This window comes from Rhamphochromis sp. 'chilingali' (genome assembly GCF_963969265.1).
Source record: "Rhamphochromis sp. 'chilingali' genome assembly, chromosome: 11".
In the NCBI taxonomy this organism is placed as follows: Eukaryota; Metazoa; Chordata; class Actinopteri; order Cichliformes; family Cichlidae; genus Rhamphochromis; species Rhamphochromis sp. 'chilingali'.
In genome coordinates, this window is record NC_137938.1 from 27897722 (window position 1) to 28021617 (window position 123896).

General features: G+C 40.1%; 5 protein-coding genes across 10 annotated transcripts; 1 reads left to right on the forward strand and 4 right to left on the reverse strand.

Annotated features, from left to right (window-relative positions):
- Positions 1 to 30447: 30447 nt before the first annotated feature.
- Positions 30448 to 71753, reverse strand: map7d1a (MAP7 domain containing 1a). 6 transcript variants are annotated; one of them, XM_080897458.1, is made up of 19 exons: positions 71340 to 71753; positions 56631 to 56831; positions 53839 to 53907; positions 53188 to 53208; positions 50555 to 50718; positions 50160 to 50271; positions 47472 to 47576; positions 46293 to 46415; positions 46027 to 46148; positions 45792 to 45922; positions 44175 to 44413; positions 43383 to 43659; positions 42556 to 42736; positions 41617 to 41721; positions 37994 to 38044; positions 37838 to 37898; positions 36125 to 36206; positions 35510 to 35745; positions 30448 to 33959 (listed from the first exon to the last, which is right to left on the reverse strand). In XM_080897458.1, exons 1-19 carry the CDS (start codon positions 71407 to 71409, stop codon positions 33949 to 33951), a joined length of 2361 nt encoding a protein of 786 aa, XP_080753584.1. In that variant the 5' UTR covers positions 71410 to 71753; the 3' UTR covers positions 30448 to 33948. The 6 variants fall into 6 exon arrangements, with proteins under 6 accessions (XP_080753584.1, XP_080753582.1, XP_080753583.1 ...); XM_080897456.1 differs by having other exon boundaries at positions 46027 to 46172; XM_080897457.1 differs by lacking the exon at positions 53188 to 53208 and having other exon boundaries at positions 46027 to 46172.
- An 8238-nt stretch (positions 71754 to 79991) lies between these two features.
- LOC308404997 (mitogen-activated protein kinase kinase kinase 5) lies at positions 79992 to 99100 on the reverse strand. Its single transcript, XM_080895359.1, has 28 exons — positions 98419 to 99100; positions 98180 to 98319; positions 97483 to 97670; positions 97143 to 97311; positions 96631 to 96737; positions 96277 to 96447; positions 96069 to 96181; positions 94835 to 94994; positions 94543 to 94693; positions 94233 to 94337; positions 93859 to 93908; positions 93334 to 93429; positions 90917 to 91001; positions 89398 to 89531; positions 88870 to 88997; positions 87444 to 87580; positions 87239 to 87344; positions 86972 to 87129; positions 86186 to 86372; positions 85922 to 86090; positions 84800 to 84965; positions 83223 to 83408; positions 82983 to 83088; positions 82501 to 82744; positions 82136 to 82248; positions 80911 to 81008; positions 80721 to 80797; positions 79992 to 80598 (listed from the first exon to the last, which is right to left on the reverse strand). Exons 1-28 carry the CDS (start codon positions 98756 to 98758, stop codon positions 80502 to 80504), a joined length of 3981 nt encoding a protein of 1326 aa, XP_080751485.1. The 5' UTR covers positions 98759 to 99100; the 3' UTR covers positions 79992 to 80501.
- Positions 99101 to 100537: 1437 nt separating this feature from the next.
- snip1 (Smad nuclear interacting protein) lies at positions 100538 to 103205 on the reverse strand. Its single transcript, XM_080896448.1, has 4 exons — positions 102891 to 103205; positions 102563 to 102689; positions 101667 to 102208; positions 100538 to 101476 (listed from the first exon to the last, which is right to left on the reverse strand). Exons 1-4 carry the CDS (start codon positions 103097 to 103099, stop codon positions 101224 to 101226), a joined length of 1131 nt encoding a protein of 376 aa, XP_080752574.1. The 5' UTR covers positions 103100 to 103205; the 3' UTR covers positions 100538 to 101223.
- Positions 103206 to 103338: 133 nt separating this feature from the next.
- On the forward strand, positions 103339 to 105379 carry dnali1 (dynein, axonemal, light intermediate chain 1). Its single transcript, XM_080896449.1, has 6 exons — positions 103339 to 103796; positions 104075 to 104211; positions 104280 to 104449; positions 104551 to 104729; positions 104984 to 105148; positions 105235 to 105379. Exons 1-6 carry the CDS (start codon positions 103716 to 103718, stop codon positions 105268 to 105270), a joined length of 768 nt encoding a protein of 255 aa, XP_080752575.1. The 5' UTR covers positions 103339 to 103715; the 3' UTR covers positions 105271 to 105379.
- Positions 105375 to 116300, reverse strand: gnl2 (G protein nucleolar 2). The gene is made up of 16 exons (XM_080896447.1): positions 116092 to 116300; positions 115380 to 115464; positions 115186 to 115280; positions 114842 to 114981; positions 111961 to 112145; positions 111784 to 111850; positions 111545 to 111703; positions 111334 to 111447; positions 109600 to 109728; positions 108848 to 108952; positions 108233 to 108391; positions 107314 to 107421; positions 106739 to 107220; positions 106283 to 106365; positions 105969 to 106048; positions 105375 to 105812 (listed from the first exon to the last, which is right to left on the reverse strand). Exons 1-16 carry the CDS (start codon positions 116153 to 116155, stop codon positions 105675 to 105677), a joined length of 2193 nt encoding a protein of 730 aa, XP_080752573.1. The 5' UTR covers positions 116156 to 116300; the 3' UTR covers positions 105375 to 105674.
- Between the last annotated feature and the right edge of the window lie 7596 nt (positions 116301 to 123896).

The window sequence follows — 123896 nt, forward strand, 5'->3', positions numbered from 1 at the left end:
CTTTGTGCAGTTTATTATAACTCCACTGTGCAGGTCTTATATTTGACCGGGGGGGCTTCATTTAGGGACTTATCACTCGTTTTGAACGCTAACCAGCTAGTTAACAGCATGAGTACTGAAATCTGTTTTCTACTGCTTGTATTTTCAAGCGAGCCTGAACAGGTAATACTATGAAGTGATGTGTGCTGCCTGTGTCTTTATCATTCCGGTACCGTATAATTCTCCGCTAATATCAGTCTGGTTTTAAAAAACTCCTTTAAAAAAAGTTGCCCTTTTCGCAGCAATAACTGATGATTTAAAAGATGGATGTGGTGGATCATAAAGTCGACCACTTGGATACATATTCCAACTTTAGCTGTCTTTTGTAGAGCGCCTCAAGTGGACACTGTAGGAATAGCAGGCTTTGGCCTTATCTTTCAGCTCTCGTGGTTGGCGCATAGTTTAAGCACTGAATGTTAGGTGCATGGCCAGTTTGACTGACAAGTGGATGCGGAAGCAGGCACCTGTAGCTAATTTTGGTCATGAAACTAGCCCTTGATTGTGGTTGTGGTGCTCTTCAGAGCATTTTGAATGCAATTCCAGGGCAAATAAAATGGGATTCTTCGCGGTTAATCGCACTAACTACACACACAAGGGTCAGTGCTCGAGCTTTTGTAAGAAAAACTTTGAATTATATTTTTATGCTACTTAGCACTAAACCGCAAACATTTGCACCTGTGTTGCACTCTTAGAATCTATTGATGCACTTTGCTATACACGTTTGCTACCATCAGCTGATATGATGCTCAATTAAGTGTCCACTTATGTTTAAAAATAAAGTCTCCTGTCCTTTCCAGATAATTCAAAAGCAATTGAGCGACTGAAGATTAAAATTTTGTATGTGAAACACACATAAGGTCCATTTCACTCCATATTTGATGAACTTGTTCAGTAAATTGAACCAGTAATTCCTGCAAATGCATTTGTAGTTGGCATAAAGCAACCACTGAAGAAACTAAGGGTGAGCCAACAATAAAAATAAAAGTGTGACGTATTATTTTCAGGGGACAAATTCAGTATTACTAAATAACCTGGCTTGTAATCGATTATTGTGAAATCAGCCCGGCTGTGAGAAATGCTGTTTTGAGTCAGCCCAACATAGTGAGTTTCATAACAACGGAGGAAAAAAAGGAGGACTGGCATTGGAAACAAAGTCTAATGGATTGCAGTTGTATGTATGACTAAGTCACTGGGAACAGAGGATCCATTCAGCTCCCTGAATGTTAATGAGATTCAGGTCATCTGTGCAATATTAAATAGAAGAAGTGTTTCTGACTTTATTGATATTAATTTAAAATAAAGACAATCTATGGTTTAAATATAAAATTAATGGTATGACTGATATGATATGTAGGACTGGATCTCTCAGGTTTTCCTTTTTAACCACTGATGATTTCCGACATCCACAAGCATTTATGTTTCATTTTTCCCATTAGCATTATAAAATATATACTAATATTAACACTTTTAAAATCTTACATTAACCTCTTTATCTATAACATTTTGCTTTTGATGTTATTTCTTGAATCTTTAGCACATAATGTAATATGCTGTATAGTACTAACTGTCAGCTGTTTTAAAGGAGTATCTTGGATGCATTTATTTATTTTTTATTACAGACTAATTATTCACACAACCCATCAATTCTGAGCTGAGGAGCATCCAAAAAGTCAAATAAAATAAAAGTCTAATTTCAACAGGTCATCGATAGCACACACTGCCTGTTTGAAGACCTGCTTCCGTACCAGTAATTGTGTGAATGCCTCATAGCATTCACACAATTGAGATCCTGTTTCTCTTTATTCTTTATCTTTTATTATTCTATTTGCTCCGTTTCTTTGCCGCTTAACTACTCCCTCAGTTTTCAGTCGATTTTCCAGCACAATTTAGCTTCTACTGCACAGTGCACGTTTTTTTTCTCTCATCATATCTTTGTTTGAGATTCTAATTGGTTTGGCGCAGTGGCGTGAGATCTGGTAGCAAGGGTTTGAGTACTACATGTGACAGATGCTGCACATCTTCCCTGCTTAGATGTAATCTGCTTTCTTGACACTCTTCAGTGTAGTCTTTCAAATAAAGCAGAGTTCAGCTTCTACACAGTGTTTTCAACAGATAGCTCTCCTTCTGCTGTTTTCAGATTCCGCTACACAGCATTCACACTGCATTTTCGCAGGAAATGCAGCATTTTCTAGTTTTATTTTATTTTATTTTATATTATTATTAGTCCTTTATTTATCCAGGTAAAAAATCTCATTGAGTTTAAAAATCTAATTTCCAAGAGAGGCTTGGCATCATGGCAACAAAATCAAAATACATGTACTACATAAGCATACAACACTTAAAACAAATACAATATCCTGTGCAGATGTCGAAGAAGTATATCTTTCATACTCATCTGATCTATCCAGGTTAGCTATTTAATAGGAATTCATGAGAAGGTGTATTTGCAATGGAAATTCTTTCAACCATTAATGCGCCACTGTGTGCACATATTGCCTTGCACATCCTGCTCATTTGACTGATTCAAAATACGACTACCAGGAAAATAACACAGCAGAATAGTTGTGGTAGGTCGAGTAAAGTTGGGATCATTAAACATCAGATAAGACTATCTGTATTTATCTAAAAATTTATCTAAAGGAGGGGGGAACAACTAAGCTGTAGTGCCTCTTCACCTCACTGTGCAATACCTTTTGTGCAATACTTTTGTAAATAGTCAACGGTGCAATAGACTCAATACTTGAAATGTGCAATTCACTTGTATTTTTATTTTTATTCCTATTTATTCTATTTATCCCCTTCGTATATTTTATTTATATTGTCTCTGTATTTATATATATATATGTGTGTGTGTGTGTGTGTGTGTGTGTGTATTATATATATATATATATATATATATATATATATATATATATATATATATATATATATATATATATATATATATATATATATATATATATATATATATATATATAATATTCTGTAACTCTGTAACTTCTGTCGGTGCTGTGCTTTTTTGGAAATCGAATTTCCCAGAGGAACCCACCCGAGGGATTAATAAAGTTCTATCTAATCTAATCTAATCTAAAAAAGCTAAGCAAATGACTCAGAGGAGCTAACATTTGTTCAGCAGTGTGTACTCAAAAAAGATGTGCACGTATTTGTTAGAAAGTATTTTCCTGTTTTCCAAACATAATATCGGGACTTATTTACACCCAAACTTAGGACAGTTATCCTGCCGTTTAGAATAGAATATAATTCAACTTTATTGTCATTGCACATGTCACAAGTACAAGGCAACGAAATGCAGTTTGCATCCATCCAGAAGGGCTTTAGCCATGATATAGATATATTACAGAAATGGGTCTGTTATACGTATGAGGGTGCAAAAATGGGTTTACTATGGGTATGTTATAATGTACATGGTATGAAGGTATGTTATGAATATGCTATAAGTATGTACAGGCTGTAGTGGGTATACAAGCTATGTACAGGCTATGAACAGAACAGGATATAAATATGAAACTATACAGGAATATGGAAGTTATAAACAGTTGTAAACAGTTGTAGAATTATAATTATTGTATTGTACAGGATGATTGTTTATACAGAAGTGCAGTTAAGATAAGTGAAATATGTGGCTACTTTCTACAGAGGCTATATAAAGTGCTAGTGGTTGTGGGTGTGTGTATGTTCAGTCCATTATTTTAACGTGGGTCAGATGTCGGCAGAGTTCAGGAGTCTGACAGCTGTGGGGAAGAAGCTGTTCCGGTACCTGGTGGTCTTAGTCCGGAGGCTCCTGTAGCGCCTCCCAGAGGGCAGGAGGGTGAAGAGTCCATGTGATGGGTGACTAGGGTCTTTGATGATTTTCCCAGCACTTTTCAGACAACGCTTCCTGTAGATGTCAATTATGGCTGGAAGTGGTGCTCCAGCGATGCGCTAGGTAGTTTTCACGACCCTCTGCAACGCCTTCCAGTCCGAGACAGAGCAGTTCCCGTACCAGACTGTTATACAGTTGGTCAGGATGCTCTCGATGGTGCAGCAATACAAGTTCACCAGGATGTCTGAGGACAGGTGGTTCTTCTTCAGAGTCCTCTGGAAGAAGAGGTGCTGGTGAGCCTTCTTGACCAGCTTGGAGCAGTTGGTCGTCCAGATGAGATCCTCGGAGATGTGGACTCCCAGGAACTTGAAGCTGCTCACACGCTCCACAGCCGTCCCTTTAATGTAGATGGGTGGATGTGGGTCAGCATTCCTCCTGTAGTCCACGATGAGCTCCTTGGTCTTCTCTGTGTTGAGCAGCAAGTTGTTTACGTCGCACCACTCAGCCAGACGATCCACCTCCTCCCTGTAGGCGGCCTCATCGTTGTCATTGATGAGGCCAATCACCGTGGTGTCATCTGCAAACTTAATGATGGTGTTGGAACCATCGGTAGGTCTGCAGTCGTGGGTGAAGAGGGAGGAGAAGAAAGGGCTCATCACACAGCCTTGTGGTACACCGGTGTTCATTGTGATTGTAGATGAGCAGTGGTTATCGACATGTTGGGGCCGGTTGGTTATCAGTCTCTGGGGAAAACTACACATTTTCCTAATTGCAACAGCGAGATCGAAATTAACATATCACTTAACAGCAAATTACACTTTTTATTATACAATAATTTTTGGAAGTTAACTGCTGCACAATTAAAATATTCAGTATGAAATGGTGTCATGGGTATTTCTGCAGTTGGAAAAAGCAACGCACCAACATTCATGATTTAGTATGAACAAGAGATTTGTTTGACTTTGTAGCCAGCAGTATTCATCAGAAACTTTACACAGATGTTTCCCCAAGGATGAAATCATATTTACTTTGGTGGTCTTCTTACTTTTCCTCTAGCACCATAATCAAGATTGCATTTGTGGCTTTAAGTGACAGGATTTCGAGGAACCATTTCGACAACCACTGGAAGGCCTGCCATGAACTATGGACCAAATATTTCCACTTCCACATGCATTTCCGTGAATATAACCAACTGAAAAAACCTCCCAGCTAACCTAAAGCAGGAAACAATATGTTAAAATATGTAAATAAGTACATAGATAATAACCATGAAAATGTATTCCCTGACAGCGTATAACATCGACAACCCGCTGAGATGGCCTTCCTTTAGCACCTACTCAGTGTGCCCTGTGCCCCCTTCTCATCCATCTCTCTCAGCAGCTCTGCATCATATCACCACTGTCCAGACACCAGGCAGGTTATTTTGGGCAATCCCTCTGACACCACCTTCTCGCTCTGCGCCTGGATAAAAGCATTCATACTCCTCCCACTTTAAATCCTTCCCACCTGTTGGAGCTGTCCGTCTCCTTGCTGACATGCCTGAACACATAGAGCTTTAACATTACTCCTAATAACTGCACTTAAAATCCCCCGGAGGTGTACTGTGAACGCTTGCGAAGTCATATGTTACACACAGATGGCACATGTAAAATGACCTGATCTCTCTGTCTATTTGAGCTGCGCTGGAGTGTGTTTGTTTTTTAAAAATACACCAGCTGTTCCACAGTTCAAATATTAATGGGATATAGCATAGATATTTCTTTTTCAAGGTAAATCATGGCGATCGTGGCTCAAGAGTTGGGAGTTTGCCTTGTAATCGGAAGGTTGCTGGTTCGAGCCCCAGCTTGGACAGTCTCGGTCGTTGTGTCCTTGGGCAAGACACTTCCCCCGTTGCCTACTGGTGGTGGTCAGAGGGCCCGGTGGCGCCAGTGTCCGGCAGCCTCGCCTCTGTCAGTGCGCCCCAGGGTGGCTGTGGCTACAATGTAGCTTGCCATCACCAGTGTGTGAATGTGTGTGTGTGAATGGGTGGATGACTGGATATGTAAAGCGCTTTGGGGTCCTTAGGGACTAGTAAAGCGCTATATAAATACAGGCCATTTACCATTTTACCATTTAAGGTCTTTAAATCTAACAAAGTAGTTCCAGGTAAACAAATATATTGCCAAGGGACAAAAAAACTGTTAGATGATTCCTTGCTGGCCTTTTTGCATAACGGTATTTTGATATGACCCATCTGGTTGTGGTTACTTCTTGTAAAGAGCCAAACTCCTCTAATAATTCTCTTTCTGGCTGAATCACCACCTAATTCATCTTTAGGGCACCGTGGTAGCAATTTCGTTAAAATAAAGCCTCAATTGTTCGAAAGAGAAAAAAAAACTATTTTGGTCTTTCGCAATACCCATATTCAAATAACCAAATCGTTTACTCCCTGTGCTGATTAAAAAAAATTGCAGCTTGTGAAAAGTCAGAAAAAGTGTCAGTATGACACAGTCTGTGCCAGTTCACATATTACTTCCAGGCTCTGAGTCAGCTCAGTTTCTCACAATCCACAACCTGAGCAATTCTGAGATGCAACTGTCAGCTTTTAAAAACAGGGAGAAATGCTTGCTAAGCTTGATGATTTGAGGAAGATTTTTTTTAGCATATAAAAGGAAATTGCATAACATTTAGTCTGTTTTTATGGTTATGAAAGTGTTCAGTTGTAAGAAAAAATACTTAAAATGTTCTACATTTAAGATCCAACATAACTAAAATACAAGTACTCATTTATACCATTAGACTGTTAGTGTAGCTGTATCATTGTTTAAGGCAATAGCTGGTTAAGGTAGGCTGAATTATAACAAGTGAATGTGCTGTTGTTTGGTAGCATGATCTACATATGCTCATCATATGAAATCTAAACCTGAAATGTATCTGCAGCTAAAAAATTAATACGCTTGAGTAAAGATATTATAATTGCATCTGTTATACAGTAAAATCACAACACGCTGAAAATTGTGTTGTACATACTGTAAAGCTACTAATATAGTAATTACATTACAATACTTTTTCATAAAAAATATCTTGTGTTAAAAGATTTTATGGACTATAAGGCTGGTTTTCAATAGCTGCAAATCCTTCAACACAAATATGTGTGTTTACAATCTTGTTATTTTTGTGTTTAATGCCCGCTTCGGTCCATCGTTTCACGTCCAGCTTTCCCACCTTATAAATGATTACATTTGTTTTTTAGTTGAATGTATGTTGTTTTATATATTTTTCTTAATATATGGCTGTTTTAATATTTATTTTATTTTTGATTTTATTTTTGCCATTTTGTTTTATCTATTGTTCTTAACTTATTTATTGTACAGCACTTTTGGTCTCGTGTTGGCTGTTGGACTTACTAAAATTGGAGAACAGAATAATTTTTAAAAAATGGTCTGGTTTGCTCAGTCTCAATTTCTGCTGTGATATCGTGATGGCATGAACAGAATTTAATGTAAACAATATATAAATAGCAAAGATATGTTGATTATTTGGAAACATCACATACTAATCAAATCCTGGAAAATGCACTTTAACTGTAGTAGAATCTAAATATTAGGAGTCAGGGGTTAGCTACTAGCTTGAAATGAAAACCAGAACAAAAAAAAGTATGAGTCAGAACAAACTGTGTTTTATAACTTGACATGTCAGGCACAGTATGCAATTTCAAGCTACAAGCACAAGGATTTATTCTTAATATTTTTTAGGTACTGAATATCAATTAAGTATCGTCATTAGCGCCAAATGATGCAATTACAATATCAGCTACAGATGAGATTTATAGGTTTTTCCCAGCTAAGCATCAAATAATATTGAAATCCTCTTTGCAAGATGATCATCGTTTGCATGTTGAAATTCTAATTCTTTTAAGTGAAAACAGCTTACTAACTATTATTGTCTTTGTTCCAAGAGATAGTTCATTTGGTTTCTGGAACCAAAAACCCTTCTGGTCTCAGATCAGAAGAAGAAACCAAAACATTCTTTCCTTCCTTCTCTGTCTCTGCCCTGCATTCCCAATGTGCAAGAATAATAAAAAGAAGAAGAAGAAAAATAACAGTATAAACATGAGTCTAATGTATATATTTTTAGTGTTCAGTTTCCCCAGCGGGGTGGCTTCTTCTACTAAGTTTGGTTCTTAAGCCCCTCTTTACAGGGGCCCTGCCAGTAGCCCAGACCTAAATAGACTACCCATATGATGCAGCAGGGCCTTCTCATAAAAGATGAACTCTCTCCATGCATGTTGCCCGCACCCACAACCCAGCAGCTGGGTCATTTGGAGTTACAACTATGAATGGTCTGCGTCAAGTGGGGGGTTGTTGGTGGGCTCTGGGTTTCCATGTATGAAGTTTTGATGACTCAGCACCTGGGAGATTTGGAAAATCCAGTTCTAAAAATGTAGGCCATCGTGTGAAGTGCCAAAAGTGTTACAGCAAGCGACCAGGCTGGCAAAGCAATTTTACTCCCTAATACAATTCAATCTATCATGGACAACAAGTGGTAAGACCACGAAACAGCCAGTGATGACTAATAAATGATAAGAAAGTGAACTGCATTGGGATCTAATGCCACATGACATCAAATACTTCAGACTTAGTTTCCTCTTTGATGATTCATCTCTTTTTGTTTTGCATCCTAAGAAGTAATATCCTATTCGAGCACAAAAGGTACAGCACAGAGCACAGCTGTCTGAGACTGAGGCGCTTACTATGCTCTTGTGAACTATGGTAACACGTTGGCAAGTCTGAGAACATTTTGCCCCAGCGATACTATAAAGCAGATGTTGTGCTGTGATTCAGCCCTTTCAGAAACTGACACGTGAAATTTCCATCCCTTCTACTGTGAGAAAAAATGTTTCAGCACAGCATCAAAGACTTTTTTTCCACTTTCATATCATCTAATTAAAGACACATACAAATGATCAGACTGAAAGAGGAAGTGTCTTCATCATTTTCATTCGTTTACTTCTGGTAAAGATACGGGGCTTAAAGCTATGACTGTCGTACTGTTCATCTGGGGAGGAAACTATTCCCTCCTGCATTTGTTTATCTGAAATGCACCTGGAGCTTTATGGTGGATAAGAGAAAAACACTCCAACTTCCATCACACCTGCACCTTCTCAAACCCAAAGGAAACATCCCTCAGGGCAGCTAGATGCCCAAAGGATGATCTTTATTTAGGAGAGCAGCTGAGGCCGCTGCTCTCCATCCACAGCTTGGCACAGTCCCTGAGAGCCAGAGTTTGTGATGTTGTTAACTCAATAAAAAATATTACAAGCTCTCAAATCCCCAGCTGCAATCAACAGGACTGTTTGTGTTGAGGTAGGAGGACAAAGACTTGACCTGCTTGCTCCTCCCCTTTGTGAGTGTGGACGCTTCATCTCTTTGCTCTTGAATGCTTTGCTTCTTATATTGATTTTTATTGATTTTTATGCTGATTTTTTCCCTTTTTTCCGTGTGAGCTTACCTGCGATAACTTCTGGACACTTGTAGATCATTAGGACTAGAGTGTTCTTAACAGAAACAGCAACATTTTATGGTTACCTTGTCCTCAGCGCTCCATGTGTCTGTGGCCTAGACACAGCTGAAGCCTGATTACAGCGTCTGGGCACCGAGCAGCCTCAATAGCCTGGAAAGGTGCTAACCGCTAGGCTAACTAGCAACAAGATGCCTTCCCTCTCCACAGATGACTACCACAGCCTCCTGCAGAAGATTGCAGTACTGGAGACAAAAATTCATCGCTTAGAAGTAAACGTGGAGGTAAATGGACTGTGTGGAAATGAAACAACCTTGCCTTTGATTCAAAACAATGGCGATGAGCAAGCTAGTACACAGCTAAGGAGCACAGATAACATGACCAAGAAAGTAGACTCTGTGCATTATTATAAATCCTCAAGTGATAATCCCCCCTTAGACTGTCTTGGTGCAAAACCAAGACATAAATCATGTCTCCTGGAAGGGGGAGGACGTATCACAGGCAGGGCACAGCGAGCTGAAATCTCTGAAACCGACTGGCCTTCACTTCCTACGAGACAGAGAAGCTCTTCTACCCCTGTATACGGGAGGAAACAGGACTGGACAACCGTGAATAGGAAGGTTAACAACAAACCTCCAAAACAACTGAATGTGAAACTGCAGAACAGATTTGCTCCACTATCAAAGGACCCTGGATCTATATCGGACAACCATCCATCTAAAAGCAGCGAAATAAGGTCTGAAAATCTGTTAAAAAGTGAAAGGCCACAGGGAAAGCTAAAGGCTAGGCCTGAAACTCTGATTGTGGGTGACTCTGCCGTAAAGGATGTACAAAGGATGTGCGGTAAGAACACTAAAGTCCTCTGCTTTCCTAACGATATGGTCAACAACCTGAAGGAGAGAATTCTTCAAATTGCAGATGAATATCCAACTGTGACAAACATTGTTCTGCATACAGGGTCAAACGATGTGTCCAAACAACAGTCGGAGGTTCTGAAACGGGACTTTACTGGATTATTAAATACTGTAAACTCTCTGAATGCAGCTGTATTCATCAGTGGACCTGTACCGTCGGTCAGAGGAGGAGACGAGAGATTCAGCAGGTTGTTTACACTGAATAAATGGCTTATATCAGCATGTGCTGACCACTCAGTGCACTTTATCGACAACTTTAATATTTTTTGGGAACGCAGGCATCTGTTCAAAGCAAATGGATTTAATTTTAACAAGTCAGGGGTGAAACTGTTCACCTCCAACTTGTTTTATTTCATACGTCATCCATCCGTGCTTGGTGCCAAGGCTGAGATAAACGAGGAGTTATCTCATAAAGAGGAACAAACAGAACTCCAAGAACAGACAAAGCCCAGCAGAAACCTTGAAGAGGAGCTCCATTTGCCCCCACCCGGGAAGAGCCTCAGAAAGGAGAGACATCCATGGCATCTGAGGAAGAGCCTCAGAAAGGAGAGACATCTAAGGCAAGAAGAGGGGTCCCTATTTGCCTCCAACTCTCTCAACAACACCAACGACCAGGACCAGGGACCACGACCTTCCCCAGTCCCCCAAACCCCTGACAGGCCATCACCCTCCTCCCCCTCCCTTTCTCCCTCCTCCCCACACCTGAAATTCACTGAGGTGATGATGGAGCGGGTCAATGCTGGGCTCAGATCTACCCCCCGTCCCAATCCCTTTTTGTCCCCCATAAACCCCCCACCAGAGCGGCCAAAGGTTCGCCATCGAGCCCCACCCTCAACAGAGCAATCGAAGTCACATTGCCCAGCCTCGCCCCCCTTAGTTCCTCTTCATGCCCTGTCTCCGCAGTCTGATGTGTGATGTGTGAAGGGTCCGGGCTGTGAGGATTATGGCAGTGATGACTTTTCCCAGGAGAAGCTGGGACCCTGTTTACTAGAAGGTTTTAAAATTTCTGTACTTTTAGGTGACAGGAGACATGTGGCCTGGTCAAAACACAGAGAGCTGCACTCTAAAAGATCTTTAAACATAGTAAACATACCTTGTGTGCCACAGACTGCTCCCAAACACGAGGGGACAAGTAATACCTCTAAAACACTTAAGTTGGCTTTATTAAACATTAGATCTCTAGCTGGGAAAACATTTTTAATTAATGATTTAATCACTGAGCACAGCCTTGATTTTATGTTTTTAACTGAAACTTGGTTGGACCAAAGTAACAGTGGAGCTGTTCTCATCGAGACGACCCCTCCTAACTACAGTTTTATCAGTGAGGCCAGGGTGAGCAGGAGAGGAGGAGGGGTTGCTGTCTTATTTAATGAATCATTTCAATGTAAGCAGCTATCTCCTGGAAGTTTTCAGTCTTTTGAATATGTGGCTTTACAGCTGAAGGCCCCATCCAAAGTTGTGTTTCTTAATGTTTACAGGCCTCCCAAATACTGCACAGACTTTTTTAATGACCTCAGTGAACTGCTGTCTGTGATCTGTGTTGATTTTGACTGTGTAATTATTGTTGGGGATTTTAACATTCATGTGGACAACCCTCAGGACAAAGGGACTAAAGACCTGAGTAACACTCTGGGCAACTTTGGGCTGACTCAGCATGTAACAGAGGCCACACATAATAGAGGACACACTCTTGACCTACTGATCTCCAAAGGCCTGAGCATTTCAAAGGTTACTGTGTCTGATGTGGGCCTGTCTGATCATTACTGTGTTTTCTTTGAAAGTAAAATCTCAGCCCACACAAATATATCAACAACAGTGATCACAAAACGGTGTATAACTGAACACAGTAGTGCAATTTTTAACCAGGTCTTCCCATTAACACCTGACCTGCCCAGAGGGTCAGTCAATGAGCTCGTCAATAGCTTCAATGCTAACATGTTAAATGTAATGGACACTATTGCTCCCATTAAGGTGAAGGTTATCTCTGGAAGGAAAAAGTCTCCATGGAGAAACTCCACACTGGTGAAAAATGAAAAAAGAGAGTGTAGGAAAGCTGAGCGCAGATGGAGAAAAACAAACCTCCAGGTTCATTATGACATTTATAAAGAGAAACTTCACAATTATAATTTACAACTGAGGAATGCAAGGAGGTCCTACTTCTCTGACATCATCACTAAAAACAGCCATAATGCTCGGGTCTTATTTTCTACAGTTGACAGGCTGACAAACCCTCCTGTGTCAGTGGCAGCTGAACTTCATTCGACCATGGCCTGCAATGACTTTGCCAAATTCTTCACTGAAAAAATCCAAAAAATTAGACAAGCAATTGGTACATCAACAGCAGATCCAGGATATGTACTGTGTCCACCAAAAAACTGTTTAAACACCATGAAACAGTTTCAACCTATTAACAGCAAAGACCTGGAGGACATCTTAGGTCAACTGAACTCCTCCTCCTGCTGTTTAGATGTCCTGCCAACAAGTTTTTTCAAAAAGGTCTCAAAGACTTTAGAGTCAGACCTGTTACAGATCGTCAACTTTTCTTTATTATCAGGTGTGTTTCACTAAAAACTGCTGTAATCAAACCTATACTGAAAAAGGACAATCTTGACAAGACACAAATGAACAACTACAGGCCGATCTCAAATCTCCCGTTTTTAAGTAAGATCATTGAAAAAGCAGTTTCTCAACAGCTCAGTTACTTCTTAAAACAGAATAATTGCTACGATGCCTTCCAGTCAGGTTTTAGACAGAACCACAGCACTGAAACTGCTCTGACCAAAGTGTTTAATGACATATGTCTGAATACAGACAGTGGAAAAATGTCAGTCCTAGTTTTACTGGATCTCAGTGCAGCATTTGATACAGTTGACCACAACATATTACTCAAACGACTGGAGAACTGGACAGGTCTTTCAGGAACTGTACTAAACTGGTTCAAAACATACTTAGAAAACAGGAAATACTTTGTATCAATAGGTAACTTCACATCTGAGCAGACAAGTATCACATGTGGAGTTCCCCAAGGTTCCATCTTGGGACCCCTTCTGTTTAACATCTACATGCTCCCACTGGCACAGATTATAAACAACAACAAAATAAACTATCACAGCTATGCAGATGACACACAAATATATATCACAATGTCACCAGGAGACCGAGGCCCTGTACAGGCTCTTGGTAAATGCATTGAGGAAATCAATGACTGGTTGTGCCACAATTTTCTCCAGCTAAACAAAAACAAAACTGAGGTAATAGTCTTTGGCGCCAAAGAAAAACGATTACAGGTCACCAGAGAACTTCAATCTATACATCTAAAAACCACAAACCAGGCGAGAAATTTGGGTGTAGTGATGGATGCAGACCTAAACTTAGAAAAACACATTAAGACAATAACAAAGTCAGCTTACTATCACCTCAAGAATATATCAAGGATAAAAGATCTGATGTCTCAACAGGACCTGGAAAAACTAGTCCATGCATTCATCTTTAGTAGGCTTGATTACTGTAACAGCATCTTTACAGGTCTACCTAAAAAATCAGTCAGACAACTACAGCTCATTCAGAACTCTGCTGCTCGAGTCCTCACTAAGACCAAAAAAGTGGACCACATCAGTCCAGCTCTGAGGTCCTTACACTGGCTGCCTGTCCGTCAGAGGATAGACTTTAAAGTTCTGATGCTGGCCTATAAAGCTCTGAATGGTTTAGGACCAAAATACATCAATGACCTCCTGACCCAGTATGAACCTTCCAGATCCCTCAGGTCATCTGGATCCGGTCTTTTATCAGTTCCCAGAGTCAGAACCAGACACGGAGAAGCTGCATTCAGCTTTTATGCTCCTTATATCTGGAACAAACTCCCAGAAAGCCTCAGATCAGCTGAAACACTCAGTTTATTTAAATCCAGGTTGAAGACTCACCTGTTCTCAGCTGCATTTGAATAAAGCACCAAATCCACACTTTAAGCTTAAATTTCAAAACTTACATTTAACTACTGATTTTATCTACTGTTCTGATTTTATCTGTTTTGATTTTATATACTGTTTTGTTTGTTTGTTTGTTTGTTTGTTAATTAGTTAGTTAGTTTATTTGCTTGTTTTAATCAATTTTAAATCATGCTTTTTATTTGTTCTTGTTTCTAATGTCTGTGTAAAGCACTTTGAATCACCTTGTTGTTGAATTGTGCTATACAAATAAACTTGCCTTGCCTTGCCTTGCCTTGCTTTGACACTCATGCACGCACCGGGTAAAATTAGTACTTGTGCAAAGCCACCCAACCTTTACTGGCTCATCCTCCTGAACTGTCACTCAGTGTTACAGGCTGTCAACGGTTTCAATTACAGTTAGCGTTCCAGTGGATCACTGGTAACCTGAGAACATAACCGGGAGACAGGCAGCGTAGAGAGCGGCTACATATTCCATCATAAAACGTGCATATATCACATAAATACACCTGAGAAGTTGTTCCGCTTTTTTCCCTCATTGCTTTTCACCCTCCGGTGGTTTAAGAGATATACACAAAACCCATTGGAGATTAGAAACTGCAATATTAAGCAAGAGCTAATGCAACCATGCGTATAACTGAAGTTCAGTGTATCAGTTTTAGTATAGTGCTTTATTTAAAGGCCATTTCTAGAGAAACAAATGCTATCTATGGGTGTATAAGGGCAATTGGCATGATCTGAATTATTTTTATTTGTTGATCTTTTCCTGATGGCATTTAAGGTCATCTTAGTAGCTGTAACTTAATCATAGCAATGAATGTGTGGCGTATTTTATCTTCTGGAGGTAGAACCCTAGGGCTCATGGCCAGACCCTTAAGGTCACTGTGGCAAATGAGTAACATAGAGAGCTGAGGCATCAGAGTTCAAGTGAATGTTTTAGCTATAACAGCTGTCATTTCCTTTAATAATTCTTCAGTATACATCTACTAATGCTTGTTAGTTTCTCTAAACATGAGAAAGACTTAAGATCATATAATTCAAGGCAGGAGTACCTAAAACCTTCTGCTTTTAATATTGCACAATGTTTTGTTTGAAAGCAACAGCCCCACTTGGAGTAAATAAAATTGAATCTGATTCATTAAGTAAAGGCAGATGCCTGCTGCAGGGTTCCCATCAACTTGCACTACTATGAAGAAGCAATAGCAGTAGTGCAAGTTGATATGAAACTGTTTGTTCCTGGTTTCCTAAAGGAACAAACTGTGTGAAAATAAAACAAAAACAACGTTTCCCATAATGAAATAATTTAGGCCAAAAAATAGGATTCAGCTGCTTTTAACTGCTCCAAAACTCTTCGAAAAAAGGAATTCAGGAAATGGAGGGCAACAGAGGAATGCTTTTGGAAGACCACAATGACTCACTTTTGGTGAAAAAAAAAGAAAGAGAGAAAGAAAGAAAAGAAAAAAAAACAGAAAAAAAAACTTTGCCATGTCTGCTCTCTTTGAGACAGGGAGAGTCAGTGTGACCGTGTGGCATACATTTCTTTTGGAAGAATTTTATTTTACACTATAAAAATATTTTCAACTTCTGCATCTTTGCTGTGTGTTTTTTATAGTGTTCTGCATGAACAAACCAGGCTCATGCACACTTTATGTTGTTCTAATTTGCTGTTTTCCAGCCTTTTTGATGTATTTTATCTTTTAAAATTTTTCCAGGATGAATATATGTGTTTATTCTACACTGCCCAGCTTCTCACTGCCTGCTCAGTTATAGAAGTGGTAACCTGGGAAAAGTAAAATGGGACTTTTCACACTCAGTAGAAAATGGACCGATGTAGTAAGGTCAAAGTAAAACCCACAGCATGAACTCTAACAACTGTGTCAACCTCTGTTTTGCCAGTAGACACTGTGTTTATGGACAACACTGCTTACTCTTAAGTAATACATATGTTCTGTTTGTTGTCATTTTTAAAATTTTGTCTTGGGTTTTTGGGCAAATTCATTATGCGGAAATATTAACGGGAGGATTTAACCTTAAACAAAAGTATATTTTCTCACTCATGTTGCATGTCGGCAGCACGGTGGCACGGTGCAACGGTGCAGTACAAAGACATGCAATTAGTGGGGATAGGTTAATTGGAAACTCTAAATTGGCCATAGGTGTGAATGCGGGAGTGACTGTGAGCGCGAATGGTTGTCTATGTCTATGCGTTAGCCCTGTGATGGACTGGCGACCTGTCCAGGGTGTACCCCATCTCTCGCACTAAGACAGCTGGGATAGGCTCCAGCGCCCCCCGCGACCCTGAAAAGGATAAGTGGAAGCGAATGGATGGATGCATGTCACATGTCAACAAGCCATGAAGACAAGGTTTCATGTTCTAAGATTTTAGAACTTTGTTTGGGGCATGGAGTGGAAATGTCCAGTTAAAATTATAAAACTCTTTCACAGTTAAAAGGTGAAAATCTTTCAGCATGGCATTTAAAAACATACCATTACATAAAGCAGGGGAAGTACAATGCTCTTTGGTACAGTCCATAAAACAGCACTCATATGTTGGCTGTGAGATGGGACCATGTGTTATTGTACACAGTTGTCAGGCTTCATGGATGACACTGAATGTAAACATAATTGTTCGTTCAGAAAAGAAAAAGCAGTTTCTTTTTCTTTTTCACAAAAAATGTGATCGACACAAAAAGTGTTAAAGAAACCATTTCAGTGAAAACTGTTTACAGTGTGTTCTTTGACTCAGTAGGAAAAACCTCACATGCAACACATTGGGCAGATTTTTTTTCTGCCGTGAGCAACACAGCAAACATTTCTATTCCCTCTTCCTTAACGGTAGAGCTGCAGAAATTCTCACAACTTGTGCAGAAAAGTCCAAAACCACCTGCACAGTTCAGTGCCATGTTTTTTCAATTTACATCCAGCAACCGTTCCAACTCTTCTGCTGTCTTCAGACATCCAACTTAAACCTTCTGCACAGTGTGTGCCGAACATTTAAACTCAAGCTCATTTAGATACTTTCCACTCTCATTAGTAGTCTCTGCTGTTGTTGTTCCATTTACTTTGGCTACATTAATGTGTCATGTAGCTGCTGCAGATTATTAGCTGGAGAAATAACTGAGGTTTCTTTCAACGGTGAAAACTCTGACAGCAACTAAAATAAAATAAACATGAAATTCTGCATCAACTGAAGCTTTACGCAGTATACTCTAATGCAAATATCTGTGCCACAAATTTGAATCATGTGTACCCCCCTTCCGCTTCACATGTTTTACATACATCTGCTACATCCTTTTATGTCCTGTCCTCTTAAAACATCCAGAGCACATTGTCAGTTGACGAGTGTTTAACAGCTACAGACTGTGTGGTTTCTCCTGTCCAGATTAACCAGAGGAGCAAACCTCTCTTCTTAAAGGCATGTCAAGACATTGCACCAGTTGCTGGTGAAGAAACGGAAAATTGCGTTTATTCACTTTGCTTCCAGGACATTTGCAGACTGTTTAAAGATTGAATGCAGCCACCAGCTGGTCACAAGCCCTCGTTTCTGCTTCTGAGGGACGCTGAGTGATTTGCAGGGTAACTTGCAAATTCAGCAACAGAGTTAAGCTACCTTTACACAACGCTGCTGAAAGATCACCATTACTCACCATATAAAGTAATTCTCTGGAGTCACTGAAAGAAACATGCATAATTCAATAAGTCCTTCTAACAGCTAATTTTAAATCTCTGCAGTTGAAATGAATTGAGCAATGTAGTAGAAATTGCTGACTGTACAAGTCAAATGCTTCTGTTGCTGAAAGCATAGCAACCAAATGTAGATGAAGACTGACACAAGGTAAATAGAGACGAAGAGTGATCCACAAAGAATCCTTTTAGTCAGCAAAGAAAAGAAAATCTGGCCTAAATAATCACCTTGGAGGATGTACACATACAGCAGCGCCTGCTTAAACCTCTATGTTGATATTTGTCAATCAGCTGATATTCAAGTTGATAATTTTCCGTGTTATGCTGGGATTTATTTGTTTCCGCTCCCCTCCAACTCCTGTCCTCATATGACTTTGTATTGGCTGTTGATGAGAGACATTACTAACAAGGGACTGACTGTGGTTTGTTAGGACAGAAGGACACCAGTGACTTTAATTAATGTCACATGTCTCAGTATGATAAACTGAATGAAAAAGAACTGGCAGTGTTGAACTACTGGATGTCTTTCATATGGAGCAAAAAGACTCCCAGATAATGCTAAAAAGCCCAGAGACGCGCTCTTCAGGTGGGCTGGGAGAGTTTAAATGCTGAAAACAGTTTGGTCAGTTAATTTCTGTTATTGGTGTCAAAATCATTTTCAGAGTAGCAACATTTATTAACCACAGCTGTTCCCAGACATCAGATAAGGGGAGTTTCTGAGTGTCAGGGGTGTCGCTGTAATAAGATCAGTCATGTAATTGTTTTTCAGTGTTTTAAAGCCCCTGAGAGGAGACTCACAATGCTCTGGATAAACAGCTAATGAGTAAGCTCTGTGGGGAAATCATTATACTGTATCTTCCATGTGTCTTACACTATCACATGGAGATGCACCAACTTAATGCAAGAGGGCTGAAAGGAGTCCCTTTTAATGATTTTTATCACCATGGTGACCTGTGCAAACCTGAGTTGATGTTATTTTATGTTTAAATATATTTTAGTAGATAACTTGGACCAGTCTTTTAGTTATGTTAATAAACTGTAATTATTATCTCTGTGGTAAATAATTAGGAGAGATATGATTTGTGTTTTACCGACAGTACTGTGCTTTATCAAATTTATTATGCGCAAAGAAATTACATTAAATGAACGATGTAGTTCCCTGGTAAAGCTTACCGAACAAATCATTATCCAAGCATATATCAGTATCAGTAAGATGTGTTTTCCAAAGCGTGCTTTTAAAACATGCCCAGATTCCTTTAACATTACTAAACTTAACCAAAAAGCCAAGAAATGTTCAAATATGGACTTGGAACTTGAAGAGAAGAAAGGGAATATTTAAAAGTAGAGGAGAGGGAGCGCTTTGTAGCGTAACAGGACCTCATGGCCTCAAGTCTGCATTCTACATGTTCAGACGAGTCATTTAACCTGTTCAACAGCACTGATTGGAACTAGTTTTTAATGGGCGCAGGGAAAAAGGCGTCTGGGTGGTGCACAGAAAGAAATCTTCAGTTTGGTCAGGAGTACTTTTCCTGGTTTGTTCCCAAATAGTGTAACGTGCCAAAATCCCATCTGGGTTTGATTCTCTCTCACCCACTGTTACTTAACAGAAGATAATTGTCTCCAGGAGACCTATACCCTTCATGCAAAGTGCATAGGGATGGCAAAAAAGTAGTAATTTGCTTCAGATGTATGATAATTACAAAGCTTTTTGTAATAAATGTCATTTATGGGATGTAATTAAATGTTTTAAGTATTATTAACACCAAATTTGGCATTTGGAGTTACAGTTTTGGAAAATTTCTTGGTTGTTAGGACCAAATAAATAGTTAACATCCATGAAGAATTGTTATATAAATGCTGCTGGTGGTTCTTGTTGTTGTGTGAATATAGGTGTTTTGGCATTTTAAGATGGACGGTGGTGTTTTTAAAAGGGACCTTGGTATATTTGTATACTGCTTTAAAGTGTTTCCTGAGCTTCTCTCCAACTACTCATTCAGTTGTTATATTTAAATAGTTGAATGATTTCTAAAGGAACGACAAACAGTACAATTTGTGTGTTTCGGGTGAGTGCAATCTGGGAACTGAGCAGTTAGTCTCTGGAGGAAATGAAAATTTTTTTCAGGTCTTCTCGTTCTAACTGACTCATGTTCAAGCCAAGGCTTTCTAAGTCACTGTCAGAAAATAGATAAGCTTATCTCATGCAATTTGGTGAATGCACTTCCTTTTTTGCACGGACTTGTAGGCTGCTGATTGGTCTGTCACACTTGAAGGACAGATAGAAACCAGAACACTCAAGTAGTGAAGATATATGTGCCTCAAAACTATTTAAATTTACACTCAACTGAATGAGTGCTCTAACTTAGAGTTTTACTTTTTTCTCCTAGTGGTCATTGATAGTATTGCATCCATTATATTCATGCACTTGCAAAACTAGTTCACCATGGACAGGTAAGTCTCTCCACTGTATAAATCTGCTGTTTGCCACTGAAGAGAGGAGCAGCCAACCTAGAGGCAAAACAAGGATTGCAGTGTAAAAAAGAAAGCGACTGAGAGTGAGGATAAAGAATAATCACCTCTGCAGGTGAAAGAAATCCATCTAGGATTGGCCATGACTCGATGACTATAGTTTTTTATTGAGAAAGGTCACTTCAAAAAAGGGGGGAAAATGTTCTTTCAAGAACTCTAACCAAATTGTTTTTGCTTAAACTCAATTATACTCCGCAGACGTCCCACCCATAGTTTTCCCTCAAACACGTCATTATCTTCACTCATCTCCTTTTTTTTAAGAAGTCATGCAAAAGTAATTATTTTGCAAGAGCAAATTTATATTAAGTTAGATTTTTATGTGTGATCTTGTGCCTTGTAATGTGTTTTTAGCTGCCTAGAGACTTTGAAAATGGCCCATAATGAAAATGTATTCCATCAATAGAGGATTGCAGTGGAGCTGGACCCTATCCCAACAGTAGGGTATACCCTGAACAGGCTGCAAGTCTGCTGCAGGGCTAACAAATAGAAACAGACAGCCATTCACACTCACATTCACACCTACAATCAGTTTATAACTTCCACTTAACCTAACCACATGCATAGACTGCTGCAACACACCCAGACACCTGAATTTGCAAACTCCAAGCAGATTAGAATGTACCAGTAATCGTAAAAAAAACCAAACTTGCAGCAGAAAAATAAATACTAATTAAGGGAAGACACTTAAATTGAGCAGTGCTCATTTTATGAAGAATATAAGCAATAGTGTCTTTCATTTGTCAATAAGTTTATATAGGTTGGAGCCATGCACTTAACATTATAACATGCTTTGATAGACCTCAGATATCTACTGTACAGCACGACGGAATGTGCAGTATGCGCTGTAGATGTGTTTATAGCTCTAATTATATATTTGTATGTGTTCTATGCCATCCCGTCCTCCATGCACTTATCTACGTTTGTTGTTTATTGCAGGCATTTCCAAGCCATATTTATTTTTTCATGAAGAAAATGAAATCATTCGTATTTCAAACAAACTCTGATAAGTCTAAACATCTGAAACTTTTAACTTATGACTGAAATAATTGAAAATATAAGGATGTGATGAGTCAGAACCCCTGCTTTGTTTTGGTGCTTATTTTTCTTCATGGGGTCAGTTTAATCAGGAAAATGTGCTTTTTTTGGCTCCCTCTGTGGTTGTTTTTTTTTTTTTTTGGGGGGGGGGGGGTCTGATGGGATATATGACTTCAAGATAATATTCTCAGGTAGTCAGTAGTTTTAACTGACAGTCCTCTGTTTGTAGAAGAATGTAAGAGAAGGAGTGACAGAAGACAGGCAGAGTAAAAAGGGTGAATTGATTCTTCCAGTTGAGGGAAATATTTCCAGTCCTCTTGACTTCCGAAAAGAAAACAATCCCACCAGGAAAAAGTGAGGCTCTATCATCTTTAACCCAAACACTTTTTTGTAGCTGTAGAGTAAAATGAAATCTTGTTGCATTCGACTCTAAGACACATATGGTCCGAGGCTACTGTTATAGAAGGAAGAAAAATGCTTTCCTCTCTGTTTTCACATTAATATTTTTTTCTCTGCAAAATCTATGATTGTAAAAAAGAAAAAAAAAAGTGGTCTCATTTTATACCCATTCAAACTTGTGCCAGGGAAAAAAATGGTTTGGTTTGAATAGAACCACTGTTCTGTTCAGCTCTGTGCTGTCCTGCTAGACATCTCTACACGGCTCAGAGATGCTGGATTCAGAGCTACTTTTGTGGCTTTTGGTTGCGCTCCAAGGTTCGGTTAAGCGGTATTTCCCCCTTCTCTGTCTGACTTGTGCTGCAGACACATGCACAGCCTGTCGCTACACACTCTCTTACACACAATGCAAAGAGCAGCCACGTTGTCACACATGTTCCATCACTCTGCGTCTCTCATGTTGACACACACAGCATCTTCCAGCTCACAAACATTTTTTTTTTAACACGACAGTGACGTTCAGAGCTTACTTCCTATTTCTGCGTAGAGAGGAATGACTGTTGAGGGGCAGAGGGAGAGAGCAAGCTGTCTGTCAGCATTACATCCAAGGCTGTAGAGCTTAGAAAGCTTGTGGCGTTCAAGAATAGCAATGGTGACATACTGCACTTTTGTAAACTCGCAAGGCACTCTGAAATTGTTCCTCTCATAAACAGCTTAAAACTCTGAGTGATGAAATCAACAGGTTCATTTGGAAGGACACAAACTTTACCTCCTCTTAAATTGTCTAACCTCTGCACCTATTAAATATTTCTTGCATACGCTGTGCTGCTTTGACTGTTGCTCAGAGTGTTATTGGCACTGCAATAAAACACTTTTGCGCCACTGTATCAAATACATGAAGTCTTGAGCTGTTATATTATAACTGTTAGATTATAGATAGTGTCTGATAAATAACTTGTAAACAAGAGCAGCCAAATTATGCAATAGCTGTGTGCTGTCCGCAACCTGACCATCAATCCATCACTCAGAGGCTTTGTGGAGCGATCTGGCTTTGCTTAACATTCAGATCAACATGATTCTTATTTTCATCCCGTTGTTAAACTTGTGTATTTTCCCCTGGTCCTTTTGAAATCTAAGATGCTGCATAAGTTTTACATCTTCCGTGTCCACATAAGCAGAAATAGAACTCAGTCTTTGGGAAATATTTGTTTATGATCATTGTGTGCAGAGATAGTTGGCTTTACAGGGCTTGGACACTGGACAAGTCCTGGATGCTGGACCTCGAGATTTCCCTTTTTCTCCAGCTTTTTTGCATCCCCTGCAGCTTACTGAGATCATCTTTTTCTTTTTTTTCAGTTTTTACTGAAGGTTGATTTAGGGCCTTTTTCACACCAGATGACGAACACATGTAGAGTACTTTCAGTTCTGGTGTTCCCCTTTCCATTGCTTTTTCTTTTTTTCTTTTTTGTGGAAAAGGAAAGACAGGACAGTTCTCTTTTGTGCAAAAGGGTGGATTTGTCATGCAGGTTTTTACAGGATACAAATAAACATCAGTTTACTGAGTAACACAGCAGGGGGCGAATAGTATTGACTTGACAAAGAAGTGAATTTGAGTCATGATGACATGCAATTATGTCACTTAGTAGTGGTTGGCCTAGTTCAGAATAAGCAATGTTACTAACGCTACACTCTTATAATTTCACTAAATCCAATCTAGAAAAATTCAATGCTTGAAGTCATTTAATGTGTTTAATGTGTGTTTAATAAATGTGTGTGTGTGTGCGTGCGTGCGTGCGTGCGTGCGTGCGTGCGTGCGTGCGTGCGTGTGTGTGTGTGTGTGTGTGTGTGTGTGTGTGTGTGTGTGTGTGTGTGTGTGTGTGTGTGTGAGAGAGAGAGAGAGAGAGAGAGAGAGTGAGTGTAGACTACAAAGGCTTGCTCTCTGGCTCACTCCACTCTATCAGGGTTATATTAATTGTTTTTTGGAACATGCATATGTAAGTTTGTGAACTAAACTGAGTCCAGTGCCCTTTTCTTCCAAAGTAACCCACAGCTTTGTTTATGCCAATCATCAGTATTTATTTCCTTGTTTGGAAATATCACAGCAAGGACAAAAATTTTGAAAGACTCTTTAAACCCAAGCAGTATCAAACTACTTGAAATAATTACGCAGCGTGCAACCTGACATTATTTTACAACAAACACTGATGTCTTGGGGTCTTTCTTTTAGGCCCCATAGTCTCAGAAACAAATCCTGTGTCCTTGTTTGAATACTGTATGCAGCTCTTTTAATTATTCCTGATTTGCATAGAGTGAGGAGAAAAAAAAATCAAGAAGTTTTTCCTTAATTTGAGATGAATTCGTCTTTTATTATTTTAAGCACGATAACAGCCAAGGTCAGCCAAGGCACTGTCAGTCTGTCAGTTGGTCTACCTGCTCAATCAGCGGCCATGAAATTCATGGTTCCCAGCTGAATACTGCTAAATTTGGCGATCCATACACCATTTTTTAAGTAAGTCCTAGCATAAGGTTCACATTTGTGCTCTTAAAGTAAAATGTCAATTGAAGGATTTCCAGGAAGCATTAATGCTAAGAATGTAATACCGCTGTTGATTCCTTGACCTTTTATGTACTGCCAGTATCACAGTTAAATGTCAGTTTGTTTAATTTTGTCATACATTTTTATACCAGTGGTCTAAGTGGACAGCAAATGTAGGCAAGATACTGGAAAAATACATCAAGAGAAAATGTTTCTGGTTTGTCAGCACCATGTGGTTATAGTAACTTTATAGATTATATCCATCTGCACTGTATGTTCACAGTGTGTTTAAGACATCAACAGTTTAATATTCAGCCAACAACCAGTATATCTATATACTATATCTGGATTTCCTCTTTTATTTCCTTCACTTGTTTCTAAACCATGTGTGCACTTATTTCTGTCACATTTGAACTCTATTTCTTTTTATCTTAGTGTATGCTTGAAGTCCAAGATCCTAATGCTAATTAATAAACTAAATATCATGTTCTGTCCAGGTGGGAGGAGCCCCTGACAATTTCAAGATAAAGTAAGTCAGTGGATGACACCTCCAAAAGGCAAATTTTCAGCCACGTCACACCCAGCAGCAACAAACTGAAGAACCAGACAGTCAACTATTTTGGCAAAGTGGTTTTCTCTCATGTGTGAAGGAAAGAGCAAGAAACTGAAAAAATAGATGAGTACAAAGATGCACAAAGGGGGACTTTCCAACTCAAAGCGAGAACCAGCTGGGCCTCAAGTCCCCGCAGGGAAAATGGACAGAAAATATTCAATAAATTGGGACTTTGGTTGGTTTCTTCAAGATCAGCAGAATTTAAAAAGATTCTTGTGTTTTGTGGTTTAAGTTAGTCACCATACATGATTAAAATGATCATTCATTCTTACAATGTGGACTTGTTGTGTTATGCAAAAGTCTTGAACACCCTCATAATCTTTATATTTTGCTTACAAGGAGTCTGATTTAGTTTTTTAAAGTGGTTTTGAGCAACAGTTTCCTTTCTGATGGTCTTTTTTCTTTGGACACTGGCACATTTTTAGGCAACCTGACTGTTTACAGAGGATGTTTTTATTGTTTGTTAAACCACTTAATACTGGCCTACAAATCATTTGAGAACAAAAAAGGGATGAACAGTGTTTTGTCTACACATAATAGACAAATTAGCATTTTAAATTGTATCTTTGGCACCTTGTTACTACCATTCTATTATAAAAAACACATAACTTGTTCCCACTTAGTTTAGCTGAATCTGTGAAAATTGCCAACTATAACACAGTCTCACAACATAAAATAAATTTTGCCATTCCCATAGAGCTGTTAGCCAAAAACTTGGCATATCTCAGAATCATTTGCAGTGTGTCCTGAAAGAAGTCGAGGAAACTGGACAAGCAGAGAAGAAAATAATAAGTGGCAGGCATAAAAGCAATCTACAGTGCACAGACAGTATCTGAAAGTCATGTTCTCAGGAAACAGGGGGAAAAACAGCAAAGTCTCCTTTTGTTAAAGTTCCTTCTGAAATGGTCCCAGTGGAAATGGGAAATGGCTATCAAGAAGCCACAATTGGGAAATTGAAAGAAAAGGCAGCCAAATTAAGACACGTAGTGGAGACTATCAGTCATGGACTAGCTATGGATTGAGCAGTGTCGAATATCAGAACAAAGGGCAGCCAACATACATAGAAGCACTTTTTCAAGCAAGCTCTGTTTCCCATATATACATTAATTCCATGTATGTTTGCACAGTTCATAAAGTCCCTGCACTTTTTTCCATTTTCCCAGCAAAGTATAAAGAAACGAGGGGTGATTCAAGACCTTTGCACGGCATTATATTACCAGGAAGTATAAGGACTACAGCAAATATACTATACATGTAGGCACACACACTCTTTTTTTTATTATTAGTTTTGCAGTATAACAGCTGGTAAAAATGTCCTGTGTTTAGCTTAAAACTTTGCTTGGAGAACAAAGGAAATAAAGCCACCTTTCATTATTCTAAGGTACTTCATCTTCTTTCCTCTCATAGCTAAAGAACAATACATAATCTTTGAAACTAGCTCACTGCAATTTGGTTTCTTTTTGCAGCCTGTTCAAATTTTCCTTATATTACATGTGGTTTGTGAATTCAAGTCAAATGAAAGCTACTATTAAGCTATTGTTATACTAATAATGACCAAGCCAAAAATCTTCAGAAAGCATCCACAGACAAATATCTGTAAAGAAAAGTCAGGAAACTTTTTTAAAAACAGGAATGTTATTAACTCCTTTAAGAATAATTGTATTTATTTCTTTTTAACAGCAAGAGTTGCACCAATGCTGCGAATGACACATCTGTCATTTTCCACATAGTGAGCCACACATTTTTATCATGTGTTTTACTTCTGCGAAAGATGATCAGGTTTTTTTGTACCTTTGTGAGAACAAAGACGAAACCCGTTGCATCACGCTCACAGCGCATCATTAATTCTCGGAAAAAACGTGGTTATAAAGTTCTTCTTAACAGCGGTTTTTTTAGCACAATTGAAAACTCAAACGCAGGTGTTAGTTGTTGTTTTTTTCTTTTCATTCAGTATCTAAGAAGAATGACAGTTTCAGTCTCTTTTTCACTAACACTGCCATCGATGTGACTAAGTGTGGCTGATCTTTGGCCCTGTGTGGTGTGAAACAGAAACATGTCCCTTTGTGTCCCTTTTTCCCCCCGTTTACATGAATCCTTTTACTGTGAGAGCGCTGACAACTCAGGGTCACTGTGGTACCGAGCGGTCACTGGTTTCACCTCCCCTTCTTTCTCTCTACACACTCTTTGCTCTCCAGGGTCCCAACAGCTGTTCTCACGTATCATGCAAATAAACTTTCTTGGAACCTTTTTCACACATTCCTACACTTAAAAAAGCATCTGCGTGTTCACATAAATGCAGGTACAAACAGAATTTGATAGTAAAGCAAAATCAAATTCACAGAGAGAGAGAGAGAGGATGGCTGAAAAATGACTGTCTCAACAACATTAAGTAAACTGACAGAAACCTGATGGAGGGAATTTAGTATTTTCAAACAAAACTCTGTCATTATTATGGAGAATAATAACTTTTATAGAGAAAATAATGTGACAAACCACATTTTAGTTCCAGATGTAATTTCAAATCTGGGAAAGTAGCTCAGTAATATATCAGTCACATGAAAATTCCCAGTGGAAAAAAACTAGTCGGTGTGGCTTCCTCTGATTCCTCCTGTGGCTGTGATGTTCCAGTGTCACAGCAACCAAACACAACACATTAGCAGGGTGAGGATATACTTCACAGTGACATTAGACACTGCAGGTGGTCTATCATGAAGAAGTCATCTATAAGGGTCCTACCTTAGTGAGCCAACACTAACACAGGCCAACAGCAGATCAGTTTTCTGCCTTAAACATATTTACATCCCTATGTTGTGCCTCATGAGCCACCGTATTAGCCTCTTTTTTTTTCTTTTTTCCAAAATGGAATGAAAAGAAAAGTGCCAAAGGCACATGCTCTGGCTGGTAGGGATTAATTCCCATTTATCAAATGAACTGAAAATAACCAACACTGCAAGCTAGCAGAACTGAAGCTCTGCGCGATGATTAGCAGGGAATGCTGTAAAACTATCAGCTAGAAAATGAAGAGATAACAGATCTTTGAAATCAAACCTGTGTGCCGTCGAAATGTGAAATCTCTGGGGTGTAATTTGTTACTGCCTTGTTCTAGCCTCTCACCACAGTAGTTGCCGAGCCCTGTGGATGCAGTGTAGGCTGACACTCTGTAGAGACATTTGTGGCCTCAAGAGGATGACGTTTGCTGGTAATGCTGGTAATCCCCTAAAGTTTCCCATAGTGTCACTGTGAGTTTTGCATTTTTGTGCCGGTTAGTGCAATGTTAAAAAAGTACACCTCATAATCCAGGAGCATGTAGAACCAGAATCGTAGAACCACTTTTAGCAGCAATAGCTTGTGTTCTGTGTGACTTTAAAAGTCTGTTGCATTGTTGTGGAGGAATTTTGATCAGCTCTTCTATAGAGCGTTGCTTCAGTTCATTGCACAGTTCTCTTAAGGTCCGGCAAAGCATTTTAATGAGGTTAAGTTCTGAACTTTCATTGCGCCATTGTAGTACCCTGAGTCATTTCCTTTTTAGCCATTCTGTTATAGATTGCTGCTTTTCTTGGGACCATTATCCTGTTGTATGACCAAATGTCAGCCAAGCTTTAGTTTTCTGATAGATCGTCTCACATTTGACTCTAGAATACTTTGGCCGACTCGGTGACAGCAATGTGCAAAACAAGCCCAAATAATCCCTCCTCGCCATCATTGCTTGACACTTAATATGAGGGGTGTTTGTGCTGATATGTTGTGTTTGCTTTTTGCCAAACATGGCTCTTCATTATGGCCAAACATCTCCATTATGGTATTGTCTGTCATTTGAGGACATTGGCCCTCATTTGTTAACAGTGCATATGCACAAACCTCTGTGTGAATAATCAGAAGTGTCTCTGACTATGTATATTAAGAAATGAAGACCTGGCTAATTAGATTTTATTTGCATAGCACATTTATGACGAAAGTGCAAAAGCTTGAAGGAAGCTTGTATTTTAAGCTTAGATTAGACCAGAGTTCTGGTGCAAGGACACATAAGGCTTTGACTGAAACATTATCAGCAGTAATTGAGAAGCAGGCGTTAATGATCTTGAGGGAGTATATGGGTGCAGCATATCTGCCACATATGCAGATGTGAGACGTAGATGTTGCAGATGTAGACTGCAACTACTACAAGTAGTAATAAAAAGATAAACAAATATATTTTTTCCTTTTTTTTTTTGCCTTTCTTCAGTTGAACTTTCTCCTCATTTCTTGCCTTAGGGGTATTTTTAAATCTACGCCGCATGTATGAGATCAAAACAAACTCCTCTGAACTCCTATGACGTAACCTACGCTATATTCATCACTTTCTCCGTTTCACCTGCAGGTAAACGAGTAAACGTGGCAGGTAGGATGCAGACTGCACAAGCCTGCTGGTTCAGAATGATTACAGTGTGGTAAGATCAAAATAGGCCGGTGCGTATGTTTCATAAATCCGAGTGTCATGTTGTGTACGCACTTGTGGGGGACAGGTTAAAAGCTTTCCACGCACATTATGGTAAATAAGTGCTTGTGGTTTGCTCACATGCATCTTTGCGAGCTTTAGTCGTGCTGCCATGTTGTTTTATGAGAGAAGAGGCTTTCTCTATGTAGCCCTTCCAGCCACTTCTTCAGTCTTTTTCTAATTGTACTATTGTGAGTTTTAATATTTAACATGCTAACCGCTTCCTGTAAAATCTGAAACGTAGCTCTTGGGGTTTGTATTTTTTAAGTTTCTCTGAGGTTTGACCTTTGGGGTGAATTTGCTGGGACATCCACTCCTAGGTCGTCTGTGGAGCACACAGCTGAATGCTCCAGAGCAGCAATCTTCCTTAACCTCTGCGTTTATAGAGGTGCTTACACTTGTTGATGATCAGTTAATCAAGTGTATTTGATTGGCAGCACCTGGCTGCTAGTCGTGACCTCATTTATATTGGAAGTAGTGTAGTTTTTCTTAGGACTGCATAAAGTCCTGTGGAAACTTCCCCTTTCACATAAATTCAAATAGTTAGCATCATCATATGTTCTCCCCTGGGCAATCATCTCAGAAGAAGCAAGCAGTTAGCTTGGCGGCTATTCGTTTTTCAGTTTTTATGTGGAAACTGGATATTCTCTCTGGTCAGTCTGAGAGGGCACGTAGTTGTACGTATACTAGGAGGAATGGAAGGAGTAAGCAACCTCATATTTTTACTGGTCGTAACACGGCAGCGTTTATTTTAAGTATTTGAAGTGCATCTTCACAATATGGGACCTTCATCAAGTCTGCAATTAGCAGAGTTTGCTACTTACAGTCTGCACAGTTTATTGTTAAGCATTTGTTCTGGCACAAATTCTTGACATTAAAAGCCAATAAAAGCCTTCTGTTAGCAAGTCAGTTATTCAAACCTTCATTTTGTTATTAGCTGTTAACAAAAGATTCTCAGTACAAGTTGACCACAAAGCAGATGCTTTATTAAAGTTAATGCCTACTTGTCCAGTAAATCTGTTCCCACTTTATCGGAGCATGCTTTTATTCAGGGGAAACATTGCATGCCCTCAGCTCAAAATAACACAAATGCAGAGTGCAACACAGAGGCCAGACTCTTTAAATACTTGAGGTTTGATGAAACGTCAGAATCTCATCAAAGAGCTTCCATCCGACAGTTTGTGACAATGATCCAACAGCTGTCCATGTAGGCTCAGCTGCTACTTGTCCTCAAAGTCTACCTCTGATGCGATCCAAGTCCCTGGGTCCTTTCTGCAACCTCAGAAAGTTCCATGTTATCAGTTCTCTAGGGGTGGGGGGAGTAGAAGGTCTAGAGCCTGGTTACCCTTAAAACTTTCCATCTCTAATCAGAATAGCTAAGAGGTTGCTCTGCTCCCACAGTTCTGCCAGGGATTGAGAAGCACGCTTACTGTGAGTGCTGGCCATTGTGTGGCCTTTCATTAATACTGCCTGCCATCTGAGAGCAGCTCAGAGAGAGCTTGTTGCTGAGCAGATAAAGATAGGGGTGAGTATAAACACTAAACAGAGGTTAGGCACATGAGCTTTGATGGTTGCGATTGGTGGTCTTATCTGGAGTGGGACGCCATCGTGTGATCCCCTCCCACCCCCCACATCTTATGCGAAATAGAGGTTGAGCAGGCACACTTGCCATTCAGAAACATTTGCAAGATTCCATACAGTCCTCAAGTGCAGAGATTTATGACAGGAAAACAGTCAATGTATGTCCAGTGTTTGGCTGGCTGCATTCTCTACATGGAGCACCTTTCATTAAACGTTTGACACCATGCTTATAAAGTCCTCAGGCGACTGAAGCTGGTTGTTTCCTTTTTGCCGTTGCTGTTAATATGAGCTTTAACAAGGCGTTATTCACGCAAGAGAGTAAAAATATCGTCAGAATTGTGACACCTCCACCTCCTGAGCACACTTGCAGAGGAGATAATACACCCATCATTCAAACAGGTTTGAACACCATATGTTGGTGGTGGATTTAACACGTGGCCTGGCTATTCCAGGACAATCTGACTACCTCAACTGGCACAAAGTTGCTTTATTCATTTACCACTCTTGGCTTTCGGATGACCCTTCCCATCCACACATTCAACTCCTTCAGTTCCTTTTTTTTTTTTTTTTTTTCACCCCTCATTCTGTGAGAATTTATTTTGAAACTTGGCACTAATCAACCTGTAACTGTCCACTGCTTTGCAACACCTCCCTAAAAATAGTCCCCACTAATCCTCAGGTCCCCTCTGAGAAGTACGGCACATTACCAGGGATTGACTGACAGATCAGCTGCACAAAATGGCAGAAATCTTATCATTATTATTAATGGAAAAAATATAGAGATTTTTAAAATGGGGACATTTCAGTTTGTGTCCTCTTTTGACACACTGCAGTAATAAAGTTTAAAGCCTGAAAACAGAGAAGTCAAATGTGCAGTCCATGCTGCGGTGCTGCACCCTCTTGTGGGGTCGATGAATACAGCTTTTAGCAGCAGACTCATTTGGACAACTTTAGGAACAACAAAGTGAACTAATGAGGAGATGTGGTTGAAGTTAACATCCTGCTCATGCAAGTCAACTGTCTTGCAGATTAAAGCTGTGTCGTATACGAGCTAAAGATGTGTGTTATTTAACACGTTTTAAAAAAAGTTTGAAGCAGTGACGCAGCTGTAACTGCAAAAACTGTTGCTTTAAGAAAGTTTGCGAGCATTAGCTTGACTTAAGAGGCAATTTGTAGCAATAATGAAACCGTAAGAAAAGCAGTTCCCAAAAAAACGTCGGTGTTTTATCAAACAGTTTGAAAAAAATAGATATTTTTTTTTACTTGCATTAAATCTTGATCAGCTACTCCTTAATCATGAATCAGAGAGTTTTCCGTCTTTGGCTTTCGGTTTCATTTTGGTGACAGTTTGGCTGTATTTACCATAGTGATTTCATCTTATGTAGCCCACTGGGGGTCTCTGTTACAGTTTCAAGTTGAAAATCTAATCCCTCATTCTACCAAGGTTAGAACATAGTCACATAATTTATATGATCAGCGTGGCATGTTTTCACGTGTGGTAGAAGGAGGCATAAATTGTGTTTGTGTGCACTTCAGCTGCCTACAGGGCTGCAAACACAGCGTGCCAGATCTCCCACAGGCCTGCAGAATATAGTGAAAGAGGGCCAGCAGATAGAGTGGCATGTACCCCCTTGTTGAGATTTTGTAAAAGGAGACCCAAAGAGAAATGGACAGCTGAACCAACTTGCATGCCTAGCACATTAGCTGCACAGACTGTAAGGCTTGTGGTCCCGCTTAGATGTCGGTTTTCCTTTGCTTAGCATGTGCTCTCTTTTTACTTTCAGTAACAGTGGGCCACTGTTGAGCGTCTGAAGTAAACAAAGCAAATGAAAGTAGAAAACTATTCAACTGATAACAAATGAACTATTTCTTAAGTGTACTAATCTGAATCAGGCTAAGAATAATCTCACAATGCATCAAATCCTTAAACGGTTGGGACATAAGGACGATTAGAACAGAGACTGGACCACTTGTCTTTAATAAGACTTGAGATATTCCCACTGGCCTTACATCGCACATCAAAATATATCTATAGCATATACACGCGCCAGAATTTCAAATGAGAAAAAAAAAAGTCATGCTTGCACATGTGGGGGAGGGAAACGGCTTCAATTGTTAAATAGTGGAGGAGATCTCCGTTTACAGACATTTGACCTTTGATGACTTACAGTTTCTTAATTGTAAAGGTTGCAGATTTATTATTACATCCAGTTATGCATACAATCAATCATAGCTGAGGTTTAGACATGAACCAACAGTATGTTTACACAAAGTAACAAGCCATTCTTTGTGACGTTTAATTTCAGATCTTCTGATTTCTCAGTCTACCTTTTTCAAAAACCGGTACAGGTAGTTTTGTACAAACCAGGATGTACAGTATCTGGGTTTTATTCATATCTACTCATGATAGAGTAGCATGAAATGACTCCCTTTCAAACAGCTTTAATCCACTGATCCAACCTTCCTTTTCCCGATACGTAAAGTTCATTTACATTATACACAAAGTTGTACCCAGTCTTAATTTTTTTCTTTTAGTTAAATAACTAAAGAGCAAAGAAAACAGTTCTTTTTCCGTATACTGTAATCATTACTCAGCTGTACTATAATGTACAAAGGATGATACTGTTGAGTAGCAAGGTGCATGGAATCGGTGCTGCAAAGAGTTTGATGAACGATAGCAACGGTGCCGTATGCGGCAACACCTTTCATCCTGTTCTGTCAGTTGTTTTGTCGTCATCTTCTTCTGTGACCCACTTTATCTTCGGAGGGAAGTATGCTTGCTTTTTTTTGATTGGCACAGGTCACAGGGCTCGCAATGCGAGCTTTGGCAGGACTAGGAAAGGTCAGTGGCCTAAGGCAACAAGCACTTCAGCGCTGGAATATGTCACAGGACCTCTGTGAATGAGGCAGAGAGAAAAGTGTTAAAGGCCAGATGGAGCAGCAGTCATACAAGCTTAATGAACATGCTAACAGACAAATTAAACTATATATTCAACCTTGTTGAAGTGCGTAATGGCAAGGTCTGCAAACCTCCAACCTGGTGACAATGATAAATGCAAAAGGATGCAAAACATGTTGCAATTGGAAGGCCCATAAACCTTTACTGTCGTCTTTACATGCAGCAAACAGAAAGCTCGCATGACTCAAAGAAATGAGATGGGAATGTTACTGTTAACAGCGGCTACCATATAAAAACTCGATCTGACTGACAATGCCACATGTGGGACCGATGAGGGCCATATCCTCAACAAGTATGAACATTCAAATAAACCCTGGAAGCATGCCTCAAAATAAACCGGTCTCCTGAGAAACTGCTGTGTAAAATTAAATCAGTCTGACATACTAAAAGTCATCTCACATATCCAGATTTACAAGAGTGCATATAAGAAGTGAGAATGTTCCCTTTTTAATTACACACTTACCAGAAGTATGCAGTAGTTAAAAAAAAGGTAGTGAAATATTCATTAAAGTAGGGGCAAACAGAGGTAATCGTTCTTTTTGGTTTACATAGTATTTCTGATCGCTGGCTTGCTTTCAGGATAACAGGTGAAAGTTAGGATCTAGCAGCAACGGGGAGGACAGGGTGCTGCTGACGTTGCTGCTGGGAAGAGGATGAATGAGGAGTCATATGAAGCTTAATTACTCCAGAGTCCAGTTTCTAACCCCTGGCAGTGAAGCACTTGTGGATAGGGTCTCATCACCTCTGTCATTCTTGGAATTCCTCACTGGGTCCCGGTCCAAGTCAGTGAGACACTTTGAATAAAAGCTGTCAACAGTATAAAGATACCCTCCTTCTCAGCACCCTTCCCAACACTATTTCTTTTATATCCCGTCTCCACCCCCTTGTGAGTGTAGGTATTCTCTCCATGCCACACCTTCCTCTCCTCAGGAGGGACTCGCTTTCACCGGGGTGATGACTTGCACCTTATATTAAGTACACATTCAGGTTCTCTTGCTCCGTGCCAAGGACAATAACCCCATTTATGGTACCTTGTACAGCAGTTTTCAAATTGGGTGATGGGAACTAGGTCGATGCAGATGAATCATGCCTGAATCTGCATAATTTTCATTGGAGATATATTTAGATTTAGTTTTTACCTCTGTCAATAAAACCTCATCTTTTATTTTACAATCCTGAACTCTAGCCTGAACGAGGACTTAAAAAGTTAACTAGAAGGAGAGAAGTGGACTCTCATTACAAAGCACAGCCAGACCTTTTCAGCATGGGTCAGCCAGTTGTGGAAAACACTCCATCAATATCTCATTTCAACAGTGGTGGAACGATTGCTATTGTAGCTTTTTCCCCTGCATCATTTCATCTATTCTATTTATATTTTCATGAATCATTTCAGATTGTGTTAAGTAAATTGTCTTTTCCATGTTTGTGTTACAAATGTTTGCGCTGTTGTCACTTGTGTATATTAAAGCAGTTTGTAATTCTGTACCCGCAGCATGCTGAGGCTTCATTGGGCCTGCCTTTTTCATGAATGACTCCTCGCTTTCGAAAGAAAGGATGGGCTCTGTGGGCATGCTGGTCTCAGACTTGTCCAAGGCTCCGTTAGTGGAGTTGCCGTGATTTGTGAGATGGATGATGTCTTCCAAGTGGACAGTGTCTTCTTTTGTCGAAAGACCGTTTTCAAGCTTCGTAGCCTGGACCCCATTAACTGCTTGGATTGAGAGGCTGTTGGAGAGGAAGACATAAATCATGGTATGGTTCTAGTCAGGATGGGTCCGAATGACTCATAAAACAAATGAGTCATCCCACCACAATAGGAGGATTCTTTTTTTTTTTTTAAATGGTCCCAAGAAGCATGATCAAATGCAAAGAGTAAACATTTTTAAATACCAAATCATTCTCCCACTGTTATAACTGTTTACTGTTGGCCAGAATCATGGGGCTTCTTGTGTTTTCTCTTGAGGTTTACAGCAACGTGAACCTCCTGCTGATTTGATTCGTTGTCAACTCCCAGCTTGGTCTCCTGGCACAAGTTTTGTGCTGTTCATGGTGGTCTTGCATCAATGTGCACACAAAGAAGAAACGAAAAAAGCTTTAGTTTTACCTTTCCTTGACATCGGCCTGTCCGTTTTCTGTTTTGTTGTTGGGAATGCCGACCTCAGGCGTTGGCTGGTAGTCAGCAGATGCTAGAGAGAACAAAGCAATACAGTCATTAAGTGTGACCACAGAGATAAAACATCCCACCCCACACCGTGTGTTAACCCTGAGATGTGTCAGGCTAACCTCAACACACACACGTGTGCATCCTCTTTTTACTCTCTTAAGGAGAATCAGCACTTTTGGTGCTTTTCAACTGTTGGTGATAGTACCCACATTTTTTCTGCGTCGCAGTAACAGGAGACTAGTGTATCTGTTAGTAGTTATTTTTTATCGTCTTATTAGCTCCTATTACTGAGCTGGTACTTTCCTGGTATAGGAGGATATTTGATTAACGTAGGTGTACTGCATTTGATTAAACACATGCATGCTGCAGCTGCAACCACCATTAAAATAAATAAACATTAGCACTGTCAAACTAACTGTTAGAACCAAACACAGAAAAAAGAACTAACATTGAAGACCAGGCTTTATCTAGCCTACATGACTCTCTACAGAATAATATATTTGCAAGCAATCCTGATCTTGCTGCTAAATATCCAAAACACTGTAAAGCAACATAGAGAAAATGATCAGGCTGGACCATAATGCTAAGTAAATAAAAGACATTTTTATTTTCTTTTGACATTGCACACTAGCTGCTAACTTCAGAGTCTTAATAGCTGTGGAGAAACACCTCCCGAGTGGGTACTCAACCCCCAAATCTGCATCCTTTTCAAAACGTTCACAATAAAATGCCAAACTCTAGTCATCATTTTCAAATGGTCATTTAAACATTTGGGTTCGAACATTGAGGTGCAGACGTCCAGTTTTCTGACCTCATGTATATCATAAAACGAAGACACTCACACTCACACATGACGAACTAAAAGGCATTTCTGCCAGGTCTCAATCCACTTAATGGCTCGCTAGTGTCTCCTTGCAATGTGAAATTTGTGAAATTTGACACAAACTGCATTTCCATCTTACTCATTTATAACGTGTGATGTTAAAATTTCGCTAGTAAGGATATTGTTAAGTAGGGAGAGAGTAGTTTATGTCTGAAAACTTTGCAGCAACACATGTATCACTGTTTTATTCAAAGTCTCTCTAATGAATGTAGACTGCTGCAGGCTGTTGCCATAAGCTGACTCTTCCACTCAATTCTCCTCAGTCCGAGGGATTGGACAACAAACTAAGGCCACATGGGTCCTATTCTGCAAAGAGCAACTCCAGCTGTACAGGATATGAGGGGAAATGTATAATAGGCCTTTTAAAAGTGCATCCCTCTCTGAATCTTACTCACAGGGGAACTGATAACAAGCATATGACATATCTGTGCTTTGTTTTGTGCAAGCTATGGAAGAGGTAAAAGAGGTAGACTGATATTTATGTGTACATCAGTGGAAAGTATTTTATAGACGCCAGTAGAATCTACCAAAATTGAGTTCTTTTGAGTTTAATCGAAGCAGTAAAAGTCTAAGAGTATTCTGAACACCAGCTGGCCAGAAGACGTCCACTTTGTTTTAAATTCCTTCCTAGATAACACATTAATGGGAGATGAGTTAAGACAATTATCCTTTGTAATTCAAGCAGATTAAAGGCTAGTAGTGGGTAATGATTTCACTCAGGGATGTTTTGTAAAAGGCTGAGGGGAAGTCCAGACTGATGCTTGGCTTACCTTTGCTACTCTCTGCCTGTTTGTCATTGACATGTTCGACTGGGGAGGACTTTGTCTCTTTCTGTGAAAGTGGGAGAGAATTTCAGTCACTTTTACAGCAAAACTAAGTTTTATTTTTTCAATTTGTAAAAGAAGTTTTGGTTTTTTTAAATGTACCTTGTCACTTCCATCTGTCTTCCGTGTCCTCTTCATGATCTCCTCCAGTCGCTACAAAAGGAAGACAAAATGAATAAATAAAGGAATAAAACAGATAATACCCCACAAGGAACCAGATGCTAATAAGCAGACGTACATTTTCTGTGCACTGGTGGACAACAACGCAATGATACTGGCACTTGTGTTATATCATATTACCAGTAAAACATAGGCTTCATGCAACATCTATAAAAAATATTTGGTTTGACTTGATGAAAATTTGGCTACGCTTATTCGGCTGGACTAGACCACACACCTTGCCGAATTGTTTAGATAGAAGCTAAGGGTTCAACTTTCCCTTTTCATTAGTTCTTTAAAGCAGTCAGGTTATTATGCTCAAAATAAACTGAAGCACATCGGGTGGTGGGTTAGACTAATGAGGGTAAAAACGCTGTTGGTGTACTGAGCTGAAACAATAGTGAATACTGAACAACAGGAAACACAGAAAGGGTAAGCGTGTGCTACACTGTGATATAGAGAACGCTGCATGGGTAATTTGTATGCACAGAGGTTTGAACAACATGAAAATTTTATTTGAGGACACAGCTAGCCTGGGACAGCTAGATCATAGCTGCAGCTGCCACTCATAAAAGTGAGACATTTTTAAGATCCAAGATCATATATGGAGCGCTCACACGCTCACAGCTTTGGTATCTAGTTTGGCATCAAAATGTCTGTTTCAGGAGTTGTTGTGCTGCTCGAGGTACCTATAAACACCTGTGCTGAGGTAATAAGACTGAGTCACTTAGGTTTGGTAGAGGACTGTAAAAGGAGTTTTGTGTAGTGCGACTGCGGTGCAAGTCTTTGGGGCAGAGGACATGCTGTTCTTGTGGGCTAATTCCTGCCAACAGCAAAACTTCAGCTGGCGGAGCTAGGCCTGACACGCCTAGATAACAGCCTTTCACACATGGAGAGAAGATGAGGAGAGGGAAAGAAAGGCTTAGATAGCCTGCAGAGGCACGATCTTATGTGTGTGATATACTTGAATATATGTTCACCAAAGGCCCAGGTATCAGTACACATGAGAAAGGATCCACACACAGATGACTGACACAGCTAGCTCGCTGTTATTAGTTTTATATATAGCTTAATGCTCATTCACATTGTAAGCCCTATTAAATCATGGCATGCAGACAGCCGATCCAGGATAAGCCAAAAAGCATCATTCATCTTGTTTCAGGGATTCAACTTTCTGCGTTTGTCATGTAAAAAGGGCCGACCTCAGGATGAATGTATCTTGGAATATACCACCACCGGGGGAGGAGAGCTTTTGTAAACCGACTACAAAATTGATTTTGGCATTACTCTGTATCGTGCAAGAGAACATTTTCCTCTTTTAAATCAGCCACTGTTTGGAGATGCTGTATTTCGAAAGGAAAAGTTCAACTCCAAATCGAATGTACTTGCATGTAATGCTACTGATGCATTCAGATTGTTATGTCTTGTCATCAATATAAAGGAAAACGATGGCACATGCCTTGAGGTTTTCAAAGTGCCAACAAATGCGTTTTAAAAACTCAGTAGCAATGTCTCCTTCCAGAAATAATGACTTTTAAACATTGTTGTGAGCAATTTCAACTTCTTTTCATCGTCTGCATTTGGAAGGAAACCAAACATGCAGCACAGCTGAGTATGGACACCGTTAGAGCAGGGCGATATGGCCAAAAATATTTATCACGATATATATTTGAAAATTTGCGATAACGATATAACCGACGATATAATTGATGCGAGACAAAATACAACTCCACAACATTACTAGCGCAAAAAGACAACCTTCCATTTATTTTCACTTAAACAAGAAGCTGGTTTTTATGTACATTAAAGCTTTATAAAAATGTAACAGTGCAAATGCAAATTCCTTGCTGAAAGTTTAACCAAAAGGCATTTCCAGTAGAAATGGGCTGACATATCCTGAGCATAACCATGTATAATATCCACTGAAGTTAAAAAGAGGTGCTTTGCAACATTAAACTGCAGTGTGCAGTACGTATTTTTTGGACCATAAGGTGCACGGGATTATATGGCACATTAAGCGAAACAAAGCAGTCAGATAAATCAAACTTTATTAAACTCATTCTTCTTGCTTCCTCCACTTCTGTACCATTGTTTCATTAATGTTGAATTCTCTGGCAGCTGCTCTATTCCCATGTTGTTGCAGTATATTAATGACTAACCTCATATTGTGGATGGATTATCTCAGTTGTTCTCCTGACTGAAGTTTGGTCCGTTTACAGCATCCTGCCATGCGATTGCATTTGTCTCTAACCATGAAGAACCTTCACGTTCACTTTTATAAGTGGAAAAGTGTTAGTGTTCGTCCTCCAGCTTCACTGTTTATGTTATGCTAACATAGCTGTGTCGCTAGCGATCACGTAGCACATCATTATATACCAGCTAGCCCAACTTCAGTAACCCTACAAACGTCACTGCTGTTTAGTTTCCTGTCTTCATTTATGTTGGAAGTGATAGCAGAGCTGTACGTTTGATTTTTTTCAGAAATCTCTCAGTCAGAACATGCAATATCATGCTTAGGTAACTAGCGAAACTAGCGAGCTAACTTCCGCTAGCTTCCTGCTAACTTCTAACTCCGTTAAATGTAATAACTTTTGTTTTCATGGATGCCTGGAAGTTAAACTTTATAGTTACACCTGGTAAAGCAGCAATGCTGATCGTTTTATTAAAGATGAAAGAATTTAGACAGTTTTTAACTCTAAGTGATGCTGCAGTGTTGTTTGACCTGAAACATACGGAGTTTAGGACCCAGATTACTCCCAGATTTAAGAGCATCTTAGTCCGACAAATACGACAATAACGACGACCGCTTGCATGTTCTGCAAAAAAATGTGCTTTGTTGTGTATCTGACGGACAAACACCAAACCAGTTCCACATCACGGAAGTTGCACCATTTTTACAAACCAATTCTGGTTCATCAGTTTCACTCAACAATCGGCCATGTGCGTATGAAAACAAAGGCACTGCGCATGCGCGTTTTACTCCCATTCTATCGCGATATTTCATTTTCCTATCGTTGCCTAACATTATACCGGTATTACCGTGAACGGTATAATATGGCCCAGCCCTAGACACCGTTAATGTTTTCATCTGGTCTTGCTGCCACTAGCATGAGACTGTTATCATAGGCACATGGACACTTTCTTCTGCAGAATGATATCTCAGTGGAGCTACGTGAAACTACTCACAAGTTGATTTATTTATTTATTAGCCACTTTGTCATGATTGCTGTAAAGAGACAATCACTTCTGAGTTTCTCACATGTATTGCATATATTGAGCACCAAGCACGAGTGTTATTTAGTTCAGTTATATTCAAAAGAAGACAGACATTTTTACAATCTACTACACAATCCAGCTCCCACCAAAAATAGATAAACGGCACTACAGGACAGTTAGACAAAAAAACAACTTTGGACTTTAAAAAAAAAAAATTATTCCAAAAAAATCCAAGCTGGGATATTTTTGCATTTATGATCCTTTACAACCCATAAATATCCATTTCCTTTTTGGAATTCAGTTACTTGGCTGAAAGAAACAACATTGGCAGGACAGATGTATGGCCCTACCTTTTTCCTCTCCAGCCTCTCCTGCTCCTCCTTCTGGAAGTGTTTCTCCCTCTCCAGGCGCTGCTTCTCCGCCTCCTCCCGAGCTCTAGCCTCAGCCTCCTCTTTCTGAAACACACACAAGCAAAAATCCAACCACAACTTTAATGGCAGCAGAAGAGGGAAAAAACATCAGCCAAAATAACATGCCTTTTACGTAACAAGGGTGTGGTTGCTCCCTGCAATTATTGTCTACGACCACAAAAGGGATATTTTTCTGTACCTTTGAGCCAAAAGGATCTATTTTCAACATTTACAGCTTCATGGGGGCGATTCAAAGTGAAAGACAACACTTAAGTCTTTGCATAATTCTACTGAAACGTGTTTGACCACAAATGCCACTTCTATGACAAACCACAAGGCGCCCTGATCTGATAGCAACGTACATACTGCAGTGACACAATTAATCACGACCCCAGAATAATCGATCACTCTGATGAATGGCCACATTCTGTTTTCTGCTTATCAAGCTTCATTGTCATCTGGTTCTCAACAACCACTTCCGCAAACACAAGAAGAATCAATACTGTTCGGGCGGATTATCTGGCAGACTGAAAGGTTAAAGGGGCCACATTCAGTGTCGCTCCATGTTCACCAGATCAGATTAATATTTACCTTTAAAAGACAACAACATCCCAAAATAGGTGACTGGGTTTGTAGGATGAACATGATATCAGACAAGGTCAATGTGAGCAGCACCTGAAAGGGTCTCATTGTTTTCCGTGTACGTTTTGGCATGGTGGGAAGAGTGGAATGATGTGGCAATACAGTGAGTTATCAGCTAGTTATGACTGTTGTCCTGTTTTATGCTCGTCTAACTAACCAGACCTGATGAGTGACTACAAGACTCCTTTAAATACACTTGATACTCTTCTGGAAACCAGGGGCAGGTTGACAGCATACCTGTTTCTGCAGCCGTAAATTCTCCTCCTGCTCAGCTTTGGCCCTTTCCTGAGCCTCCTTCTCCTCTTGCAGCCTCTTCGCTTCATCCCTCTTCCTCTGCTCCTCAGCCATGGCCCGTGCCTCCTCCTCCCTGCGTTGTCTCTCCTCTGCTTCCCTCGCTAAGCGTTCCTCTCTCAGGATCCTGAAGTGTTTGAATACAAGGTTGAGATAAGATTTTTTTTTTAGTTAACCATAAAGTCTCTTGAGATTAAAATCTCTTTTTCAAAGACATTTTATCTACAAAGTCGTCTGCCAAATGCTCCGAATGTCATAAACAATTTAAATTGATTTACTCGTAGTGTAAGCAGTGTGAACGAGAAAGGAAACAATTGGAATTAAGAGTGCCGAAAAAAGATCAAATCAGTTTCCAGGGAGTAAATAGTTACTTGCTGTGGTCAAAATCAAAAATGGTTACACATCTGGAGATAATGCAGAGTCATTCATCTTGAATATGCTTGGATAGTCCATCCAGCCCTTCATGATTTGCCTTACATGTAACCATTTACACAGAATTTGCCCAGAAAATAGCTAAATGTCCAGAGTGGGTTTATTCTGCTGCATAAACAACTACTACTCTATATCTACAGCTTCTTCCTCACAATGATATGCAAAATGTTGTTTTTGCCCAAGTATTTTTTAATATTTATTCCCACTTATAACCTTTTGTACAGGTTTTGGCATAGCTGACAAGAAAAGGAGAATATTACATAGTTCAAAAACTTCCCACAGCTTACAGGAGTTGCATAGTCACCGTTTTGTCTTTGCATGCATTTTAAAAACCAGCTGACCTCTCTTTCTCTTCCTGTTCGCGGCGTTCCTGCTCTTCCCTCTCCCTCTGCTCTCGGGCCTGTCGGCGTTTCTCTGCCAGAATACGAGCCGCCTCTTCTGGGTCATTCGTGCCTGCCATGGGCTTAGCGGATGGAGAGGGTGCAGGTGACACTGCACGCACAGAGGGAGAGGAATTGGCTGGCTCGGGCAAGGAGGAAATGGCGCTGGCTGTGACTGGTGTGCCTGATGCATTGGCAGTAGCTGAGGATACAACAATGGCAGGAGCCACAGGGGAACCTAAAAGAAATAACAGTATTGTAAGCGGAGAGTCACAGAAATGTATTTGCTTTCATAAAGAGATGCCTGTTAATTATTATTAAACTGTAAACAACCACAGCCATTCACCCTACAAATGCAGTAATTATATATTTAAGACTGATTAGCACAGCCTCTTAGCTTTGTGCGAGAGAAGACCCCGACCACGATCTCTGTGTGGCTCATTCAGTGTGCGCCCTTTATTTCCATGACTAATTATGCTTGACGGTAATCTTTGACCACTGTTTCAATTTCACTGCATGTGTTTTTCTGTTCAGTCACAGGCAGAGGGAATCTCTTTGGGAAGACAATAAAAATAGAGAGAAGCTGTTCATAATTGAACTATGTCACCAGTCTGCCACAGGGCTAACACAGAGAGACAGAGTCTACCATCCAAACTCACTTTGGACAAATCATTTCACTAACTGCTTGAATTGATTTGAAATTAATTATAGTCCTGTCTGAAGGACATGATTATCACTCCTTTTTGTACTCACTCTTTTTTTCTTCTGGGGTGGCTGGCCTATGGGGCTGTCTCACTCTCTCAAGAGGGGCAGGTGAAGAGGTCCGGTGGTCTATCCTGGCAGGGGTCCTGGCTCTTTTGGGCCGGGCCTTCGGGGTTGACGGGCTTCCGCGTGCTGACGGAGGCTTGGGGGAGGCAGCAGGGCTGGGAGAGGCAGTTCTGCCCTTGGGTGTGGCAGGGGACGCTGGCCGTTGTCTTGATAAAGGACTAGGACTGGAAAAAAGTAAAAACAAAAGCTGAAGGATGGAAAATTGTGTCAACAGTTCTCAGCGTTGTTCTCTCGTACCACATTATATATTTAGACCTGGCCTGAAATGCTTAAAATGGCACATGTCCTTAAGAAACTCTGACATCGGCACAGGATCTCAGCAGTCAAAGCACTCAAACATTGCATCATGCCTTATAGTGCATTATCAGTTAGCATCCCAGCAATGCAGCACTTGGAGGAACAACATCCATTATGCTGAAGATTTTTTCCCCCCTTGAGCCTCTGGCGCTGACTGCTCTGCCAAGCTCTTTGCTGCCTTTTTGTTGAGTCAAAAGAAATTGATTTTTTTTTTCTTCTTTTCTATCCCTTCTGCCATGGATGTCATTTATTCTGGGACCAGGGGATTAGAGGGTAAATTCTTGGGTATTCACTCAATGCATATGCTCAAGCAATGCATGAAATGTGAAGTCTTTGCAGCACAGACCCAAACCAACCCAGTCATTGACCAGAAACAGGCTGCAGGTCAGGTGCATCCAAGGCTAATCTGGTTTACAATGCAGTTTTTGTTTCTGCGTATTTAAAAGAGTAAAAAAGGGTGCGTTATTATAACTTAGATTTCTTAACTGGTTCTAAGGTTATGGAATAATGTAAACTTTAAACTGAGATGGTAGCTTTGACATTTTGACTTTACATGGGGGTTGGAGCTTTTTGCTAGGTTTCCCAGAGGCCAGACATTTATTGAAAATGTTTAGCATTGAACTCAGGTTTCTGTGATTTATTTTTGTGTATATGTGCCAAATGTGGATGCTTCCACGCATGCACTACATGGTCCAGGGCCTGGATTAACTGGTTAGCAACATCTGAACTTTAGTAGTATATATGGTGAATATTTTAATCCACCGATAAAATAAATAAGAATAAGAATATATGAAATTGGCCACCAAATATGCTTAACTCGAGACTGTTGCTGATATGCTGACTATCCAAGAAAACTCTACTGTAAATAAGTTGCATGCTAGCATGCTATCCCCTCACTGATTTCTATATAGGTATGCTATACAGTCTGTTGAGTCTTTATTGTTAGCTTCATTTTGTCTTTCGTTTTTGTAATTTCACTGGATTATTCTTCATCATAAGTTATTGATAGCACCAGTTAGATGATTAGATGATTTACTAACAGAAGATTGATCTGTGAGCTGATATCTGACTAAAATGTGAAAAGCTTAAATTTCTCTGTTCGACTCAAAACTTGTTGATATTCTTTTGACATTTTGTAACTAAATGGAATAAAAATGTTGCACTGCAGCCATAAAATATATATAACTCACAGTACTGATAGTGGTGAAATATTCAAGCCAATATTAAATCTGTTAAGTGTTTTACCTTGGATCAGGTCTATGTCTCATACTAGGTAGAGACTGTCTCTTCTTCAGCACTTTTTCTTTAGTGATGGCACTTTTTTCCATTTCATTCTCCCTTTCTTTGTCTTTCTTTTCCTTCTTGTTTTTATCCATCTGTATAAAGATGGAAAATATCAACATGCAAAGCAAAAAGAAGCAGATTTGAAACGGCATATAGATTATATAATAATGTCATATAGGTAATTATGCAGACTTACAGGTGTGGAGCTCCGCCTGCGTTGACGCTGGGTGATATCTGGTGAGCTGGACGTCACCCTCCAGCGGTCAGAGCAGCGGTGGTGCGGCTGATGGCCACACAGGGTCAACGGACTTGCTGAGGCTGAACGAGGGCAGAGAGGAGAGTCTAAAGAACAGAGCAACAAATAATTAAGCCTTGCCAACATTTATATACTAATAGTATTCACTAAATTCACACTGACGGCAACAACTCATTTGAGGCTTTTAAAAAAAGAAGAAAACTTACGACCGTCTTTTCCATTTGTGAGGACACTAGCAGCACTGCGGCTCCGGGCGAGGAAAGAAAGAGTTGGTGTCATCAGCCGGTCGACTATGCTGCTCTCCCACGGACTCAACGCAAGGCTGCGCGCTGCAAGAAGGAAAAATAAAATAATTCAATTATCTCCAAAGATACATGATAATGGGATGCCGTGAACCAGAGGAAGCTTTGTTATATCTCAGCTCACATTCGTGGTTAAACGGGAAATGTTACTCCTCACCCAACACCAAATGTAAAGTGTAGAAGTGTAGTGTAGAACTGCATCTGCAATCCAGAAGAACCATACAATAAACCAATAAAACACCAGTACCACTTAAAGAAGAAAAATAGGCCAGTATATGTGTCCACTGTAACCTTGACCTGCATGGGTATGACCGAGGAGAAGAGGGGTTATTGGTAATTCTTTTGTAGACAGCCTTGTGCACAAACGGAGAAGAAGCAGAATCCTGCGTCTCATTTGGGTGTAAGATGTAGAATGAGTAAGGTTTGGGAGTTTTAACTGTGACGGGAAAAAAGACAAGTGAGGAAGTTACCCGTCGATTTTTTTTCTACCAGTACAGAGGAACAGTACCTGCTCCGAGGAGAATACATTAAGAAAATGCTGACTCACTGACTAACTTTCTTCTCTGACTGTGTAGAAGTATGCAGTGGCCTTGTTAACTGTAGAGCTATAAAAAGCTATACTCATCTTAAGCTTGGAGACACAAACTCGATTTAAAGAAATCAACAAAAACCAATTAAATCAATAAAAACATTTAAGACAAAAAGACGGCTGTGATTCAGTACGTTATGGTGACAAATGGACACAAAAGGACTGGGCACATCAGGAATGAAAAGGCCATCACCACACAATTAACCAACCAAAGGACAGTAAAACGCCACTAGGAATACTCCCATATCAAAATATGAGCATGCAGAGCATGTCAAACAAAACCACAACCCAAAGTTTGGAATGAAAAAAAAACAACTTGTGATTTTTGGAAGATGGAAATGGGTCTAATATCAACCATCAAGCAAGAAGAGGATTGAAATCAAAGGGGAAGAAGTAACTGAAAAAAGACAATGATGGACAGGTTCGGTAGTGCTGGCAGTGTCAGAATGATGGACATTTAAAACAGGAGCGGGGCATTCCAGATGTAGCCTTACTTCTGTTGGGCGAGTTCCAGAGCGTGGCGGAGGACTTGGAGAGTCGCTTGTTTATAACAGAGTCCACGTGTTTGGGCAGGTTGACCGTTGAAACAGAGCATCTGCCTAAGAAGCCAAGAGAGCGCCACACAGATGTTCACACAGGTCACATGGTTTGAGAAGAAGATGTGGAGCTTGTGTGACGTCATGGGCTATGCTGAGGTGATGCCTTTACAAATTTATACCCACTCACTGTAAAGGCAACGACACCAAGTGTAATCCAACCCAATCCAGGGCTATTCTTGTGTGCTGACCGCACAATACCATCCATTGATTGTAAACATGCACACGGGAAGAGATCTGTTCACCTCTGCAAGCCTTCAAGTGTACAGACAGACCACCCGTGGCACAAAACATGCATTTAAAGAATGATATTTCTTTGTGGATACTCCTAACAAAGTGTCACATAACCAAACTCTAACTGTACTGTAGCACAGTATTATTACTCTTACAATCAGATATTGTTTCTGCGAGCTCAATGAAGTGGAAGTGAAAGAAATATTATTTTTGTTTTGCTTCTTCTTGTTTCTTTTCCAAATAACTCTGTACCACTTCCTCTGCACAGTTTCTATCAGCACAATTTTGTTGGTGAGCAAGTAACTCCAGTAAAACTACCACCAGTGATGTTTGTGGATTCTTCAACGTAACCTGGACATGACTTCAATTTAAAAAGTTATGTTAATTTTTAGGTGTTAAGAACACATACACTAAATTTGATACAACTTATAAGCACTCAGCCTCAATTTATATAATCTAGTGCAAACAACTCTCATAGCTACATTAACTAACTAAGGAAATATCTGCATTTATCTACTATTGCAAGTCAAATATAGAAGGAACCTTTAAAAGCCGCCTCTTCAGGCCACTAAAACAAACCCAGTGAAAAGGATGGCACATTAAATACAACCCTGACAAGGAAACATGTGATGGGAAGTGGCTACAGGGAAATGTAAACTAATTTCAAAGCTGCTGACGTAAACTGGCGCTTCAAAAGAGCAACCATCCATGTGCAATACTTGTATCTGTCCCAATTTCATATCCCTTAAACACAGTCCAATCGATGGATAACCTTCTCTTTCTCCAAATGACTTGGACAATTTAGTGGTCACGGAGGTGCAGCATTAAAGTCGGCTGAGCATGACTGTGGGTTTAAACACACAAATCCAGCACATGATGCAGTATGCTCTTTGATTGAGGCTAAGATGTATACATCTGAGCATTTCCAAAGGACAAAAACAAACATCTAGAGCTCTCAAATGTTCCACTGGCGCCTATTTACACTTGTTTACTCCCATCATCTGACCGACAGCAGGCTGGTGAGTGAGGGAGGAAAAGGAGATTGGTTTGAGTGTCCATAATTCCCCTGGCATATGGCTGAAGCGATTACATGGCATAAAATGGAACATGGGACACTTCATGTTCACAGGAGCTCACGGTACAGAAGCATTCATCAAAGCGTACCACCAAGGCTCTGATCTAATTGGCTGTTGGACTGTCAAGACACTTATTAGCCCCAAATTAAGCAACTGCATACAACAAATTGAATCTTGTTGCTAGTCAGCGGTGCCGTGCTACTTACTGCAACACACATACACTTTGTGCAATCAATATAGTCTGGTCACGATCAGTGGCTAAGAGCCGTGTAACAGTGTGTTCAAGAGACAAAACAATGTGTACTGACAGAAATGCGTTCAAGGAGGAAAAGCGTGACTGATGTAGTAAAGACATATCCAGTTTAAAATATAACAGAGTACTGCTGGCATCATCTGCCTGTCATAACACTGCAAATGTCTAAGCTATTGATTACTGCTGGGAATAAGAAGCAGGCAATAAAATTTGTTTTGGTGTATCATCTAAACAAGGTGATAATGCACCAATTTCATACTGCAGCACATCTAAATGCTTTGGCGGTGTTACCGATATGGTTTCATACTATCAAATATTTGTTTGGTGTTAAATCCATCAAACAAATATTGATGTCTGCTCCATCAAGAGAATGTATGCCAATGTAAAATTGACCACCACGCGAATTGGAAAACTATAACAGCTGTAATATTTTACAGGCCAAATGACCAACTTTAGCAGAAAAAAAGAGAAAGCGAAGGAGAATTTGATGTGCAATTATTTTAAACTGCATCATTAAAGCAGGTCTGTTATCTGTTTCTTTATTTTGTCATCTACATAATGTTGGCCAAAGTTTGAAATGGGATCAGCCAACAGCCCAGACTTCAGGCTGCTTTAAACTCTTAATTTCATACAGCTTTTCTGCTACTCTTTGCTATGAATGATGTCATTGACCACAGATATCTTTAATAAGGCCATCTCAGACACACGGTTCTGAGTGTGAGCGTAGATGACAAACACAGCTGCTTTTCCCATCTTCTGTCTATAAGAGGCAGCCAATCAGAACAAAGCTGACTAAAAAGGAAGAGAAAAAGACTTCAAATAGTTTGTTTCAAACAGCAAATGAAACAAACAAAGGTTAATAGGGACCATTTTGAACAATGATCATGCAAAGTTGCTATAGCTGAAACATGAAAGTCCCATTAAAAAAAACAGATCCAAGTATAACTGATATAAGTAATACTGAGGCAAAATAATTTTCTCCTCAGAAAAACTACATTATCTAGGAGGCACCAGTATACTCACCCTCTTTCTGGCTTGAGTTCTGGCTTAGTGCACCAGCCCACGACCATCTCTGCTGTCGGATTTCTGCCCACGTCTTCTTTGTTGACCTGTTGATGGCCGCCTGATACCGTTCCTGAAACAGATACCAGAACAGATATCAGTCTTTAGCATGTGAATTCATTTTAAGTCTATATGGAGGGATGGCATGTATGTCTGTGAACTGAGCAGCCTGAATCCTGTGTAGCTGATGAGTCCCTGACGAAAATCCTAAATCCCTAAATTGAAACTAGCAGCTGACCTAGTTCAGGTGCTCTCCCACAGACAGAGTGCATTGAAATTTCACCTTAAAATCTAGCAGTCATCACTTTCAAAGGTGCTGAAGCATCACATTACATGTATTGCTTTTCCAAACATACTTTGTTTTTCTCTAGTTTCTGTTTTTGTCTCTCCTCCAAGGCCGTTCGCCGCTTTTCCGCCTTGATCCGCTGCTCCTCGAGCTTCCTGCGTCGTTCCTCCAGCTGTTGCTCCCTGAGCTGCCGCGCCTTTTCCTCCTTCTCCAGCCACTGGGTCTTTTTGGCCGCTAAGAGAAGGCAGATAATATAGTCAGGAGAGAAGATATTTTCCAGTTGAGTGCTGAAAAAGTAAAGTCCTGTCTCCCTCCACTGTTCGATCAGAATAATATATAACACCCCAATTCTACTCTCTTTGAGAGTCACTACTTGGCATGTTGGGAGAAAAAAAACCAATAATCCCAACATTGAAGCAATCCCAAAATCAAGCAACTCTGATGTTTTACATTACATAAAGCAGTTTTTGAAAAAGAAATGTTGCTCTTCGCATCAGACCTCTTTTTGAGTTTGGAAAAAATAAATTCAATACTGCATAAAACCAAATTAGATGGATGCAGGACTTCTGAACTGACATTTTTATGTCATCGTAATCGCATACAGCTTACACTTCAGCTTCAGTAAACCACACACTTTGATATGGAAATCACCTCTTTGTCACAGAGCCATTCAAAAACAGCGTGAAGGAGGCTTTTGCAGCTGCCTCTGTGTACACAACTCTTCGTACTTCTTTAAACTACAAACCTCCACAAACAATCGGCTTTTCAAAGAAGTAAAGCTTTGCGCCCTGAAGCACTTGATGCACCAAAATCAACTGATAGTGGATTTCAGACTAGAGTGATGGATAATTGCAGAGGCACTGGAGGCTAGGGGATCTGAAATTTATAAAAGTTATACTGAGGCCCTGCATGTCAGCATCTTGCAGAAAACACTTCTAACTGCTGCAGTGCATATATCAGAGTTCGATGGCCCCGATTTGAGACGTACCTTAACTCTACCTTCCACGGACTTAAAGCTTTAGGGAACTTTAAGTAGAGCACAGTGGAAACTGTTTTATAATTCACCTATTGTGCAGTGATGAGACGAGTAGGGGGAGGAAATAGATCCCAGCGCCTACAAATGCAGTTTTCCACATCCAGTTTTTCCTCCCTTCTCAGAAGGGAAACCTTTAGGTCACACAAGTGTTTCCACTCTTTCCATGCAAGTCAGGTCTGTGACATTTGATGGTTACGTTTTTAAATTTGATTCTCTCACAGTTGCAATGGTTCTTCAGAATATAGGTGTGGGTTGCAGGAGGAAATGAGCTGGATACTGGCTGGGGTCTTGACGGTTACAGTGTACCAGAGTGACACTGACATTCCTCAACTCTCTCCTGACAGTGATCAGCGCTGACAAGCAGCATCTAGACCTGCTACAGTATGGCCATTAAATAGTCATTGCCAAAGGGCTGCGCTAACCCTGGTACATTAAGTATTTATACCTCCTCACCAAAGATGGACAGGGTATGAGAGTAGCATCTATCTATGCAACTATAACAGAACAAATCCAATAGCAGATGAGCTCGTATATGTAGATTTTTTTTCTACTTATACCTCTGCTACTAGAAATGGTTCTGGCGATATAAGATCCCTTAAGCTGATATTGTAAACACAAGCTTTAGCAGGATCGCATCTTTTATCCCAAGCTGGCTGAGAGTATTAGATCAGACCCCTACCATCTGGCGTACCACGGTGATCACCCAATTAGACTGATCCACAGTATGAAGTCTGCTGACCTCATCTTACTGCAATCCAACACAAATTTGGATTAGACAGCAAAGCTTTACAGAAAGTACGAGTGTGACAACAACTAGCTTTAAAAAAAGAACTGCGTTGTGTGACTTTCACGCAAGTATCGCGGTGCGTACAGGCTGGGTGATATACAACTCGGCTCAGTATCTGAACACTAATTTACATATTTTCCCTTTTAAGAACATTTTGAACTTTTTTTGTCCTGTTTGGCAACAAAGTTGTTTATATATAATTTCACAGCCAAGATAAATTCGGCAGCAAACCATCAATTCATCCAGTAAGATGATTATCATGGTGGTTTTGTGGCTTGGTGTTTGTACTTTTTTTTTTTTTTTTAATCCAAAGAGTTTTGTGGTGACTGCTGTTAGAACGTGGATAAACAACAGTCAGTGTAAGGGCGGGCTTCTCGTCACCCACAACTTCCTGTTAAGTAACAGGGTTTTCACACATAAATGATGATTTAGTGAGTACATGATTTTTGTTTAAGTCATATTTATGATGTTCAGAGAAAGGGAGGATGAAATTTTAAATTTTTGTCACAGGAAAAGAGGAGGATTAAAACAAGAAACATGGGGATTAAATAAATGAAAAGGCTCTAGGGCTGGGTTTTATTACCAAAAGTCAATATGCAAGTTTTGTCTTTGCAGCACTTAACTTGATTTTTTTTTTTTTAAAGTGTAATTATGCTTTAAAATTTACAAAAAAGCTTTATTTTTGTTACACTATTACTGAAACAGTAGTCATTATTCTACATGCTGCTTCTCTTTATAGGCAGGATAATTGAGCTTTTGGTGCATTCCCCAGCTCTAGCTTTTACTACTGAACTTTATTAAGCTGAAACTGAATGATCAAAAGGGGTATTCATTGGCACCACCACCACCACCACCACAAAAACACAGGTGAGTGGCTTACCTTGCAACTTGCTGAGCTCTTCTGCAGGAGTAAAGGGTGAGAGAAAAGATAGAGGCAGCTGTCAATCATGCAAAGCAGTGCATGGCAAGTAGGCAAGTGATAATGTGAGAGCCACGTGTTAAACAAAAAGAGAGACAACTCATAGGTGCTGAGAGAGCTGTGACATTTCTTGAAAATGCATCAGTGTAAGTTGGGGCACTTTCTCGGCTTTCACAACTCGTCATAAGTTATAAAAGTTATAAAATATTCAGCCCCATCAACGTGTACGTTTTTGTCATTCGTGCAGCATTTTTGAACAATGTAATGTGTATCAGTTGAGCTAAAGCAATGATTTTGTTCATACAAAAACAATAAATAAGCGTCTTGATAGTGCTCAAGACTGTTTCAGCATGCATGCAGAAAACAGATGCTCACTTGTCTCTGGTAAAATGGTGGCTTGGCTTTTACTGATTTTGGCCCATTTTCTGTAGAAGTCCAAACTACCTTTTTATCCTCTCCAAGTGTCTGTGTGTATAATGTTGAGCATGCCTTTTGCAGCCTAAAGCCAACCCAGTAGCCAATCAACTGCTAACAACCTCCTCCACCCTAACACCAGGTGGAGCTCTCTATCCATTTAAAAGAAATGGCCTCCCACCCCTGGTTTTTACTTACCTAGATATTTCGCTTTCTCCTCTCGCCGCTCTTTTGCAAGCTTCTGCCTGTCTTCTGACTTCATGGCATCTAAGATTAGAATGAAGGCAGAAGAAAGAGGATTAATGATAGGTATCACCTTGCATCATCCAAACTGATTAAATCATCTCCAGACACTTTATATATTGGAAATTGTGGTTATTATATAGCGTTTTTCTACTCTACTTGGGGACTCAAAATGCTTTATCCAGCATGTCTTATTCACCCATTCTCTCTCTCTCTCTCTCTCCCTCACTCACACACACACACACACACACACACACACACACACACACACACACACACACACACACACACACACACACACACACACACACACACACACACACACACACACACACACACACACACACACACACACACTGAATCATTCAGTATCTGCAGATTTCTAGCATTGCATCTCCCAGTACTTAAAATGATACCTATTTGAAACACACCTACTAAGATATCAGTTAAAGCCGACTAGTCAAGGGCACCTTTTGAAGATATAGAGAATACATCATTTAATCATAAGTTCTACAATCTTCTAAAAGCCCCACAGAAAACCACTCCATTTCAAACCATCCTCAGCTGCAAACTGACTTGAGGCATCAATGATGCATCTGACCTCATATAAATAGAAATGCAGTAAATGCCTTCTTCACTGCTATAAAGTCATTGCAGCGATGGCTTTTTAATCTCTAAATGGCTCCACAAGAAAATCCATGGCATAATGCATTGACAGGAAACTTACTGACTGACTGACTAATATCACAATTTCAACACTAATGCACAACCTAGGGCTACAGATAATGTGTATTCTATTATCTAGATTAAGATACAACAGGAAAAAATTAAGAAAATTCTGCCAGCAAGCCAATCCCATCAAAATAGAAGCAGTAGCATGTGGCAAATACCAGAAATCTCGTAGTGTGGGTGACTTGAATATGTTATAACTAAATTATATAAACATAGCTTTCTGACACAGTAATTTAAATTTTGGGCATGTCTAGTGAAAAATGCTCAAACAAGCCAAAGGCACACTTTGTCTTGGTATGTGAGCCTAAGAATATATCAATAAAGATCATTTACAACTAACAAAAACAGTCAGTGGAACAGTGTGTTGAGATGTGGTTGGTAACCCATATTAAATTAACACTTATAGTTGATGTTAAAACAGATTTTAATTGGGGAAAGGTTAATTATTTTTTTCTGTAATTGCATGTTTTTTTCTCAACAGTATGTATGCAACTCATTTCTGCAGACTTACTCCAAATGAATTACTGTGAAATACCATTTCTACCACAGCCAACATACCCTAGTACCACCCACTGAGAACAGTGACACGGAAGGCATTCTTGAGCCTTTAGTCTACATCATCCTCCTCGATCTTTACGGTCCAGATGTTCAGCATCAATCACAAAGGAAATCACTCCTCAGCAACATCGAATAGGGGGAGGTGTGAATCATGAAGACGAAAACAATCTGCCATGCAGCCTCCCCTAAGAACAACTCCTGACCTACATTGATATTTATAGTATGTTGGAAATGCCATGTGCGTGGCCTTGGTAAGTGTTACTTGCTGATGTTCGCAACTCACCACCATGTTAATCATAAAGTCAAATGTACAAGGTGTCCAAGAGGAAAACAGACTGGCCTAGAAAATACTACGAGGTGCGGCATCTGAGTTTCAGACTGTTCACGCTTGCTCTTAAAATGTCAGTTCTGTTATTTCTTTGGCTCCGATCTTTACAAATGGAGCAGCACAGGATATACGGATTACTGGGGTAGTAGTCAGGATGCAAGAAAATGAGCATGCTTAAGAGACTTTCACTAAGATAACAATTTGGCCTTTGCCACCATTAACATCTGGCATAATCACAACACTGAAACAAACATTGCAAGAAGCGACGCAACCAGAATCTTTTGGACAGAAGTCAGACTGAACCGTCTAGCAAAACTGTTTAAACAGCAAAGGCAGTTTCCTTAAAGAGTCATTTGCATGATAGCTGTGTGTAAGGTGCACACCTTACATAAAGTTTGGAGACCCAGGACAGGGCAAACTTTGGCAAATAAACCAAGAACTCTCAATGAGGTATCCAGCTGTGCAGTATTTTCTAAGATTGGGAGACACCTGGAACTTGTGGGGGTGTAGTCCTGTCACTTTACTCTAAGAGAATAAAGATCATGACCACAGTAAAATGTTATTAGCTGAAAAATAAAAAGAAATAAGGTTGGGGTTTTTTTTTTTTTAAGAGAAAGGCACTTCTTGTACAGAGTCCTAGTGGAACAGTGTGGAACAACTACAGTGCAAACGGCACGTAAACCTCAATGCCTTCTTGGAAAAACTCTTTGAAATGGAAATTTCAATATAGGTTCCATCTGCAGACCGTTCATTGGAGATTAGTGCATAGCAGTGATCACCAATAGCTATCCACTTACCAAAAGCTAATTTGTTCATATTCTGCAGAGATATTTTCCATGCTAATATAGTTCAGGCTAAGCTGTTCTCACATAACATAACATCCTGTGCAGCGACTGTTCCAACACATAAAGATAACCTGCAGCAGCACTATTGGATTTTGCTTTGTGTCTGAAAGCCTGTGGTCACTGTGACTCCAATACTGGCCAAAGAGAGCTGAGTTCACTCCAACTTAATGCAAAAGTGTAATTATACCATTACCAGTCAGCCAAATTCAGCCTCCATTAATTTTAAGCAGCTAAATGCTATCTAAGGAACACCTCAAAAGATAAAATCTTTCATTTTTGCTCACCTCGTTTTGACTTGAGGGCTGGTGATGCTGGTGACGCAGGTGATCGAGAGATAATGTCAGATTTTGAAGGGGTCGTCCGTCTTCGGTCTGTATCTTTCTTAGCTGGAGAATCCATCCTCTCGGTGTTGTCCGTCTTCAAAGGACTGCTTTCCCCCTCTGGATCAGGTCTCACAGGGTTTGTGTTTAGAACTGGGCAGGGAGCTGGTGGAACAGAAAAATACAAAATAAATTTAAGTTAGTAAATGAAGAGCCAAAAGGTAACAGGAATCCGTAACTCAACCTGTTTATCTTCATTCCATGTACTACTGAGCCTACGAAGTAGTTCAGTGTGCATGATGTAAATTTCTTGAAGTGTGAGGTGGAGCCGACTGATGGGAGAGGATCTTTAAGAACAACATTCTCACCACCGAAAGAAAATAATCCAACTGAACACTGCAAAAGTAATGAGTGAGATGTCTCTGTTTCTGTACAAAATTCTTCCAAAGACTGAAAAATATTATCAATTGCAGACATTGCTCCATTTGTCAAGAAGCACGAGATGATAAGTCCAAAGCCTCCTTTTCTGTCTCTACACATAATAGCATTTCTACTGTGCTACCGATTTATTGACAGACTGGCCTGTACAAATAGCCTGAGTCTCTGGCAGAGCAAAACACTGTAATTGCTTTTTGGCATCCTGACGATTCTATTGAGTCACTGGAAAACAAAATCAGAGTAATCATCTATCCAAAAATGGTTAAACTTCCTGTTTTTAATGAAAACGACTCAGGAGCACACAGTTTAGGTTCAGCAGTCATCTGTAGATTTTTTTTTGGGGGGAAGGGGGCTGGGGTGGCCTTTTAGGGCGGCAGCTTCACTAATAGCACTATGACTCACATTTGGCAGGCTGCTGAACTTGAATCTCTAACTCAAACATTAGTTTGCCCAGGCTTTGACGGTCAAACAAAGATCCTCATGGCAGGGACACTTGGCTTTGTCCACTCAGCACTGTATCCCTGCACTCCCCGTGGAACCATGTTGGGGAACAGTGTTTTCTGTATAGTGTCTGAAGGTACACACTGGGGCAACATGCTGTAAATTATTCAGACTTATCCAAAAACAGCACAGACAGTTGGGGGCTGTCACACAAAGACAGTGAGTGCGCTGAAGATTTACTATAGAAATGCTGTGCTGTTCAACAGTTTGCACAGAAAAGGAACAATCAGCAGCGAGGCCAATTCTGTGCAGCTTCAAAGGGAATTGATCAATTTTTGTGTAAACTGTACAGTGTGCCTCTTAAGCCTTAAACGGACTGTGGAACTCAATGCGCGCACACACACACGTCTGTACGTCTGCTGCCTTGTCCATAAAAACCTGAAAACAGTCTGTATGGATGAGTGTCATCCAAGAGCGTTGGTCAACCTTCAACTACTGCAACTGCAGACACTTGGTAGAATTCAAAAAGTAATAAAGACATAGGGCAGAGGTTGTCTGAACTCTGCTTGGCACATAGGCTATGTAAGCAATCTGGGAAATGAAGCCTGTTGCTGATGAACCTGAACTGCACAAAGGCTGACAGGCAGTAAGAGTCTATGAAAGAGTTCAGCTGGGAGACAAGACAATGCAATTTCATTGTCAGAGCATGCCACTATTAAATAAGCATTCCTCGGGCAGTGATGTGCTGTGACAGAGAGGGGCCATTGTTGTGGTCTCTGCATAGCAACGGGACAGCAGCCAAAACACTGCAATGACAGTGAGAGCGGAAAGGAAGAGGGGGATGGTGGTGAGATAGGCAGAACGTAGACGATGAGCACTAAAATCTGTTCGGTGCAAGCCTGCGTAAAAAAGGAAATTACGCAATGTAATACAACAAGAAGGGATATTTTTACTGGATTTGGTCAGGTTAAATCATTCAGATTATGTCTTTGCACAGAAAACTATTCTTGTGATTTAGTAATCAAACCCTGCTACATTTTTTTGCTACACAGAACCTCAGGTGTTGCACCACTGTGAAGTCTCAGGTGATGACGTGAAGTCTCAGGTGATGACTCACACAAACCTTATCTTGGAATTTATCATCTGGCCCTTTTTTCTCACACATCCCAGAGGGCAGATATGACAGCTAGACTACCAAACGTGGCAGGAGCTGGTACAGCTCTAACATTATACTCTGTGAGCACTTTTCCATACACCTGGGAACTGGAACCACAAAGAACTAACTTGTAGGACTGTGTTTAGCTGGTGACAAGGTTACTGTACTGTACATTGGCAATGCTGAAGAGAGTGAGAACATAGAATACTCTGTTGTGTAGGTGGTAGTGACAACGAATAGGAATGAAACCTGAGGTAGAAAAACTGGATGGGAGTTGAGGGAGAGGACTGCTGCTGTGTATCAAGAGACTGAAACAAGGGTTGATTGATACAGCGCTCCTTCTGTACATAGTTTTTGTAGCCCTGCCATTTCTTCTTTGAACCCCATTTGTTCAGTTTTCTCAAATTTAAGGATACTGCACTCTCTGTCAAGATATGTGAAATTTGTGGCTAATAGCTCTTGGGAATCATCTTAATAGTGCAAAAATGCTATTTTATCCCCATCACACCATTTTTTGTACATTCAAATAAAGAAATGGAAACAAATTATGTGTTTTTGTCAAAGGGTGGTAGTTGTAATTGGTGTACACCCAACACTGCTTCATCCCTTGAGTTGGGTGCCTTTTTATGCTTGAATGATTGAGTCAGTAAAGCTAACTCACAAAGTAAAGCTGCATATTTGATTTGGTAGATTTTTATGCTGCATGTCCTCCCTTATGCAACCCCCAAGATATTCATCTCTCCGTCTGGGATCGAACCATGGGGTTTTTTGGGGGTTTTTTTGCAAGGACTGGCCTGAAAATTAGTAAAAATAAATAAATAAAAAAAAAAAAAAGCAGCCTATGTCCAAAGAAAACTTTAAAGGTTTTTCAGAAAGCTTGAGTAAGTATTGCTCAAGGGCACTGAACAGATAACAAGAAACCTTGGCTTCTTGGAAATAAAATATATAGAAATGAGGGTTAACAGAGTTTTGCACCGTACTGTATATGTCGATGGTTCTGCACTAATTCACTCTGTCAAAACTGCATATAAACACAGGGGACACAAAGCCAGGAACCAAGGATGCACACAATGAATTGTGAAGCGGTGCACAGAGTGTCGGCACAAGTTTGTTCACAAGTATCCTCCACTTATCACCTTCAACATAAAAATGTCAAAGACGTCTGCTAAGTTAGTAGTTACGTAATTGCTCTAATTTATGGACTACTGCATGTCTTTAGCTGACAGTAATGGGTGCCGGTGCATTTGGAAAGCTGTCCATGCAGTGACCCCTAAAAGCAAACACGACGGGGACACACTAATGTGGTGCTTTGAACAGGATGCTTGAGTAATATTTGCACAGATGAGCTAAATGCAATGACGAAACGCATGGCACTAATCTAATTCTGCGGTTTACGAATTCGGTGTTGTAAATGTTCTGAAACTGGCTTGAGCAAAGCTAATGAAATTATCTAGCTCTTGCACAATGAAATGTTCTCATTTGGAGCATTTATATGTGAAATCATTGCCAAAAGACAATTATCCACTTAATTCTATTACATTATGACTCACGTCATGGTGTCTTCAGAACTGTTATTTCGAAGAGGCGACATAGGTAAATGTGCCTTTTTTTTTTTTTACTTTTCAACGGCAAATGTTGAGATAAGGATGTCTTAAAAAGAAAAATAAATAAAATACAAAGTTGTGTTTAATGGCCAAATCATTGCATTTCATATTTACTTCCATTTTAAACATCTTCCCAACTTTTTGGGGGACAATAACAGAGAGACTCTACCACCTAAGGTTGTTCTTAATTAACCTATAACTACACCCTCTCTGTATTTACGTGGCAGTTTCCAACAACCGAAAGCCATTAGACCACCTGCTTGTCACTTACATTATTCATAAATCAATGCACATCAGCTTCCTCTGAGAGGCTGGAGTCTCCACCAAGAACAAACATGGAAAAACACTTTGGTCCATCTTATTATTGGAAGCGCAGAGAAAAAAAATACACAATGCTTGGGTCATTATTTCACAAGCCTGATAAAATCTCACACAGGATGCTGACTGCGGTGTGTACCTCTAGCATCTGTCAATGATTCAGCTTTGTAGTATGAGCATTCAACCCCACATAATATTTATCTTTATTTGTCTGATAATCCAAAATCTCTCATTGATTTTATCTGACAAATCTGGGGCTACAAAGAAAATCATGTTTAAGAGCAACAAAAAGACATAATGTCCTGGTGTGGATGCTTTGTTTTGTTCCCCTGCATATTATATGGGCATGAGAAAACCAAGAGACTAAAGTAAAGTGGGTCAGAGGCCGTTCGGGAATCTGTAGCACGCCATGTATGATTCGGTTGATCATACAGCTCAACCACATCTCTGTTACCCCCATCAGGTCTCCTCTGTGGCCTCTCTAGCTGCAGGTGTTGAAAAAAGCCTACTGCACCAAGCTGAAGCACATTTACATTTAAAAGTGACAGAATGGCACAAAGTATCTATAAGAATTGGCAAAAATGGTAAAGAAATCCCTGCAGAAGTGCGTGTATGCACGGATGCATAAGCACAGTGTGGGAGCAAAATGACAGGTTGAGAATCAGCAGGTAATTAGCAGAAACTCAGTCCCATTTTTCAGTTGGAACCACAGCATGAAACTTCAAATGTTGAGTTGGGAAAGCACAGAGCACAGCATCTAATGACGTCCATTGTACATTCACCCCCAAAGCACAATTACAAAGGAATTTAGCGCTTTACAGTCTGACTGAAGATATTGTGGGTAAAGGGCCAAGTTAAAACTGGGGCAACTGGTTCTACTGCCACACCAAATGTGATTAAGCATAAATCCAATTTCACAGCATATTACTTTGTTAGAGCAGGTGTATAAATACCCACGCCACAGAGCCCTTTTTCCACCTCCTAAACAGCCACATCATAAACTGCAATGCAGAAAAATCCTTCCAGGTTAATTATTTCAGTAACAACAGACTAGAAATAATTTCTTTGTTCAAACAATAAAAAATAACTATTGAGAAATGAAGCAGAGGTGAGAAAGGCTTGTCCTTGGAACAGCCCTTTGCATTTCAATGAAAATTCTTTTTTCTTAGCACAAATATAAAAACCACAGATTCTGACAGGCAGACATGTTTGTACTCTCAAATAATATACCACACAGCTGTTTATTTCTACCTGTTCTAACCTCACAGGGGAACTATGATCCAGGATAACAAAAAATTCTATGTAGCAAAGCAAAACACATGACTCACTATATGACAGAGTCAGCAAACTGCACAAACAACAGCACATTCTTATGGCAGCGACTGCTCAAGGAGGAATACTTTCGGCCAGGAAGAGCTGTAAAACATAAATATGAAACTCTGGCAGGCACTCCTTTGTGAGAAATGCATCAAAGTAGTGGAAAGCTTTAAACATTTTCTTGTCATCCCAGAGCTCTGCCAAAGTTTTTGGCAAGACACAAATTAGAGTAAGAATATAATGGAAAATTTATGAAGCCAAGAGCTTTAATCCTATGTACATCCCTATTGTGCCAAACAGATAAGAAGAAAAAATGGCCAGTGTTAACACCACCTATAAAATGGACTAAAATACAAATAAATAAAACAACCATAGATAAAGAGAGTGGAAATGCAGCACATTCCCAGGAAAATGTAAATGTAAATGGGCCTACCAAGAGCCTTGGAGTATAAAATCAAAAGACTGGAAAGGGAAAGGGGCGGTAACAAAGGGGGGAGGGAGGGTATGGAAACAAGGAGAATGGATCTGCATCTCATTTAGGATGGGCCTGGGGAGTAATGAACTACCTCATTGCTTACTGCCTAACCCATCACCCCTTCACCCCGTTGTGTCCCTCCTGCACCGAATAGGATGATGTAAGAGGGCAAGGGGCCCAGACACACAGGAAGCCTAGTGTAAACAACAAGCACAGGCTCAAAGCCAGACCAGGCCCTGTGTGTGTGAGAACAAAGGTTTAAGTAGATGCGACTGCACCTTAGACTTTACTTATTTATAACTGAGGAAAGGCTCATTAATTAGGGGAAATTCCTTAAACAGCTATAGGCAGAAATCTAGAAAAGTAAAAATATAAATGGGGAAAAAAAATAAAGACAGTAGTCAGCCTTCCCTCAACTCACCATTCAAAGCCTCTGCAACCAGTCGAGCATGTGCATATGTAGGTATTTTACATGCACTAAAAACAGGTCCCTGTTCTTCTAGATGTAGGTCCTTTGCTAAGTATAAGTTTCTATATGGACTCTTTCATTTCCAACATGAATTATGAATTTTGTGATTTTTAACAAGCCCAATGCGTGACTCAGCAACAAAGTGCTGGCAGAAGATAGTTTGGTACATTTTTACTGGCTGATAAAACATGTGAATTTGATGTAATGGACAGACGATATGTCAATCTCTATTTATAAATGTGTGATAATGTGTTTCCATAACAACAGAAGAAAGGAAATGAACGAGGGGGGTGTAAGAATCAACTGTTGTTCTCAAGTTATTAATTGGTTGGTGTATACAGTGTTTTAAAAGTCTGTCGCATTTGAGCTAAAATCTTCAAACATGTTTTTGTTTGCCCTACAGTGTAAAATACAAAGACTTTCAATCACATGATAGAAAACATAATATAGTGACATAAGCTGCACACTGACTCATCAGGATTTAGCTAATGTCTGCCTTATAAAAACAAAAAGTGGCCGTGCACACCAAGCAACAAGGCTCAAGACCGTTCAGATCACAGCATTCCTTCCCTGCATAGTAACTGGCCAGTGAATACTAATGTCTCCATCAATGACTGCAGCAGCGTTCATCCCATCACCTGGACTGGACCAACAACAATGCCCGGCATTTAGTTGCTGCTCTCCCCTGCACCAGTGTATGTGCCAAAACTACCGCGCTGATGAAAGGCTCCGCTTATCTGAACCAGCAGCGGATCCCTAGGGATCCCGCATCTGCTGCTGCCACCAACATGCTCCAACATACACACAGGACTAACAAAAACGGTCCAACCAGAGGTGGGACAAAGTGTCAAGCATCTCTACACTAAACTAAACTGCTCTGAAGGACAGCAGAGGACACGGAGGTTGTGCAAAATGCTTTAATAACTGAAAGCAGTAAAGAATGCCAGTCAGGAGTGCCTGACTGGCATTCTTTACCAGCTTTACATCCCTTTTGGGAGTTAGGAAATGGTTTCAATGACTGCGTTTTTCCTTGTTCCCTATCACACTCCAGGACCAGGTTTAGTCAGAAGAGGTTAGGAACAATTTGTCACAGTTTTAGCTTGATCTTTGGGGAATTTAATTATTCCTTGACCCCAATTACTCTAATATTATTATGCCAAAGCCTATTAACAAGAAGAACAATGCTTCACTGTGCCTTCAAGGGCAACAGAGTCAAAATTTATAATGGATTCTTATGACTGACTACATGTCGTTGGCATTTTTACTAGATAGAAACATACAGTAGATTTCAATAGTCTGTGGTTAGCCAGGTAGGATGTCATAAAGTTTATTTGACTCCTCAATGCCACCATGGAAGCTTCTGTAATATGCATTTCTCTAATTTTCTATTTCTGTCACAACCTAATTTCAGTTTCTTTGTACAAGACTCCAGAATTAACACTAATTTGGAAATATAATAAAGACCAAACTGGTTCTAGCTGTTTGAAGTAGTACTGGTGCTTTAGAAACATCCCTAGGAACAATAAATAGGTACAGACAATATAATTGGTGACAGCAGTGCTGTGGACATTTCATAATAGCCTTGACTATGTGTCCTTTAAAATGTAGCTCACAGAGCAGTTTGTCATTTTGTTGCAATATGCCTATTTTTGTAAACATTACCTAAAGTAAAAATCATCCCAAGCAGTAATCTTATGACCATCCAACACACAATTACATCCAAAAGTTGTCATTAACTGGATTTTTGTCTCCCCACATAAGACCCGCAACTTCTTTGCTGGCTACAAGGTCCACTCTTGGGTTTCATAATCACAGGTAACTTCTTAAGAAGAGGCAAACATCATTACAATACTTTCATCCCCAGAGGCCTGCATTGATCTTACAGTATTTTAAAATGTTGCATTTATTTAGAAAGTAAGCACTTTTCTTTTAATACAAATACAAAAAAAGTTCTGATTACATGAAATACGGTGAAAATCAGGAAACTGTAGGGAGACCAAGATGTGTTTACACTATACGAGGTATGCCCTTTAGCTGAAGAGAGACTGATCTAATATTAGCAGATAGGTCTGGTGACTGGACGAATAAAGGGCATGGAGCAGTCTTGTCTGGGATATTTTCAGAGCAGTAGAGTGGTATGAACAAGCAATACAATCCAAATCAAGACTTCCCTCTACTCGTCCTTCCTCTAGTGTACCAGAGAGAAGGGTGGTACAGCTCACTAATAATAAATTTAGGCTCCAGCACTGCCGCATCAGCTTCCTTCTAGAATCTTACAGTCAAGGCTAAAAGACAGGAGGTGGTTTGGGAATGCAGATGCATTCCAAGTAGCACTTTTTTGTGTTGCATTTTGTTTCTTAATGCATTGCATGAAGGTGCATTCAGTTTGTTGAATGTGCCTCGTCATTCTTAGGTCCAGTAATTTAAACAGCTTTTGCACATTTTATTTTTAAAAAATATATATATATTGACTATTAACAGTGATGCAGGTAAATCCCTCTAATCAAACTGGAAATGGGGCATCCTACCAACAGATCTAAAAATCTCACCAATATGCTTAACAAAATCCGTTGGACCTGGCTGGGAGAAAGGTTAAGTACAGTTGTCTTCATTTTTGTTCAACATACCTCGTAATCCCCAAATAATAATGAGCTCTGAGACTAGCTTTAACTCCAGCAGCTCAAAGTCATCACAGATGGTCCTGGACAAGTTGTATCTGTCTGGATAATCAGACGTATTACATATCAAAGGGTAGTGTTATATGGAAAAGACCAAAGGACCCAATGAGATAAATACAGGTTTTAGTAAAGCTAGTCTTCAAATTTATTTTCCAGAAGCAAATGGTGTTGGTGTCACAAGCATTTCATTTTAGAGGGAAGGGTATTAAAACTACAGCCTCAGGTCATTTTTATGTGTGACTAACAGCACATGTAATTGGACTGTGGAAATTAATAATAATAATAATAATGGATTGGATTTATATAGCGCTTTTCAAGGCACCCAAAGCGCTTTACAATGCCACTATTCATTCACTCTCGCATTCACACACTGGTGGAGGCAAGCTACGGTTGTAGCCACAGCTGCCCTGGGACAGACTGACAGAAGCGAGGCTGCCATATCGCGCCATCGGCCCCTCTGGCCATTGAGTGAATTGAGTGAATTAGTAGGGAATCAGGAATCAGCAGAGATATTTAAGTGACATTAATCAAAATGTAGGAACTACTATTTGCACACAAACCCTGGCGTTTGACATGCCATGCAATTTAATTTGTTATAGATGGTTCAAAGATAGACTGGTTTAACTCTAATCCTACCTTAATCCATATTTTCATGTTAAAGATACTATTTGTCTGTTTTTATAATTCAACTGTGAATTTCTGAAGCTCCGTCTATAGTTCTGAAGCTCCGTGTATCATGCAGGGTTGTGACACCGTTGACTCAGAAACATTTCCCAAAGTATTCAAAGCCACCTTTGTAGTTGTTGCTGCAACAGTTGGTATCTGCAGAACCACATTTTGCTGTGATGACACATGCAAACACACACAGGGACTCACAACGACAAAATAATCCTAGCTACACTTTGATGGCTGGCCATCACTGTATATATTTAGACAGCATGAAGATGATGATTATGATATATGGGAAGTTACAAATAAAAATAAACAAAAACACAAAAATATTGAACACCACACCCAACTTCTAACTCTTCCAACTCATTTTGATCATGGCTGTACACGTGTAAACTCACCTGACTGCATCTTTCAGGGTTTTAGTGTCATCACATTGACAAAGTCTACCCACAGACAGACATAAAAATGCTGGCCCACGTGTCTCCAGAAACACACAGACAAACACACAGTTTCACAAGGTAATAACAATAAGCCAAATTGTTGCAGCTGGTAAATAATGGTGTCTGTATGCACTTACTGATCATTGCTATATCCTGGAAGACTACAACAAAAGTTTAATTCTTACATCTGTGCAGAATCTACGAAGAACCCACACAACCAATATAAGTGGCTGATGCTGTTGACCCTATACCTGTGCATGGTAAACCCCTGCTGGTCTGCAATTTCTCTCTTTAAGTCAATTTGAAAAATAGCAACAGAAGTAGTAGTAGCTGGAAGTGCACAGGAAGAAACACTAGGACCGAATGGCCTAGTTAAAGTCATTGCAAGCTGTGTCGACATGTAGTTACATTACAGATTACCACCCAAGTTACAGCACAGGGTTTGAGATCATTGTGTACCTATGGCATAGATTTAACGCACAAGCATAAATCCATGCAATGCTTGTTAATGGGGAGGGTTTTCCAGAGACTTCTCCCTTATAAGTTTTTTTTAATATAGATAAACATGTATATACAAAAACTTTTAAACATTAGATAAACCAATAAGGGCTTTTATTCCTAAAATAATTATCTTACTTTGATTGTTAGAAGGGTAAATTATTACAGATTATTCTGTGCACATCTTGAGTATTTGGAGAATTTGTCTCTGGATAAAATATTTGACTTGAAATTAAAGGTTAGCATAAAATGTTCTTTAACTTCTAAAATGAACTTGAGGATATTCGCACAGAGAAATAGCATACGAAATATTTATTGCTCTTGCTGCTTTATGTAAAAGCTATGACACTGATAATACTCAAATCATCTTGGTTTCTACAGTGTCAAACACCCTCAGAGCTGAGGCCCTTGTCACTGTCTCATTGCCAGTCCAGTGAGATTTTTGGCTCTTCTGTACTCAACTACAAATGCATCACTGTCAAAAGACTGCACTGTAGCTTTAAAAGCAGACCTCAGTGCCACAGTGTTGGCATGACTTCAGTCGGTTCTGTGTGACTCAGATGTTTCTGTTTTTCCCCTTTTCTCTCCCAACTTAAAACATGGCACGAGTCCCATTATAAAGTTCACTCAGTGTAGAGTTTGAAAATATCTGAACATGGCCACCCACAGTAGCCTTAGAAGAATAATCAATTAATCTTGATACCAAAAGAAAAGCATCATCTTCTCAAAGTGTGTGGTAAAGTGTTACAGTTCACTCCGTTTGCCAGTTTAATCCTTTCAAGCATGCATGAAGTTTGGCATTTCTTGTTAAAAAGCCAGATTAAGATGCCTGGAAAAATCCATTAAATAGACAATGTAATCAGTGATTGCAGCCACATATGCTGAATTAATTGGATTATGTAATATGGAGCCAGCTCACTGATTGGTCCTTTTGTACGCGCACCAAGTAATACAAAAATGAGATGGAAAAAAACAGTATAAAAAACTGCAGAATATCAGAATCAGGTTTTTAATGACACTACATGAACTGCAGAACATCTTGAGACAGATCACCATTCATTGCTCCCACCAACACCTATCACAGAGAACATTACACACTGATAAAACTGATGAAAATGCGTCATTAATGGAGTTAGAAATGCAAAAAAATGGAAATGACTGCACGACGTGGGCATAAAACGGGAATTCAGAGTCAGCAATCGAATGAATAAATCTGCTACAGCAGTGGAAATATTCTATTCAACTACTGAACATGCCAACATTTTTCACAGTAAATATATTTCTCTATTGATAGAGTGTTTTGGTCTCATCTGATCAGACTATATACTCTCAATAGTTCATTGGCTTGTCCAGATATTATGCATCAGAAGTTTAGATATACGTCTGTAACTGATGCTATCGGTATATTTTGCAACAATAAGCTTGCAACAGTTTTCAAAGAACTGTTTGCTTTTACTCATCATGAGATGTTTCTTACTTTACTTAGATCATTTAGATTGTTAATTAGCTCCAGTTCACACTGATAGTTTCACTGGAAAATTTTAACATTGTCCAGCCCTAACAGGAAAATCAATGGGCCACTTGGCCCTTCTACTTCCAGCATCCTTCACTCCTTTCTCACCTGCATTTTTATTCCACCTATGTACGTGTAATGTTTTGTCGCTGAATGACGCAAAGTTGCAACATTAGCACAGACAGACATAGAAACACAGTCAAAGTACTCTAAACCGGCTTTGTGGTAGTTTCTGTACAGTCTGGGACCACATTCCTGATGACATGCACACAGAGTCAACCTGCTAAAACTGATAATGGCAAGTTGTTTTTTAAGTATACTGCCAATAAGCCACTGCTCAACATACAAAGTAAAATCCATATCTTTTTTGATGTATATTCACAAATGTTCTATCACAATCTTTGTTTTTTAACATGGTAACAGATATGAATCTTAATATACTCCCAGTTGGCCACGTTAAACATTAGTGCTTTCACATTTACTCCACATATCCTCAGAAACCCATGAAAACATCACCTTAAGACATCATGACATTGCAAACAACGACTCCCCTCTGATGTTAAAAGAACCCACATTAGTCAGTTAATTTAAAGGGGCGCATGTGACTCTGCCCTCTGTTAATTTGCAAACAAACCTAACAACCCCCCCAAATAAAAAAGTGCAGCACAGTTGATTGCATGCATTCCTTTGATTACATAATCACCCGTGCAAATGTGTAGCTGACAGATCTTGTTCACTACACGCTTGACAGGCAAAGCTGGTGGATTCTCCCTTATTACACAATTGACAACATTATGAGCCGTCTTCTATTGACTCCGCTTACGCTTTCAGTTGTCACTGTAGTTATAGTCTGCTGTCTGTGTGTTAGTTCAAACCCTCTGAGATGCCAGTAAATGTTCTAGAAATTGCAGGTAGACGTAGAACATAGAGCTTGTTTTTTATCTTAACTGGTCACAACCTTGTTGTTCAAGTTAAGAGGACAACAAAGCCCATCTGTTAAACTGTGAGGGAATGAAGAACTCAAGAAGATGAAAGCCTGAAAATAAAAGGGCCCAGACATCTGACAGCCTATTTTACTGTAATCCATGCTTTCGCTGCCTTCAGTTGTTGTGTCAATTATTTGCTGAGGAGCCAAGAATACGTGTTTTTTGGAGGACATGATGAAGCAAGACATTTTAGCAACTAGTGTACCCTTTCTTCACTTTCATAACTGAGCTCATAAAGAGGTTAAATGTTTATTAAAGCAACATACTGGATTTAATGTAATATCATGCTTGAGTCGAATGTAGCAATGCAAGATTGCGTTGCTCACAAGGAGCATTGGATCTCTGGTCATCAATGCATCAAAGAAACCTGGGGGAAGAACTTTTGATCATTTTTAATAAGCGTGGGAGCATAATAGTCTGGCTGACTTCATTACATGAAACATTAGAGTGGCCTGAAATCAGTCTTCTTCTTGTGAGAGTGAGCTAGCCTTCAATGCAAGCTTTATTCAGAACATTTTGAAGGCACCTACAATCAGAGTAAAGCATCTGTCCCCTCCTGCTTGAGACAGAGTCAAATCACACTGACCTCCCCCCACAGAGGAAAAGGAAGGAAGTTTTTTGTTATCAGACACATTGTATGTCCCCTTCTATTTCCAGAAACGGGCAACATGTCAATAATATACAGTAGTTTAACGTGGAAACCAAAATATTAGACCAGACTTGGTCGATCTGTCTTACATGAGAGATTTCACATTGGCAGACTTCCAGCATGGATATTCCATCTTGTCTCAGGCTCAGACATTTGTTACGACCGAATGGGAAAACTGTCTTTGAACTGCATGATTGTGGGATCACACCGTTTGTAACTGCACATATAAATCTGTAACTACGGCAAAGCTGGCCAGAGTGTGTTGCGGACTCTTCATCCTGCACTTTGGTCGGCAGCTGATCTCATTAAAATGTTCTAGATTTTAGGAGTTTGTTGATGCATCGCGGCACCAGCAGGGAGCATGACTGCACCTGTGCATAAACTATTCACTGAATTTGGAAAACATGCTCTGCTGGAGGAGAAGAGACGCAAAGAGGAGACCGCAAATGATACAAGACCGCCTGTGACTCCATCGTGTTAGTAGAGAGCTAAACATAACGTGAGGCGGGGGATGGGATGGGGTGAGACTAGTGAGATTACCTCATCTAGTGCAAATTGTGTTGTTATTATAACCCTTATAACCTGAACTCTGTGCAAAAAAAATGGCAACAGACATTCTTTTCTTTTTTTTAAGAGACAACAACGGTCAGCTGATCGCACCGGTGTTTGACTTTTTCTCTACATTAAGATCTGCAAATTGATAAATCACCTCACAACACAGATTCAAATCTGCTCTGGGACTGAGGTGTTAAACTAGGCTGCGTTATCTTTACGCTTTATGAACGGTCTGTCTCCCTCTCTGCTCCCATAATAGATCAACATTAATAATTGATCCCACATTCATTATTCTCCATCACACTGTCGAGCCCGCAAACATTAATGTTTCCTAACCTCTAAATCTGACTCGACAACTATGTTGCGTCTTAAAACATTTCGTTGCAGACTGACAAAGGACGTGGATGACAAAGCACTTGTGCATGCTTTTGAATTCCCAAATTCCTGTCTATACTATGACTTACATGTTGCTGCAGGCAGAATATTTCCCTCCATTCCGGGAGCGATAGCCTCGCTTTCTGTTCTTTTGTTCATTCAAACATGCGAGTTTCGGCTCTTCCTCTCCAGCAGTCCTCTCATTCCTCAGGCAGGGATTCGGAGGTGGGGTGGGGTGAGGGGGGAGTTGGTCGAGTCACTCCAGTTGCATGAACTGGAAAAGGAAATCCTCCGGAGAGCGTCCAGATAGGTCAGAAATAAAAAATAAATAAACAAACGAAACCCTCGCCTGTACAGCCAGCTGCTGTTCACCGGTCACTGCGTCTCTGAAAAGTTAGATGACAAGGTGTCCGAGGGAATATGAGAAGAAAGAGAGGCAACAAGGAGGAGGGAGAGAAGTTTCTCACTCCACGACACGCCACAGCTGATGCTCTGCTGGTGCGAACGATCCCTCACTGGCCTCCGGATCGGACTGTACCACTATCAACAAGGGGGACACTCTGGTATTATTTGTTAAGTTATCCTTAACGATACAGAAGACACGAATAATTACTGATACATTCGAATGTGCTTAGCGCAAGATTAGCACAGATTTCACTGACATCCCTGTATCTGTTTTCATGTTAAAAATATTTTTTCCCTAACCTCCCCCCGACGTTCTGATTGGTTCTCTCACCCGCAAAAACTACAAGACTAGCAGCCGGTTCACAGTTCACATTCAAATAAACCTTTGACTTGTAAAGCGTACCTGTGTACCTGGATGATATAGTTTAGTCTCTAGCTTGTCTAATTCATGAGTTGGTTAAAGCATTTTCCCCACATAAAAATGTACCTACATACTGAAACCCCACATAGGCGTGATCAGTACAACAGGTTTTCACGTGCTGCTGGGTAAATGCTAGTATATCATTTTTAACCTGCAGAATTCAAATGCCTTTCCGGGATTATAATCCAGCATGCGGCTTTACAGGTTTATCTAGGAATCAGAACAAAAGGAAAGGTGGCTTTTGTGTACTTTTAACCCCAGTTAAGTGCAGAAGGAAAACACCCCAAAGAAAAAAAGCTGAGTAGTCCACGTGATGATTATTGCAGCCTCCCAAATACTTCTTCTCTTCCTATAATCTTTAGAGACACGTTAAAGAAGATTCATCTGAGATTTCAGAGTCTAAACGAAACCAGACATTCCCAAGCACACACTACAGCAGTGAAACAATAGTAGAAGATGAATTTCCATAAGACAGCTCAGTCAAAATACATACATAAGGTTTTATTTTGGAATCTACTTCAGCCTACTGCATTGAGATAATAAAATTGTGCAGACTTTGTGTGCAGCTTGTGTTTTTTAATTGTGGCAAAAACAAGTCCCTAAAAATGGATCTTGATTACACAGCATTTCTAAGAACTCCACTGTGTCTTCTCATCTACCACCTGTGGATCTCCTACAGCATCTGCCAAGGTGGGGGCTGGGCCAGGCGCCCATCGGCACGCTTGAGAGGGGACACCCTGTCAAAAGGACCCCATTGGGATTCTTTTGTGCAGCTGTTGAGTTGTATTCACCCAAACCCCCAAGAGCCACCTGTCACTGCAACTTGAAAGTGGGGGGTGCTCAAGAAAGTGGGGGTTGGGTATGCTGCTGGAGTGTGTTGGTTTTGCCAAATTGAAGCCAAAAAAGTGTGACCACGTGTGTCTTAAAGTCTCCATGTACTTGTAATCATATTATTCTTAATCATCCTTGATAAATTAATCATGACTTAAATAAGTGGATTTCTCCCAGTAACCCTAATGTCATTGAATTATGTTGATTCAAGAGCTATCTATAATTAAATCACAGATTAGCGTCTTTTTTTAATTTTAAGATAAAAGGAGCAGTTAAGAGTTCAGTTCTTATTTCCTTCAAGTCAAGAACACATGGAAAGCAAGCAGAAAACATATTTCTTTGCTTTTAATTAAAGATCAATGGCTCCATTAGTCAGCCAAAAGCTCAAGAATGCTCAAAAATGTCATGTTTGTTTACGGAAGATAGAAGCCATAAGTGTGTACCAGGAACCTTAGAAATGTGTAAGCCCTTATTAAACTCTTTCATGTCATAGGACAAGGAAGAATTCCCGTACTTAGTGTAAACATTAACATCCTTTAACTAAACATATATCTGAAGTCATGAACAATCTCTGATACTGATGTGCTCTCCACATTTTGTTTTGACTATGACATATTGACGCAAGGAGACTTAAAAAATGTAGATTTCCTGGGGAATAAAATATCTTAATCACTCATTTCATGCGAATGTCATTGAGGTCATTACCTGTTTTTGCAGGAAAGACATAAGAAATAAGAGTGTAATAATGTATTTTATATACAATCTATGCAATAAACAAAAATACTGAATGATATTTTTTTTACTTTTATACCGCAACAAAAACAAGGTACAGTAGAGCTAAACCCTACACACAACACACTGCACAAAAGACCTAGTATTGAAGGCAAGCAGTCTGATAGGGAAATTAAAGCATACCTCAGTATCAGGAGCCATGTGTCCATTTATCAAGCATTCTAAGTAATGAGCCATTCAAAGTGACATGGATGCAAATCAGAAACTAAAAAACATCACATTTGGCCACCGTTAAATTTGTATTACATGTGCTGAAATGTTGCACAAATTCAGGAGGTTCAGCAATTAATGGCTCTTAGATCCTTTATTCCGTTTCTGTTGTGAATTCGTACCACTGTTTCAGTAACCCGTGAAGCTGTATATAAGCTAAATGCATATCTCATTAAAACTAACCCTGATCACTGTAAGCAGTTTGTGCACTGAAAATAGGCAGAAGAGTGAGAATATGAGATTAAAGGGCATAATTGCATTAGTAAACACACTCCAGAAAAGCAGAAGAACAAAAGCTCAAAGTAATTTAAAGATATGGTTGAGAGCCTTAACATTCAAGGAACAACAGATAGTGCTGGAGAAAACAGGGCTGCTGAGGGGTTTCTGTGGAAACAGTAGTCTGCACTTAGATGTGCAGAATAACCCTAACCCTTTGTACCAGTTTGAATTTAGGTTGTTTGAACATGACCCAACAGGACCCCTGCTCTTGAAAGGGACAAGGTTGTTCAAAAAAATGATCAAAAGACTAATGTAAACCCAAACTGTTCAGGCATGACCGCAACATCCTGGTGAAGCTGATCTCTAATGCTTGCTTTTTTTGTTCCTTTGTATAATGGCTATATCCCTCTCAGGTACGCTATACATGTGTGTGTGTATATATATATATATATATATGTATATATATTTATATATATGCAAAGGTCTAGTAGTTCTTTGTAAAATAAGCATCCTAGCATTTTTATATTGAGATTGCTACACGTAGTTGACCAATAAATAGTAACCGTTTCTTACATAGAGTAAAAAGCAAGTAAAATGTGAAAGTGAAAGAGATGCATGAGAACTGAATCATCTAAACAGCTGTCCATCAATCACCTTTGCAAATGGAAGAACTCCAATCTCATATTTTTGATTCTAAGAAATGGGGACTGACGCAAAGTCTAGAGGTCAGCTGCTATGAATGGCAAGGGCAACCCTCATCCTAGTAATGAAATAACAATAGCAGGAATGTTCAGAATGTCCCCAGAGAGCACTGACCCATCTCTATTTTAAGAAAAGGATGCATTTTAAGCAGCAAGGGCAGGTAGAATAAGGAAAGGGTAGATATGATTTATTACTGGAAAATGTTTGTTTGCAAGAACATATACTGTTTTTGCACAACACTGTAGCGATGTCACTAAAGCTGGAGTAGCTGTTTCAGATTGCTTTCAGGTTTCAGAAAGCAACACTGTTGCTTTACTGCACCATTGTCTAGACTCAACAGGGTGAAAGGGCGAAGGCACCTGCAGGGAGCCTGTAGGTTCAAATAATTTACGACTATGTTGTCTTTTGTTTCATGTAGTGTGATTTAATCATGTCCTACATTACATGTCACATTGAAAATGTGTGTGTGAGCCCTTGCAGAGTTACAGGGCGAGACAGAGTGTGGGAGAGTTGCTTCTGTCTTTGTGTGTGTCTCTGGGGCGCTGGGAGAAAGATCACTGTTTGGTCTGAATCATCTGAATGTAGTCTGCCTCTTATTGTGGGCTGGAGTTTTAATTGCCTTGGGAGATCTTGATATATTATTAAGTTACATATCCAAGAATCTTGGAATATGTATGTTTAAGATACAGTGTGTGCAGACATCTATATTAAAATAAGATTAAAATAAACCTAATTTCAGGGTTTAAAACAAAAAAAATGTCCCAGTTGATAACATATAAACATTGTCCTTGGTTTGAGTCTAGGTTGGTAGTCAGGTGGAGGGCTAACACAGAGAAACAGACAACCAGACAACATGTAAGGAGAATAGTTAGTAAGTATTTAGACTAAAATTTGTAGACTGAAGGAAATTCCCAGGAATTCCCCGGGTCTAAGGAATTCATTGTTTCTAAGATCAGCCAATAAATGACAGAGTCAGTCTTTAGATCTTTTTACACGAGTCTGTTGTTCAGTCACATTACTTTCATCTGTTATATGACATATGAGAAAATCAGCAATGCTCACTACTCTTTGAACAGTATCTTCCTACTATCCCAACAACAGGTGGCATTACCAAGAGTTCATTTTGCCATCTTCCATGAGGAATGAGATTCCGCAGCAGTGTGTCTCAAACAGCAGAGCCTCGCAGACCATGACGTAATGGCCTAAAACGTGCAATCAGTTAGAAACAGGGCCAAAACACGTGGAGTTGGCTCGTCTCTCCGCTCACCCCCGGGGCCCCTCTCTATTCTCCTTTTCCTCGCCTCTCTCTCCCTCACCCCACCGCCCTTCTGCTCCAGCGCACTCTCTGTTTATGAGTGCATGAATCGCTTCATTTCACTATACCCAACTCCCTGCCCACTACCAAACCCACAACTGCTTCAATAATAGAAGCCCCCCCCCCCCCACCCCAGCTTTCATTTCCATGACAACCCACCGAGGACAGGGAGAGAGAAGAAAATAACAGAGGCAGGAATAAGAAAAACTTGAATTATAGGGGTGGGAGTGCCTTCCCTCGACCTCTAGTTCCATTTAAAGGGAGGGAGACCATCACTACAACAGCCTGAGTTTCAGTGAGGTTAAAGTGACCAGCCAAGAGAACACCAGCAACATCACCGCAAAGTAATCAGGAAGGAAAGGAAAGGAAATAAATGAAGGGAAAGGAAAGCTAATTAACGTTTTTTTAATAACAGAATAAACAAAAGGGGAGAAAAGGTCAACAAAAGTATAGAACATTCTAAAATTATGCTGCACTGGCCAAAGCACATAATTAAAATCATTTTTATATTCATCACAGAATTATGTAGTAATTTTGAAGATACCTCTGATATATACTCATCAGCCACCACATTAGGCATGCCTGTTAACTTAAACTGAACACTGAAAGTTTCATTCTTTCCCACTGCATATTATACCCAATGATCACAATAATAAATGATATTAAGAGTCACATGAATGATTTGCCTTCACACTGACCCCCTCCCCAAACAACAGACACAAACAAAGAGTGATATGCTCTTCAGGTCAAGCTCCAACTGAGCTCTGTGACACATACATTTACACACATGTTCTTACTCATGCTGATGCTCACAGGATTAGTTTTTTTAATGCAAGTCTCTAGATTAGACAGGATTAATCTATATTGATGAGAGAACATTTCTGTCCAGCTGTAACTATCACAGCTGTCTGTCTTTTGTGTCCATGTTATGTCTTTTCTGTAAATACTATAATAGCTTTAAATGCCTTACAGGCTGGCCCCTGAAGCAACAACACTTTGTCTTCCAGTAAAATTGCTTCTAATATTATTTCCTCTTCCTGAGGTTCAAGAAAAAAAAAATCCAGAGAAATACAAATACTAATCAACAGTTGCAAGTTTACATGAAAAATATATATCTATGAATCACATTTACTCTATATAAACAAATTAATTATCGACAATTATCAAACCTCCCTAGGATAATATGAAGTAAATCATGCTATTTTTGTGCAGGTAAAAAATACACAGTAAAGTGTCATCATGAGTGTAACAGAAATGCAAAGAATGTGCTCATAACCTGTCCATGTGATCACATTGCACACATCTACTGCTCTTTGAAGGGAACGTGTGTTGAGGAGACGTGATCCTTTCATGCATCTAGTACTGTATACATAAGTGTGCGCGCACCTGCAGGCATGTAAGCAGTTGAGTGCGCACTTTAAACAGACTTCAGGGAAAATAACAGTAGTCAGCTTGTTAGCGAGCTCTGTTGTTAATATGTCATAAAAAAAGTGATGAATTTTTAACTAACCTCCGCTTGAAGTGGTGCTACATTTAGAAACATTATTTATTCTTCAGTGCAAGCGCAAAATGTCTGACTCATGCTGCATTTTTAATCATATCTCACAAGAAATGGTCAAATTTAGCTCTTTACCACGCATGCATGCTGCTGTTCAGGACGGGGGGTGTGTGTGTGAGTGTGTGTGTGTGTGTGGGGGGGGGGGGGGGGGGGGGGGGGGGTGTTACCTGTCCTTTGGGGGATGGCAAACAGGGTGAGCTCGGTAATCCCTGGAGCTTCTGGGCCTCCCAGTGTGTCGTCCTCAATCCCCCCCCCCAAGAGCCTGCCAAAATCCCCCTAACAGTCCCTGTTATTTGCATATCAGTAGTTTAGCTCCACCTCCTGACAGAACAGAAATGAAGGGATTAAGAAAAGAGAAGAATGAACAGTGATAAGGCAGCACAAACATGATTCCTTTAGAAATGCAGGAAGCACAGACTAAAGGATATGCAGCAATTTATAAGACTCATTTGAGAAAAACAGAATTAGATTTATTTGCCAAATAGGGGTGTACAGATACAAGGAATTGAGCTTTATTCATTGCTCTTAATATACTTAACAGAATAGATAAACAGACAGTGCAGAAATAACAACACAAATAGTATATTTCAGATTTATATGACTGTCAGTGTGAATAATGAAAAACATAATGTAACCTCGACTTTACTCTCTCCACACACGGCGTACTGGCTGATTAAAGCCAACAGTTTGCATGCTATTAGCTGTACAATCCTAATGCTACTGTGATTTAAAGCTTATTCAAACAAGCGAGACTCAGGGGGATACATTCACATTACATCCAATTATGTATATCAGGAAATGAATCTAATATGGCCCCTGCTGCCTGTGTTGTTTCTTTAAGGCAATGTGACTCACTGTTAAGAATTCATGTGAGTGTTAGTGTGCCAGACATAACAGCAACCACCTTTTGTCATTTTACCTAAAAGAAATACATTTGAACACTCAAATCTCAAAAACAGATTTATTTAAAAGTCGAGGTGAATACAGAAGTTATAAATACATATATTTTAAATATCAACTATAAAGAGAATCCTTCTTTGTGTATCTTGCATGCTTTGATAAACAAATAATAGGTAGCAAGGATCTGGAGATAGGAGATGGTCAAATCTGTTAAAACTGGTTGATAATACTCGAGCAGGGCGATTACTTTTCTCTGAGGCAGCATCCAAGGACACAAGAGAAAGATGCCTTACTTGATTTACTGATACACCTTCCGATTTGCTGAGCCCATTAAATTAGTCCAAAGGTAAATCAGAGCTTTTGATCTTTACTGCCAGACAGACGTAATCAGTATTTTGGCCAAGCCTGTGAAGAGCTTTTCAGACCTTATGACAACGAATAAATGAAGCATATCATAAATCTGTGAACACAGGAACGGGAAATGCCAGTTTTGAATTATAGTACGAGTGATATATGAGCTACAGTGGATTTTAATTAGTATCTCGGTAGTGTTTAATATTGCAAGTATACCATAGAAAATTGTAATTATAGTTAGATGTTCTGATAGTGGATTCATCCATTCACATTTTCTTTTTATTCTTTATTAAGGGATTTTCTCTTAAACTCTATGCAGGAGGTATCCACAGATCTCCAGAGAGGACTGCCTTTCCATTCTGACTTTGCAGATTGTAGGTCAAATACCACATTTGTTGTGTATTGCATATTAATGTACATCACTCTGTGGAAAATGCTTTTATGTTTGCTATAGAGGGTTGGACTTAAAAGCAAATACTAGCTATTATTTGGCAACATGTATTTTTGCATATCATTCGAATAGTACTCACAATAGTGAGTACTATGGCTAGCAGGAGCCAGCCCAATGCTTCCACTGAAGTCACATCCCTACTGAAAGAGAATGGAGTTAACAAGCATATGACATTAAACTGCCTTTCTGTCACTCCTATTAAAATAAAGAACATCCTCAGAATCTCCTCATTCTTCTCTAAAGATTGTTTGCCTAACTTATTCTGAAATGTTACACTCCTGATCTTTTTCTTCATTTTTTAAGTCTCGTCATTTTACTCGAGCCCAGTTTCTCATGTCTAGACTTAAAATTTAACTCTTTTTCATAAACTGAAGAACTAAGTACTAGACAGCATGAAACCACCCAGAACAGCAAAAAGTCATACAATAGACCTTCTCAGACACATGCATCACACATATCGACCAACACACACAAAGTTCACGTCACTGTCTCTAAGGAGACGTCAACACAGTGAAAACAGATGAGGAAACGCGTGTGGAATTTAAAGACTGTTCACCACTACATCACTTCTTCCATGCTACATCACACCCTGAAAAAAACCTTCTCCCTGTTAGAAACAAAGGACTGTGTGGAGATAACAAGCCAGTCTGAATGACTGTTAAAAAATGCTTCCTGTTTATTATTTGAATTAATTTATAAGGGCTTATAGTACAAATAACATTTGTTTTCCAAACCAGGAATACAGGTTAGTCTTATACATAGTCTCTAATAACTTCAAATCCTGCTTAGCTTTCTGTGAAACAGGAAAACAGCGTCACTAGATGAAATATCTTCTGAAGATACAATTAAAGCTCTACCTTCTGACACCCGGATAAAATGTAAAAACATAATATAACAAAATAAAATTTTGACATGACTTAGCTTTTCAGTAAAAAGCTTCTGATGCTCCTTTATAGTACATTCACAGTTTAAAAATGTTTTCAAAATTTAATCTGCTTTACATCAGCAACCTGAAATGCCTCTGTTCCTCCAGACCACACACAGGGCCAGCCTGTCTATGAACCTGCCCTTTGATGTGTAACATCAGCAGCCATTAAAGAAGGGTGTCCTCGCTGTCCTCATTGTGCGTGCTGAGCTGGGTCTTCCGGTAAGCTGTTACAGCTGCCCAGATTCGACACAGCATGCCGCCTCTGCAACAGCAACAGTGGACTCACATTCATGTGCAATGTCACTTTGCTTAAACTTATGATGAAACTTAAAATAACGGTGTAGACTTCGTGCTTTGAGGGGGTGATGCGTGGAGGCAGCTCACCTTATTCCACAGTACATCAAGTCATCCTTGGCGGCCATACGGAGGAGACAGTCCAAGGTGAACTCATGAGCGAGCAACTGGAAAACAGGATCACAGAGGTGTGGATTAATACTAGGTGGATGAGTAACACGAAGTAGCCTTAGGGGTGTAAAAAAAAAAAGAGGCAAAGTTGAGCTTTTGCTGAATTTACCTTGTTGATAGTGTCTTGATCTACGGGGACAGTCTTTAGCCAGCGCGCTAAGGCTTTCTTCTCTGGTCTGGAGCTTTTCTGTGAAGCCAACTCCACATCTATAATGCACAGAGTTACAACCATTAGGTTTTCTCAGACACTCATAAACACATGGTGTATTTAATGGTGTTAATGTTACACACAACAAAAGCGTCTTCGGCAGCCAGCCCGTATAATCATTATACAAACTAACAAGTCAAGTTTGAGCACATTAGCAGCTGATCTGGCAGCCAACGCCTCTGACAGCAACTAGCCAGGCAGAAATCCGCCATCAGCCTGTAGCTAAGGTGTGGTAGGGATTGCTTGGCGCAGATGTTAAGAAATAGTAATTAGAATCACTGAGTGTACTGATAATCCAAAGAAGGCTTGGTCCCTTCCTATGATACTGCTCATGTCGCAGCTTGTGTTGATGTTTGTCTGATAAAAGGCGAGAGAATAACTTCAGTGCTCCTCAAATAACTATTAAACATCTTTGTTTACTGTCTCATATCTAGTAGAAAATTTTTTTTGCAAAACTTGAATTAATTTTCTAGGGTTAGAGGTTTGATTGTGGTGTACAAACAGAATATTCAAATATTCAAGAAAATTTCATCATCTAAAGGAATGGTTCAGATTCAAGTCTAATTTAGTTCAGGATATAGCAAATCAGGAGAATACACTTCAGTGATATAGCCTTTTGTAAATATTTCAAATCAGGAAAATAAAGCAGGCTGCCTTTATTTTGCACAACTCAGCTTGCAGAAAAACGCACGATCACAGACACAATTCAGTTCAGTTCAAGCTTCTTTATAAACCACAAATCCACAATAACAGTCACCTCAATTCCCTGTGTACTGTAAGGTAAAACCCATAGTATTGGCAAAAACCCCAACAATCAAGCAGTCCCTCATGAGTGGGCCCTTTACGACAGTGGGAAGGAAAAACTGCCTTTTAACAGGAAAAAACCTTCAGCAGAACCAGGCTCAGGGAGGGGCACCCATCTGCCATGACCAGCTGGAGGGTGAGGAGAAAGAGAAGGGAGCAGGGATAGACAGGAAAAAATACACATTATGAGAGAGAGATGACAAAAAAAATGACATGCGGGAGAAGAGAGTGAAAAGAGGTGAGTGGGGAAAGAAGTGCTTACTGTAACACAGCAGTTACTGTGCTAGTATTGTAACAAGTTTTGGCATTAAAACAACATTACCCTCATTGACTGATTCTTTCCTCAGTGCGTCTATTTGCTGTTGTTTTCTCCAGAGAGAGTTCCTCAGTAGCTCCTGATACTCTGTCTCCTTCTCGCTTAGATGATTCAGCAGTCTGAAACACAACACAAATAGCCTTAACATGCAGCAGAAAGCCCTGCAACCCAAAATTAAATGAATCACTGTGTACACCTAATAGGAATGTTAGTCACGATTATTCTATTTTACAGGAAATATGAGGGGGATATGAAAAGAAAGCTGAGAAAACAAAAAATAAAAATGTATTTTATGTATGTATGTAGTTTGTTCAGAGAATCTAATAAACCTGTAGATTCTCTGAACGATAAAGGTGACAGGCGAAATAAACCTTCTGGTCTCCAGTCGCAGATCTCTCAGGTTCTCGCTGAGTGGCCAGTTGGTGTTAAGGTTGAAGTCTGCAGGTTTAGGGTTGGCTCTAGGCAGCACATCATTTGCTGGATCTGGCTGCTGTGTGTATGCTGGTGCCACCAGCTGGTCAGGGACTAGAGCTACAGGAGTGTCTGGATCGGCAAACAGCTCCTCAGAGGTGTTGTCCTCACTCTCGAATGAGGACTGCAGATGGAGTCTGAGTTCTGAAAGGCAAAGGGTAAATTAGTATCAGAAAAACAGATAAGTAAGAAATATAAATGAATAAATTAAAAAAAAAAAATCAACAGGCAAGAAAATAAATAAATTTAAATGTAAATGAAATAAAAATACAATGAAATACAATGTTCCTCTGGCAAACACTCTTACCACTATGTTGTTGTTTCTTTCTACTCAACAAAAAATGTTAAACAGATTATGGAATGAAGCACATGCCTACTTTACCTGGCAGTAATACAGTTATGGCATCCTGTACTGCCTGTCTCAGCAGATTGTCCAGAGCAAACATCCAATGAGGTTTAACCTTTTGTTGCTTCAACACTTTTTTCACCTATGGTCAGAAGGCTTTGTATGAATATAAGGAGGCTTATTCTCAATTGTGATGTAATTGCTAAATAAAAAAAAATCTTGAAAGTGAAGTGCAATCACCAGCAAAATCTGGCTTTGGGCTCCGAAGTAACTTACTGCATCTTGGAAGTTAAATAGCACCACCTGTAGGCTGTTCAGAGGTACTGAGGCAGCTACGAGCGTAGCTCGAAGCTCCAGCAAGCCGCTGGTAAGCTGCTTCCTGTCCGGGGAATGGATGTTGTCACGCAAACAAATAACGAGTTTGGTGATGTGGTCTGGAGTGATCGAGGAGCCATCACCATACTTTTAACAGAGAAAGGCAGACTTTAAAATCAGGATACATTCTGCAGTTCTCGTTTTCAAAGTATATAAACCCATCTACTTCATCTCTCTGTAGTTCTTTTCAGCTGGAGTGTAATGGTCTTTTTCACTGTGATCTGTTATTGATAACAATGTTCCTATTAATGGTCATTTCTCCTTTAGTAATGACAAAAATTTCAGGATTATAAGAAAAAAAATGCTCTGCTCAAAACAAATTCTAACCTAAATGCATAAAACGAGATACACTAACATCTTTTATTAACTCTTATTGTAAAAGTATGGTTAAAAATTGTGATGCAAAGAAAAATCTGAAGGTTTTTATAGAGGAACAGTACATAACTGGAAAGAAGTAGATGGAAAGAAAGGAAAAAGAAACATAGAAACTTTATTTATCCTCAAGAAACATCTTATCAAACATAAGATAATAATATAAGAGCATTTAAGGACCAAAACCCTTATGAGGGAAACTCCCACAGGTTTTAGCTAAACAGGTAACCTTAGCTTGTACATTCTTTGGCTTTACATTCCTATTTCTCTAGTTTGCAATGTCGGTGGCGCAATACGTGTAAGGCAATATGTTAATAGTAGATTACAAAGGAATCGGTTCATTTGGTATGGCCTATACACTCACCAGGTACTTTACTAAATATGTTTGCTACTGCTCATTTACTCAACTATCTAATCAGCCAAACACATGTCACCAATTCAATGAACTAAGGCACACAGAAATAATCAAGATGACCTGCTGAAGTTCAAACCGTGCACCAGAATGGAGAAGAAAGGTGATTTCATTGACTTTGAATGTTTTTAAATGTTGTTGCCAGACACGCTGGTGTGAGTATTTCAGAAACTGCTGATCTACTGGGATCTACCATTACACTACCATTTCTAGGGTTTCCAGAGAATGGTCAGATAAAAAGAAAATATGTGTAACACGAGACAGAAATTGGGCAGAAATTTTTTGGTGATGCCAGAAATTAGAGATTGACCAGATAGCCACAACAGCAAAAGACAGGTACCACTTCTGTCGGCTAAGAACAGGAAACTGAGGCTGCAGTTCACAGTAATTTTTCTGCTTTGATATTTGGATTTTAAGGTCAGAGTTTGATGGAAACAACATGAAAGAATGTGTCAGTGTCGGCCAGATATTAATCAAATAGAGCACCTTCGGAGGGGACTAGTATCACAGAGTCCCACAATCCCGTACTGTCAACGTGTACCTAATAGTTTAAACATGCAGATATTGATAAGCTTTCAAATACTCTATTATAAAGAGCTATTCATTATTAGAGAACTAAAATCCATCTCAGTCTCAGAATTGAAGAGCAATTCTATAACAGAATTTGACAGTGCGGTAACTTTTCTTTACCCACCTGAGGCACAGACTGTTGTATACTAGACACAACATGGCTTATGTAGTCAGTGAGAACTTTGTGCAGCGTGGCTCTCCTCTCACTGTCCTTTCTCAGCATAAAAAGGCCAGTACTCTCCTCTGTTGAGGATGGACTGCTCATGTCTGATGTGGAGTCATCTGGTATTCTGGAAAAATTGAATGCAAACAAACATAAATGGCACAGATAAGCCACGAACATGCTGCAATTGTCAGGGTCTGCGGAGGCAGACCGTGCGGAAACGTGTGTGGTGGACCCAGGTGCGAACACAGGCGAGGATGCAGGAGTGGATTTCAACAAAAGCGAGCCGTTTATTATGGCTGATGAAAAGGAACAGAACAGAGTGAAGGCAGCATAAGAGTAACCGTTCAAACGAAAACCTAAACTGGAAATAAACTAAGGAAAAGCTATGGCTTGGAATACGGAACACAGAGGTGGTAACACAGACGACGCGACACAGACTGTATGAAACACAGAGACTAAATACACATGAGGGATGATCAGGGGAAGTGGATGCACACGGGGAACACAGGTGACACTGATAATCATAACAAGACACGGCAGGAGTGAACGTAACACTGATGGGAGATGGGCAAAGTAAAACAGGAAGTACACAGAGGTTCAAACAGGAGGGGAGAGAGCACGGGGAGAACGCAGACATAACGGGCTGGGGAAAACATAGAATAAAACACAAAGAGAGACGAGGGCTCATAAATACACAGAGGGGCACACAGGGGGTGAGAGTCATGAAGGGAAAACACATAAGGAACAACGTAACAGATCAACCCAGGAAGCATGGCCTAAATAAAGAACAAAATACAAAAATACATGAAAACTAAGAATACTGGGCCCACATGGCCCAGGACCATGACAGCAATAACCATTGTATGATAGAAAAATGTAGATATGGCTATCAGTAACACATCAGATGTATTATTTAATAATGGCATGGGGAATTTTGCATTATAGCCTTTTTTCACAAGTTATAGGACTGTGAAGAACGAACCTCAGTGTGGTTTACCAGTAAAGTAAGATTCAATACAATCATAGTTTGCGCACAAATGAAAAGGTTTTGAGTTTCTTTTGAGGAATAATCTTACTCACAACAGGAAGCTGTTGGTGCTCGGTGGGCTCTCTGAGATTTCTTCTGCTCTGAGAGAGGACTGCGACCTCGTCAGGTCCAGAGAACAAGACAGGTCAATCAAGTCAGAGTAAGAATCAGTATCCTCCACAAGGATGGAGATAGGCACAGACATACTGCGCTGATAGTCAGCTGTAAGAAATAGGGTTTAGATACTCTGCATCATTGCTATAGAAAGCAAAAATGGGTAAGAGGTGAAATGTGTGTATTTTAAGTGTATTTCTCACTTATAGACAGGGATTCCTGAACAGCTTTAGCTTTTTTCTTCGTAGACGACTTTAGGAAATGGTCCTTAAGCAGTTCTGCTGCTGTGGCTCTTTCATCTGGATTTGGCACGAAACAGTTCATGATGAAACCCTTGGCCTCATCTGACATGCACTCTGGAACCTTGGGGTGGATCTTAAACATGCCAACCTAGTTGGGAATTTTTAAAGTTTCATTGAAACATTCTGCTTTGAGATTCTTGTGCTGTGCTAGCTCTTACGCTATGCTGATAGCTCTCTTTGTCTGGGTTCATATGTATTAGGAGGATGAGTTTTGAGAAAATTACACAATTTTTGTCATTCTGCTTCTGGACCATGTTATTGTGTGTCACTGACTGCAAATGATTTTCATCCAAGTGTTAAAAAGGAGTTTGTATACTTAAGTTATGTTATTTTGTGTAAGCACTTGGTCTGATAGTGGGGGGACTATATAAAAATGTGCACCACTGTCAGGCTGTACAGAGGCAAAATTACACAGAATTGTGTTGTGCAAATAATTATGCACCTAAAGTGTAACTGAATTTAAAACTTTGTATATCTAATCAATCTAATATCCACCTGGTACTTGTAAAAACTAAATAAACAATGATCATGAAATGTAAAAGTCTTCAAAGGAAAAGTCTCCCGAATGTTCCATGAAATATAATTCCAGGCATTCCACAATGCCGCAATCTGCCAAATGTCCTTATGTGTAAAGTCCACTGTGAGCATTTTTAACTTACGTAGAAAACACAACTCCTTTTTTTTTACCTTGAACATGGCTGCCTGGGGACTTCCCAGCTCATGAAAGGGTGTTTTGCCTGTTGCCATTTCTATGATAGTGCACCCTAGAGACCAGATATCTGCCGGCTTCCCATAACCCCGAAGTCCTTGGTCTATAATCTCAGGGGCCATGTACTGCAGAGTTCCTATTGAAAATCCACCAGAAAAGTGAAAGTTCGACTACTGTGAGGAGTTCACGTGTAAAAATGTTTTAATAATAACAATCTTTTAATAATGTCATAACTGTCAACTTACCAGTAAATGTTTCAGTACAGGGGTTAATCCCTGCTAACCGTTTGGAGGTTCCAAAATCAGATATCTTCAAAACTCCACTATAAGTGTTGATCAGTACATTGTCACCCTGCATAAGGAACAAAACCAGTGAATACCACAAAGCTAAACTTTAAGACACAGTAGACCAGAAAACTATTTGCCACGAAGCCAAAGGTGATCTGCTCACCTTGATGTCTCTGTGGACTATCTGATTCTCATGAAGGTACTTTAGACCCTCAAGTATCTGCTTGGTGTAGAAAATGATGGTGGGCTCGTTGTCTTTCAGAGGACCCCATTTCGAGCGCAAAAGAGAAGACAAGCTACCTGTAAGAGGAAATGCATAATTTCACAAGGTGACCCACGCCACTGATTTCGAGCCACGTCCCACACGGTCACCCGCTCACGCACTGAACTAAACCAGCGCCTGACAAGGTTATTAGTTTTAAAAAAGATGCAATAAAGATGCACAACTAAAATAACTGTTTCTCCATTACATTTGGCACAATCAAACAAAGCAATGGATTAGGACTGTGCACGTTTCTAATCAGAGGTTCAAGATGTTTTTCACACAATCACACCATTTTCTGTAAACATTTTCCTCCACTGAACAGGATGTCTTCAGAACCACCCACTTCTTTAAAACTGGCTTCCAGTAGATGTTACATAATCACACATGCATTACAATTCTGGTCACATGATTTCCCTGAAGCCCACAACAAATAGCACACAGAAAGCAAGGAAACAGACTTATTGGGAACATCAAGGCTTGTGTGTGTTTAAGAATTTCTCAGGAACCTGTGCTTGACGCCATGTCTCTGATTTCCCAAACCACATCGCTCCACCCCGTGACCTAATTTCATTACGTCAGAGGATAATTAGCTTTCTTGGCTGCTGCCTCAAAGCACATTGTGCGCTGTCTATCTTGCGTGCTGCACAATATCGTTTATTATTTAGTATCTACTGATATCTACTGCTAGCTAGTTTATTGTGATGGTGCCATTTTTTTATTATGTTGCTCTTTGTTGTTTGCTTTCTCTTCTGTTTTTTTTTCTCCATACAGGTGACCCAGGTGTTTTTTTTTTTGTTTGTTTGTTTGTTTTTTTCTTTCTTCTCCCCCTTCTCACAGTCTCTTCTCCCCTTTGGTTTTCTTTCTCTCCCTCTCTTTCTTTCATTCTTTCTCCCTGTCCTATCCCCCAGTCATGTCTGTCCCGTTTGTAGCAACTGAAAATAAAATAAATTCATAATTATAATAAAGGTCAATCAAATGGACCAATATGGCAAGGCCATGATGATCCACTTGGTAAAATAAATCCGCTTGGCATCTTTCTTGGCCTTAAGACAACAATTCTGATGGCTAAAGATCCAAACGGGACACAAAAAAAAAAAAGAAAAAAAAAAAGAGGATAATTATTTGCTTGTTGATTACATATGAGCAAACTGATTAATTACACATTTACATTTGTGATAACAGCTCTTTCCACAAACAGATGTGAAATTTAAAAAAATCAAACAAAAACTTTTTTGAAGCTTTGATTTATATTACAGTAACGATTTAGTAATGACAGGCACTCTTATTGCTAGGAGTGTTAGAAGATCAAATGTCATCTTTTTACCCCCAGGTACTTCTTCCATGAAGATCTTGATGAAACCATCCTGACTGACAGAGCCCAGGTACTGGACAATATTCCTGTGTTTAAGCCTCTTGTGCAGAGCAATCTCCTCATGCAGGGGCTGAGAATACCTAATCAACACAAAAGAATAAAGGTGCTGCTATGAGATTGTTGTGTTTGTACAAGTGATTTGCATTGTCTAATTTAGGCCTCTTTTCATTTCCATCATTAAAAAGGAGTTATAAACAATATACCACAACTAGGTTTGGATTTTGGATGTATAAACAAACTATTTAAAGGGACTTAATCGCTTAAACCTTTGCCTTAAAAGTTTGCAAAAGCAATAAATATTTTGCTACATATAGAAGGTTTTTTTCCACGTCTGTCTAGAGTCGACAGTGTATTTTTCTTTTCATGTGGTTAACACTACCTAAACGCTATCATATTATTACTGTAACTGAGCAGATTTTGTTGACTACAGCGTAATCTGAAAGTGTCAACATCAGAAGGGTAACATATGTGTTTTCTTACGTGCTGTCCTTCTCGGGGATCTCTTTGATGGCGATGCGTACTTGGTTGCTCAGGTCCCTTCCAGCATACACTACACCATAAGTTCCTTTACCAAGTATTACCTTGTCACCATTCTCATTGGTCTCATAGATATACTGTAGAATGAGAATCAGTAAGAATCAGTATAGAGTGAATGGAAACAGAATTTTAGGAACTTAAGGAGACCTTCATTCAGAGGTTTAAATAAGGCAAAATGCGACATCTGCTAAAGGTTTTACTATACTCATGAACTCACAAATACCTGATCAATATTTAATGCAAATATGTCATCTGTCAATAACATGGCAGCAGCTCATTGCATTTTATTACGCAAGCATGGTGAAAACGACATGATGTAGTAGGAAATGAACACCAGAATGTGGAGAAATTTAAGTGACTTTAAAAAGAGCATGGGCGTTGGTGCCAGAAAGGCTGGTCTGAGTTTTCCACAAACTGGTGACGCACTAAGATTTTCCTCTTTAAGGCTTACAAAGAAGGATCTGAAAAAAGAAAATATCCAGTGAGTGTCTGTTCTCTGGATAAAACGCCTTGTTGATGCCAGAGTTCAGCAGAGAATGGCGGGATTTGCAGAGATGGAAATGACTACCTGCTGAAATTCAAACCAAGCATCAGACTGGGGAATATATGTCATATAAGTGATTTTGAAGTCAGTATGATTCATATTTAGACCAGCCTTGTCTGAGTATTTCAGAAACTGCTGATCTATGGGGATTTTCCTGAACAACCATGTCTAGTTTGCACAAAATGGTCCAAAAAAGAGAAAATATTGAGTGAGCAGTAGTTCTCTGGACAGAAATGGCTTGTTAACGCCAGTTGTCAGAGGAGACTGTCCACACTGTTCTGAGCTGATACTAAGGCAACAGTAACTCAAATAAAAACTCACTAAAACAGGAAACTAAGAACCGGAAACTTAGACTACACTTTGCATGGGGTCCCCACCTTAAATGAATCAAAACAGCATTTTGAGCATTTCTTCCCACCAATGTTTTTCTAGTTTACCCAGTTACTCTCTCACTAGTACTACTTACTACAAGAAACATATGAGTTTCTTTTGAATGCAAAAGGCAAGGATGCATCTTGCCTTGCACCAGTGATTCAAGCTGGTGGAAGTGATTTAATTTTTTTTTTTAACATATCTCAATGCACTAGAGCACCTTTGGGATGTGGTGAAATAGGATGTTTGCATTGTGGATTAGCCATGTGACACTATCATGTCAATATGGAGCAAAATATCAAATATATTTGCTTTGTCATGAAGAGTTAAGGCAGTTCTGACAGACATAGATTTGATATATTCTTTATAAATAACACTGGCTTTTCAAATTTTAACTTTAAACATGGTTTTATGAGAGTGAAACACACGTTAAAACCACGTCTGCAAGAGTAGCTCAGTTCTAACTAAAATGGCATTCACTTTTTTTAGCACAGACCTAAAATAGAACACATATTGCATCCGGATATAGAAGGAACTGTAACTGACCTCTAGTATTTCTCCGAGTGTATGTTCTATATCTTGAACATGGTTTTCAGCCTCCTGGAGAAGGGAGTTTACCAACTCACAGAAACTAGGTAGAGAAGAGACATACATAAAAATATTTCTCACTGCAGCATAAATTTAAATATACTTTCAGTAAACATCAGCTCAAGTGAAGAGGTCCCTGTAGATTTCTGCTGAGGGATTTACTTATAAACAGATTGATAGGTTTTTGGCTGTTAGCCACACTGGTTCACACACACCAAAATACACAACTGCAAGTAGCTACAATAAAATTCATATTTATTTTCAATGGCTGATCAAATTTGAATAGATGTGAATGAGAAGCCTGATATTGTCTCTGGTAATTAAAAAAAACAAGTGATAGAAAAGGTTGATGTGAGACTGAAATTAGAAAATGTGGATATTTTGCTTACAAGTAATCCCTCATTAGTTCTATTTATCACAGTTTGTTTCATTTTAACTTAATTTGTTTAAAAGAAAACATACCAGTGAAAACAGGAAAAGCAGGATGTTATATTTGGCAGTGTGTTAATAGGAAAAAAACAAACAAACTCTATTATATGCAGCTGTGGTCAGAAATTCATTTACACTCATAATGGGCATGGATGTTTGATCATATTGGGCTTTTATCGATTTCATTAAACTATTCTGTTTTCCAGGGTGGAATGATTGCACAGCATGCATAACTTTAAAAAGCAATAAGTGGGTGCAGAAGTTTTGAATTCATTTGGGATTTTTTCTCATCCAAACAGAGTGAAAATTAAACATACAGGCTACACATACTGTACACCCCCCACTGATATTTGGTTTACCAGACACTTTTGGCACAAGCTTCTGGCATAATTCTGGCTGGATATATGACCACTCTTCCTGGCAGGAGTGCTAGAGTTCATTTGAATTGGTTGGTTTCCTGGTATGAACCTGGCTTTTAAGCCATAACTTTTCATTACGGTTAAAGTCAGTACTTTGGGAAGGCCATTCAAAAGTTTTGTCAGCCTGCTTTATCCCTTCTAAAACCAGCTTTGTGTGTTTGGGATAATTGTCTTGCTGGGACACCCAAATATGGTGAAGTTAAGGAAGGATTCCATCCACTTTTTTCAATGTACTGGTACCACTGGTAGCAAAACAGCCTTAGAGCATGATGCTACCACTACCGTGACACTGTACCACGAGAGCTGGTACAGTGTCCCTCTCCTATACTCCTACAAACATACCTCTTGTCATTGTGGCCATCTAAGTGTAAAAATCCTTCTGCAGAAGGCATTTGGCTTGTCCATGTTTGCAGCTGCAAATTTCAGCAAATCTTGAAGGTATTTAGTCTGGGGAAGGGACTTTTTCTTGGTTGGAACCCACTGAGTTCATGGTGATGTAAAACTCCATTTATTTTGGAAAGTGTTTAGTAGTTCCTTAGCTGTTCCTAAACAGCCTAAATAATTTCCTCTCATTTGAGGGTGACAGCTTGAGTCTTCTTCGGGACCATCTAAATAAGCCTATGCAAATAAGCTTTACTTAGATACAATTGTCTGAATCTGCAGTTTTTTTGAAATGGCTCCAGAAGACCTCCTCAAATAGGTTAAATCTAAAACTCTCCTTATTAGGTCGTCACTGAGCTTCTAAGATTTTCCTGTTGTTCTGAGTATTGGTCAATCCAGTGAATGCTGTCAAATAAATTCTTACTACCAAAGAGAAACTACTAGTTATAGTCAATCATGATCACTGACAAGAAGTTAAGACCTTGTTCTTGTCAATTTAAAAGACCTTCGGCACAACTTGATAAAAGATTTAAGTGCGTGAATGTGTATATGAGCCTATATGTATATTTCCCACCTTGTGTGAATTACAGAATATCTAACATAAATTCAAATTTCTTCATTCAATTTGTGATTTTTAAAAGTCATTAGAGATGCATGTTCTACAGTCATTCCACCCTTGGAAAAAGAACAGGAGAAAGAAACCATTAAAAACTCTAAATTAACTTGACATTCATGCCAGTCATGAGTGAATAAAAATTCAAATTCAAATTTTATTTGTCACGTACACAGTCATACACAGTACGATATGTAGTGAAATGCTTGAATATAAGCTTCTGTCAAAAACTATAAAAATATGGCAGCAAACAGAAAACTGAAACTTGTGTGGTAGTGCAGTACTAGATGTTACTTCAGCTGGGAAGGGTTTTTTTTTCTAAATTATGTCAAGAGGTTTCTGAAAAGCAAGTAAGGACAGTACAGGAAATATGACTCATACCAAGTAATAACATCCAGTCATTGACTACTTTCATTTGCATGCCGACTGTTTTTCTGCACCCTGTACACGCAACCTGTTAGATCTTATCTAGCAAATCAGTTGATCTGCGAGGATGTCATTCACATGATCTCACACAAGTGTTAATCACTCACCCCTTACAGTGAATCTCAGATGGGAAGCAGAGCTGGAAATCATCCGAGTTGTAGTGGACATACAGAAAGCAGCTCCGCTCATCAATCTTTGAAGCACTGCAATGAGAAAGACGTAAACAGGTTTTAATCATTCAAACAGGCAAACCTTTATGTTTGAATATGTTGAACATAAAACTGGCACAGACGACATCATGGCTGTATCTCTTAATCCTTATTTGTTCTATTGAAGGAGATAGCTATTGTTTCTAATTCAGTGGGAGCTATAGGTAAATAAAAGTAAATCAAATGTATTAAGTATTAGTGATAAAGAGCAAGGCCCCACTAGGCTCTAATAGAAAATGTGTTTTTCATCATCCCCCCTATGATACCACAGCCTGATAAAACGATTTATTGTTAAGTCACCCAGCAGATGACTTTTTCTGGAATATTTGTCTGGTAGACGGGACACAGCTGAAGTACACAGTAACACTGACCTGCAGACACAGAGGAATCAACAAAAAGGTCACATGCTCTGCTCTATTTTACCTCACTCCCCGAATTTCAGATGCTTGGAAAGTCCACTGGTTTAAGCCCTTCTGCAGAATTAAATACAAATTTAGACACAGGTTAAAAGAGTGTTTTACAGCTAATACAGAGTTTGTCACACACAGTAAACCATTTTTACATACTAATAAATACATATGCAAGAATAAAAGGAACAAATATTGATGTTTTAAATGCACAGTGGCTCTAAAAGAACATGCCTACTCACCCAGCCGACTGTACACTCAGACAGAAAACTTGTTTATTACATAATATGATATACATTCATACACACGTATGTATGACTTGTTCAAAGAGTCAAATGTATTCCAATCAGAGAGTGGCTCAAAGAGTAGGGGCCCAGACAGTTTACATACCTTTAAGCGTGTGGCGTGTTTTAGCTGGACAGTGCGACTTTGGTCCTCCTCGTTCACAGACACAATAGCTGGTTGGAAGAGTTTAGTGGGCTCCAGAATGAGCACCTGAAAAACACCAGTTCCAGTACTATCTATTTTAAATATCTACGTGGCTGTTTAATGCATTTCTAATGGCAGGGAATCTCCTGCTTTGTTACATGTTAACTTTACAATCCAAATGAGCAGAACTGAATCCTGATCAATAGTTACTCCGTGAGAAGATGAGTGTCCTGTTTATTATTTACAGCTACAGTAAGGTGTTTGGTCTTACTGGACAACAGTTTGATGAGGCAGTGGGTTTACAGGTCTGCAAAAGCAGCTCCATCCAGAAGTCCACTGTATCTTGTTTAGGAGATCTCACTTCAGGTAACTTGGCAAACCGGCGGTACAGGATGTATGTCTCCATAATAGATGCCACATACCTAACAGAAATTGAACTCGGCAGTTATTTGTTATTTGCTTTTCACACTTTTAATAAAAACAATCATATAAAAATACATGTGGCTTAGTAACTGATTAAACACCTTGATACTGCTCATCAACAATGGATGATTAAGTCTCACCAAACAGGGGCCTTGAGTCTGTAGAGCTTCTCAGAGGCCTCAATGACTTTCCTGTATTCACCTGCAAGAATGTTTGCTCCAAGGTAGAAACCTACATCCCAGTAGTCCTTCATCTTCTCCAGACTACCCTTTCTACCCAGCAGGGTGCTTAAAGTCACACCTAGACATTGACATCATAAAACAAAACAAAAGAGGTTACTAACAAATCAACAGAGGACGACCCTGACCACAGTTACAATCTCATTTATGGACTAAGAACAAAATAAATAATTGAATACAATGTAATATGCCTTTATAATACTATGCACTGTCAAAACATGATTGGCCAACAACTGAAAACAACATGATATGATGTGTACAGCATAATGAAATGCATTTTCTCACAAATGGGTGAGAAATTACGGGAAAAAACAACTTAATTTTTACTCCCTGCAGTGATAGGATCTGGTGGCTCTGTGAGCTGTGGCATTTTACTGGGACAGTTTGGGGTATATTTGACAAGTTGGAGACAAGAATAAAAGCAAACATTTCTATCCTCTCTTCCAGGATGACAATCTCCCCATTCATAAAGGTGCAGTGTTCACTGACTGGGATTAATGAGTATTACAATTACGTGACTCATATCCTGTAGCTCAGTTGAACATTTATCGCACTAATGACATGGTCTACTTTTCAAAGTTTTTGTAACAGGAAATACGTTTTAAAACACAACTAATAACTGTTTAGTATTAATCTAATTTTGACTGAGCTTATGATGAATCCTAATAATATATTTTCTGGCACTGCACATCATCTCAGACATTTAAAACATCAAAAAAATGAATTTCAAGGATCAAATTCAATGCATGACACAATAAATGGTAAATGGTAAATGGCCTGTATTTATATAGCGCTTTACTAGTCCCTAAGGACCCCAAAGCGCTTTACATATCCAGTCATCCACCCATTCACACACTGGTGATGGCAAGCTACATTGTAGCCACAGCCACCCTGGGGCGCACTGACAGAGGCGAGGCTGCCGGACACTGGCACCACCGGGCCCTCTGACCACCACCAGTAGGCAACGGGTGAAGTGTCTTGCCCAAGGACACAACGACCGAGACTGTCCAAGCCGGGGCTCGAACCGGCAACCTTCCGATTACAAGGCGAACTCCCAACTCTTGAGCCACGATCGCCCCAATAAATCCACAGACATTAAGTTTTCTCTGATGGAAAGGTAAAAAACAGAAAGCACCTAGTTTGCGCAACTCTATAGACGTCTCAAATTCATGGCCAGCTGCTATTAGGAGGACCACATTGTTGATGCCTGAGTGAAGAGTTGGCTCTGTCTCAAAGGCTTTCCCATACCTGGCAAGTTATATAAAAGAAACAGTCTGGAAAACATGACATAAATGCCACTTTTCTCAAATGTGGAAAACTTTGTATGGCCAAACTTGGCGTACCAATAGCAGGCCTGGTCTCTGCTGGACTCATCAGTGAACGCTGAGCTCATGAACATGTCCTTGTAGATGCGTCCACACAGGCAGTAGACGTCTGATGCCACCTTGTTCCCTGACTCCACAATTGGCAGAATTTCTTTCAAAGCCTTTTCACGATCTCCGGACTGATTCCTCCTAGGATGGGTATATGTCATAACAGACCACTGTGATGATAAAAAACTTCATATCTTGGGTGAATATGAATTTACTAAAAGATCTCTGCAAACTGACAATGACACAAAAGCACCTAGCGTGAACCAAAGATGTCAACAGAACTATACTGACAAGCTCAAGATACAATAGCAGTCAAGTTGGTACCTGTTTAGAGCAAATATATAGTGAAACTTGATATTCTGATGCTTCGCCACCTGACACATAGGCAGGTTGTCCAGAGTCTCCACCAGTTTTATCATGGCATCGTAATCCTGAGAAAAAGTGGAAGAGAGTGAAATATAATGATTATCATGCTTGAATCACACCTGACAATTTTAATAATTTACATTGAAGTTTATTATATAAAAAATATTACTATTTACAAACAATTGTGAATAATTTCACCCCCCATAGCTATTTTTGTTAATGCTCATATGTTCACTAAACACACAATCTGATCTTCTTTGTTGATACAAATACTTGTGAAGGCTCCCAGATTGAACAGTAGCTCTTTTATAATGAAATATGGCTAAACAGATATGCAATCATATGATCATAATAATGTTAAAACTGTTTGAGTTCTGACAACAATACGCTGTTTTGTTTAATTCAATAACATAAAATAATGTGTTAATAAATAATCACTAGTTTAGACACACAGATTTAGAAATGCATACCTGAACGTCCCTGTAGGACAACAATAGGTTCATTACAATATCTGGAGAAAGCAGATCTACACTATCCAGGCGTTGCTGGATGTGGTTTAACTCCTCGCTCAAGGCTCTGCCGCTGAACCGCTCCCGTGCCATGCGAATCTCATGCCTAATTGACTCCCGGAAGTACTCACTGTCAGCAGATAGTCCGGTGTTGGTATTACATTCCACAATTTCACAATCCTTTGTAAACACGCTAAGTGACATTGCATACGTGGGAAGCTCAAGAACATGCATTCACTGTATAATAATGTTTAAATAAGTAATAATGTTTAACCACACCCTGCTAAAGTTTATGTCTGACCTGGACTGAATGTGCACATTGTTCAGCAGGTGCACCAGTTTCTCAACCAGGGGGATGAGCAGCGGCTCCAGCTGGAAACTAGGTTGCATCAGGTCTTTGATACAAGTCATCATGGCAACGTCACAGGCAAACACTTTGCCCTGAGGTGACACTACATATGGGATGAAGGTGTCACTTCCACACTGCTCCTGCAGGACAACAATAGATGCATCAAATATCATGCTGGGACAGCTTGCATGACCACAATGGAACCGCAGCATCATTTGACACTAGACAAAGCAGTCACAAGTGTGTTGCACAAATGACTTCAAGGCTAAAGCTTTGTTATGAATGCACTGAAATTATTTTAACAAGGTAATATGTACACTTATTCAATAATGAAAACATGAATTAATGGCAGCCATAGCTTGCTTTACATTGCATAACAATTGCTATAGCTTTTTAATTTTGGCTCCATCTCTCTCACTCACATTAAGTACAATGCACAAATTAAAGTTTTAACCCTAACTGGTGTTTTGCTGTTAAATAAGCTCCATCTCTAAATCAAATGTAGATACAACAATATTTTAGCCCTTCAGGAAAATATCCCACCGTAGTTGCAGTAATAAAGCAAAGCCTGTTGAACTATTTTCCATTTCCAGCACATGAGACTGTATACAATAAACAATATGTAACAATAAATGGGAGCATGTGTTACCTTATGAGCTTGCAGATCACTATCTTGCTTAGAACAATACAGAATGATGTTATTAGTCATGCTGAAACTTTCCCTCACTCCAAGATGGTAGAAAAGGGAAGGCTGGCAAAAGGAGTCGCTCATTTCCACCACTGCAACATCTGTAAGGGGGGATTATAAAAGTAAACTTGCGTAATTTGGTATAATTCTGTGCTCATATATCCGCTACATTACCCTACAGTCTGCATGCCGTCACTTGCCTGCATTGTAGAAACTATCCAGAATGTCTGTCGTGCCTTGGGAAATTCTGTCAAATGAAATCGTTTTGAGAAGAGCGTGTGCGTCCGCGCAGGCTTCCTTCAGACACTTTAGTGATAAGTTTTCTTCGGTGTGCGGCACTGACGCGTCCTCGTTGACAATGTATGCCACTGACACTGCTCTGGTTCGACTCCGCGGAGAAACGATCTGTTTACCCGAGCCGTTGCTGGCGCTCAGCTCTAACGCCAAAGAGTCCTGCCACAAACTTCCAGCGGACACCCGTACTGGATCCTTCCTCTTTGAGTCTCGCAGGCTCATTCGCCTGCGCTCTGTCGTGTACATTATTTACTTCGCGTTTGTTCCGCAGCTAAAGCTCAAAGCGTGCCCTTTAGTAGGGACGACTTCCAATAGCAACATAACAGCGCCGCTGATCAAGGTAGATCCGATCTCTTACCACATACATTCCCAGAGCTCGTCTCCATTTGACCCGCCCACGTCGGCTCTGCCCTGCTCCGCCCGCTGGTGTTATGAGGATATTCACCTATACTCTCGCATGACCTCTGCAGTAGGACCCAGCAAGTCCTTCTTGTCCTCTATGAGGAGCACGAGTCTGAGACGTCTAAGTAAAACAAAATTCTCGCAGTCCCAATGTAGTGTCAACAGAGCACCCTTGGCGCTCCGGTGATGACGCAGTTGTGGGTGTTTGACCAACAGACCACATGGACTTACTTTTCAGATGACGGAGTGTGCAGCTTTCAATTTGTATGGCGCACGTGAGTTTAGGTGGTATTTTTTATTATACAGATATTATGTATTATTAGCACAAAAAAGCACAGAACATAACAAAGTGATTCATGAGATTCTTTTATTTATTTTAGAAGGATTTCTGAAATCTACAGTCATTTTGGTAGCACTTTATAATACGGCACACTACCAAGGGCGTAATTTCCCCGTGATTAAATGGAATTTCAGCGTGTTTTATTTGAAATTAGAAAGTAATTATAAATAAATATTTAAAGATAGGTATAGCAGAATAAGGGAGCAACGAGTAATTTTTCCAGGAAACAAGGAAAAAAAATATACTGTAATCTATGTAGTGCACAAGCACAAGCAGTACAGTGTAATTTCCTGGTTATTTAGCGGAAAAATAAACAACATTTCGACATCTTACATTGTAAGTACGCTGTACTTTTTAAAAAATGAATAGAATTGAATAGAACTCAACTTTATTGTCATTGCACATGTCACAAGTATACTTGTAACCCCCCCCCCCCCCCCCCCCCAAACTCATGGATCGGCCTCCCCAGAGCCAGATCCTCAATGTTGTCAAACAAAAGGCAGGCAACATACAAAGAAAAACTTAGGGAAGTCTTTCAAGAAGCCTAGAAAACTGCTTAAAGAAGTGTCAAGAGATTTTGCTGTGCTGGGGAATAAAGGCGGTTCTATCAAGTATCGACTTTTAATAGTACAGAACTGTACAAACTATTTTTGCCTTACTGTACTTTTTTTTGCATGTCTTTCAGTAAATTGTTGCACCCATTTTCCTAGCACAATATAAAGAAATGAAGGGATACTTCACATTTGGATTATTGCAATTCTCTTTTAATAGGGGTTGGACAGGGACAAGTTTATTTGTCTGATTTGTTGAGGCCTCGTGTCCCTATTCGTTTGCTTCGGTCAGCTGAGCAACTGTTGCTTTCAGTCCCAAAGTCACAGCTAAAGCTTAGAGGAGACCAAGCGTTCTCGGTTGCGGCTCCAATGCTTTGGAATAGCCTTCCTCTCCATATTAGAGAAGCTACATCAGTGCCAGTTTTTAAGTCCAGATTAAAAGCCTATTTTTATTCCCTGGCTTTTAAGTCTGTGGGTGACTGACATTTTTTTTAAATTAATTTTATTGCTATTTCTGGTTTTTGCTATTACTATATTTATATTGTACAACACTTTGGTCTACCAGGTGTGTTTTAAAAGTGCTATATAAATAAATGATGATGACTATTAGAGAGTACTGTAATTAAAAGGCTTAAATTATCATAAACAAATTGTATTACCCACTTGTTAAATAATTATGGTGCCTATTGTCCTCCTTAAAACGGGACATTTTATGAAACAAACGGACACCAGTTTGCTCCAATAAAACTCTTCAAAAATTTATTTACAGTACAAAAATGAAAATTTACTATGAACTTCTATGAATGGGCAAAAATAAGAATGGCGCATACAGATTCCAGTAGTGCGAGGGAACACAACAGCGTTAATAATTTTTCCTGCACTACAAGCAAAGACAAAAAAAGGAAAAGGAAATATCCTTACATCTTATACTGCAATGTTTACTCTGACAATAAAAATGCTTTTTAAACATGAATCTAGAGTTCACATTCCAATAATGTAATGTACACTGACACATATAGCATGGACATAGACAATTAGCTATGCTTTGCACTAAGTGCTGTGGTGCAAAAAAAATATAGAATATATAACTATAGATTGGTGAGATATCTTTATCTGTCACTGAGCACATCTTAATGTAATGCGAGCAATGTGAGATGTAAGATCCGTCACTTATCACATAGACATTATACAACCTGAGAAAAAGTCTTGAGACAGCTGTGGCAGGTTCAAGCAAGAGATCAGTAATTACACAATATACACCAACAAATCCTGTTCCATTACTTAAATCAGTTCCTGCATTTACCAGTTCAAACTTATTGCTCCATTCCCTGCAGAAACAGTTCTTTTTCTGTTGTTGTTTTTGATGATGATATTATCTAACCTGAATGAACTTCGGCAATCAAGTACTTTGGAACAATTTACTCATCAAGGCCCTCGTCTTCCTCTTCCTGCTTGGCGTCTACCTCGGTTGTGTCTGAGAACTCGTGAAGCAGCACGTATTCACGGCTGCTGAAGCCAAATTTTATGACATCTTTTTCTTTGAGTTCATAGTACCGCTGGGGCTCGATACGCTGGTTGTTCAGATAAGTGCCATTGCCAGAGCCAAGGTCAATAATGTAAGGCTTTACCCTCCGGCCCGTGGTGCCATCTGCCCGCGTAAACTCCACCAGTCTGTAGAAATGAAGACAGAATGGTGGACATGATCTATTTGCAAATGGGGATCACGACTAAAGAGTCATTCTACATATTGGACAACAACAATAGTAAATAGTAATCACCACAGATCGAGCATGCTTTTCAAACAAAAAGAAAACTAGAGTAAAAAAATAAATAAAAATGTGCTGATGACTGTTCTTCCTACCTGTACTGGAATACTGCATGTTGCTTGGAGCAGGATGGGTGATCAATCGGGATATCAGCAATTCTTCTCTGTCGCCCCAACAAATAGGCACTCTGTCTGTGAATGTACATGACTGGAAGAGCCTCATCATTCTTGAAAGGGTACAGTCGCCATCGGCGCTTCGGAATCCGAGCCTCAGGCGGCTCGTTGTACTTGATCACCACTCCCCGAAATGTGTTTGTGTCTTCTGTGAGTGCCCCTGAAAGTTCAAAGTTTGGCTTCTCTTTCACAGCAGGAGCAGCGCTTGCCTCATCACCCTCTTCTTCTGACCTCCCCAAGTCTCGCTCTTGGTTTTCTTCACGTCGCTGGCGATTTTCCCTGCGTCTCTCATCTTGCTGCTGTCGTTCAGCTTGTTGAGAGGCAAGAGCATTTCGCTCCCTATGCCTCTCCCCACCGCGCTCTCTCTCCCGTGGCCTATCAGATTCCCACCTACTCCGTCTGTCCTCTGGTTGCTCATTTCTTCTTCTTCTCTCGTCGCCGCTAGCTCTATGCTCATCCCGTTCCTGTGACATATATTTACAGAATACTTACACAGTTACATTTTTGAGTAGTTAATTATGTTGTACTGCATTACCCTTCAGTATGGAATAGTGGGCTCTAGTTTGTTTGACATATATTGTCATTACTGCCAGATGCCTCTGAAAAACATTAAAAATGGGACAACTGTAGACCAATGTTGGGTCTCTACACAGAAAACAGACTGCCTCAGACTGTTAGTACTATCTGACTAGCACTTGGGTTACACAAGCTTCTGTGTGGTAAATTCCAGATGAGTACTTTATACCACCTAGATCACTTTATACTCCAGTGGTGCTGCTGAATTGCAAAATGTTTCCCAATAATTTGAAACTAATCACCCGCTTTACTCTGACATCCCCGTGGTGAGGACTACGGCTTCTCCTTTTTCTCGGAGATCTGCTGCTTCTTCTGGCGGGAGAGGTTCCCCTTCTACCTGGTGAACGGTCCCTCGTCCTTGCAGGTGACCTAAATGAAGAACACAAGAGAGTATTAAGCGACCGTTCACACGACATTTCCCACCGTTGAGATGCAACTAGTGGCTGTAGCTAGCCCAAGTAAGTACTACAGCGATATACTCAAAAAAACTGACTCTGTCACGGTTGTCAAGTTGATCAATATGACACATGTGGCAAAATTAAGGTGGTATGATAACTTTAGTGCACACACCGACTCGTTCCTCCTCTCTGTGGACTGGAGTTGCCGGGGGATCTCGACCTGGAGCGGCGTGATCTCTGTGGCCTAGCAGGGCTCAGTTTCTCCTGCTTTATCTTTACTTCGGCTTCACGCTCCGGACTTTCTCTTCTCCTGTGTCGCTTCTCTTTGGCCATGCTTAAAATAATTCTCTCAAATCGACCGTTGTATAACCTAAAAAGCATACATTTTCAACCACACCACTGTATGTACAAAAAAAACAAAAGCCTCGGCATGTAACAAACTTCGCCCGTTACGCCGAGATCACGCACTTCCGCTTCCCGAGGTTCACCGAGAATTAAGCTCCGCCAGTGTCCATGTCTCACGTTGGTTCCGACATGAGATGCCGGCCAGTTTATTTCCTGTACAGCCTAAATATTTAGTGTATTGAAAAAGCTGGCACATTCTTTCATTATTTACATATTCGTTTAACACACATTACTTTTACTTGATGCAGCCAGTAAACACAAAACAAACAAAAAAGGCATAGTAAAAGTAAAAGATACACAAGGTGGTAAAAGTAAAAAACAAACAAACATCCCACTTGGCTCTTTTAAATAGATTTTTTAAAATACTGATAAAAATGCATTTATCTCAAAAGAATTTTTGAAAAAAAAAAGTGTCACTAGCCTGTACTCCTGGAGCTAAGCGCTGATTCCGCTCGCACACATTAAAACGTAACGGACATTGTTGCCAAGACAACCCAAACAATGAGCGTGAACTTTATGTAACTAAACGCTAGACCAAGAAGTTTCAGGTTTTACTGTATAAGTTTATTCTATTCCTCTATTGTAAACGACAATGATTCCTCCAGCTGACACGCTGCTGAAATACGACAATCCAGTTCTGGTCAACAAAAGCACAGACAGAAAATCACCAAAGGTGAGTTTATCGAGCCAGCCGTGTTTATGGCACAAGTCTCAGGGATAGATTTGAGATTAATGTAAAAGTTATGCTATCCAAGATCCCGAGAGTCTGATTAAAGCTTAATGCAATTATACTTACATCCACTAATATATTTGCATGCATACACAGTTACAAGGTGGTTCTGTAAGGTGTATTTTATAATAGATTTACGAAAATGTATCAGTCATTTAAAAAAATCTAATCAGGGTAATAATATGTTTGTCTGATAGTTTATGAAACATCTGTCACTACAGGGACGCCCTTTGAAAGTAAGCCCTCAGCAGCCCATTGACTCTACACCTGTTCCACCACCTCCTAAACCAAAATCAGCATCTACTGAGGCTACTAAGCAGGAAAATGAGGAGCTCCTCAATTCAATCCTCCCACCCAGGTAGAGTTTTTTCTATCCATAGCGTGTTCTTCAGCAAGTTCAGAACTTTACAAATTTTCCTCTTACAGGGAGTGGATGGAGGGAAACCAACTGTGGGTGCAGAAAGTATCCAGTACACCTTGTACGAGAGCAGATGTGTTGCACCTAGAAGAACTCCTAAACACAAAACTGCAGCAAAGACAGGCCAAAGAAACAGGAATCTGCCCTGTCCGCAGGGAGCTCTATTCCCAGTGTTTTGGTAAGGAAGAAGCTGAGATGTTGCTGATTATAGAAGGTAGAATCAATACACATAAATACAATAAATCACATAAGTTTTTTTGTCATTCTTTTTCTTTTGAGATGAATTACTCAGACAGGTAACCATCAACTGCGCTGAGAGGGGTATGCTATTGTGGCTGGTCAGAGATGAGATTCAGATGACCATTGCTGCCTACCAGACCGTGTATGAAAGCAGCATAGCTTACGGCATGAGAAAGGCACTGCAGGCTAAGAAGGGCGAAGCTGATATGAAAAACAGAGTAAGGATATCAGGTTCCTTATGAGTTACAAATACAGGGTCACAATATATATTTTTAATACTAAGCAATTTATAGATGCTGGGAAACTTACTTCGCCACTCATGTAGTTCAGCTGTCATTTAGCTAGGAGTCCAGCAGAGAGCACAATTTCTCTATTTTACAGTTACTGTACAATAACAGTGGCTGCAGTGCTTTTTACAGGATTGACCCTGCATCAATAACAAACTCACACGTATGCGTTGTTATACGGGCAGATTTTGGAGCTAGAGAACGAGAAACAAGAACTGAAGAAGGCGCTGAATGAAGAGAAGGCTAAATGTGAAACAGTTGAGAAGATAGAAGCTGAAAAGCGACAGCTAGAGGAAAAGAGGCACGATGACGAGATCCAGTTCCTAAAGAGAACCAACCAACAGCTTAAGGTGACTTTTTCAATTACATATCAGAGAATAATTCTTGTAGATTGTGTTGTCTAAAGATTTCTTAACCACCCCTTTTTTCTTTTCAGGCTCAACTGGAAGAGATAATTGCACCAAAGAAGTAAAAAAACAAAAACAAACAAACACTTAGCTGGCATTTCTCTGTACAAGATTGTGTTCACTTGTAATTCATCTTATTGCTTAATGATACATTAAAGTAAAAACTTAGTGTAATTTACAAATGTTTTATTGTTCTGGCATAACAAGTACACTTCAAACAACTACTGTACATTGCTCTTGAACGTCAAGAGAGCAGTACACTTGTATATGATGAATGAAATGTCATTCAAATACAGTTCTGCACTGAGGGGACAAAGTTACAACAGTCATGAAGATAAGGCATCAAGTTGATTAAGACCACCTTAGTGTTCCACCTTCTGCCAACCTTTTTTTATCCCAATAAAAATAGCTTCAGGCTAATTTAGATACAGATTTCTTACATGTGTGTTTTATTTTATTCAACTCCAGTCTAGTGCTTCGATTTCTTGGTATTTTGACCTTCTGTGCCTGATGCTGGGATTTTTTTGTTCTTGTTCTTCACATTGTGAGTTTCATAATAACGTACGCCAACTTTCTTCGTCCTCTGAGCACGATCCATTGCTCTTCTCTGTAGAGAAAGAAAAGAGAAACAGAAGAGGAAAAAAAGTGAAATCTTCTTCTAAAAAAGACCAGAGCTTTTCATTTCCAATGTTACATCAGTAAGAAGAACATTCACCAGAGAAATCTGGCCTGTTTGACATCAGAGAGAACAAACACCGCATACCTGTTTAGACGTGAGTCTGTTCGGCTGGGCCAGGTCCTCACCCTCCTCAGCTTTCCTCTTTTTACCCCTCTGGTTTGGAGCTGAATTCAAAGAAAGATGAACAGATCTGATGTCACTGCCTGAATGTTAACTTGACGTACCCATTCAAATCTAAAGTTTGTGCAAAATATCAAGTTGATAAATATCAGTAATTGATTATTCTGTTGGAACTGCAGAAGGTTTATTGGACCTTAACCACATCTGATAAAGCCTTTCCCAAATTATTTTTACATCCAGAACCATACAAAGTCATAACAAACAAGCTGACTGACTACCTTTCTTCTGTGCTTGCTTAGTCGCTGCTGACTGTTTAGTCTTGATGTCTGTGAACACTTTGTCAGAAAGCGCCTTAGGTATCCTGTCCAAAGAAATGGAAAAAAGTAAATCATTACAAAACAAGGCAAACAGTTTATCCCTGTTGGGGTCAGCTGAAATGAACAGTAATTAAATTAGGCTCAGATTAACTATACAGCGGTTACTTGACTTTGTTCTTCAGTGTGTGCTGAAATTCAACACAAGCATTAAAGAACACAAAAGACACAAACGTTATGGCATCAAAATGATCACTGCTAGTCATCAGCAGCTTCAAGGCTGGTTAGCACGGACCACCTAAAATGCGTGGCATCTCTATGTCTGACAACTTCACATTACGTTACTGGACGAAACACAATGGTGGCAGTACACAAGACAAAGAAAATATGCGAGTGAGGTTTGGGCTTGAGCAGACTGACCGGATTGCAGAGAAGCGATTGGATTTGGCTCGGTCCAGAAACTGCTTGTACTTGGCGATTTTCACATCCAGCTCACGTATGACCTCCCGTGAACTCTTGCTGCCGTTTGTCTTTTCAGTCTGAGAGGTTGTGGGCTCAGAGATGTCAGTCACTTCATCAGCTGGTTCAACGCTTGTCGCATCTTCCTCTTTGCCTTCGTTTTCCTCTGTGCCCTCATCTTCCTCACCATCAGAGCCAGAAAAATCTGACATGTCCAGATCAGGCATGTCCATGGGAACTAAGTCTTCCTCGCTGAACTCTGGAGCCACACTGATTTTGCCAAAGTTTTGTCTGACATTAGCCAGAATCTTCTGGACCTGTTCCTTCTGTCTCTGCTGTTCTTCCTCACGTTCCTCTGAGATGGCGTCCGGATTGTCTGGTTGTTCCTTCTGCACATGCTCTACTACCTCCGACGGTCCTGCAACTGGCAGTGGCTTCTCATCCTAGCGAAAACACAGCAATAAAAACAGGTTTACACTGAGGGCACAGTTTGGTGCGCTTAAAAAGCCCTAGAGAGAAATTCAGTGTAATCTTACCTCTTGATCTCCTTCAGGTCCAGGGGGTTTCACAAAGAAGGGGATACGTCCTCTCTGCCAGTCATTCAATACCATTTTAGAGACTGTGGCGAGATCTGGCTCACCGCCCTGTACAAAAACAAGAAGAGATTGCTAAAACATCTTAAGACTTAGTGATTTAAAGCTGAAGTAGGCAGCAATAAATAAATACATTTAAAATATATATATATATATCTAGTGTTTCAGAGGCAGCTGTAGCCCTGCAGCTCTTCTGGACTCTATTTTCAGACTTAAACATTTGGCAGTGAAAGGAGAGAGTCCAAGCAGAAAGAAAGTTTGGCGGTACAATCAGTTAAGCAGAGAGTTTCCATCTGGTAAATAAGAGCTCATCGTGTCCTATGTGGAGAATGAAGTGAATGTAACTTTTTTAAATGCATACACAGCACATACATAAGACCCAAGCTCTTCAGGGGGGGAGGGCTGTTTTTGTTTCAGTCCTGCCTTCTCTAGATTTCTGCCTACGCCATATTTCAGAGAAAATGTCAAGACAGTACAGCATTTTTAGAGAGAAATAAGGCTCAAGGAGAGTCCTAAATTCAAATACATGGGAGAAATGTGCAACAATGAAGTTGGTAGGAACACAACTTTAAGGGGAAAAATGTTTGTAAAACCTGCTTTTGCAGCAAAGTCAGCAGTCATTAACTTCCCCACAAAACTACACAGAGGCATTAAAACACTTGTTTCTAGAAAAACAGCACAATAAATACCCAAGCTGAAAAATAAACCTTAACCATTACCTCTTACACATACAATGAGTTAAAATGCTCCATTGTAGCTATAAAATTATATATTTTTTATATCATCAGAACTTATAAAGCAAATGTTTGGAAAAAATATACAAAGCAGTTTTCAAGTATAGCCTCTAAATAAGAAAATGAACCTTCAAAAGTTTCCCTGTGCGAAACGCCAGTTTCTCAAGAAAGTCATCAGCACAGTTCCAAGTAGGGATGCGGTAGGTCTTCTGAATGTATTCTGGTTTGGCCCGCTCCAGTACTGCACCGATGTGCTCCTCTGGGTTCTTGATCTTTTCCACTTGAACCTTTGCAAAAAGGGGAAAGAAAAAGATGAGTACTTTAAGACGTGAACGTGCAACCTTTCAGTTATGCTGACTTTAAGGGTGAAATGCTGAACCTCGGATGCCCCACAAGGATCCCGAGGATCAGAAATAGAGCAGATAAAGACATTTTTAAAAACAGTTGGGTATTAGTATTATGAAGCCCAAACCACTTTAAAGTCTCAGTTCGTTATTCCCCGAATCCTCGAGACTGTTAAAAATACAACATTAACAGTTCGGTGAATTATACTACGTTACCAGGACACCATTTCTCGGATCTGTGCTTAGATTTTCAGATGTTATTGTTTTTCCTAGTTTTATGGGAAGTCCAAATAAATTCACCCTTCTTATTATACTGCAGTGGCAGACATTAAAAAAACTCAAATTAATTAATAAAAAAAAAAAAAATCAATTGGAATAAACTTTAAAAAACAGACTTACTACTCCTTTCAAAACAATATCAGATTCACTGTCTTCTGAGGGGTAGACAACACCAGGGCAGTCAATGAGGAAGATGCGCCTCATCAAAGTGATGTACTGCCACACCTTAAACAAAAGAGAGAGAAAGATTAACGCTGTATGTGTGGTCCATGAAATTCTGTTTCACAAACGATGAGAAACACATTTCACCTTGTTGGTATCATTTGATATAAAATCTTAAAACAAGGAAAAACTGCTGAAAGAATTATAAGTGGGAAAGCAAAATGTACGTGATCTATGAAAGTGCTACGGATCATAACCTTGTTTGGCTTTCGTAATTGCTGAGTATGTGCTGAGAATAAAACACAAGGTGGGAAATAAAGCACTGCTGGCCACAGGCCTATGAGAGTCACTGGATAGGTGTGCAGAAAAACTGCTCAGTTACAGTCCAAGCTTACAATTTTGGCTCTAAAGGTAAAGCCATTTTCCCCTGACTTTCCCCTTGACCGGTCTTTGTACGCCAAGGTTTCAACCCTTCATTTGTTTCCAAAAAGGATAAACAGATGAAGAGAGAGGAAATGAAGGATAAAAAATGGTTGTTTTTACTCTTTTACTCTCCACTTAGTTTTTCAGTTATATTTTTAAAAACAGAGGGTAGACTGCTTCTGTTATTGAAGCCATCAACATTAAGCAGCAACGGGACTTTGACTAAACCCAAAATATAATCATGTGAACCTAACTACTGTATAGTTAATACGATACATTGATTTTACCTTCGTTTCTCCAGCGAGGGGTGCAACATTGCAAACCTTCTTTGACCTCAGAGTGTTGATGATCGAGCTTTTTCCAACATTTGGATATCCGATGAAACCCACACTTATTTGTTTTTTGTCTGTGTGGAGCTGCGTGAGGGAAAAATAAAGTCAGGAAGTCTTTGTCTGTCCTCTTTGAAGGGATGTAATTCCTCTGTTGTCTCTTTCAAGCTTTTCTCAAGTATGCTGCCAGGGCAATACATAATCTAATGTTATGGTTGTAACTGTGTGGAACACAGCACAGTTTTGGGACAATGAAGCATTCTTTGTAGTTTAGCCTCTGTAGACCACCACAGTGGATAAAAAAAAAGTGCTTCATTTCAGCTTTAATTCAAGTGGTTTAACAAAAATGCACCGAATTAAATGTTCAGGAATTACTGCCATTTTTATACACAGTTCCCCATTTTCAGAAGCTGAAAAGTAACCTCAGAAAGACAGCCTGAAGTCTAGAACTAATGGACATCACCAGATGCTGCATGTCCTTCTTTCACATGGTGTACCAGGCCTTTACTGCAGCTGTCTTCAGCTGCTGCCCTCTTTTGAAAAACAGCTTCAGTTTTGTCTTCTGTAACTCAAAAGCATGTTCATGTTGGGTTGAGATCAGGTGACTGTCTTGGCCAGTGAAGAATATTCCATTGATTTGCCTTGAGAATCTCTTGGGTTTCTTTTGCAGTATGTTTTGGATCATTATCCATTTGCGCAGTGAAGTGCAAATTCATTTTGCTACTTATATCAGCAGTCACATCATCAGTAAACACAAGTGGTCCATGTCCACTGGCAACCATACATGTCTATGTTATGACATTGCTTCTACTATGTTTGAAATATAATGTGGGATTAATCAGCTCATGCGCTGTTTCTCTCCTTCTCTATACTTTTCTCTATCCATTACTCTGATAAAAGTTCATCTCGGTTTTCAGTGATTTGTTTTCCAGAACTGCGGAGACTCTTTCACATGTCCTCTGATATGGTCTAACCTGCCCTTTTAATGTTTGTAACCAGTGGTTTGTACCTTGTTGTAAATGATCCGAATAAGTTATCTGTTTAATTTGTCATGGAATAACAAAGGAACGGGACTCACCTAACCATGAAACTACCTTTCAGTCAATTAGCCAATTACATTTGAGCCTCTGAAAATGGGGGACTTTATATGGATGTGATTTATAAAAAGTTAATGCAATACTTTTGGTAAACCCCTTGATTTAAAGCAGACAGCCTGTCAATCTTCAGTTACAGCTTGATTGAAACTCCACTGTGGTGGTTTACTGCAGCTAAATTAATATATTGTGTCAATGTAAACTACTTAAAGACCTAAAAGCATATTTTACAGTTTAGTAAAGTGTTTAAAAATCGAAAGGAAATATGATGCAAAACAATAATAATGCACAATTGACAAACCAATGTAGCTTGTCATCAAACAGATATGTTTATTCCAATGTTTGTGATTCTAACATTAACACATTAAATACTGCTCATTAAATGCCTACAGTGTCCCAGCTAACCTAATTAAGCATCAGATATTGTGTTCACAGCTATATACACATTAAGTTGTTACAAATTACTACCAGTTGACAAATCTATTATCTTGCACAACAACATGATGATAAATGTATTTTTTAAAACTCTATATAATAAAACAACTCAAATATTTTATTTGTGAAAGTTTTTGCATTTCGAACAAAAAGCATTTCTTACCTTGCCAAACTGCCTGAGCAGCTGGATGAGAGAGCCCTTACCAAATGAGTTTGTGAGGCTGGCGTGGAAAGCCAAAGTGGGATATTCTTGAGACAGAACAGCCACCCAACGTTTCTGGTTTAACAATGAGCAGAGACCAAGTTTAATACTAAGAAAAGCAACTACAACCAGTAATACAGGAAACCAGGGGGGTGTGCTGTAAATATCTTACCGTGACCCAGGTGGGCACAAGGTCACACTTGTTTAGAACAAAGATCAGATGTTTCCAGGATTTCTCTTTCTTTAGATACGTTTCAATGCTCTTAGACCGTGTTCCCATAGGATCTCGGGCATCCAGCACTTGGATGATGACATCAGATGAGTCAATCACCTGTAAAAATAAAAGAGGACTCGAGAATGACCACACAACACTTTACTGCACTAACATACTACACAAGGTGGAGACGATACCTTGTAAAGTTCTCCCCAGATTCTCTTGGACTGACCCTTTTTGAAAATCTCCTCACGTGCTTCCGCCCTTTAGTGAATAAAAAAGTAGCAGGGATTTAACGACACTTTAAATGCATTTAAAAATGCATTTAAAAACAAAAAAAACAAAGAAAGAAGAAACAAAAAGAAAATTCTTACCGGACCCCTGTGTCCTCGGTAACCAGGTCTTTGTCATTTTCTGCATTATAACTTAGGGCTGAGGCCTCAGCTTGCTCTACAAGGTCCTTGACATCGCCCACAACAAGACTGGGCCTCTTCCTTTGAGCCTTAGGTCCAAAAGTGTTCTCAAAACCCTCCGTGTCTAGAATGTGAACCTTAGAGTTCTGCAATTATAGAAAGATAGAACATTTTGTGATAAAAAAAAAAAAAGTTTTTATATTAACAGTGAATAGCTCTGCCAGCAATATACTTACAGCAGGACCTTATATCATTTATTTACAAAATCAGATAGAATTATGACTGTGGTTTTATTAAGTTTGGACTTTGTTCTTTCCAGCATGAACAACACACTTAAAGGATCCAGATGTTGAAGCTGGACTGCAAAATCCATTTAAATTTAACATTATCATGCTGTATTTAAGCAGAGAGGAAACATAAAGCTCTTTTTTTTCCCAATGTTAAAACACAGTTTGTGATACAGTCACAAACAGCTCTCCAACAGTTTCAGTCAGAAACACACAATAAATGAATATATTAAACAGAACACCCAAATATGCGACAAAGCCAGTGAAACAGCAAAGACTATGCCAGTGCTGATTAAGTGTTCCAGCGATCTTAAAACACACGCCATACCTCTATTGCAAAACTGCCACGAGGGGTGGAGGAGCAGGTTAGTCAGAAACAACACTGTTTACAGCCTCAGGTCACCTCAACTATCTGCCAAGAGGTCCTACAAAGCACTCTGGTTGTTTGAAAACACATTTTTCTGACTGAACCACTGGCTCTTGCTTAATTTGTCTGCCTTTTGGAGCAATATCATTCCACTGGTCATTCAGTGATCATACATTAAGATTACAGAGCACTTTCATACTTTACTAGCACTTCTGTGCCATTTAGTTACATAATTGTAATATTAATAAAAATAATAAAAGGTCATCTTCTGGTAACCCGGTGATGAATTAAGAGATTATTTTGAACTCTTTCACACTCTAAGAAATGCCTCAACTTCATGAGGGACTATAGCACATGGCACAAGAACAAGAACTGGATTTTATTTAGAACTGTGTTGGTTATGTTGAAGGGAAAAAAAATCCAAGTCTGGATGAAGGCAGCTCTCTCATGCCTAGCGTAAGCCAGTACATTCAGGTTCACAGTAGGGCAGAGGAAAAATTGTATGAGGATTAAAGTGAGTCCTCTTATTCGTCTCACCTCATGAAGCCTCAAGAAAGAGTTTACTCACACAGACGAAAATAGCTATGATCTTTATCTGCATTACTTACTTTAGTCATTATTAAACGCATTCCACTTACTGGTTATTTCCTACTCAAATTTTAAACATGCCACTTGTTAACCCCTTTAAAAGAATCACTCTCTTAATCCCACTGTCGTAAGCAAGTTTAGACCCATGTGCAAAGAGCTATTTATATTTAAGCTTACAGAACACTTTAAATCACATACTTTATTTATTAATAACATAATCTTTGATTTTATTTTTATTTATTTATTTCTTCTTGGGGGGGGGGGGGGGGGGGGGGGGGGGGGGGGTTAAATCCCGTTTTTACTATGCATCACTACGACTGCCCCAGTCAGCTACTGTATCAGAAGATACACCAGACCACAACATCTTATAAAGTAACGTGAAGAAGTGTGTTTGCTAGAGCAGTTTCGGTTGATTTCCCCCCCCCCACATGTAGCCCTTTACCTTTGATGTCTGTTTGCTTCGCTGAAATAAAAATAGGATACCCCAAAATACCCTGCAGCTGATTTACTTCAAATCCATGGAAACTTATCCTTTTAGCCTCAGCACGAACCACATTATTAGTTTCTCTTTTATTGAGGGTGCGTTGCTTATTAATGTTTGAAATAATGCAATGTCTAAGTTATTTTTAGACTCCTTACATTCTCAGCTGACCAAACAGCCTTACTTGCAAAGACAGCTATCTAATATTAAGTTATTCCTTTCTTCTGCGGCCTTGTTCTTTAAACATTAATTTTGTCACAGGCTCTGTGCCGACTTTCAGGTACACTCCATCCACACGGAAATAGAAAGCAGTGTCAGATGAAGTACACTCCCTGGCATCTGCAGTTTCAGAATCAGAATCAGAAGACTTTATTCACCCCCAAGAGGCAATTAAGAAGTTGCCTGTAAAACTCTGAGAAAGCAAGCTTAATAAATGCTGCCATTATACTGTTATCAATGCAATGCACTTTATTTTGCCAGGCTATTAACACATACTTGGAAAAGTGATATATTACATCCATCCTTGCTGACCTTTATTAAAATTCTGAGGTAGCCGATAAAGACTCGCCTCCACACCACAGCTGGAACCACCTAACTCCCCATGTGCTGCTGTTAGAGATCCTGGAAGGCTTACTTGTGTTTTCTTACTGCAGTAGTTGGCCTTTGTTGTCTGGGTCCCTACGCCCAGTAATGCCATGGTTAGACATCTCAGGCAAGCAAACTGTGTGTCCTCTTTTAAATCTCTTGTTTTTGTTTTTTACCCTTGTTGGCACAATTTGTTGTTTTGCTATTATTTTGTTATCATGTTTAGATCCCAAGGTTTGCATTTTAATTATACAGTTAGGTCTATACCTGACAGCGTTTCACATCCAGTTATTATTATTTATTTTTTCTGAGCCTCTGAAAATGGAAGACTATGGATAAAAATACATGTAATTCCTAAACAACAAATTCAATATTTTTTGTTAAACTCCTTGAATTAAGATGTCACCTCTGCAATTCAAACACATCTCAACTGCTTCATTTTAATTTCAGTGTGTTGGTGGTGACTGTTCATAACAATACATACATATATAATAAAAATCTTACAAGAATAAGCTTTAAAGCCTTTATACTCACATGGGCTTTGACTCTATCGTGCAAAAGGGACATAGGCAATTTGCTTTGTCTCATCACCACACGATATGGATCCTTCTTTACTGCCTCCATCTCCTCCTGGAATTTCTGGAGGGATGACTGCTTGATCACACGGGTATTTGCTTAAATACAGAGTATAGAAATATGGGATAGTCATATAATAAGAATAAAAATGATATGGTATTATTGTAGTGAACATTTTATTTTTACAAATTCAACTGACAATATTTCAAACAAGAGCAACATATGAGCAAATGGTATTACCTCCAATTTAATTAATTTACAGTATACACTATAACATACACAACAGTAAAGACATTTCTCACCAAACCATTTGATGTTAGGTTCAACTCTGGCAACAGTTCCCGGAGCTACTGTGGACTGGTACTGTAAAGGTTTGACGACTTTTCCACGGCTATCACTGTGGACAAAAGATCTCTTTAATTCTTGACACATCACTTACGTTACATTGTAACAGTAAACTATATCAATAAAAAAGAAAAGAAAAATATTTGCTTACCATCTTTGTTTTTGTCTGTACATATTCAGGCGCTTGATAGTGGCTCGGTCCCTCATGTTGTTTCCACCAGCACCTTTGGCTCGATCTGTCGAATAAATTTATGTTTACTTTAACGGCTCATTAACGAAACCCACATGTTATTACAATGCACTTACTTGTTAGTCAATTTATTGCAAGGGAAATACCATATTTATAATCAACTAAGGCCTCTGATTTTTTTTTAAGGACCGTGCAACAACATTCATGTTTTATTACCTTAAACAGTTTTAAATGTGCTGAACAAATGACTGGGTTTCAGTGTAAGGTGCCGGTATAGTGCTGTTAACAGCTTATACAAACACGTAACTTTATAATTCCTATCAAGATATACTGCATTGCTCGTTATGACTACTAACCAGACACACCGTACACGTTCATTTTTAAAGGAGCATCATTTTCCACCCCAAGATTGCAGCTCAGATTTTACCGTAAATATGTTTAACTTTCATAAAACAGGTGTTTGACACGACAAAACTTAAAAGGCTATATCTTCCTACAGTACGCAACAGTGTAAGTTAAGTTTTAGATTCATCACACCGCTGTGAAGTCTTATTTTGATACGCAACGCTATTATTATCTAAAATAACGCAAATATGACTTTCTCTGACAATGACTAGCAACAATTAGCATTAGCTGTAAACAAGCAGTTTGGCTAATGGGAGAGTTAGCTCACCGGGGTTGCTGCTGGATGTTGAGGGGTTTATTGAGCTTTTCCCCTTGTACCGTGTCTTCACCATGTTGCCCTCTTACTCGGTAAAGCCTTCCACAGAAAAAAATACGAAGGTGTCTGAACGGCGATGTTTTGTTGCCGTTATTCCCCTCAGCTCGAAAATGTACACCCTACACGTGTTCTTAGGGTGAACAGGAAGGACATCATCAATAGAGCGACGGAGGTGAGAACCAATCAGAAAGCTCCTGCGTGCGTACTTAGGCTGTGTCCCAATTCAGGGTCTGCACGCTTGAAGTACGCGCACTACGCATACTACGTACGGTGCGTACTATAAGTACGAGAAGTGCGGAAGTGAGAGTCTTGTGAAATGGGACGGTCTGGCCTTCGTCGCGCTGTTCAGGTTGCCTAGCAACCATGATACTAACCGCGAGAAACGCGAGATAGTATGACATAAATGAAGGAGAAAAATGTTTTGTTGGTCATTTGGTCATTCATTTTTGTCATGACATAACTTTGATTAGTTGAGTATCTGAGGCTGAGACTACGGGACTGTAAAACATGATTGTTGGGCTTCATTTCTGTACTGAACAGTCAGTTCAAGAGTAGTTAGTAAATAACAATTAGCTCTTGTTGTTCATGAGACTAAAGTCATCTCACTGTGGTAATGTAAATATAATATGGCCAATATTATAGTATTGTCAGATATATATATATATATATATATATATATATATATATATATATATATATATATATATATATATAAGGGAGACGAGGAACGAGGAACCATCATGGAAGGACAGGCCCCTGCACGGTATGTACCACCGGCAGATAGAGGAGGTGGCTGATATCCAGAAATCCTACCAGTGGCTGGACAAAGCTGGACTGAAAGACAGCACAGAGGCACTAATCATGGCAGCACAAGAACAAGCTCTGAGTACAAGATCCATAGAGGCTGGGGTCTATCACACCAGGCAAGACCCCAGGTGCAGGCTGTGTAAAGATGCCCCAGAAACAATCCAGCACATAACAGCAGGGTGCAAGATGCTAGCAGGCAAGGCATACATGGAACGCCATAACCAAGTGGCCGGCATAGTGTACAGGAACATCTGTGCCGAGTATAACCTAGAAGTCCCGAGGTCAAAATGGGAGATGCCCCCAAGGGTGGTGGAGAATGACCGAGCTAAGATCCTGTGGGACTTCCAGATACAGACGGACAAAATGGTGGTGGCTAACCAACCGGACATAGTGGTGGTAGACAAACAGAAGAAGACGGCCGTAGTGATCGATGTAGCGGTTCCGAATGACAGCAATATCAGGAAGAAGGAACACGAGAAGCTGGAGAAATACCAAGGGCTCAGAGAAGAGCTCGAGAGGATGTGGAGGGTGAAGGTAACGGTGGTCCCCGTGGTAATCGGAGCACTAGGTGCGGTGACTCCCAAGCTAGGCGAGTGGCTCCAGCAGATCCCGGGAACAACATCGGAGATCTCTGTCCAGAAGAGCGCAGTCCTGGGAACAGCTAAGATACTGCGCAGGACCCTCAAGCTCCCAGGCCTCTGGTAGAGGACCCGAGCTTGAAGGATAAACCGCCCGCAGGGGCGTGCTGGGTGTTTTTTTTTTTTTTTTTATATATATATAAAACAAATTTCCCACGTGTGGGACTAATAAAGGTTATCTTATCTTATCTTATATATATATATATATATATATATATATATATATATATATATATATATATATATATATATATATATATATATATACATATATATATATATATATATATATATATATATATATATATATATATATATATATATATATTCCAAGGCCTCCATACCTGAGGCCTTGGAAACTGCCAAGCAAAGACTCACAGCCTTGGCCAGCCGCTTGAGAAGGTACACCAGAGAGATAGAAGGCAGGAGAATAAACCAGCTGTTCTCCACAGAACCAGCAAAGGTGTACTCTCAGTGGCAAGGGAACAATAAGAGAACAGCACCACCAAGGCTGGAGACGGAGCAATACTGGAAGAGCATATGGGAGAAGGACGCAACCCATAACGGCAATGCTCAGTGGCTAGTGGATCTGAGGGCAGACCACAGCGACCTCCCCGAACAGGATCCAGTAACCATCACAGTGGCAGATATCCAAGAAAGGGTCTCCAGTATGAAGAGTTGGACAGCACCAGGGCCCGACATGGTTCACGCCTACTGGCTAAAGAAGCTGACTGCACTCCACGAGCGTCTGGCAGCACAAATGAACCAGCTGCTAGTTAACGAGAGACACCCGGAATGGCTAACCGAAGGTCGGACGGTCCTGATCCCCAAGGACCCCAAGAAGGGACCGGTCCCCTCCAACTACCGACCAATAACCTGCCTCAGTACTACATGGAAGCTCCTGTCAGGCATCATATCGGCTAAGATGAACAGGCACATGGGTCAATACATGAGCGGGACACAGAAAGGAATTGGCAAGAATACCAGAGGCGCAAAACACCAGCTACTGGTAGACAGAACAGTCAGCCGAGACTGCAAGACCAGACTGACCAACCTGTGCACTGCCTGGATTGATTACAAGAAGGCCTATGACTCAATGCCCCACAGCTGGATACTGGAATGCCTAGAATTGTACAAGATCAATGGGACCCTAAGAGCCTTCATCAGGAACTCAATGGGGATGTGGCGTACAACACTAGAGGCCAACTCCAAGCCCATAGCACAAGTCACCATCAAGTGCGGGATCTACCAAGGAGATGCTCTGTCCCCACTGCTGTTCTGCATAGGCCTGAACCCCCTCAGTGAGATCATTAACAAGACTGGCTACGGATACCGACTACGGAACGGAGCAGTTGTCAGCCACCTCCTGTACATGGATGACATCAAGCTGTATGCCAAGAGTGAACAAGACATCGATTCACTGATCCACACTACCAGGCTATACAGCAATGACATTGGAATGTCGTTCGGACTGGAGAAGTGTAGTCGGATGGTAACAAAGAGAGGGAAGGTAGTCAGAACTGAGGGGATTGAACTACCAGAAGGCAACATTGCAGACATAGAGGACAGTTACAAGTACCTGGGGATCCCGCAGGCGAATGGGAACCATGAAGAGGCCGCTAGAAAAGCTGCAACCACCAAGTACCTGCAGAGGGTCAGGCAAGTCCTGAGGAGTCAGCTGAATGGTAAGAACAAGATCCGGGCCATCAACACCTATGCCCTGCCCGTGATCAGGTACCCTGCTGGGGTAATAGGCTGGCCAAAGGAGGAGATAGAAGCCACTGACATAAAGACAAGAAAGCTCCTTACCATGCATGGAGGGTTTCACCCCAAGTCCAGCACCCTGAGGCTGTACGCTAAGCGGAAGGAAGGGGGCCGGGGACTGGTGAGTGTCAGCACCACAGTCCAGGATGAGACAACGAACATCCAAGAATACATTGGGAAGATGGCCCCAACTGACCGAGTGCTCAGTGAATACCTCAGGCAGCAGAAACCCAAGAAAGAGGAGGGAGATGAGGAACCATCATGGAAGGACAGGCCCCTGCACGGTATGTACCACCGGCAGATAGAGGGGGTGGCTGATATCCAGAAATCCTACCAGTGGCTGGACAAAGCTGGACTGAAAGACAGCACAGAGGCACTAATCATGGCAGCACAAGAACAAGCTCTGAGCACAAGATCCATAGAGGCTGGGGTCTATCACACCAGGCAAGACCCCAGGTGCAGGCTGTGTAAAGATGCCCCAGAGACAATCCAGCACATAACAGCAGGGTGCAAGATGCTAGCAGGCAAGGCATACATGGAACGCCATAACCAAGTGGCCGGCATAGTGTACAGGAACATCTGTGCCGAGTATAACCTGGAAGTCCCGAGGTCAAAATGGGAGATGCCCCCAAGGGTGGTGGAGAATGACCGAGCTAAGATCCTGTGGGACTTCCAGATACAGACGGACAAAATGGTGGTGGCTAACCAACCGGACATAGTGGTGGTAGATAAACAGAAGAAGACGGCCGTAGTGATCGATGTAGCGGTTCCGAATGACAGCAATATCAGGAAGAAGGAACACGAGAAGCTGGAGAAATACCAAGGGCTCAGAGAAGAGCTCGAGAGGATGTGGAGGGTGAAGGTAACGGTGGTCCCCGTGGTAATCGGAGCACTAGGTGCGGTGACTCCCAAGCTAGGCGAGTGGCTCCAGCAGATCCCGGGAACAACATCGGAGATCTCTGTCCAGAAGAGCGCAGTCCTGGGAACAGCTAAGATACTGCGCAGGACCCTCAAGCTCCCAGGCCTCTGGTAGAGGACCCGAGCTTGAAGGATAAACCGCCCGCAGGGGCGTGCTGGGTGTTTTTTTTTTTATATATATATACATATATAAGCTAGGCGAGTGGCTCCAGCAGATCCCGGGAATAACATCGGAGATCTCTGTCCAGAAGAGCGCAGTCCTGGGAACAGCTAAGATACTGCGCAGGACCCTCAAGCTCCCAGGCCTCTGGTAGAGGACCCGAGCTTGAAGGATAAACCGCCCGCAGGGGCGTGCTGGGTGTTTTATATATATATATATATATATATATATATATATATATATATATATATATATATATATATATATATATATATATGTGTGTGTGTGTGTAGAGGCTGAAAGTACAAACATCACTAATGTCACATAACTTTGCCGACATGTGGCCAACAGCAATGTTTTAATGTTCTTCATTATTAAACATTCGCACATAAATAAGTGACGTCATATTGAGTACTTACAGTTCACTCTTCGGCCGCTCCCTTCTGCCGTATTTTGCGGCAAAATTATCCACACCCACCGCCGCGCTGTGAATTGTGGGATATATGGGACCACGAAGCGTGCACGGACCACGCTTGATATTTGGGGAAATCGACGGCGCATTTGGAGTATGCATTTGAAGTACACTTCGAATTGGGACAGCCGTCGTCGCGTGGCGGTGACGTAATCACACTTAAAATGCGTACTTGAAGCGTGCAGACCCTGAATTGGGACACAGCCATTGGCTGTAAGTAAAGCCTGGAGGGAAATTATGGTTCTGCGGTGGTAACGCGTTGTCAGTCCGTGGACAGCTACTAACTGTCTACCTGCAGAGGGCGTCTGTTGAAGTACAGGGTGGGCCATTTATATGGATACAGCGTAATAACATGGGAATGGTTGGTGATATTAAAGTCCTGTTTGTGGCACATTAGTATATGTGAGGGGGCAAACTCCTCAAGATGGGTGGTGACCATGGTGGCCATTTAGAAGTCGGCCATCTTGGATACAACTTTTGTTTTTTCAATAGGAAGAGGGCCATGTGACACATCAAACTTATTGGTAATGTCACAAGAAAAACAATGGTGTGCTTGGTTTCAACGTAACTTTATTCTTTCATGAGTTATTTACAAGTTTCTCTTTGTTCACAGCCATTGACATGTCGAAGAGGTTAACACGTGAGGAGCGGATCGAAATCGTGTTGATATCTGGTGAACGCAGTAACCGGGTCATTGCAGCAGATTTCAATGCAAGACACCCTACGAGACCACCCATCTCCAATGCTACAGTTAGCAAACTGCTTGCTAAGTTTCGTGAAACTGGTTCAGTGTTGGATTTGCCAAAATGTGGACGCAAGAAAACTGTCACTAATGAAGAAACATCAGTGGCTGTCCTAGCTTCATTCAGCAAGAGCCCACAGCGTAGCACTCGCCTCATGTCACTGGAGAGTGGCATTAAGTCGAACATGCATTCAGCGGATATTAGCTACTCACAAATGGCACCCATACAAACTCCAGCTACTGCAGCATCTCAACGAGGATGACCCAGATCGGCACACAGAATTTGCAGAATGGGCAAAACAAAAACTGGAACAGGACCCTCAGTTCACGCAGAAGATTTTGTTCAGTGATGAGGCAAACTTTTATGTGAATGGTGAAGTTAACAAACAAAACCACCGCTATTGGTCTGACACTAACCCACATTGGATGGATCCCTCCAAGACTGTTGGAACAACAAAAGTGATGGTTTGGTGTGGTATATGGGGTACAACCATAGTGGGTCCATTCTTCATCAATGGAAACCTCAAGGCCACTGGATATTTGAAATTGCTATATGATGATGTGTTTCCCTCTTTATGCACTGAAGCTGGCACGTTCCCTGAGTTTTTCCAGCAAGATGGTGCACCACCACATTATGGGTGCCAGGTCCGAGCATTCCTAGATGAACAGTTTCCTGGAAAGTGGATTGGTCATCGTGGGCCAGTTGAATGGCCCCCAAGGTCTCCCGATCTGACCCCCTTAGACTTTTATCTTTGGGGTCATCTGAAGGCAATTGTCTATGGTGTGAAGATACGAGATGTGCAGCACCTGAAACTACGGATACTGGATGCCTGTGCTGGCATTTCTCCTGCGGTGTTGCGATTAGTGTGTGAAGAGTGGGAGAAGAGGGTTGCATTGACAATCCAACACAATGGGCAGCACATTGAACACATTTTATAAGTGGTGAGAAACTTGTAAATAACTCATGAAAGAATAAAGTTACGTTGAAACTAGAGCTGGGCGATAGAACGATAACGATATGTATCGCGATATAACTTTTTCTCGATAGAAAAATTCAACTATCGCGATAGACCTCGCCGCTCTTGTCCTCTTAAAAAACAAAAAAACAAACAAAAAAAAAAACCAGCCAATCCAAATTAAGTAGCGCAGAGCCGAACCAATCACAGCCGCAGCGTCACGTCACGTGACTTGTTACGTACAGCACAAGTGCCAAGCCGTTTGGGAAGCAGCCAGCCACCGTACCGCCCGGGTAATGGAGGAAATGAGTGTGCCGACTAGAAAAATCAACCGAGCGTGACCGAAGGTTACCGAAGAGAAAACAGATGATGGTTCCAATGCCGGAGAGATTGTCGAACGGAAGAGCCATAGAAGTTCCGTAGTGTGAAGGTATTTCGGCTATTTCAAGTCTGACAAAAAACAGAGTAGCGTGCACTGTAAATTGTGCCGAAAGCAAGTCTGGAAATACAATAAACTGGTGCATGCTCAGGCTACGTCCACACGTACCCGGGTATTTTTGAAAACGCAGATCTTTCTATGCGTTTGCACCTTTCGTCCACACGTAAACGGCGTTTTTGGTCACTGAAAACGAAGATTTTTAAAAACTCAGTTTTTGCATTTACGTGTGGACTAGAACAATGGAGAAAACGCAGCGTCAAAGGTGTGCGCATTTTTTGACGTCTACAACACTGTTACTGTTAATTCTACTCTCTGCAGTGTTTAAATGCTTACATATACACACAGTTACTGTCCCTCCACACATACGACTCGGTTCTGCTTCTATGCCTCAGCTTTGTTTACTTTTTCCCACCGAGGCTTCTAGACTTCTGATTGGCCAACATTTCTGCACGGTTAGGAATCTAGCTCCACCTGCTGCTTTGGCATGTTCATAGCAGCGTAGCTGCCTTTATGTGTGGACGGGATTATTTTTAAAAACGAAAACGGAAAATCTTCGTTTTCAAAAATACCCGTGTACGTGTGGACGTAGCCTCAGTCTCTGACTGGAAGCGCTAATTCGTCATTCGGCTTTTGTCAGACTAAAGTAACTGTTAAAACTGTTTGAAAAGCTAAGCTATACAACAAGGAGAGATTGAGAATTTCCTTTTAGTTCTCAGTTTATTTGATATTGACAAAAGTTAGTCAGTTTTGTCTGTTCTGTAAAACAAACTAAGATTTATTTTTAGAATTAATATTTTGTTTCTAAGTGGAATTGACAATTTAGTAGTCTGTTTCGTTTGTTCTATTTTGAAACTTAAATGC

Excerpts from the sequence above, each read along its gene's own strand:
- LOC308404997 (XM_080895359.1), bottom strand. The coding sequence starts at position 98,758 with ATGTACACGACAGAGCGCAGGCGAATGAGCCTGCGAGACTCAAAGAGG. Across the intron at positions 87,581-88,869 it reads CATGGAAGAAGTACCTGGGG|GTAGCTTGTCTTCTCTTTTG; the intron begins GTAAAAAGATGA and ends TTCCTCTTACAG. Across the intron at positions 86,373-86,971 it reads CCCAGGCAGCCATGTTCAAG|GTTGGCATGTTTAAGATCCA; the intron begins GTAAAAAAAAAG and ends ATTCCCAACTAG.
- dnali1 (XM_080896449.1), top strand. The coding sequence starts at position 103,716 with ATGATTCCTCCAGCTGACACGCTGCTGAAATACGACAATCCAGTTCTG. Across the intron at positions 104,212-104,279 it reads AATTCAATCCTCCCACCCAG|GGAGTGGATGGAGGGAAACC; the intron begins GTAGAGTTTTTT and ends TTCCTCTTACAG. Across the intron at positions 104,450-104,550 it reads GCTCTATTCCCAGTGTTTTG|ATGAATTACTCAGACAGGTA; the intron begins GTAAGGAAGAAG and ends TTTTCTTTTGAG.
- snip1 (XM_080896448.1), bottom strand. The coding sequence starts at position 103,099 with ATGCTTTTTAGGTTATACAACGGTCGATTTGAGAGAATTATTTTAAGC. Across the intron at positions 102,690-102,890 it reads CAGAGAGGAGGAACGAGTCG|GTCACCTGCAAGGACGAGGG; the intron begins GTGTGTGCACTA and ends TTCTTCATTTAG. Across the intron at positions 101,477-101,666 it reads CATGCAGTATTCCAGTACAG|ACTGGTGGAGTTTACGCGGG; the intron begins GTAGGAAGAACA and ends TCATTTCTACAG.
- gnl2 (XM_080896447.1), bottom strand. The coding sequence starts at position 116,155 with ATGGTGAAGACACGGTACAAGGGGAAAAGCTCAATAAACCCCTCAACA. Across the intron at positions 107,422-108,232 it reads GCACAGGGAAACTTTTGAAG|GGCGGTGAGCCAGATCTCGC; the intron begins GTTCATTTTCTT and ends GTTTTTGTACAG. Across the intron at positions 105,813-105,968 it reads ACAGACTCACGTCTAAACAG|AGAAGAGCAATGGATCGTGC; the intron begins GTATGCGGTGTT and ends CTTTCTCTACAG.
- map7d1a (XM_080897456.1), bottom strand. The coding sequence starts at position 71,409 with ATGAACAAAAGAACAGAAAGCGAGGCTATCGCTCCCGGAATGGAGGGA. Across the intron at positions 56,832-71,339 it reads TATTCTGCCTGCAGCAACAT|CTCCCTGCCCAGTTCTAAAC; the intron begins GTAAGTCATAGT and ends CTGTTCCACCAG. Across the intron at positions 37,899-37,993 it reads AGACAGATGGAAGTGACAAG|AAAGAGACAAAGTCCTCCCC; the intron begins GTACATTTAAAA and ends CCACTTTCACAG.